Source organism: Melanostigma gelatinosum (genome assembly GCF_949748355.1).
Source record: "Melanostigma gelatinosum genome assembly, chromosome: 8".
Taxonomy (NCBI): Eukaryota; Metazoa; Chordata; class Actinopteri; order Perciformes; family Zoarcidae; genus Melanostigma; species Melanostigma gelatinosum.
In genome coordinates this window covers 2,314,963-2,439,962 of record NC_136641.1, presented here as the reverse complement: position 1 = coordinate 2,439,962, position 125,000 = coordinate 2,314,963, and the positions used below count along the sequence as shown (strand labels likewise).

Sequence of the window (125,000 nt, the reverse complement as noted above, 5' to 3'; positions counted from 1 at the left end):
CAACGTGCGGGGTGTGCATGTGTGCGGTGAGCTGAAACCTGCTGGAGTTACAGGACGGGGCGTCCCGGCGCTTCTTCGAAACGATGCAAAGGAAAGAATGGACGTGGTGGCTAATCTAATGAATCAGCTCAATGGCAGTGTATTTGCAGGAAGTGTGTACCCCACTAGCCTACTAAAGCCCTTAGTTAGTCACAGAAAGGGTTACAGGGCCCTCTTGTGGTCATGTGGGCTAACATCCTAAAGAAGCAGTCTGGGTTTCTATTCAATGGACAACATCTCATTCTGGACTCGCTTCCCTTAGAACGGGTTTTCATTTTGATGCACCAACTGCTGTTTGTTCCTTTTATTCATTCTCTGCCTGAAAAACATCCTCTTCATCTCAGCTCAAGAGGCATCAAAGGCAGGAGGTCCGGTAATATGTACCCGCTCCTTTGTTCTGTTATAGCCTCATGACTATGGCCAGCATTTGGCAGCCTGTGAACCCTGTGATCTCTTGTCCTTTGGCGTTGCCCTCTGGTGTTGTTTTTAACACCACTGGCAGCACTCACTCCTGCAGCTGTATTCTGCAGCCGAAAGCTTCATTTAGGCCTCTACATGTGGTGGGTCAGGCTTATTTATGTGGAAAGTCTCAAAGAGCTTAGAGTTGAAATGGAATGTAAAAAGCCTTTCTAACCATTTTTAACACATCCTCAGTCATTTTGTGCACCTTTTTAACAATACATGCAATTTATTTATTTTCTTTCACAAAAAAAAGGATCTTTCAGTTTCTTTGTATACCAAACTCCAATCATATTTTCATTCTCTAAAACAAAATATGGCATGTGCTAAACGTAAGCTAGTGCCAGGCGGCAACCTCCGGTTCTGTAAAGTGAAGCCAAAGCTGAAGTGCCTTAAAGCTGCATTCTCTCTAGTGTCCACCAGGGGGCGACTCCCCTGGTTGTATAGAAGTCTATGAGAAAATGTCTCTACTTCTCTCTTGATTTATTACCTCAGTAAACATTGTAAACATGAGTTCATGGTCTCAATATCTAGTTGCCAGTCTTCTTCAATACAGCATGATGTTCATTTAGTAAACTATGGTCCATTTAGAGTCAAATAGACCATAAAGCAGGGGATGCTTTAGGGCGGGGCTACCTTGTGATTGACAGGTCACTACCACAGAGTTGTCTGGTCTGAGAGTTGTTTTTGTCTCACTGTGTGTTTTCAGGTCATGAAATTGAATTGCAGAATTTGTATCACCCAAAAATGTCATATTCAGTGTTTGGTTGTACAACCTTCTCGTGTCACTTCTGGTTGTAAAAAACCAAGATGGCGACGGCCAAAAACCAAATGTAATACTTCAACACATGTCCACAAACCAATAGGCATGTTGGATACGTCCTCCTCTTGCATTGCTAGAACCAACCAATTTCAAGCAGCAATATCCTGACATCCATCCATCCATCAATCAATCTACAACTTTCAGCCACAATGAAGGTGTGTGGAACAGAGTTGTGTTCACACAACTCTGAACAATGAAGCAACAAAACGGCCCAGCGAGGCCAGCTACATGTAAAGCTCAAGCACTTGTTGACGGAGATATGTCATAAAATAGCATTGAGAAGGAGCTAATAGCATTTTAAAAATAGAACGGAACAAGGTGTCTGCCATCAGTTTGTGGCTTCATTTCACCAGCATCCATTGACGCTTGACTTGTAGCCTGCTGCTGTGTCACTCATAGTGTGAACACACTAGTGATCAATCAAATGCAAATTATTTGATTTAAATCCCTCTGGTACACCGCTCACATGCTCCACTTCAATCACAGTACAGAAGCTAAAGATGCTCTAACTTCCTCACTGGGTCTTTAATGGTAGTAGCATTTTGAATCCATATCGACCACTACTCTGTGCTGTCAAATCAGACATGTATTCTCAGGTTGTGATTGTCTTGGAGTTTATCCAAGTTGTCGACAGTTTAAGTTATTACAAAAGGACATTCTTAAAGGACCAGTGTGTAGGATTTAAAGTAATTTATTGGCAGAAATTGAATATAATATTCATAACTATGTTTTCATGAATGTATAATCACCTGAAACAAAGATAATTTGAATAATTATAATTAGATTGAGCCCTTTATCTATAGAGTGGTCTCACCGACGTCACGATCTCCTTAGTTACGAGGTCTGTCCGCCATGTTGGAGTACATACAGATCCTACATGGCGGCGCGTAAACAAGGAAGTGCGGCGAAAATACCATACTTTGAATCACTGGATAGTGCATCAAAGGTTCGCTACCTGGCCAAATTGAAGGTTATTGGTAACTTGGATCCCTATACGATGAGTGCAGATCGTTTCAGTGCCGATCCTACTTATCTTCCATCGGTAAACTACGCCAACATCTACGCGTATCTCGTGAACACCCCCAGTACTTACACAAGTAGAATATGGGATGTGTGGTTCTATAAAATGGTATAGAATTTGCAGGGTTGAGAAGTCCGGCAGTCCAGAATAATATCTCACTTTTTCATCATTATTTTCGAAAAATTCTGAATCAAACATGGATCGTTCATCGGAAAGTTCCTTTTTAAAATTCAGATTTTCCGAGAGTAGGCGCTGCATCTCAGCTTGCATTGCTGCAATCGTGGCCCCACCGAGGTCTGTCTGGTTGGCTTGGTTATTCTTATCCTCGTCCTCATCCTCTGCTGCTGGTGGGCTGTCATATGCATGATCCGACGTTAAACTCATATCAAGCAATGCTGAGGCTGCATCTCTGTGTTTCGCCTGTTGTACACGCTCGACACGTCTCTGGTACCGACTGCTGTCACGGGCCGATGAAGCTTCGGTAACCTTCTCATGTCCAAGTTTAATTTATATTTCCTTTATTAAATACTGTTCACAAACGAATTAGTAAATAAAATCACTGACCACTTATAAAGTGATCCGCACATACTCTAGTGTACGCCAAATTCCATTCCTTTATATCTCGAGAGATGCGTGACAGCCATTTCTCGCGACGTCGCTTGGATAGCTCCTTCGTGTCATTTCCTTGATGTGTAATGACCGCTGGCAAACCAAAGAATGATTTCTTGTCTCTAACAGCTCTGCTGCCACAACCAAAGACAGCACAAAAGTTCACCATGATCGATAGGTTATGCGACTCAGCCGTGCATGCCAGTGGCTTTGTGTGTACTCCAACATGGCCGACAGCTAAAACTGTGACGTCACACGAGACCACTCTATAGGGAGCAGGTCCTCTTCATGGAGTCCACCATGTTTCTACAGTAGCCCAGAAGGAAAAAACCAAATACTGGCTCTGGAGAGGCTTTAGTGTTTTTCAGTCTCCTGAAGGCCACCTACTTCTCTAACTTGTTTGGAAAGGGAGCGAGCAGAGGGGTGTTCAGTTTGTTGCACTGTGTAACATCACCACTAGATGGCACTAAACCCCACGCACTGGCCTTTTAAAGAAACTGATGGTTGATTATGAATATGATGGTTGAAGGAGTTTCAACATTGAATCGTGTGTGTGCTTTCGTTGAGTCTTTGAAATGACAAAGAAATAGTACAAAAAATATGCAGATCCCTTTCTCTCAGAGCACAAGGTTTTGCCTTCATATTGCTGGTTTTGTACAACCAACAGTCCAACAGCCAAATACTTTTCATTTACTTAGAAAAACAGCACATCCTCTACATTTAAGAAGCTTGAACCAGAGAATGTTTGGCATGTTGTCTCGTGACTAATCATTGAATTGATTAATTATTTCATAACATAGACTCTGATATGAAAGACAAGTGTACATATTTATTTCATATATGTTTTCAATAACTAAACAAAGTTGTGATTTATCAAACATACATCTCTTTTAAATGGCTGGTTTACCTTTTCAAAGTATATATAAGATGATGAGGAAATGGCAATGAAGATGATCAGGAATGTTCATTTACAGACAAATTCTCTCTTCCCCTGATTATTCTCATTGTTGGAATGCTGTTAAGCATTCCAACTATTGTTATCCTGTTTCTTTATTGTTGGAATTTTTTTTGAAACTCTTCATTTTTTTAAGCTACAGAAACCGTTCAACTATCAAAATGTTCAGCTCCTTCAGCTCATCTCTGCTATGACTTTTTCTATTTCTAACCTTTAAACTTTTAGAATTATTAAGCTTTTTGCAACTTCTTTTTGAATGGGTTTCTATGGAGAAGATTTTCAAATCCTCTTAAACTTCTTCAACTTTGAAATCCTTCAACTTCCTCATACTTTCAGCTACAGACACCATTTCAACTTTAAAATGTTTCCGCGTAATTCAGCTTTCCGTACTGCTACTAGTACTACTACGACTGCTACTTCAAATACTGCCATTACTTTTACTACTACTACTACTACTACTGTTATATTAAATACTACGACCACTACTACAGCTATTACTACTACTACTACTACTGATACTAGGCTACTACTTCTTCTAAATACTAATACTTCTTCTAAATACTAATACTTCTACTACTAATGATACTTCCACTACAACTACGACTTCTACTACTACAAATATCACTACTGCTACAACTAGTACTTATTCTAATGCAACTAATACTTCTACGACTAATAATACTTCTACTTCAACTTCTACAACTACTACTACAAATATCACAACTGCTGACATTTTTTATTCAACTATTTCTTCCGTCCCCCTTTTTTTGAAACCCTTCTTCTCCTTCATATTTTAAGTGACAGAAACCTTTCAACTATCAAAATGTTCAGCTGTTTCAGCAGAGGGGTGCTATATCTCTTCATATTTCTAACCTTTAAACTTTTTGAATTATTGAGCTTTCAGCAACTTTTTTTTTAATGGGTTTCTATGGAGAAGATTTTCAAATCCTCTTAAACTTCTACAACTTTCAAATCCTTCAACTTCCTCATACTTTCAGCTACAGACACCATTTCAACTTTCAATTATTGCCGCATAATTCAGCTTTCTGATATGTTTTCCACTTTTTGAACTGTAGCAATTTAACTTTTATGATTTTTCAGCCCTTTTCTGACTTTATAATGGGTGTGTATTGCGCAGCTTAGAGTGCGTGATGTCACCGCTAGAGTGAAGAGCAGCTTGAGATTCTCGTGAAAAAAACATTTGTATGTATGAGCCAATTAGTGATGTTGATAAACACACATGCACTCCTCTCTCTCTCTCTCACTAATTCTTTCTTCTCTCTCTCGCTAATTCTTTCCTCTCTCTCTCTGTCTGTGTCTCTCTCTCATACAGTCATTCAGGTTTTAGAGACTTTTAGAGGACCCCCCCCCCCCACACACACACACCCCATTTCAAAATAAAAGCCCCAAAGAGTGAATTCTAATTGAAATGCTTGTGATGAAGCCAGGCATTTAATAACCTCTGTTTATGTGTGTCAGACATTATGATTATGTCTCCTCTCCCCCTCTCCCCCCACCCAGCACCACCCTTTCAAAATAAAATCCCCATGGATTAACTGTATTTAAACAAGCTCAAAATTAGGCTTTTTTGTTAAAAAAATGAATGATCTTACTAATACTGCGACAACTACTACTGCTGCTGCTAATATAGTGTTACTACTACTATTATAACTTTTGCTGTTGCTACTATTACTACTACTGCTACTGCTATTACTGCTACCATCAATATTATTACTACCACTGCTGCTATTACTACCACTACTACTATTACTTATACGACAACTGCTACTACTACTACTGCTATTCATGCTACTAAAAGTAGTAATACTACTCCAGCTATTAGTATGACTGTTACTAGTACTACTGCTACTTCTTCTACTGCCATTACTATTACTGTTACTTCTACTGTTATATTAAATACTACGACCAATACTACAGCTATTACTACTGACACTTCGTATTCTACTACTTCTTCTAATTACTAATACTTCTACTACTAATAATACTTCTACTACAACTACAACTACAATTTCTACTGCTACTACAAATATCACTACTGCTACTACTAGTACTTATTCTAATGCTACTAATACTTCTACAAATAATACTTCTACACAATTTTTACAGGATCTGTTCTTCAACTCACCCTTCCTCTCATTCATTAATATTGGCGCAATAGGAGCTACGGTTATGGGAGTTTTCAGGATTTGTTTGAGAGGTGTTTCCCTGTTTTATCTCCATGAAATGGCTTCAGGCACACAGGTGTTCGCGATTGAGCCAATTAGTGATGTTGATAAACACACAGACTCACAGACACATGCGCACATACACTCCTCTCCCTCTCTCTCTCTCTCTCTCTGTGTCTCTCTCTCATACAGTCATTCAGGTCTTAGGGATCTTTAGAGGTCTTTCCCCCCTCCTCCACCCCCACACACACACACGCCATTTTAAAATAAAAGCCCCACAGAATGAATCCTAACTGAAATGCTTGTGATGAGCCTGTCATTTAATAACCGGTTTGTGTTTATCTAACATTATGATTCTGTCTCCTCTCCCCTTCTCCCCCACACCCCATTTCAAAATAAAAGCCCCAGAGAGTGAATTCTAACTGAACTGCTTGTGATGAAGCCTGCCATTTAATAACCTCTGTTTATGTGTGTCAAACATGATGATTATGTCTCCTCTCCCCCTACCTCCCCCACCCAGTCCCACCCTTTCAAAATAAAAGCCTCATGGATTAACTGTATTTCAACGTTTAGCTCAAAATTTGGCTTTTTTGTTGAAATAATGAATGCTCTTACTAATACTGCGACAACTACTACTACTGCTAATATTTCTGGTATTACTACTACTAATACTACTACTACTACTTCAACTTTTGCTGTTGCTACTATTACTGCTACTGCTATTACCGCTACCATAAATATTATTACTACCACTACTGCTATTACTACCACTACTATTATTACTTATACCACAACTGCTAATACTGCTATTCCTGCTACTACCAGTACTAATACTACTACAGATATTAGTATGACTTCTACTAGTACTACTACTACTACTGCTACTTCAAAAACTGACTTTACTACTACTACTTATTATTATACTACTACTACTGTTATATAAAATACTATGACCACTACTACAGCTATTACTTCGACAACTGATACTACTACTTCTTCTAATTACTCATACTTCGACTACAACTTCTTCTACTACTACTACAACAAATATCACTACCGCTGGAATTCTTTTAAGCTACAGAAACCGTTCGAATATCAAAATGTTCAGCTCTTTCAGGAGAGGGGTGATATGACTTCATATTTGTAATCTTTAAACCTTTTGAATTATTAAGCTTTTCGCAATTTTTAAAAAATTGGATATCTATTTTCAGCAATGTGTTTGAGATTCATTTCAGCTTTCAGCATTCCAACGCATTTTCAGCAGGAAATGCATTTTCTGGTTTTTATATATATAAGGCCTGTTGTGAATTGGGTTGCGATGGTTGGACATTTTTGAAAATGGGTTGTTGTAAAGAGCAAGTTTGAGCACAAGTATAGATGTCTGATGAGAATGGATTTGGATCTATTTCTGTAAATAATCCAGATGACAGGGTTTGATAATTAGTGCGTAGCTATGCTCACTGTAGACTGGTTCTTATGTCATTTGGGATAGTAAGTCACCTGCTTCTCTTTGCCTCCAGTTAACATGGGTGGAGCTGTGAGTGCCGGTGAGGACAATGACGACTTGATTGACAACCTGAAGGAGGCGTACTACATCCGCTCAGACCTGGTGGAGCGGGCCTTTAGAGCTATCGACCGGGCTGACTATTACCTGGATGAATACCGGGATAATGCCTACAAGGTGAGCACACTAAAAGTCTGTGAAATCACCCAAACGGGGTCCAAAGAAATTCACAGCATTCACTTGTAGAATGCGTTAGGCTGAAAGACAAGCTGGTTACGGTAATACTGTTGTTGTTGTTAGGACTTGGCATGGCGGCATGGAAAGATCCACCTGTCTGCTCCGTGCATCTACTCTGAGGTGATGGAGGCTTTGGACCTACACCCTGGCCTCTCCTTCCTCAACCTGGGCAGTGGGACTGGCTACCTCAGCACCATGGTCGGCCTCATATTGGGTATGTGGTGTCTCTATAATTGTTGTGGTGAACTTGTGGCAGCGTGAAGGTTACAGGCACACACCCTTGTGCACTGAGAGATAGTGGTTCAAATTATTTATGCCTTGTCAACTTGTCTGGATACATGTCATGGTCTGGGAATGTGAAAAAGTGGCTGACTTTTGGGATAAAATGGCCTCACTGATATCTGACATGATTGGACATCAATCCCTATTGACCCAAATGTTCTGCTGCTTAATGATGACTCGAAACATTCTACACTTGTTTGAAAAAGAGAGAAAAATCTGGCTTAAATTCAACCAGGAAAATGAAAGCACAACGCTGCCGTCAGCTAAGAGCCTGGTTGTCATATTTAGAAGAAAAAGAGCTGAAAACTAAACAGAGAAATGTGGGGACACTTATGCTTTGTAGCCAACAAGGTAACAAAAACAAGCATTGTTGACATCCTCTCTCACACAGCGAGCAATGTCGTGCTCAATCCTGAATAAAAAGATAGATGTAATAATTTCCAACGAAATATTCTGCTTCTATCCATATTTGTTTGCGTTTAGCATTTCAAAAGCAACATTTTCACTGAGGTCAATAAACGGTTTGTTTTCCAGATTGCCACACCTGTAGACTATTGGCAGGGCACCATAAATTACATTTATATTACCGGTACCTCGAAAACAAAAACCTTTCTCTCTTTTTTTTTAGGCTGATGACATAATAACATATGAGGAGAGACATTCAAAGCTTCATTCAAATTCCTCAATAGAAGCTTCAAATGTAAAGTCCAAAATAAATAAAGGACTCTCTGTACAGCAGTATTTACCATGCCGGTATATCTGATTGAAATCTGATAATTTGATGCTCGTGGTTTCTGTAAAATGACCCGAACAATTTAATTGTGGACAATCTAACCAATCAATGATGTGCAGCATGTCCATATTGACAAAAGCTACCTGACGTCTCATGGAGATCTGTGTTTATTTGTCAAAACGTGTCGCCACACCGACCAGTAAAAGAGACTCACCGTCTGAATGTGGCTCAGATTTTAATTAAAGTTTAAATTAAATGAATTAATTAATTCAAGTTTTTCTCTAATCAGCCTACTCTGAGTTGGGTGTTGAGTCTTATGTCCTAGTGCCATTACAAACACATATTTGTGTCCATGTCAATTTCAAACTGTGAGCTGAGGTGTGCTAACTGTTCCAGGACCATTCGGAGTCAATCACGGAATAGAGTTACATGCAGATGTGATTGATTATGCCTACCAGAAGCTCGACTGCTTCATCAAAACCAGCGACAGCTTTGACAAGTATGTGTCCAAATGTGTCAGTGACGTTTTATTGTTCCTCTATATTTTTTCTATGTTATCTTTTACCCTTGTGCATAATGTTTTCATTATGCTCCTGTATCTCTCTTTAGATTTGAATTCTGTGAGCCGTCCTTTGTTGCGGGTAACTGCCTGGAGATTCCTCCAGAGAGCCTTCAGTATGACAGGGTGTACTGCGGGGCCGGGGTGCAGAAGGAGCACGAGGACTACATGAAGACCCTGCTCAAGGTGGGGGGCATCCTGGTGATGCCTCTCGAGGAAAAGGTTGGTGTCTTGCCAGAGAAATTCAGGATCGTTCAAATCTGCCTATTAGGCAACACTTAACTTTAAGTCCCCGTATTTAACATTCATAAGCACTGAATATACACACTGTAATATAATTGTAAGCAGATATACAATCTTTATTATTATTATCAACAACTATAACCCCTGAGTGGAGGCTGCTCTAAAAGACACAGTATAACAGTATCAAGTTTATTATCATATGCACAACAATCACAGAGAAGCTATCGTTGGCAATGAAATCTGGGATCTCAGGCTCCCTCCATCAATGCTCATTCAATAAAAAACGGAAAACGCTTGCCTTGCATTGCTCGCGCTAGTTTGAGTGGGATCATTTGTGTTTATTCACATCAGTGAGGCTACTTTGTACATGTTGTGGTAGACCTATATACGTCTAAAAACAAAACACTGTTGAGTCCGGGTTCATAGCATCATCTTGGTAAATTTCACGGAGCTGTACTCACTGCATCTAGCAAGCTACACGTCTGCTGGTTTACTACAGCAGTACACACCAAAAAATAAACAGATTTAGCTGCGATTTCATTTCAATAAACGGGTAAGAAGAATGCCGAAATAACTACATCATGAAACCGATTTGTCAGAATTCATGATTTGTCAGTTTAGTCTGCGGGATGACAAGCAAACCATTTTTAAAATGCTTGTTTTCTGAATAGAGTTTGGCTCTACAGAACACAAAATAAGTTTAACCTATGTATAAATACAGCAGCAACGTTCTCTTCATGCTCATACATTTATACACGCAGAGTTACGTCTGGTCTTTGGGGGACCATAGGCAGCTACAAGTTGTTTCCCTCCATTTCTGATTAAACAGCGTCGGGACGACAGTATTGCAAATAGGTAAACCAAATGTAAACAGGAATGTAGTAAATGTATTTGCAAAATGAGAATTAATAAATATGCATTTCCCTAAAGAGATTCAGATGTACCCCGGCAATCTAAATTGTGTACGTCACAAATTCGAAAGCCAATGGCTGTCTAATACGCAAATGCCAATACATAGACAGGGAATCTGTTTTCGACACACCGGCAAAGAAACCTGAAACCTCCAGCACAGAGATGACTGGTCAGCACAGAGAGCGACCCTGGAGCTTCCCTCCGCGGTCTACCAAAGAAATCCCACTAAATACTTATTGCATGCGTCACAACCACTTCTGCCAGTGACAAACCACATAAATAAAAGATGCTAACTACACTTACCATTCTACTTGTTGCTCAGCCATACATGTGCCCCTTTTCCAATTTCTTTTTTTTTTTTTACTTTTTATATGGGAAAACATGTTAAACAAAATATGAATCATAGCAGAGTATATTTACAGCCTTAAAAACGTGTCCGCAAAGGAACTTCTATCTGCTAACAACTATATTATATGATGTTACAAACTATTTATAAAATGTTTATTTACGGAGTGTCTGGAAATGTTACCATTTAGTTTGCTTTGATTAGTATTTGTTGTATTGTAACAATTAAAAAAAAGTAGAGCAGCTGAGAAAAACAATGTACACACAAAAAGGGAAATGAAAAAAGCTTTGATTTCCTGATGTTGTATTTTCTGCAGTTGACCAAGATTACCCGTACGGGGCCGAACAGCTGGGAGACCAAAAAGATCATTTCTGTGTCCTTCGCTCCTCTGGTGCTGCCTAAACACGGCACAAATCGCAAACCCAAGAATGTCCCACTACGTGAGTGCAACTAAATATAAATAATGTGTCTAATTCTAATCTATAATGTGTCTAATGCCCCCCCCCCCCCCATTGCCCTTGTTTTCTTGTGCTTCTTTATTTTGCAGCTAAGTATGAGGTACGGACGTTACAGGAGCTGGCTCGCATCTGTATCCGCCACACCCTCAGAGTGACCACAGATGGAGGAGACAGCCAGTCACACGGCCGAGGTTCCTCGTTCAGCGTCGGCAGGGGTCTGGCGGTGGCCGGGCTCCATAAGTACGGCCCTCGCTTCAAACGCAGACGCGTCCACCGCCGCCACTGCAACGCCCTCGTCCTGGCCACGCGTCAGGTGGTGGCCAGCAGTGGCATCGGGCCCGCCCCTCTGGACGGCAACGACAGCCAGGGAGGGAGAGCGGAGGACGAGGAGGGGGCCGGAGAGAGGGAGGTGAGGCGGCAGATGAGGGGGAGCAGGGGGGCGGGGAGGGGAGCGGGAGGGGTGGTGGAAGAGGAGGAGACGGTGGAGGAAGAAGACGAGGATGAGGATGAGGAGGAGGAGGAAGAGGAAGAGGAGGAGGAGCAGCAGCAGGAGCAGCAGGAGCAGCATCAGCAGCAGGAGCAGGAGGAGGAGGAGAAGGAGACCGGGGAGCTGCTCCGACCCCAGCCGGCCGTAAACGTCCTTAGAGAGAGGATCCTGGGTCTGCCGCTGCCCGAGCCTCTGAAGATGTACCTGCTGTACTACAGAGAGAAATGAGCCTGCTAAGGCCACAGCCAGGTCCTGAGTCAGAGCCCAGAGCTGGAGGCAACGACACAGCAGAGGCCCACGGCTCCCTTACAACCCCACCACCACCTGTACAAGGCAGGACAACATGCCACCTACCTTACTGACCCTTAGCTCCACTCGCTCACCTGCTCTCACCTTCTCCATCATCTATTTTCTCTGCCACTCCCTCTTTTTGCCCTGTTCCAACTGTTCTTTACTTGATTCATTTCCTGACATGATAAAGAGTCAGCTCAAGTTGTCCAGTGGAGGGGGAGGGGGAGGCAATGATTTAGACAAATAAACAGTAACTGATGTAAAAATTGCATCTCCATATAGGTGCAAAATAAATAAATACAAGTACATACACAGATGATCAGTTTGAGCTCTGTTTATCGAACATGCCAATCAAGCCTTGCCTAACAACAGCTTAACAGTGGCCTGAGTATCCACAGCTTAGTGGTGCAGAGAAGGACCATCAGACTTCAGTTAGAGATGATACATTGAATGGATAAGTGGTGACGCTAGTTTGTCCGCATATGGTGGCGTGTATTATCATCTAATGGGGGCGGGGTAGTTTTAGAGGGGAAGACATAGAGTGGGCCCAGAGATCAAGAAAATGTGCATTCAAAGTTTTAATGATGTTATATTTTCTCTCTCAGTATATCATATTCAATGATATTGTAGCTTGTGACCAAGATGGTGTGGCGGTTGTGTTTATTTCCACTCATTTCCAAATATAAGGGGAGCATTGTTTATGAGCCCTCAGTCCATTAAAACAATTTAATGATCTGCTTTTCCAAGGCCGATCGTTGCTCATCATTTCCAGCATTGTCTTCGGACACTCGTAGAGTTAATGGAAGGTTGAGTTCTCCCCCTTTCTATGCATATATTGAACTGTATGAATAAAAGTCCACCTTTGTCTCCTGATGTCGTCACATGGAGATGAAACTGTTCTAAATCCTTACATTTGTATCCGAATGGCAGTCTCACTATTTTTCTCTACATCCCATTTTATCCTCTCAACCAAAAGAGAATGCCCATAACAGATCACATACTTACTAATATTCCAATTTACAAAAGTAAACCAGCATGATAACACATAAACTAATGGTTTTGATGACTGACAGTGTGCAGGTTTTCTTTTCTTTTCTTCTTGTAATAATTCGATTTTTGAATTTCATGAGACTTGAAGTGGCGTGTACAGTACGGTACATATGAAATTGTATGTTTTGTGAATCATAAAAAATCGATAAAAAAATCTCGAGATACTACAAAGATACTTTGATGAGTAGAGTAAGTATCTTGTCTCACATCTCTCTGTTAGTTAGATGGAGCGTTATTCCTTTATACTCTTTGCTTTTGTACCAAACCTTCTGCTCCCCTCTGTGCCAAACTTCCGTTGCATGGACTGAATCCTCAAGAAGAAACGGCAGATCATCAACAAGTCACGCTTGAAGAAGAAGAATTTGTTGATGTTTTTTCATTTCAAAAAACTACTCCACTACCACTGAAATGACACTTGTCGTTGTTTATGTATTAGTTATCATGTAAAGCTTTAGATTTCTCCAATTGGAGAGTTTGTATTTGACAAATGTGATGAATAGCAAATTGATCTTTGCACAAGGCATAACAGATGCACCCTGCATCAGTAAATACAGTCAAGGAGATAAAGAATGGATATGATCACAATAATGGGAGGGATTTCAATATGTGCAGTTTATATTGGTAATTTATCCAACACTGAATGGGAGGATTGTGGCCAACAAGCAGGTCCTCATCTGGCCAGGTGACTCGCATCCCTTCTGACTCCTGCTGAGTGTGATGTCATGCTTCACTGTTTGGCCATTCTACCATTTCTACTGCTGCTGGATCTGCCTTTTAAGTCCTGTATGCACACCTTTCCTTTATTCGACATTAGTACCATTTACGTTTGTTTGTTGTGCATTTGTGATTCTCTGCTGAATGTACGCACATGATGGGTTTTTTTGGGGGGGGGGTTTCTTTCGCACTTGATATTAAGTTTTGGAGAGAATGAATTGCTTGTTTTTAAAATGGAGCTGTATTATTGACTACTGTTAATAAAGTCCATGATACAAAAGATTCCCGTTGCAAATGAAATGATTGGATGAGCTAACACAGCGGCTTACGAAGAATGTCTTTTATTTTGGTATATAAACACAGGAAATATTCAAACCTGTTAGATGGCCTCACCAAGTTTAGAGATGTTTTTCTTTTTTTAACTTTATAGAGCCCAACTAATTGACAGTTTAAGTAAACCTTCAACAATTGGTATGGCTTTGTCTCAGTTAAAGTGAAATGAAATACATGTTTAAATGACTGTTGTGTCTGCTGACGCTGGGATGGCAGGTCCGGGAGTTGTAACCCCAGGTCTGTGGGCATGCCCCGCAGGCGCTATAGCTCTCTGTCACACCAGTTTGTGGAGCTTCTCAACGAAAGAAATTTAGATTTTCCTAAAATCGCCAATATTCTAAATCTACGCCGTTAATTTAAGTGATGAAATAGGTAAAGAATGTACCGCTGTTGGTCTGTTATTCTGCTGTTTGAGTGCCCTTGGACTATGGGAACAAAAACGTGAGATGCCATGGCTGAGTCGCTCTCCTTCAGGGCCTCTGTAGTTTGTAGGGCCGGATATGTAGCTAGGCTAACGTTAGCCTTTAGCAGAAACTAAAATCTGATGTATCTGATGCCCCAAACTTTTGTTTTTATTTTTTCATGGATCTGCACAGTTCACATGGGGTGTATTTTAATGTTGGAAATTCAGAAAATCTGGAAAAAATCACTTTCAAAATATATTATATCTTCAGGACTATGATGGAGTTACAAATAAAGCTAGTACGGTATACAGAAATACTTGTGTTGACAGATGTCAATCAGAGAGCCACAGGGATGATGTATTTTTGTAGGCCAACCCCAGAAGTTAGCATCGCACTGGTTTCCTTGACAAACACCCATTGGATTCCATCATTGTTATTTTGGATTATTGCCGAAAATAAGCTCTGTGGCTCCTCGGTCACATGACTTCATGTCACCACCACTAAGCTAGAGGCGGTCTAGTCGGCGTGATGGTGTTTTGTAGTCTCATTTAGTCACTTGTTAGCAGTGGTGGGCCGTCAGGGCCAGCTATGCCTTCTCTGCTGGCCTAAACAGAATCACAAAGTTATCGATATTTTATAATTTTATAATTTTTCACAAATACACCACATGTATTATAATTATTTTTCCCATTAGCTTATTTTCGCATTGCACAGCTCCTGTCTTCCTCTGTTGCTCTGCTTCCAGTGCAGCTTGTTTTAAGGAGAGCTCTTATCCAATCAGATTCAGCCTCTATGTCTCCAGGTAAGAAGAGAGTCCCGATGCCCTCTAGAGAGCCTTTGCAGTTTAAGTAAATGGGGATGTTATTATTGATTGTCATAGTCTTCAACCAATCAGATCTTTAGTTTGACATGTTGGGCGTATTCTTTGACGTGCCAGTGGCACCGAGGTAGCCTGCTATACACAGAAGAAGACTGAGTTAGCACCAGGCGGCAAACTCCGGTTCTGCGGAGTCACGCCAATGCGGAAGTGTCTAGACTCTCTAGAGCAGGGATTCCCAAAGTGGGGTGCGCGCACCCCTGGGGGTGCGCGAGCTGCCTCTAGGGGGTGCGCGAGAGGAAAAGTGTAATGGCGGTCTGATGGTGTAATAATATTAAATATAAAAAAAAAATGTAATTTTAATTTAAAAACTGTCAGGTGGGACATCTGAAGCTATCAGTCGTAAAAGAGGAGAGGGACAGAGAGAGAGAGAGGAATCTGAGGCGAGGGGAACGGAGAGGTGCGTTGGGAGAGACCGGGAGAAGAAATCGAGCCAGAGTCAGAGGAAGATGAGACGGAGGAGACCGAAAAGGAGGAAGGGATAGCACAGACAAATCGGGAGCACATCAGCCCATCGCGGAGTCAAGGTGAAAAAAGAGGAAACGAGAGTGAGCATCAGACTGGGAAAAAAAAGAGGAAATATGATGAAAAGTATCTGTGTCTGGGCTTCACTTGGATTGGCAACACAGATTGCCCAAAGCCACAGTGCGTGGTGTGCAGTGAGGTTCTGGCTAACAGTCTGAAGCTCTTATTTACGTCGCCACCTGAACACCAAGCATGCCAGTGCAAGTCAAAAGCCCCTTACATTGTTTATATCCAAATTGGAGGAGTTACAAAACAGCCAAAAACAACTGGAGTCTCATTCGTGTGTTGGTCTATAAATGACGCACTACGGGCTTCATATCTGGTTACAGAATAGCGAGAAAGGGGCTACCGCACACAATCGCCGAAGACGTGAGCTTGCCAGCTGCCAGAGAGATGGTGGAATGTATGATTGGGGAGAAAGAAGCAAAAAAGTTGGACATGATCCCGGTGTCCAACAACACTGTGTCGCTGCATCGATGCTTTGTCCGAAGACATCCTGGCTACATTAGTCGCTCATTAATTGTAAATTAAATGTGATAATCTGCCTCTGAGCCTGTGCGTGTGTCCTCGCATCCGTATTGCTCTTTAAAAGTGACGCCTTGTGTCACTGAAAGTTATTGAAACTTTGTTGCAGTGTTTCAGGGCGTTTTCACACCTTCAGTTCGTTTGCTTTGTTCCGATTCAGGGATTAATATGATACAATGTTGCAGTTGCTCCTTTGTTCGGTTTGTGTTCACACTGCAACATTTAACAGCGGACTAAATCTTGTAAACAAATGCCACGCGCGAGCAAACTGTTCTCTCATTGGTCCGATTCTTATGCGGCTATGAAGGCTTAAAAGGCTCTGTTGCTTCTTTTTTTTTTTTTTTTATTAAGGGGGGGGGGGGGGGGGGGGCGGTGCGCGAACCCAGTCAGGATGTAGAAGGGGGTGCGCGGCCTAAAAAGTTTGGGAACCGCTGCTCTAGAGCATTCTCTCTACTGGCAAGCAGGGGGCGACTCCTCTGGTTTCATAAAGAAGTCAGATTGTATAGAAGTCCATGAGAAAATAACTCTACTTCTCACTTAATTTATTACCTCAGCAAACATTACAAACATGAATTCATGGTCTCAATCTCTTGATGCTCATTTGGTAAATTATGGTCCATTTAGAGTCAAACAGACCATGGGTCATGGGTCTGTTTTGGGGCAGACTAAATGTGATTGACAGGTCTCTGCCGCTACCAGAGCCGTATATAGCGTCTCTACGTCACTCCTCCGCATTCCAATATGGTAACTTCTGTTCATTGGTTGCGAAAAAAATAACCAAAAAAAGTCCATACTTGGCGTACTTGGTATTGAGAAAGGGCCAAGACTTCTAAACGGCACTCTCCAAGTGGGTGACGTTACGATAACGACGTCCACTCTGCGGAAGCGACTGTGATTTTGCCTATTCCAGTTATGTGCTAAACATGAAATATTTACTTCTTTTACAAGAGTCTGTTAACTAAAAGCATGTTGTTGTATTTGAAAAAAAAAATGCAAATTTTCAGCATATTTCCTGTGATTACTAATATTGTCAGGTGGCACAACTGATAAATGTCATGGTGGTGCGACCAGGTAAAATATTAAGTTAAAGCAATAAATAATAGGTTAAAGTGAATTTTTTTTTGCTTGATATGATGTGAAGAACTATTTTATTGAATGTTCATTTGTATGTTAGTATTATTATGTTTCTCTGTTTAAATGTAAAATCAAAAGTTAAATATACTAAATACCTGGCCAAGAGAACGCAATTATGATAAATTATTGTATATATATAAAACACAACTACAAAATATGATGTGTTGACTCTAGGGATACTTGTCAGGAATTTCAGTTTGAATAAATATTAGGAATATATATATTCTTTTATGAATATGTGGTTGCGCCACCTGACATTTTTTAGCCTGTTAAGTTAAAAAAATACTGTTAAAAGACGTTTCAGGCAGAGAGGAGGGAAAAGTTGATTTTGTGAAAGTAAACATAGTTTCACAGGTTTTCTTCAAAGAAGTGCCTCAGGACAGTTGCTTTCACAGTCTGATGTCATTACCATGAATATCTGCAGCTTTCAGCACTTTACTTCCTAGAGATGCAATTTCATTTTTTTATGCTCTTAAACAACGTTTCAGGCAGAGAGGAGGCCAAAAGTTGATTTTGTGAAAGTAAACATAGTTTCAAAGATTTTCTTCAAAAACGGTTCTCAGGGTCAGTTGATTTCTTGGAAGAGGGAGACCGTGTGCTGCTGAGAAATTTTGGTGTCACTGGAAAGCACAAGCTGAAGGATAAGTGGAGGTCAGAGCCCTACATCGTTGTTGGAAAGATGCCAAACCTTCCAGTCTACCAAGTGAAACCAGAAAGGGGAACGTGAGTTGTAAAAACATTGCATTGCAATCATCTGTTACCCATTAGCTATTTAGTGAGACTGCCTGCACATAGTGATGAGCCAGAGCTGCCACGTGACAAGGACACAGCAGAGACGAGCTCAAAGCTCAACACAGATTGTCAATGATGAAGATCCATAATTTCCTTCAGAGTCTGATGGTGAGGATGGGGACCCACCTCTCTTCATTCTTTTCAGGCTGTAAAGAGAACTAAGAGCAAAGCCGAACAAAGCAGACATTTTGACTAATTTCCATGAGATTCTTTGGAACAGAATTTGACAAGATGTACACATAACCCCAAAACATATAAATGAAAATGTTAGACAGGCAACAGGTTGAAAATGGACACTTGGAATGGGCACTTGGAATCTGTACACTACTTGGAATCTGTACACTACTATCAACATCAGTAAACTCTTGGAAATCTGTGTTAAATTTTAAAATCCTTTAAAGGACAAATCCCAATTCGCTCGAGTTTTCCAGAAGTTGGTTTGTGCTTTGGAGACTGTCAATTTTTATTTTCAATTCTTTACCATCTATCATCCTTAAATGTGGTTGTGAGGACTTTCACACCCCTGAAGCTCTCCACATTGATTTTATATTCATGTGCAGAAATGTCCTTCGCTCTAGATAACGGCAGGGCCAATTGTGATTCAAGAACCTGTTCTAGTCCCTGTTTTTTTTCTAAAAATGTGACATTATTATTTTATCACAAATCCTTCTGAAACAAAGACTTAATCCTCTGATATGACTTTAAAAAAAAAAGTTAAATAATGAGGCTAATCTAATTTTTTATGTCTCAAAAAGAGTGTGGCTTTATTCTCTAAGATTTCTTTCATCCTCACAGTGGCCTTAATACTGTAATTAATCATGACATCATCACGACTGATGAGCTTTACCCAATCCTTAAACTACATTTTAAACCTACATCCAACTACCCTCACCCTACAGTGTTCACTGAATTATTATAGAAGGTGTGTCATCATTAGCAGAAAAAAAATCAAATGTAACTTCTGTTTGTTATATCCTTTATTTTCTAAAACACTGTGCAGTTTATCTGTAGAACACAACCCTTTCATCATGTACAAATCACAGCACAGTTCATTCATTCTGTAAAAAGTCCTCCTGCTGTAATGTCTCTCAGACACAATGTGTTGACTGGAATGCAGCAGCTTTACAATCCATCTATATAAATGTATAAATCTTCCTATGGATTGCTATATGTTAATGATCTGTGTGAAGAAATCGTTTTATTTGCGACAGCAAGCCTTTTGAATACAGCTCAGAAAATTTCACAGAATGTCAGTTATCTTTAGATATCCATTGGTATGAATGGGACGTTACATAGGAATACAGTAAATATATAAATGTAACTGAATATATTATGTAAATGTCAGAGGGACACTGACTTCAGTAAGTTAATTAATTATACAGTACATATGCAAAGGCTACAATATACAGTATGAGTTTCTCACTCTAGATTCAGCTATTATGAAGCCATTTAAAACAACAAAGATAAAACAAAAACAATTGACATAGTAATGAAAATAATGAAATTATAACTTCATTTTGAGTTTGTAATGTTTGTTTAGCTGAAACAAAACTAATTGTATAAGTGGTGTGGCTGGGTCCAAAGAGGCTCACGGTGGATAGTAATGCAGAAATGTGTCAGCAGGAATCTCAACCCAGCTTGTTTTTTCTGCTGCAGCACATCCCAGCGTCTCACTCACTTAATTTACTCACTCAATTCATTTTAAATGTGACTCCATTCTTGCCAGCATGGCAAGTGCTGAAAACAGACTTCCTACAGACTGAGCCCATGATGTCGTCAGTCAGGTCATCATCTTTATTACCGTCTGTATGAAGACTAAAGCTCTAATGTAACGACCCTAGCATTAGTTTATGGGAAATTTCAAACATGATAGCACTGTCCTAAAATTGTAGCAGGTAACTTTGCTGCATGCCAGTGTGTGAATGTACAGCAGTTTTCAAAGGTCGGGGTCGTCCCCCCTGAGGGTGTTGAACTCTTCAGGGGCCGAGTACTTGTCAGCACCCTGACCAGCTGACTGGCGGAATCCTGCTGCAATCTCATCGAAGGTAAGGCCCTTAGTCTCTGGAACCTTGAAGTAGGTGAAGGTGAAGAAGCCGAGCAGCAGGACCGTGAAGATGATGAAGACATATGGGCCACAGAGTTGCTGCCGGACATCAAACGCATAACATCATTTATTTTCAATTATGGGCACAAGCTAAAGTTATGGACTGAAGATAAATTTAATCATTTGAATAGAAGCTGTCTTACCTCAACATACGGGAAGCCCATCCCCACTAAGAAGTTGGCTGACCAATTGGAGAAACCAGCAACGGCAAAGGCAGCAGGCCGGGGTCCCTGGCTGAAGAGCTCGGCCACAATGAACCAGGGGATTGGGCCGGGGCCAATCTCAAAAAAGGCTACAAAACTGAAAATGGCCACAATGCTGATATAGGACATCCATCTGACCTGGTCCTGAGGAACACAGACCACCACACAGTCTATCACTCACTTTATTTCAAAAGCCTAATGGATTAAGTCAAGATGATTTCAAACACTTACCAACAGCGCCATGGCAACAGTTAGAAAAACTGCTGAAACAGCCATTCCCATCAAACCAGTGAGCTGAAGGGGTCTCCTGCCCACACGCTCCACCACAAACAACTGCACAGAAGGAGGGAATGTATGAATCTATGAAGGTATAAAGTCCTACAGGTAAACATGTGAGGCTGTGTTGGTTTGGGGTTTATAACTTACAGAAACCACAGTGAAGGCAGTGTTGACCACTCCTGCACCAATGGTTGCATAGACCGGCTGGGACACACCTGCCCGCTCAAAGATCCCAGTGGAGTAGTAAAACACCTGAACATGATGACATTACACAGGAACAGTTACTCTACATTTGCTACACAATCCTTCTCAGTATGCTCTTCAGCTGTTTCTAGCCTACTGTTTAACACAGGGGTGTCAAACTCATTTTCACTCTGGGGCCACATCAGCATCACGGTCGCCCTCAAAGGGCCGGTTGTAAATGTAACCACTCCTAACATATTTAGTTTAGTTTCCCGGGATATCTGTGACTTCCACAACACGTACTAAGCAGAAATAGAGGTTATTTTTTCCATGGTTAATGGCGGACAGTTGAACGGCTTTCAGGGCGATAAGCCCCGCCCCCTCTCCGACGCGTCCAGTGCGAATGAACACAAATAGCCCCCGGTGAGACCGGCGGCGCGAATGGCTCAACTCAAAGTTTTTTTATACTCAAACATCTCCGCTCGATGTGAACTTTGAATTGGAACAGTACTTGGGCTGAGACTGATGACGTTTCACAAGTCCACGAGTTTACAAGTGCAGAGAAGTACGCATGTTGAGAAAGGCACGATCACTTGTTGGAAATCCTCTTTGTAGGTTGTTGCATCTCCTGTCCACCTGTTGTGATCGTTTTAATGTCGGCACACAGACAACATGCTATCTCATCACTTCGACTTTCTATCTCATAATTTCGACCATGGGGATATTTTTATTTTCACATCTAACTTTTAATTTTTGTAAAAAAAAATAATAATAATAAAAAAAAGATTTTTTATTTATTTTTTTTTTTTTGCTGGCGGATTCGCGGGCCACATAAAATGACGTGGCGGGCCGTATGCGGCCCGCGGGCCGTATGTTTGACACCCCTGGTTTAACACCTCCTCATGTCTACTTATGCAGATGCTTTTGCATTATGAATGTGCTATATAAATAAATGTGCCTTGTCTTGTCTAGTGCCTCTTTGTAGCTTTTGTCGCACATATCCTTATTTAGATGTTTTATAAAAGTTCCGATGTACTATATGTAAAGTACCATCAGTGTATCTACAAAATATGTGTACTCACATCAGTGGATCCGTTCACAGCAGCAGGCAGAACATAATGTCTGAGTCCAAATGAGATGAGCAAAGCATCATCAGCCTGTGCTTATTGGCTTCAAAATCAAAAGTAGAGATCTTCACTAGGGTTGGGTATCGTTTGGGTGTTTTCCGATACCGGTGCTAAAACGATACTTTTAAAACGTTACCGGTGCCTAAACGGTGCCTGAACCGATACTTTTTTCTTCAAATTGAACAATATATTAACTGTTTAAAGTATACTATAAATACAAAACACTTGGCTTCAAACTACAGCTTCAAACTTTTTAACTTCAAACTATGAACAATATATTAACTGTTAACAGTTTACTTAAATAAATATCGATAAAATAAATACAAAACACACACACACTCTGTACACACACTACAGCTTCAAACTTCAGCAATTATTTTGCAGCAATATGAGCATATTTGCCTTCTCTTGCAAAATAAGACGTCTCCTGACTTATTTTATTTTATTTAACCAGTTGGTGGCGCTAAAGCGCCAATTCGTCGTTTGCCAACCGCCACTACACCTCAAAGAAGAAGAAGAAGAAAGTTTCGCTTGCCTGTGTTGTGTTTATGAGCGGCAGCGCCAAGTACCCGGATGTCGATGGAGGAAGTCAGTAGCCTGCCAGCAGTATGACAGATCTCGTTCTCTTTTTTGTTTTTGGCCGAAGCTTCGTCAGAATGATGGAGGAGTTTGTTTCTAAGCGCGCACGGCTCGTCCGGTTGTAATAATATAAGTGAGGAGCGGAGGACCGATGCTGTCGTTAGCATCGGTCCTAGGACGAGCTAACCTAGGACGGAGTCATCAGAGTAGTGTAATCAGTATCAGAGATACCGGTCGTATAGGAACCGGTACCATACCGGCACCGGTTTTCGGGACCCAACCCTAATCTTCACACCTTCACTTTGTTCACTTTGCACTACACATCTTTGCCGACTTGGGCTACCTTATTATGTCATTTCATTTTCATCTTCTGTTTTTCAGTCAAAAAGAAATGGGAAATGAGAAGCAACATTTTAGGTGAGACTGAAAATCATAGGCAACAAAAGGAACAGTGTGTGACATTTAGGGGGATCTCATTTGTATCTACATATACAGTATATGTAGATATATGTCCTCGTCACGGAGCCATGTTCCTACCCAGAGCGAACAAACCAAACTTTTTTTTGATAGGGCGCTTTGTGGTTTCACAATTTTGCCTTGGCTACTGTAGTTTGTGATGGAGAATTTTCCCTGTGCTAGTACATTTCCACTGTGATTTCGTTTATGTGCCTTACTCACTAACAAAACTATATATGTGACATATGATTGTTACCTAGGAGAGGTAACAGGACCATATGGGGTATCTTGGGCTTTTACTTTGATAAGAGGAAGTAGCCAAATGGGGGGTGCAGTTTAACCAGAGAATGTTGAGGTGTGAAGATTCTCAGAGATAGGCAAGAGTAATAAAGACACATGTCCATACTACTCCAGTTTTGCTACGTTTACACTGAGCAGCTATAAATAAAATCTATTCATTCAATGTTAAACACAGCTTATACGCGGATATGTGAGTGCTAGTGCAAGAAGGTCAAATACTCCAGACGGGGCATTCATAGCGCTCGTCTGAACACAGTGAGAAGTATTAGAACTCTGAAGGACAGCTGTTGCCCCAGTTAAATGTCACATAGCCTTACAGAGAACTAGTTTCAACTGCCTGCTCCATCTTAGAGATAAAGAGGCGCCCCGCTTATCAAGTCGGCCGGACATAACAATATGCTGCTACATCAACATCCACACATACTGATGATGCAGAGAAGGCGGTCCCAGGAAGTGAGCCAGTGTGGGCGGAAATGCCCAGCGCTCCTACCAGGCCGCTGACAGCTAAACACAGCTCCGCCTGCGACTTTGCCTTAACCAATAGGCTTCCAGAAGGGAGAACCTATGCACCGCATGCGCACTCTGTCTAAGCGCCTTTTAGCTTTTCATTCGCTCCTACAGAGTAAACTTTTCTAGGTCTGTGCACGTTTAACTGCTGGACATAATACTTCTGTTACAAATAAACCTTATTGCTTGAATTGGGCTAAACGCCTCGACATCAGTCTGTTCACCTGAGTTTCCTCCTCAACACAGCCACACCACGCCGGAGTTTTGGAGCAGCCTAAACGGAGGAACCTGAAAACTCCGCCGAGGTTGGAGGTATTTGAAAACTCCGGGGTTTTGGTTGAGTGTCGACGTCGGATACGGATGTCTGTTAGAAAAAATGAGCCCACACCCGTGCTCGCTACTGGATTGGTTATTACCAGCCATGACGTTTCCGTCCCTGATTCGTCACACTCACTATCACGTGACCCGTACCCGGAAGAAAACAAAACAGCCGGGCGACCAGCAGCGATTCATTTCAACACGGACAACGAATGGCAAGCCTTGCTTGCTGTGTTGTCTGTACTAGCAGCTATTGTGGAGTTAAATGCGTCATTTTACAATGCTGCTCTCCACATCCTGTTTACACCGTCACGCGCATGCCCAGTGTACGTTAATGGTCACGTGCTGTCCGCCTTTGAAGGCTGCCGTGTGGATGCAGATCAACTTGAGAATAATGCTGAAACTCCTGTGTGGACGGAGATCGGTTCTATTTGACAACTCTGCATCCAACTAGACACGGAGTAGTATGGACATGTGTGACAAGGCTCAGAAGAGGAAGGGGATAACTGGAGGGATCAATGGGGAGCTTGGAACTGCTTTGTATTGTGATAATGTAAATACCTGAGCACCCCACCCTGTGTGCTGAGATGCTTATAAGCAAGCGAGACACTGGATTCTTGGCTCATCCTCTGCAGACTGAACTGCAGTCAGTATGACGGTGAAGCCTTCTCTGGCCAGAGAATAAATATTTTAAAGACAAACTTCTGTCCTCAATGTTTCAGTATTCAGTATTATAGGACTCACTCGGTGCTATTGAATATTTTCTTTCCACCAAAAGTTCCCCTACACACTTGGCACACAGCAGAAGTTGCAGTTGGTTGTAATCTGCTACATCACCACTGGATGTCACCAGATCCTACACACTGCACTTTAAGGATTCATGTGTTGGACTGATCTAACCACCACATACTCAAAAGTCTGCTGTTGCTCAAGGGATAGCCAGCACCACATGAAAACTTCAGAAGATGTAAAGTGTCTCTGTATAGCATATTAAAATGATTACTTTTTTTTGCTTATTAAGATTTAAGGACCAAAAATGTTTAGCAAAAGTATTGAAATTGTGGATAACCTTGTTCATTAGCGTTCTGATAATCAGAGAACAATACTGTTATGTTTATTTTTTAAGAAGATATCTGTGTCTATAGGAGGAGTGGTCTTCCAATATGGGTCAACTTTGAGGGCCTGTCTCCTGAATGGTTGGTCATTGTGTTTAATCAAGCCCCGTTCTAATAATCTCTCCTATAGGTTAACATGTTGGAAACAAATAGTTGAAACTTGAAAGGGGTGAGGTCAGAAAGTGATTTTTCACATAATGCCACATACAGGTACTGCATGTACCTGGTGAAAGGGCAGTGAAGGTGTAGCACTGGGTTAAATATTCCTCCAGAGGAAGAGAGGAAGAGGAATTTACTCTACGACCGATCAAATATATTCTTCCTTTGGATGGTACAGTCACTAACTTGTCCCTCATTTGATCATGGCATTTGGCAGACCTCATCGGCTCCTCTTTGGTCCTTTGACTTACAGCGTTGATTCCAGACAGCTGCTGCGAGAGCTGCATCATGATGGCCACAAAGATAGGCTGGCGGTATATGGGGGAGCGGAAAAGCTCGGGGATGGTCACCGTCTTCTCCCTCATCATCTGCTGGCTCTCCTCTTTCATCTCCTGCATGTCCTCAGTTACCTCGTCAGTGCCCCGCAGCTTCACCAAGACTGGAAGACAGCGGCTCAAGTTACATGTAAGTCAGCTTGGAGGGGGACTCATTGAGCTGCCACACACTGAAGGTGCAGGATGTGGCAGGATATGCATGGTCAAATGATGAAGTATTACCAACCTTTCTTTCTGACAGCCAAGCTCATTTCACTACAGTAGCTTGCAGAAAAGCATTGATGACTTGTGTTTGCGTGTGTGTGTGTGTGTGTGTTTCTCACTGCTGCGGGCTTTGCTCTCCTCATTGCAGTTGATGAGCAGGTATCGGGGGCTCTCAGGGCAGAGGGGCAGCAGGACACACTGCAGCACAGCCGGCAGCAGAGTGAAAGCCAGCAGGAGGGGCCACAGGAAGGCATTCCCCAAGATGGATTCGGTCCCAAAGATCTATACAGCACACGCGATACTTTGCTTTCACATATTTTATATTAGTACATTAAGTATCAGCATGTGTAGCACGAATGTATTTCATGATTTATATGTGAGCGACATTGTGTTTCAATGCACACAAAAATAAGTATCATAGATGCATTAAAAAATCCACATACAAAGAATAATGTTCACAAATGCACACATAAATATATAAACCCACAAACATAAAGTATTTGCAGTTTTTATCAAAAACATATTTGGATGTTGTTACATTTATACACTGTTGAACCTGCATTGCCTGTCATGTGTGAACTTCCATGCGTGTGTGTGTGTGTTTTCTTTTTTGACTCCCCTGCCACAATTTCATTCACTTTTTTTTCAAAAGGAAATTATTGGAGATTGGAGGGTATGACTTAATATGACCACATAGCCGATTAGCCGTTACATCTGCACAGTCTGGAAGTTTGAATTAGAACACGAGAAGAGAACGAACGCTCCGAGCTCAACCTCAACCTTATTTCGGTTTGTTAGAGAGGCGGGACTCACATGTTGAGACTGCTGTGTGAGGATTAATGTGTTTACTCTTACTATCAGCATTATCACATTGGCTCAATGACAATGTGGTGGCTCGGCCCTACTGACATTAATACCTTAATCTCATTATGACTGGATTATTGTGTGCATGTCGACATCTATAGTCAACATCCCTAAGTTTACCAAGATGCTACTTACTGTACTGTTGGGACCTCAGCTGCAGAGAAGCAGGTCTTTATGTCTCTAACAGACTCAAAATGTCCTCCATTTTAACTGTTGATAACCTGTAATGCACCTTTCCCCAGTATTAACTGTATCAACAACAGAGTCATGTCAAAGTCACTATTGTGCCGAAAACACTTTCTCTCTTTCACACTGGTGGTTTATGACTGTGGATATGTACATTATATCGAAGATAATTATTCTCCACGTCAATGTTTTTTATCCAGCTTTTATTTCTCCTGTCAGCTATTATTCGAGACTCCATTCTTTGAATACCAGCTATGGCAGCCTGGACATTCACATTTGAAGGCGTAGGTTTTTTTTGTGTTTGTAAAGGCCCGAAAGCTATTGGAGATGGGAAATGAAGAGGCCAGTCATAGTTCAAGAGTTGCAGTAAGGATCTCACCTGTGCCATGAGAATACCGATCACTACACCAAGTTGATGCAGAGTTCCTAATGCGCCACGCAGATTTGTGGGTGAGATTTCCTCAACATACATGGGCACAAAGCCGGTGCTGAGGCCGGAGTAGAGACCCACTATGAAACGTCCAATGATGAGCATCTCAAAGGAAGCGGCCAGCTTGGAGAAGCCCATAAACGCAGCAGCAATAAAGACGAGCACGTTGGCCATGAGCATGGAGTTCTTCCTTTTGATCAAATAAGAGTTGTTTGTCATTTCAAGGGGCAGGTGATATTTTTTTATGGTTTTATGGTCATAGGAAGAGTCTTACCTGCCGAAGCGGTTGACGAAGAGGCCGACAGAGAAAGAGCCGAACATTCCTCCCACAGAGAAGATGGCCACAGAGAGCGACCACAGACCTGTTAAAGTACCTTGAGAGATGGGCTCTGAAAATCTGCTGCTCCACGTCTCATTGTAGAAACTTTCAATAATCTAGAACATAAAACAACACACATTCTGACTCAATGTGTCTGATCAATAAAGACAGACGAACCTGCTTGTCTCAGCTTTTGTTGCGTGGCTCTCAACAATGTCGGTCAGTCAATTGGTCCACCACTTATTGATTTTAGGGATCCCCTAACTTTTCCTGGAGCACCATCATCACGTTTATATTTTTTGTTCAGACCGAAATGTCTCAAGAACTATAGGATGGATTACAGACCCCAGAGGATGAACTATTCTAACTTTGTTGATCCTATTCCTTTTCCTCCAGCTCCACCTCAAATAAAGTCAAATTTATAACAGTCTCATAGTTTGCTTGCGTAAAAGACGAAATACTATCATCAGCACTACTTTGCAAATGTTTTCCAAACAAAGATGGTTAATATTATACCTGCTAAAAACTGCCATGTAAACATTGTCATTGTGAGCATATTAGCATAGCATTTAGTCAAAGCTCTGCTGTGCCAAAGTACAGCCTCACAGAGCCACCAATAACAGCTGGAGACTCTTAGTTGTTCCTTGTCCAGATGGAAGATATGCAAATACAGATTGCATGTGTAAGTAGGGGTCTTACATGCTGTCATCCCTAACTTCACCTCCAAACATCACATCCCAGTATACAAGCATACACTACTGAATCAAATGGGACCAACCACTTCTTGACCCATTGGCTAAACCCATTTCCCCCCTTCAATGGTTAGGTCTTACTTTACTGATGCAGTGTTCAGGACAACTGTTCTAAGTCAATGTGCATGGTAGCATAGATTAGTAACCATAACATAAAGGCAGCATACATATTATTCACAATAAAATGTCCCATAGGAAATTAGTTGGAGGAACATCAACCCACGATGCAGCATTATACTTTGTCTGTAAATTTTCCCCATTGGGTCTTTCACGTTATTGTCATAATAACCTTAAAGGGACACATGACCTTAGGTAGCCACCTGTAAGCACAAGTTCATTAACTTGCCTGGTAACCTTGAGCTCCTTAATCCTTAATGCCTCCAACAAACGCATCTCATTAACCTGTTCCGTCTTTTCCGATATCTGTCAAAGCACCTTCGGAGGCAACTGACCGACATAACTTTACCCTGTTTTCCAATGGGCTACATATAATAAATTGTGCATTTATCTTGTCGAAATAAAAAGTCTCTGTGGAACCACACAAGAATCCAAAGTTCTAGATGGATCTTTTCAGTCAAGGTGAACTACATCAAGACAGCTCTGATGGAGGCGTGGAGAGGTGCTCCAACATGACAGGAAAGATCATTGGTTTGCGACATAGATCATTGGTTTGTTGCTTACGTAATTTACCTGTTTGTGACGGTATAATCAGTGGCTAAGCATGTAATGCAAAGCTAAGCAATTTAAGTCACTTTTTGTCAAATTCTTTGCTTCGCGTTACCTAGGTACGTTATACCAACTCCATCTCAACAAAACTTGCTAGCTTGCAAGCTTAACAAAGCTAGATAGCTTCTAGCAAGCAAATCAACATGTATTGATGCTAATAAAGTAAACACATCCTCACATAGCCTACACAAGATAGCCATTGCCCAGTGTGAATATGAATAAAGCTCATCTTGTTGTTGTCTTCTGTCATTTTGGACTGTTGGTTAAGTAAGTACAGTACATGGATGTGCTGGTGTACTGTTTATCAGACCACAAATGAGACAAGAGCTAGCATTAGCTAGCTCGTTCACCCCATTTCACTCCCTATCTTTGGCAGACTACTTCACCGAAGCTCCCGTCTGCTCTCCCTCTGGCAAAGTAGTCTACCAGCAAGGAGGAGTGAACAGTAATAACCAACTAAGAAGAAGTAAGAGTGGGCGTTCCTTTACCCCATGAGCCAATCAAAGCGGTCGCGACTGCAATCAGAATCAACTGGACTAAATTAGTTCTCGAAATAAATGCTGGGTGAAGGCAGTGAATGTATCACATGGATTCAGCTTTCACCAAAACACCTTGAGTATTATGAGTGCATGTTGTTGTATGGCGCTGCAACTTCCCACCGTCATTATTCTCACACATTTGTTTGTATTCTTTATATTTGTTGGAATGCTGTTAAGCATTTCTTCCGTCCCACCTCTTCTTCTCCATCATATTTTAAGCTACAGAAACCGTTCAACTGTTAAAATGTTCAGCTCTTTCACCAGAGGGGTGCTATGACTTTTCATATTTCTAACCTTTAAACTTTTTGAATTATTAAGCTTTTTATTTTCAATGGGATCTCTATGGAGAATATTTTCAAATGGCTTCAGGCACACAGGTGTTTGCGATTGAGCCAATTAGTGATGTTGATAAACACACAGACTCACAGACACACACGCACATACAATCCTCTCTCTCTATCTCTCTCTGTCTCTCTCTCATACAGTCATTCAGGTCTTAGGGATCTTTAGAGGTGATTTGTTGCAGCTGTTACGTGTTGCAGCTCGGCCAATCAGATATGAGGATTCTGATAAGTTTCCTGATTCGAGTGGCATTTACACACACCGCAACACAAGAGGGAGAGGTGAGGAAAGACATGGCAGAGCAGGACAATAGTCATGTAAGCTGTAAAAGATAAAACATAGTACAATCTCCAAATGAGAAAGTTTGCCAGAGATATCAGAGCCTCTCTCTCTCTCTCTCTGCCTCTCTGCCTCTCTCTCACTCACTAATTCTTTCCTCTCTCTCTCTCTCTCTGCCTCTCTCTCTCACTAATTCTTTCTTCTCTTTCTCTCTCACTCACTAATTCTTTCTTCTCTCTCTCTCTCACTCACTAATTCTTTCTTCGCTCTCTCTCTCTCTCACTTACTAATTCTTTCTTCTCTCTCTCTCTCTCGCTCTCTCTCACTCACTAATTATTTCTTCTCTCTCTCTCTCTCACTCACTAATTGTTGGAATGCTGTTAAGCATTCCAACTTTTGTTATCCTGTTTCTTTATTCAACTTCTTCTATTTCTTCCGTGCCCCTCTTCTCCTCCATTTTTTAAGCTACAGAAACCGTTCAACTATTAAAATGTTCAGCTCTTTCACCAGAGGTGTGCTATGACTTTTTATATTTCTAACCTTTAAACTTTTTGAATTATTAAGCTTTTTATTTTTTCAATAGGATCTCTATGGAGAATATTTTCAAATGGCTTCAGGCACACAGGTGTTCGCGATTGAGCCAATTAGTGATGTTTATAAACACACAGACTCACAGACACACGCACATACACTCCTCTCCCTCTCTCTCTCTGTGTCTCTCATACAGTCATTCATGTCTTAGGGATCTTTAGAGGTGTCTCTCTCTCTCACTCACTCACTCACTCATTCTTTCTTCTCTCTCTCTCTCTCACTCATTCTTTCTTCTCTCTCTCTCTCTCACTCATTCTTTCCCCTCTCTCTCTCACTCATTCTTTCTTCTCTCTCTCTCTCTCTCTCTCTCTCTCTCTCTCTCTCTCTCACTCATTCTTTCCTCTCTCGCTCTCTCTCTCTCTCTCTCATTCTTTCTTCTCTCTCTCACTCATTCTTTCTTCTCTCTCTCACTCATTCTTTCTTCTCTCTCTCACTCATTCTTTCTTCTCTCTCTCACTCATTCTTTCTTCTCTCTCTCTCTCTCACTCATTCTTTCTTCTCTCTCTCTCTCACTCACTTTCCCCTCTCTCTCTCACTCATTATTTCTTCTCTCTCTCTCACTCATTCTTTCCTCTCTCTCTCTCTCACTCATTCGTTCTTCTCTCTCTCTCACACTCATTCTTTCCCCTCTCTCGCTCTCTCTCTCACTCATTCTTTCTTCTCTCTCTCTCTCTCTCTCTCACTCATTCTTTCCTCTCTCTCTCTCACTCATTCTTTCTTCTCTCTCTCTCTCACTCATGCTTTCTTCTCTCTCTCTCACAAATTCTTTCTTGTCTCTCTATCTCTGTCTCACGAATTCTTTCTTCTCTCTCTCTCTGTCTCTCATGAATTCTTTCTTCTCTCTCTCTCTCTCTCACAAATTCTTTCTTCTCCCTCTCTCTCACTAATTCTTTCTTCTCTCTCTCACTCACTCACTCATTCTTTCTTCTCTCTCTCTCTCTCTCTCTCTCTCACTAATTCTTTCTTCTCTCTCTCTCACTCATTCTTTCTTCTCGCTCTCTCTCTCTCACTAATTCTTTCTTCTCTCTCTCTCTCTCACTAATTCTTTATTCTCTCTCTCTCTCTCACTCACTCATTCTTCTCTCTCTCTCTCGCTCTGTCTCTCACTCATTCTTTCTTCTCTCTCTCTGTGTGTGTGTCTCTCTCTCTCATACAGTCTTTCAGGTCTTAGGGATCTTTAGAGGTCTTTCCACCCTCCTCTCACTCACTAATTCTTTCATCTCTCTCTCTCTCTCTCTCACTCACTAATTCTTTCTTCTCTCTCTCTCTCACTCACTAATTCTTTCTTCTCTCTCTCTCTCTCTCACTAATTATTTCTTCTCTCTCTCTCTCTCACTCACTAATTCTTTCTTCTCTCTCTCTCACTCACTAATTCTCTCTCTCTCTCACTCACTAATTCTTTCTTCTCTCTCACTCACTAATTCTTTCTTCTCTCTCTCTCTCTCTCTCTCTCTCTCTCTCTCTCTCTCTCTCTCTCTCTCTCTCTCTCTCTCTCTCTCTCACTAATTCTTTCTTCTCTCTCACTCTCTCTCTCTCTCTCTCTCTCTCTCTCTCACTAATTCTTTCTTCCTCTCTCTCTCTCACTCACTAATTCTTTCTTCTCTCTCTCACTCACTAATTCTTTCTTCTCTCTCTCTCTCACTCACTAATTCTCTCTCTCTCTCTCTCTCACTCTAATTATTTCTTCTCTCTCTCTCACTCTAATTCTTTCTTCTCTCTCTCTCTCTCACTCACTAATTCTTACTTCTCTCTCTCTCTCACTCTAATTCTTTCTTCTCTCTCTCTCTCTCTCTCTCTCTCTCTCTCACTCTCTAATTCTTTTTTCTCTCTCTCTCTCTCACTCACTCATTCTTTCTTCTCTCTCTCTCTCTCACTCACTAATTATTTCTTCTCTCTCTCTCTCTCTCTCTCTCTCTCTCTCACTCACTCACTAATTCTTTCTTCTCTCTCTCACTCACTAATTATTTCTTCTCTCTCTCTCTCTCTCTCTCTCTCTCTCTCTCTCTCTCTCTCTCTCTCACACTCACTAATTCTTTCTTCTCTCGCTCGCTCTCTCTCTCTCTCACTCACTAATTCTTTCTTCTCTCTCTCTCTCTCACTCACTAATTCTTTCTTCTCTCTCTCTCACTCTCACTCACTAATTCTTTCTTCTCTCTCTCTCTCACTCACTAATTCTTTCTTCTCTCTCTCTCTCTCTCACTCACTAATTCTTTCTTCTCTCTCTCTGTCTGTGTCTCTCTCTCTCATACAATCATTCAGGTCTTAGAGACTTTTAGAGGACCCCCCCCCCCCCCCCACACACACACACACCATTTCAAAATAAAAGCCCCAAAGAGTGAATTCTCATTGAAATGCTTGTGATGAAGCCAGGCATTTAATAACCTCTGTTTATGTGTGTCAAACATTATGATTATGTCTCCTCTCCCCTCCCTCCCCCACCCAGCCCCACCCTTTCCAAATAAAAGCCCCATGGATGAACTGTATGAAAACATTAAGCTACTGCTGCTACTACTTCTACTACAACTTTTGCTGTTGCTACTATTACTAGTGCTATTACTGCTACCATCAATAGTATTACTACCACTACTGCTATTACTACCACTACTACTATTACTTATACTACAACTGCTACTACTGCTATTCATGCTACTACCAGTACTAATACTACTACAGCTATTAGAACGACTGCTACTAGTACTACTACTACTGCTACTTCAAATACTGCCATTACTTTTACTACTACTACTACTACTACTTCTGTTATATTAAATACTACGACCACTACTACAGCTATTACGACTACTACTGATACTAGGCTGCTACTTCTTCTAAATGCTAATACTTCTTCTAAATACTAATACTTCTACTCCTAATGATACTTCTACTACAACTACGACTTCTACTACTACGCTTACAAATATCACTACTGCTACTACTACTACTTATTCTAATGCTACTAATACTTCTACTCCTAATAATACTTCTACTTCAACTACAACTTCTACTCCTATTACTACAAATGTCACTACTTCTGAAATTTGTTTAAGCTACAGAAATTGTTCAAATATCAAAATGTTCAGCTCTTTCAGGAGAGGGGTGCTTTGACTTTTCATTTTTGTAATCTTTAAAATTTTTGAATTAAGCTTTTTGCAATTTTCTTTTGAATGGGATCTCTATGGAGAAAATCTTCAAATCCTGTTATACTACTTCAACTTTCAAAGCCTTCTTCTTCCTCATACTTTCAGCTACAGACACCATAGTTAGACATTTCAACTAGAAGGTTTTTCAGCAGTGCAGTTTAAATGCTTTCGGGCTTAAACATTTTTCAGACAGATAGTCTCCCATTTCTTAATTTTCAGCAATTATTTCACAATTAATTTCAGCTTTCAGCATTCCAACGCATTTTCAGCAGGAAATTCTTTTTCTAGTTCTTTCTTCTCTCTCTCTCGCTCACTCACTAATTCTTTCTTCTCTCTCTCTCTCTCTCACTCACTAATTCTTTCATCTCTCTCTCTCTCTCTCTCTCTCTCTCTCTCACTCACTAATTCTTTCTTCTCTCTCTCTCTCACTCACTAATTCTTTCTTCTCTCTCTCTCTCACTCACTAATTCTTTCTTCTCTCTCTCTCTCTCACTCACTAATTATTTCTTCTCTCTCTCTCTCTCACTAATTCTTTCTTCTCTCTCTCTCTCACTAATTCTTTCTTCCTCTCTCTCTCTCACTCACTAATTCTTTCTTCTCTCTCTCACTCACTAATTCTTTCTTCTCTCTCTCTCTCTAATTCTTTCTTCTCTCTCTCTCACTCTAATTCTTTCTTCTCTCTCTCTCTCTCACTCACTAATTCTTACTTCTCTCTCTCTCTCACTCTAATTCTTTCTTCTCTCTCTCTCTCTCTCTCTCTCTCTCTCACTCTCTAATTCTTTTTTCTCTCTCTCTCTCTCACTCACTCATTCTTTCTTCTCTCTCTCTCACTCACTAATTATTTCTTCTCTCTCTCTCTCTCTCTCTCTCACTCACTCACTAATTCTTTCTTCTCTCTCTCACTCACTAATTATTTCTTCTCTCTCTCTCTCTCTCTCTCTCTCACACTCACTAATTCTTTCTTCTCTCGCTCGCTCACTCTCTCTCTCTCTCTCTCTCTCACTCACTAATTATTTCTTCTCTCTCTCTCTCACTCACTAATTCTTTCTTCTCTCTCTCTCACTCTCACTCACTAATTCTTTCTTCTCTCTCTCTCTCACTCACTAATTCTTTCTTCTCTCTCTCTCTCTCACTCACTAATTCTTTCTTCTCTCTCTCGCTCTCTCTCTCTCTCTCACTCACTAATTCTTTCTTCTCTCTCGCTCTCACTAATTCTTTCTTCTCTCTCTCTCTGTCTGTGTCTCTCTCTCATACAATCATTCAGGTCTTAGAGACTTTTAGAGGACCCCCCCCCCCACACACACACACACACACCATTTCAAAATAAAAGCCCCAAAGAGTGAATTCTCATTGAAATGCTTGTGATGAAGCCAGGCATTTAATAACCTCTGTTTATGTGTGTCAAACATTATGATTATGTCTCCTCTCCCCCACCCAGCACCACCCTTTCAAAATAAAAGCCCCATGGATTAACTGTATTTAAACAAGCTCAAAATTAGGCTTTTTTTGTTAAAAAAATGAATGCTCTTACTAATACTGCGACAACTACTACTGCTGCTGCTAATATAGTATTACTACTACTGCTACTACTACTTCTACTATAACCTTTTGCTGTTGCTGCTATTACTACTACTGCTACTACTGCTACCATCAATAGTATTACTACCACTACTGCTATTACTACCACTGCTACTATTATTTATACGACAACTGCTACTACTACTGCTATCCATGCTACTAAAAGTAGTAATACTACTACAGCTATTAGTACGACTGCTACTAGTACTACTACTACTGCTACATCTTCTACTGCCATTACTATTACTATTACTACTACTACTGTGATATTAAATACTACGACCAATACTACAGCGATTACTATGACTACTGATACTACGTCTTCTACTACTTCTAATTACTAATACTTCCACGACTAATAATACTTCTACTACAACTTATACTACTACTACAAATATCACTACTACTACTACTACTAGTAGTTATTCTAATGCTACTAATACTTCTACTAATAATACTTCTACTACAACTTATACTCCTACAAATATCACCACTGATGAATTTTTTTAAGCCACAGAAACTGTTCAAATATCAAAATGTTCAGCTCTGTCAGGAGAGGTGTGATATGACTTTTCATATTTGTAATCTTTAAACTTTTTGAATTATTAAGCTTTTTGAATTAGATATCTATTTTCAGCAATGTTTTTGCGATTAATTTCAGTTTTCAGCATTCCAACGCATTTTCAGCAGGAAATGCTTTTTCTAGTTTCTATATGTTCTTTATATTTATTTTCCTTTTTCCTTCCTTCTATTTCACTCACACAACTACAGTAAATACTCACATTCTGAGGAGCGTTGATGACACCAGTGTTGTAGCCAAACTGGAGAGAGCCAATCACAGCTGTCCCCGCAGCCATCATCAGCTGGGGTGTCACCTGTTATGACACAGAAACACAGATAAAGGTCTGCATTTACCAGACAACTCACACACATGGTAGAGGTCTTAAAGTTTAAATTCTTCTGTTTAAACAAGACTATTTCACTTTCTTACAGCAATTTAACAGGCTTGCTTTGAAAAATGTTTAATGTTATAAAGCTACACAGTTTCTGTTCTATGTACTGTTCTTCTCATCAATATGAAGAAAGCAGAGACCAAAATTGATACTGTTTTAATATGTGTCCAATTCATGTTAACATAAGGTTTTAGAAGTGTTTGAATTGTGAGATAACTCTTCACTACTTCAGTTCTACCTTTGGCACAAAACTGAGATTTCATTCAATGTCAGCCGTTGATGGTGGAGGGTAAACCAGAGTGTAAAACATTCTAATTATGTTTGTAAAGTGTAAATATGTTTGATTCTCTAGCTCTGCTCAAAGTACATGTGGTGATGTTTCCTATAATATTTTCTGTGTGTTATATAGTCTTTGTATGATATCTGTGGAGAGGAGTGTCAGTGGACCTGCTGTGGCAGGAAGATTTGAAAAGGAGTTTGAAAGCCTATATTCATCTTCAGCAGGAACCTAATACTAACCCGTAAAACAAACAAAGTACTGTATAGTTGTGATGAACCTGCAAAACATCACTACAAAACTACTAGCACATTGTGGCCCTTCCCATGCATCCAGTATCAAAAACAGCACTCAGAGTAGATTGAAATCTGCTGCCCTATGTCAGCAACCACCAGCAGTAATCTACAACTAAACTCAAATTATCAATTAGACCCATGCTGAGTGGATTGGATTGAGAGAGGTTAAAGCAGGTGAATGTTACACAGTTAGCTCACTTATCAACATGGTGATCAGTGTTCTGTTGGACTGTTGGAGAGAAGAATGAAAACATGCACACAGATACTGTCTTCCAATTCCACACTAGGCACCAAAGCACACTAAGCATGTTTTGTGATGTATTCACACTGAACAGACAGAAACTTAAGATCAAAAGGAAGATTGTTTTACTTAAAAGAGCAGTAGAACAATTGAAGTACTACACTTAAGTCCAATTTTGACATACTTGTGTCAGTATTTCCATCTTATTTTATACTTCTACTTCACAACATTTCAGTGGGAAGTATGTTACTTTTTACTCCTCTATATTTATTTGAGGTATATTTTTACCAGTCCATTTGTTGTACTGTTACATTGAATTACACAACCGAACATAAAGTAAGCAATCTGATATTAACATATCAGTAATAAGTAATGCAACCATATAACACTGACGGCTGCCATTCTTCTGCATTATAAGTACTTTTATTTTTTATAACTTACTTTAAAGCTGCTATATTTGAAATCCAGAGTATTAATGACATGAATATTAGCAGACATGTAAAGATATAGTGCAGTAATATCCACCTGAGCAGAGAATGAAGTCACTCTCTGGGTACGTCCCAAGTCTCTTTTTTAAATTTCCTCACTCCTCGATCCTTGCTTGTTCTGCTGCTCGATATTGACGGCCGTCCAAAGCTCTTATTTCTTTCTTATTTTCTTGGATCTCGGAGGAGCCATGAGTGATGAAAAAATGGAAGTGAGGGAAATGTGGACACAATTAAGAGACTTGGGATGTACCCTCTGTGTGTGTTGTCCAAGCTTCACTGTGGTTTGTTGATATAGCCGGGCAGGTCCTCATGCCTTTTTGTGCGTGTTAGTGCATGTGAGTCCCAGTGTGTGGCCCCCACTGGCTAGCTAATGGCCAGTGGACGCTACTCTGCACTCATACGGCGGTTACAACTGATAATGCCGTCCCAACCCGCGGCGTTATCATGGGTACACACTGTCACCACTGCTGCCATTGTTTGCATTGTTAGCAAAGTCAGCACTGTTAGCTGCAGCTGCTGGCTCAGCCATCACCATGTTGAGAGCCATGTGGAGGCAATCTCGCTTACTTTGAATTTGGAATATAGCGCCTTTAAGTACATTTTGCTGATAATACTTCCTTACTTAAGTACATTTTCAAATGGGATTTTACTTGTAATGTAGTACTTTCAGACTAACATATTGCTACTTTCATGAAAATAATAGGGATGATTTTTTCTATCACCACTGCAGAGGTATGCAGACTAAAAACGTTTCATTTTACAGTGGTCACTATTGTCCCACAATGCAGTGCCTGCATAAAGGAAATGGAAGTGCTGCTCACAGCTGCAAAAGGCTAATTGCAGGTGGAGGTGAGACAGAACCAGAAATATGTATTCTTGTGTGCGTGCGTGTTCTGCAGTGGGCTATTTTCAGATATTGTTATCAGTGATACCTTATTCCCTCACTAGGACTTCATATATACTATGGGTGCTGCTTTTACCTGCCACACACAACTTAAGAAATTGGAGGATCACCATTGTCAGCACCCTTTTCATGCCTCTTTACAAAAGTAGTCAGTTTACAACATTGTCATGTAGCCCACTGATGACGGAGCAGTTACCTGGCCGCTGCACTCCATCCCGGCTGCTTGGATCACTCACAAAGTCCACACTTAGAAATATCCGGATCGATAAGGTCAGTATATATTCTACTTTCTACTAAAACAAGTCGTCATAATGCTGTCCACAATATCATTTAGTCCAACATCGATGTAAACAAATCTTTGTCAGTTCTGCCTCCATTCACCTGCTGCCGTAAGCAGCTTAATGACGTCAGCACTAAGTGGATCTTATGGAGCTGCCGTGCCTCCAGAGCAATAGGAGAACCGCGCTTATTGGCTGAGAGGAAATCACAGCAAGATAAACAGATGTATAATCTGAGTATATTAACAGATTCATAAATGAATAAATAATCAAATAATAATTCAATATTTCTTGAAATAAATAATTATTATGTATGCGTGTGTGAATGTCTCTGCCTCTTTGACTTTGACCCGTTTTATTTTGTGGAAGTGACCTACTAAATCAATACTAGAGCTAGATCAATCTCTCACTAGAGCTACATTGAAACTGCTAAACACTATTGTAATATATTAATTCAACAGTAGAGTAATATTCCATTAAAGTCCTGCATTGAACATTTCACTGATATACACGGTTAGAAGTACTTCCTGCACCTGTAAAAGTGCTGGTGCTGGTATCTTATAACAGAGCAGTCAAACCTCCACACACTCAACTGAAAGTGTGTTCCTGTGTGGAAAACAATACACAAAAATAACCACGGAATGTGTGTGTCCTGGACCATCTGTTGTTTGAAACAGTTCCGCTCACTTTGGACCCTTCATGGGAATGCTAGTTTATATATTCACCTTCCACATTGGTCTAATAGAGCTAGCTTTTTCCAGTTTGCTTCTAATACAGAGCTGGCCAGCAGCCAAGCTCTTATGTAACCCTGTGCTGATCACCTCACCATATTTCCACTGTCACCACAACTCGGAGGCAGGGAGTGGGAAAAGAGTTGAAACATGGAAACAATTCAATAGGCCCAGTGTGTATGAGATGGCCATATAGGAGCCCAGCTAATTCCCTGCAGAGCAATCCATCACCAGAGCAGAGGCCTAGCACAGAAAGTCACAGTTAACTTGTTTTCTTTTTATGGAGAGGAAGAGGAGTGTCTCTGTGACATCACAAGAAACTTGAAACCGTCATTTTCAGCAGCCCTCCGACTCACTGTCTGCTCCCACATTTGCTCCCCTCTCCCTAACCTTTCCCCGAGACGCTCTGTGCTTCTCTTCTCTGGGCTCCAAAAACAGGCCAGTGTGACTATTCTCTCATTTCAAACTACACCTCTGATCCCAGGACTTCACCACACAAGCTCCCCCTCTGCTTCAGAGTCATCTGGGTCTGCTTCTGGAGGTACCGGTAAGTCCCTCACTCCATTCTTCTGGCTGAGGTGGAGCAGCTCTGCTGCCACGTGGGTTGGCTACTTGAGGGAGGTCTGCCCGGGAAGAGTGTGGACCTGAGGCAGAAGAGCAGAGCTCTGTTAAGCAGTGCTCAGAGGCTTTGATTTTAAAAGTAGTTGTATGCTCAGGTTCAGCAGCTGTGCTCCAGATGTGAAACAATTCCAGTGCGATCATGGTAGACCTACTCAAAGTCTAATCTATTAACAATTTCAGTTTTGTTAAGTATTATTTTCCAAATTATCAATTTAACTATGGTAATGAAGTCAGAGAGGGACTGCAGTATTAACATACTTGGAACAGTGACAGTGGGATGTCTATTATTGTTACTGTATGCCATTTCATTTTCTGACATTTTTACAAGACTTTAGGTTTTAAATGGTAAATGCTAGTATCCAAGTATAAATTATTTTCAGATACTTGTAGAGTAAGAAATAAGTGAAGAAAAAAATATATAATGGTTAAGTGCTATCATGCATTCATGACATGTATATGTATGTTAACTCCTATAAATGTAAAAAAACAAACAGCAGAACTCAGAAAAAAGTTTTGCTGTTAAGTTGAGCCTCAGCTGATGCTTGATGTCATATTTTCAATTGTAGAACTCCAATAGAGCACACTTTTTTTAACACATGAAAAAGGTCACAGTATTATATAAGCTGCAGATCTACACAGTCCATGCTTGGAAAACAGGGCAGGGCCTCTCACTGGCACATATCGTACACTTTCTGTTCCCTCTCACCTCGTTGTGTGGCAGATTCTGTACTGTCCCGGTGAAAACAGTGACTGTGTGCTGTGTATGTCAAAGGCTTGATTCTGTTTCTGTAAGCGTATAAAAATGTTTCAAATGTCTGTGCATCATTGCAAAAAAACATTGTTTTCCGAATAATAACAAGTCTTAATTTCACAAAAGTGTGTTGAACAGAGAGAATCAAACATGTTCCTTAAATAAATAGTTCAACATTTAAGGGAAACACAATTACTCACTTTCTCTCCAGGAGTGTGATGTTCAGATGGATATAACACTCACGAAACACAAATGGAAATAATGGTAATAAACTCTAATATTTAAATTTCTGATTGTGTGCCGAATAAACAAATGAGAATCAATGAGCTTTAGAAGCAATGCAGGTGTAGTTTTGAACTTTGGACAGAGCCAGGCATAAAGTCCATTCTGAACATCTCTCAAAAAGAAAGCAATGGTACTCCAAAAATGGCAAACTATTCCTTTGCGTCTTTGCTTGCTCAACCTTTATAATCTATTCAGCTCAGTGTTACTCAGTGTTATCATTTTAGCTTTAATGTGTAGTGTGTGTTAAACTGGCTGGTTTCCATGCTGGCTACATTGGGTTAAACCCTCATGTGGACGGTGTTGTAAGTTGTAAGTTAGAATCCTACACTCACAGGGTTTGACCTGTTTTTTGTTGAATGGCTTGAACATTTGATTCCCAATGACCCGCTGAAAGCACATGCAATACCACCCAGTCTAAAATTGAAGTTTCTGTTTACAATGATATATATTTGTCTTTGGCCAAAAATAATTGGCACCAATCTCTTTAGTCTGATTGGTGCACAGGGTGGGTGGGTGTGCCTGTATCACAAGGAGGTGGATAGTATGAGGTGAGCAGGTCACTTATCATATTTACTGTTTACAATGGTTTTAAACTGATCCACTTCATATAAAAAGCAGGTTTAAACAACTTTTTGATCATGTGTGAAATTTGCTGAGCTACAGAAATTCATCATTCATCCAAGTTGAGACATTGTGATGTGATGACAGTTAAAAGTTCAGAATGCCAATCTGTGTCTTTTTAACATGCTGGAACACATTACTGCTAATTTAGTGTCAGTTTTCAATTTGAAATCTTGAAAGTGATGATTTTGAGCACACAAACCTCATTCCAGAGTAAAGGTATCTAAAGGAAGGTTTGTTCTGATTGCTACCATCTGAACTGTAAAACGACAGGATAATCATTTTAAACATAAATCTTTGATTCTATCTGTGAAACATGAATACAAATATAGTAATGTCAATAAAGTGCATGGAAATATAAAATGCATCTCTGCGTAGGGGCAGTATTTACAAATAGTGTGACGACTACTGTACAAAATGTCAACGTCTGAGGAACCAGCTCAGCAGTGTTTGAACAGGGAGGTCATTCTCAGCTGTTATCACTGTGTCTGTCGTTCATGAGGCCTACAGGGACGAGATATCTACAACTGGAGCCATCCAGACTTGGCTTCTCTCCGGCCTCTTATCTGTAGAGACACGTTGCTTTTTACTCAGTTTATAGGGAATATTGTGGCCCACAACACAGAATGTAATTCTATGTTGCCAGAATATTACAATTCTGGCATGTTCGCTTCTGTTGGTCAGTTGTATTATTTTTTATCAGCAAATAGCAATTATAGATTCATTTTTTATATTTACTTGATGTTTATATGACTTTTGTAAATGATTATGAAATATATCGCTAAAAATAAACCAAATTTGAATAATGCAGTTCTCAGAAGTAGATTCCATACCAGTTTTAGATTTAATAAAATCTAGGGTCGAATTCACCCACCTGAAGGCGCAGGGTAAAAAGGGACAGTAGGCAGCTATCAAGATCTCACCACACAGTCCTCCCTGAGACAATATCTGTACAGGTCATTTGTACAGCAAGCTTATTACCAGGGTGAAATTAGTCCAGTACGGTCCAGTACTCTGTACCACTAAAAGATTCAGGAACAGGGGACAGCAACTGCCTGGCAAAACCTACATCAATCCATTACAATCACATTTAGAGACTTGCTGATGTGTGTGGAGCATTTAGCGGTTAGAGATAGATATTTCCTCAGGAGTTGGTGGAGACCTAAATCAGAGCTAAATTAGAGAGATTATTGGATTTACATTCATCAGGTGACACAAACACAAATCCTAATGAATCATGATATAGCTTCATAATTTCCTTATGTATAAATAGGCAACTGTTTGCTGTCACGTCAGACATTTCAGCTTTATGAGAATAACATGTCAGTGTTGTGTTTACTTCTTGTTGTGCTGCCCCGTGTGTGCTGGGGTTGAGGAAGGTAGCGTGACAGTGAGGAACTTTACGACGTACGGAAGTTTATGGACATTTGTCAGGATCCAGCAGAGTGCTTCGCATAAGCGATCGAAAATTTTCAGAGTGCTCTTACACCGGAAGGACAGACGGACGGTAGAGTAATATGCACACTTCCAAAGAACACCGAAAAGGTACCAGTAGTTATGTGCCGCGCCATCGCAAATTCGCGTCACTCCATTCTCATCACATCTGTGCATAGTGTTTGCTGTGAACGCACCATTAGTGGGAAGGACTTTGAAGACGCTGGTGACGTCTGCCTTAGGAGACCAGGCTCCTTGACCTGCGAGGCAGATGAGGGATGTAGCGTGATCGATTGTTGTGTACTACATGGAGTCGTCCAGGCTTGGAATGAGGCTGTTGATGCTTGGGACGGTGGAGCCCTGCAGTGATGAGAGGTCTATGATAAGTGATATTTCCTACTAGTTACACCGAATGGACTGACTAAGAATATGGGGAAAGGTGGGATAGTGAGTGGACCGATCATGAATGTGTCTTGGACTTCGTGGGCAAAATAGCTTATTGACTGTGTTGGGCTCTGAGATGGCTGATTGGAAATTTTGTACAGGAGGATTCTGGCTTAACCTGCAAACCTGGGTGAAAGGCATATGTGAATCCTTGTATAAGGAAACTTACAAACTGGCGGTCTGTGTGGTTCTTTAAGGCGGAAGCTAGAGCGTTTACGTTAATTGGGGTATTGAAATACTTACACAGGCTGTGCTTGGTTGGATTGTGGGGACAGGTTAGTCTACCGTAGGCCCCTTCGCAGAAGGAGCAGGTATGGAGGAATCGGCAGCTCGAGCTGTTGCATCCTAGGTCGTCTAACGCAGCGGTTCCCAAACTTTTTAGGCCACGCACCCCCTTCTACATCCCGACCGGGTTCACGCACCCCCAATCCCCCCCCCCCCCCTCCACACCTTAAAAAAAAAAGCAACAGAGCCTAATCGGACTAATGAGAGAACAGTTTGCTCGCGCGTGGCGTTTGTTTACAAGATAAAAAACACAAAAACTATTCCTGCACCGTGCCTTTGAAAAGGTAACGGACGTACACCAGACGATTGGCCAGATTAGCCACATCTGTAGGCTCGTCTACTTGCAGAGAGTAAAACTCACTCTTCTTCACGCGACCGACTAATGTAGCCAGGATGTCTTCGGACAAAGCATCAATGTGGCGCGACACAGTGTTGTTGGACGCCGGGATCACGTCCAACTTTTTCGCTTCTCTCTCTCCAATCATACATTCCACCATCTCTTGAACATTGTTTCCCTCTCCACCACCGCCTCTCCTTCTCCCTATTACGCGGTCAGAATACTACCACAACACGCCGCCTGTCTCCGGCAGAAATGCGCTCATCCACGCACGGGAACAACACCGAGTTGTAATATATACCTCCATAACACCCCGCCACTCTCGGCTCATACCTCCCCAGCAACGAGGCACATCACCCGGCCACAATACCTCCAGAATATCCCCCGGGTGAAATCCGGGACTTGGTTTTATGGTTCCGAGTGGCGGGCGCTCACCCGTTGGTGCCGGGACGCGAGGTCTCCAGCCGCCCCCGCCGCGGGGCACCCGATCGTCAGGTCTGTCAGCCCTCGGAACAGGCCGCGGGGCAACAACTCGTGGGTGGCGGGGGTAGAAGCGAGGCAGATCACAGAAAAATAATAAAGACAAGAGTATGGCAAAGATATGTTGATGAGAAACGTATTTGTAATACGTCAAACACAAACGTAATCAGGGAGAAAATACGTTCGTGGTAAAACGTAATTGAGAATGCATTTTAGTTTTGGGGGAACGTAATTTTTAGGAGACAGGACTGCACCGCCATTACATTTTTCCTCTCGCGCACCCCCTAGAGGCAGGTCGCGCACCCCCAGGGGTGCGCGCACCACACTTTGGGAATCCCTGGTCTAACGTATTGCAAACCATCCTACCGCCATGGGAGAGGACCAGTCTGTCTTTCCTATCTACGCCTTTGGGGAGAGGGCCGAAGGTAGTCGGCTGGGTGGTGGCTGGTTTAGGGCTGATGGATGGTTGGAGAACTAGAGGCAGGCTGCAGTAAACGGTGGGGCTTTGTTTATAGGAGCTGAGGGAAAAGGCAGGGGGCTATGAGGTTAATTGAGCAAGGCCAATGTACCGTACTTTTCGGACTATAAGCCGCTACTTTTTACCCCACGCTTTGAGGCGTCGGCTTATAGTCCAGTGCGCTTTATATACGGATTTTTCCGTAGCTTTTCTCCGCCACAACAACCGCAACTTCCGGTTCCGGTCTAACACAACATTTACTAGCTCCCGACACAGAACAGTTGCTACAAGCAACCCCTCTGCTACCAGCTGTTACTGACAGGGTTGCTACAATATGGATGAAGTACCTTTGACCTACCTCTCACTAGAACTGTTAACAAAAAAGGTTGAACGGCAAGATGCTTTTAACAGTACATGTCCGACTCGCTAGCTTCTAAGCTAATTTTAACATTACGGCCAATGGGGAAATGCTAACCGCGATTAGCACTAGCGAATATATAATATATCTTTGTACATCTTTTCATGCAGTCATACTTGCATTACAGACTAAGGTCTCTCACGGCTACCAAACGAAAAGCAATGAGGCAATAACTGTTGTTGCTCATAGCTCTGAATAGCTGTTGTGCTAGCAGCAACTGGCCAAGCCAGTTAGCCGTAAATGCTATTCAAAGCTATGAGCAGAGAAGATCAGCTTTTTCTCAAGTCTGCCAGTGGATCCTAACAGCCCGGAACAGTGTGAAAGAATCCATCATCACCAATGGGTTCTGAAAGGCTGGGATACTATGAGATTAAGGGGACAGCGCAATGAGGAGGACAACACAAGCTCAAGGGCGAATTTTTTTCCAGTTTTTTTTCCCAGTTCTACAAAACTTGTTCTACAAAACTTGTTCAAGAGTTTTTTTGTGTGCGTGTTTTTGAGTGAGAGAAATAACTATTTGTAGAACTGTAAAAAAACAAAAAAAAAAAACAAGTCGGCATTTGTGTCCTTGAACACACCACATCATGAACCGGGGCAAATCTGCCCTTAAGCTTGTGTTGTCCTCCTCATCTCCTTCTTCTGGAAAACAAATGTCAGATGTGGTAAATGGCTGCCCAAATGCACCATGAAAGTAGTTTCAAGTAGGATTGTGATGCGCTGGAATTCTGCATTTATCTGTTTTACACAACAAAAAAAGACAAAGAGCACTGTGTACAGATACATTCACAAATTGACCTCCTGATTAACCAAGACAGTCTTTGATAGCATGGATATTGGTGTACAGTGTGTTCAAGTCGAACATATTCCTATTAATCTAAGGTAAATGCCCAAAATCAGAACTAGATCTGGAGGCTGTGTGGTTATTTAAACATGGCTATTACTGGAAAAAGGCTACTGTCCGCTACCACAGTTATTCACAATATCAACTTTATAATGTTTGTATGTCAGATTTTCTATTCTCCGTTTACTGAGGAGTTATTTTGTGTGAGCATTTTCAGCACCATTTACTAACTTGATTTCACATTTAGCTTTGTCTAATTCTGCCATACTGAAAAGATTTGAAAACATACTTGCAACCAGTCAGGAATATACAGTTGGCAATCAGCATGGCTAGTCTACAACTCATTAAATAGTCCATTAACATTTGCATGCATGTTTGTGAAGGATTTATGTCTAACTCTGCTGTATTTCCCTCAGTCGTGTCCTCCTACGAGTCCCGCCCACTGCCGTGCCTCTCTCCGTAGCTGTGCCCAGAGATGGGCAAAGATACATCAAAATGTATTTTGATACAAAATACAAAATACCCCTCAAATAAATGTATCAAAATAAAATACAAAATACTGGTGCCAAAAAATGTAACAAAATACAATACATGTATTTTGTATTTAAAATACAGGAAATACTTTTTTCTGGATTTTCCATTTTCTCACAATTTGGTATAGCAGAGCATTCAGGTTTGGGCTTTATAATGTACACAAAGCTCTGGTGAAGCCCACTAAAAGGAAGAACAGTCACAGAATGTCAGTGTAACTAAGCACATCTGTGCTTGTTGATGGTCCTTCTTGAACATCATCTTGCTGAGACATGTTGTCCACCTGGCCAACTGTAAAATGTATGAAGTAATAAAACTAAGAATACTTTCGTAATATGCCTTTTAAATCAAATAAATTGGATATTTAATGTTTTTTTGTTTTTTTGGCAGGCGCTCGCCTGTAGAGACTGCTCCTGACGAGAACGCGCAGCTAGGGGGGCCAAATCGTTCTGGCCCCACTCTGAATCTATTTGAGGGCGCTGATTGGCTAAATTGTGTGTCACTCATTTATATCTTTAATCAGCAATTGGCTAAACTGCTTCATAGACCCGCCTCTTTTGGGCCAAAACGATTTGGCCCCCCCAGCGTGCGTTCTCAGACGTGTCGTGCACACAGGTGGAGAGGACGAGCAGGAAAAGCATATATTTTGCGCAGATATCATATTTTACACATATTACTGGGTACATTCCATAGTTCAAAAACACAAATATTGATAATTTATATAATTTATGATTATTATAATTATTTTTTTTTTTTTTGTGTGGCTCATGGTGGGACCAGGCCCCATGGCCCTCTATTGACCAGCCGCCACTGGTGAGACGTCTCTTGATAAGGTCATCATGAACATACAAGCTCCCAATCTCCCTCTTCCTATAGCTAGCTACTCGACTGATAAGTTAACTTGCTAAACACTGGCTATGCACTAGCCTAGACAGCATGCTAGCGTCATTAGCATGTTAGCATCGATCGCTAGCTTGATATTATAACCATCACCATGTATATACAATCGGCTATGAAGCCACACCCAGACATAAATTATACATCAAGCTAGTTGACATCTGTCACACTCAAACAACATATTTAACTTGACTGACAATCCGTTGAACTTGAAGATCTGAAGACTGAACTCGTGAACTGTTTTTTGATTCGTGGAGAAAGTATTTTGAGTATTTTAAATACAAAATTACTCCACTCTGAAGTATTTTGTTACAAATTACGTTAGATTTTTATCGGCCCTATCAAATACAAATTAGAAAATACTCAAAAGTAATTGAAATACGGATTTCAAATACAAGTAATATAAATACTGCTCATCTCTGGCTGTGCCTCATCTCCTGTGATCATCTCCAGCTGACATAAATACTCCTGTCACTCTCATTCCAGTTGTTAGTCCGTCCTGGTATTCCGACCCGTGAGTTGTCCGTTTGTTCACTCTCTGAAGATCTGCTACCAACGATCCGTTTTGTTTTCAACTTGCCTGCCATCCAGTGTCGAGCCTCGGGATTTTACCTGTACGAAGAAGCCTTCCAGTTCGTTCCTCGGAGATCAACTGTGAAGTCTTGGAGATCCTGTGTCGAGCCCCGGGTATCACACAGACGATCCAGCCTGCCTGCCAGCCACGGACGCGGACCAGCCACCTTCCGGCTAGGATCCGAGCGGAGCGCGAGGACACGCCTCTGTGTTGTCGTGTGACAGTATTCCTGTTGGCTTCGTCTGCCGCTCAGTAGGATTAGCCACTTTCCGGCTTGGACCCATGCGGAGCGCGTGGAGACGCCTCCTACTGACTTTATCTGTTTCCTGTCTTTTCCCCTGACTGAGAGAAATAAATAACCTTGGTTTTGAAATAGAACTCTGCTGTCCTGAGTCTGCATTTGGGTCCATGAACACACCACATCATAACACTAAAAGCTTCTAAAATTGAATTAACCTAGCATTCCACTTGAGAGCAATATCATGTTAGCTTAATGTTAACATACATATCACCTTCACATTATGTTACCACACAACTAGGCTAGCTCTTGTAACGTTAGCTAAGGTAGCAACTAAACTAATGTCAGCTCTTGTAACATTAGCTAAAGTAGCAACTAAGCTAACGTTAGCTGTTGTAACGTTAGCTAAAGTAGCAAACACACAATTGATAGTGTTAGCTAAATACTTTTTTCTATCAAACACTATTTAAAGTGTGAATAAAACTCTGTTTTAGAACAAATATAACACACGTAAAGTAGGGGTGTAACAATACGCTTGAATAAAAATAAAAAAATAAAAAATGTTGTTTTTGTTTTTTTAAACCTTTATTTAACCAGGTAGTCCCATTGAGATTAAAAATGTATTTTGCAAGGGAGACCTGGCCAAGACAGGCAGCAACACAAGAAACATAGTTAGACAGAAAAACACAGAACAAGACAAGTTAAAAGAAATTAAAAGTTTTAATACTAGTATAATATAATGATAGTAATAGTATAATAATACTAGTGCATTTGGAAAATGCAGAAGCTTAAATTGTGGGAAATATTATGTTTTCGGTGGAGCCACTGTTCTCAAACTGGCAACCCACATGACGTAACGGACAGCGTGCTCTCTGACACGCCCACCACCAAAGAACAACTTTGAACGTCGAGGGTTACACAAAGCTACCTGACTGTAACACACATCACCTGACCACTGAATGAGAGATGAATAGCAACGTTCACTCGGGTTTAGTTCCATCATTGTTCATACTAAAATGATGATGGAGAAGATGTAAGTAACAATACTACATAACATTAAGGAGCAGTTTTTGTTTTTTATGCTTATGAGTTGCTAAGAAGACACCCGAGAAGATGAGTCACTCAGCTATAGTTCCATCATTGTTAAAAGTCAAAGAATAACTTTATGATGTTAGTTTTAATGAATAAATATATTTTAAAATCAAGTACATTTCTCTGGTATTTATAGTTTTCTCCTGTACCGAAACGTACCGAAACGTACCGAACCGTGGCGCCACTGTATCGTACCGAACCGAACCGTGAATTTTGTGAACCGTTACACCCCTAACGTAAAGTTCTAAATTGCTTACTTACCGAAAACTGAAACCTGTGGACAGATGGCAGTACAGAGCTTCTAACAGAAACAGAAAACAGAAGAGTGAAAAAAATCCGCGCCTTCAGAATTTGAATTTCTTGCATGTCAGGAAAGCGACAGGAAAGCATGTGGAAATTAAATTGTAGCCTACATATTTTTTTCTCATTACGTTTACTTGAACTCATTAACTCATTTTAAACGAGCGCAGTACATTTTGAGATTAATTGAAAAAGATACGTAGGATTCAATTACACATTAAAATCGATGAAATATAGTAGATTAAGACATGTAACATTTAGAGGGGGGCCGAATCATTTTTTTCAGTGTATAGCACCATATCTAGGGGCTGGTCCAAGGCAAACCTGAGTCAGCCCTAACTATAAACCTGAGCCAGCCCTAACTCTAAACCTGAGTCAACCCTAACTATGAACCTGAGTCAGCCCTAACTATGAACCTGAGTCAGCCCTAACTATAAGCATTATCAAAAAGTAAAGTCTTAAGCCTACTCTTAAATGTGGTGAGTGTGTCTGCCCCCCGGACTGAAACGGGATGCTGATTCCACAAAAGAGGAGCTTGATAACTGAAGGCTCTGGCTCCCATCCTACTTTTTAAGACTCTAGGAACCACAAGTAACATTGAAATTAGGGAGCGCAGTAATATGATCTCTTTTCTTAGTTTTTGTTAGTACATGAGCTGCAGCATTCTCAAGTATAAAACATGCTACCTGCATCTCGTGAGTTAAAGGGAAAATACACATAAATTGTGCGTAAAGTGTCTTTATTCTTTGATCGCTGCAGGTAACCATAATTACCTCGGAGTTACAGCATTATATTGATGAACAGTGGAGCTGCATTCACATGCTTTGACTGTCATAAAGACACAAGACAGACATTTTTGCTGAAATGTGCTGAAATATTTTATTCATGTTGCACAGCAGTGGAACGTTTCACATAAAGTCACACACTGAGCACAGATATTGCAAGAAATATTATTGCTACTGTGTAAAGGGAATAATGCTGTTAAAAATCACCTAATTTGTTTGAAGTGTTTGCAAACCAAATGTTATCGCCCTTTTGTTCATATAGCAGTACTTTTAAAATAAAAGTGCGCAATACACTACTTTTGAATTCATTATTGAACTTTGCCATAACAATGAGATTAATCGCAAAAAAATCCATGCGATTAATCGCGATTAAAAATTGTAATCGTTGCCCAGCACTACTAATAATTGCATAAAGGAGGAAATCACTTTATTTATAGCCTAATAAGTGCTGAAGAATAGATACATGGCAGTGTCCCTACCAATGCTGAGACCAAACCTACGCCCTTGAGAACAGACACAATGAAACCGAGTAAACGAGTGAGGGATGTGTGTTGACCACATTTATGGACCCATAATCGAGTAAACTTTTACATGTAAGTATTGATTTTAAAGTAAATTTGATATGTGAGAGAGAGACTTAATTACAAGACCTGCGGCATTGTAATTAAGTCTGAAAAATAAAAGTTAAAAAACTTTCCACGAACTGTGTCTGTTTGAGTTTACAGAGGAAGATTTTAGAGAAGATCTTAAGTGTCAAACGCAACCTTTCATTATCAAAGATTACTTTATTACTCTGCCGTATTTTTTTTAACTCAGCAACCAATCTACTTCCTGTTTACATTGACAACCACGCGTGCCCAGTGTACGTGAATAGTCCCGTGATATTCGTTTTCAGGCGTGTTAGTCTGGACGGAGATCAATTTGAAAACGATGCTGAAACGCCGTGTGAATGGAGATCGTTTTTGTTTTAAAACCCCGTTTTCGTTTAAAAACGGAGTAGTATGGATGTAGCCTTAGAGAGGAAGGGAAGGTTAGAGATCGGTCTATAGTTAGCCAACACCTCTGGATCAAGAGTGGGCTTAAGGTTTAATTACAGCTACTTTGAAGGACTGTGGTACATGGCCTGTTGGTAAAGACAGATTGATCATATCTATTAAAGACGTGCTAATTAACGGGAAAACTTCTTTAAGCAGTCTAGTCGGTATAGGGTCTAAGAGACAGGTCGAAGGTTTAGATGAAGAAATTGTTGAAGTCAAATGGTCAAGGAAGATGGGAGTAAAGCCATCTAAATATATATCAGGGTTCACAGCTGTTTCACAGCTGTTTCTAAGGTTACTCTATTTGAGGATAGATCGGTACTAGTTGAGGGCAGGAGATTATTAATGTTCTCTCTAATAGTTACAATCTTATCATTAAAGAAGTTCATGAAGTCATTACTACTGAGGTCTACAGGAATACACGGCACATCAGAGCTGTGACTCTCTGTCAGCCTGACTACAGTGCTGAAGATAATCCTGGGGTTGTTCTTCTTTTTCTCTATTATTGGAGATAAAACTTAGCTGAATTTCAGGAGCAGGACCACACCTCAGCCACTCGCCCACTTCCGGCCACACTCCTACAAATACCTACCCACTCTAAGCCTCGGCACACTCGCGTTTTCTGCACTCGCAACCGGAACACTACGGCAACCGGAACACCACGCAGAGGACGACGCCAACCGCCATCGAGAGGGTCCGGGCAGCCAAACCCGCGATCTCCACCTCGCCGACCAGCTGCATCCACCCGCCAGGATCTGACAATACGAAGAGATCTGACAATACGAAGAGTCGGACTCACGGCCGTCCTCCTGTTACTCACATCTCGGCGGCAGAGGGAGACCTGCTACCTCCCAACGGAAACGGAAATCCAGCTCTCTCCTTCTTCGCTCGCTCCAGACCCAGCTCGGGAACGAGCCTCCGACGACCCTGGCTGCCCGGCACGCAGCGCTCAAAGACCAGCTCCAGCCAGGTCCCCCATCGAAGACGTGCCAGCTGATCTCCAACTCGACCACAGTCCGCCTGCTAAGAGCATCGACGCAACAAGCAAACCGTGCCAACGCTTCACAACTTTCCCAAAGTCACGTTAGGGAAAAACAAACAAACACAACGTACCTACATGCAAACACTCCGGCGCGACGCCAACGACCGTGACGCCACCACGCACCCCGAGGCTCCGCCCCCCAACCCACAAATTCTGGGTTGCCAGGTCGCAGCGCCTCACCTCTCATCCCCCTGCACCACCAAAAAGAAAAAGAGAGAAGAAAGGGAAAAGAAAGAGTTGACGCAACAAAGCAAACCGTGCCAACTCCTCACAAACTTTCCCAAAGTCACGTCAGGAAAAAAAAAAACACACAAACGTACCTGCATCCACAACACACCTGGGTAACGCCAACATCCGCCCCCCAACCCCCAAGTCCCGGGTTGCCAGGTCTTCTTTCCTCCGTCCCCCTTTCTAAGCTGTCCCCCCCTCTAAGCTGTCCCTTTACTGTTCTCTTACACCACCTTTCTTCTGCCGTACCTAGGCACCGGATTGCCAGGTTCCCTCTCCTCCATCCCCCTCCCCTATCCCGCTTTTCCTACTATGCAGATTCCTGGCACCGGGTTGCCAGGTTCCCTCTCCTCCGTCCCCCTCCCCTATCTTTCCTACTACGCATACTCTTCCCACTAGGCAGATTCCTGGCACCGGGTTGCCAGGTCTTCTTGCCTCTGTCCCCCTCTCTAAGCTGTCCCCCTCTCGAAGCGCAACAACGCAACCACTGAATGCAACAACGCAACCACTGAACGAACCGCAGCAAGCAACAACGAATCGCAGAGAGAGAGAAAAAGAAGAGAGGAAAGAAGGAAGAGAGAAGAAAGAGAAGAGAGAGAAAGGAAGAGAAAGAAAAGAAGAGAGAGAGAAAGAAAGAGAGAGGAAGAAAAGGAAAGACAGCGAAGTAGAGAAGAAAGAGAGAAAGAAGGAGAGGAAGAGAGAAAAGAAAGGAAAAATAAGAAAAGGAAGAAGAAAGAGAGAGAAAGAGAAGAGAAAAAAAAAGCTTCCAGCGATGGACCCACACATTGGCCAACAACGATGTCGCTCCCTCTGCCGTCTTTTGGGGGGTTTTCCACGACGGATGACGTTTGCGTAGACCAGCCTCGGATCTTGCAAGCAGATGCCAAGTCGTTTCAACCCATGCTATGAAATCTGACCAATAGTAGACACGGCCATCACGTGGGGCCGCGGAGGGCCCAGCAAGTCCATCCCTTAAACTCCTGACAACCTAGCAGTCGGTTACCCAATCATCAAATGACGCTGCGACACCCGTACGCCAAGGGCGCGTCCTCGATGCAGCTCACGTCTGTCACCGCAATGCCATGGCTTTCTCGTTTCCCATTCCCGGAGTTCAGCCCTCCTGCAGACACCCGTCCAACATCGGTTCGGCCATATCCAACGCCATCTTTAGACCCACAAATCCTCACTCGATCTTGCCGACCAGCGCACAGGCTTATTTTGGGGGTTCTGCAAGGCCCGGGAGCCGCTGTGGATCCTCAGCTAAGCCTCTCCCAAACCGCATCAGGCCAAATCTCCATCAACCATTCCTCACACTCCAAACAACCGACGAAGGCTCGCTCCGGCCGAGGTGGGAGCCTAAGCTAGTGAAATGATGAATAATAGGCTGCTCTAGCATTACGGAGGGCCTTCTTAAATATCTTAAGACTGTCTCGCCAGACTAACCGAGTTTCTTCAAAGTTAGTGGAACGCCATATTCTTTCAAGTTTTCGCGATGTTTGCTTTACTTTGCGGGTTAGAGGGTTATACCATGGAGCGAACCTCCTTTGTTTTACTATATTCTTTTTTAGAGGAGCCTGTAGCACACATGTGCCCACCACGTTATTTTATGTGGCCCGCGAATCCGCCAGCAAAAAATAAATTAAACAAAATAATAAAAATCTCTTTTTTTTTTTGGAAGAATAATTAAAAGTTAGACTTGAAAATAAAAGTATCCCCATGGTCGAAATTATGAGATAGAAAGTTGAAATTGTGAGATAGAAAGTTGAAATTATGAGATAGCATGTTGTCTGTGTACCGACATTAAAACTATCACAGCAGGTGGACAGGAGAGGCAACAGCCCGAAAAGAGGTTTTCCAACAATTGAAAAAGATCGACAAACAATCCCAAAATGTCCACGAAGAGAAAAATTGATGCAGAGGGAAGAAAATGTTATGAAAGATGTGAAAGTGAATACAAGTTTGTGCTTCAAGGAGAGAAACGTGTCTGTCTTCTGTGTTATGAGGCGTGTCGGTGATGAAGGATACAATTCACGTCGGCATTTTGACACCAAACACGGAGCTAAATTTAGCCTCCAAGAAAAACATCAATTCTTGTCCAAGAATTAAAAGGCAGACTGCAATCACAGCAGAATATATTCACACAGCTACAGCCCAGTGCATGCTGAAGGTATGTGAGCAGAGCTCCGACCAGATACAGACTTTTACAAATGTCAGTTTGTGAAGAAACACCATCGCAGACCGAGTTGATGAACTAGCAGCAATCTAACAACACAGCTAGCTGAGAGACGAGCAGGTACTTGTGTTTCTAATGAACTGTTGATGAAAGCACAGACAACACGGATACATCATCTATCCATGTTCATCAGACCTGACTCTCAGTGAGCAGCTCTTGGATGTAGCTGCATGCACAGGACGACGACAGGGAGGAACATTAGTGATGCAGAGAGGTGAACAAACAGCTTTGAACAAAGTTAATGTCATAACTTGTGTTTGATATTTGTCTTTGTTATTTTATTTAACAGTTTGATCTTTGATAGAGTCATGTGGGTTTCTTAACCCTAAATTAAAATGATTTATGTTATAATAACAGAAATGTGTTTAAATATCATTTTTCATTTATATAACTGCATGTACAATATTTTTACACTTGAATAAACAATAATCAAATGCAGAGAGTTATTTAACAATATGTTAGGAGAAGTTAGTTACACCGTCTTACAGTTACAACCGGCCCTTTGAGGGCGACCGTGATGCTGATGTGGCCCAGAGTGGAGATGAGTTTGACACCCCTGCTGTAGCACTATCGACAAGATCATCAACCTGGGATGGACTAAAGTTATCACAGGAGTCCTGTTATATTGAGGCATGGTATTGAGTTAAATTCAGATGGAATCGCTTTTTTAAATTGAGCTACAGCACCATCAGATAGACATCTAGTGTACAAACGTTTGCCTAATTAGTACCCCATATGCTAACATATGTATATGTATGGGGTACTAACATATACATATGCCACTCAGACAGCAATGATGGAGTTTCTGTAAACCTATAAACACTACAAGCCACCACAGATACAGGACATGGGCCAAAAACAATGAGGCCATGCCAACAGGTGCATTATATATGCTGGCTGATTAGGGAATTGGTTGGGGTAGGAGCCAGCCTCAGGGTTGCGTTTGCAACACTGTACTGTATGCTTCATTCTCTGGTGAGCATTTCGTACCACATCAGCACCCTCTTCCTTCTGCTAGCTTCTCCCCCATAAATACTCCGTTTGAGTTTTCAAGGTCTTTGTCTACAATACCTGTTATCACCACCGTGTCACTCAATTCTCACCCAAACATCTTTTATAATTCATCATTTTCTCACAGATACTTTCCAAATGCATAGCTTGTTTCTTTGTTCTTCCATTTTACCAATAAGCTTCCATCTCTCAAGACTTTAGCCATTTCCACCTCTTCGATCTTCTTGTTCAATTCCCTAGACAGGGCTATTGGGCTAAGACCAACATGCTCATCTTCGAGAGACTGGGGCCATCAAAATCCACATCATCATCCTCATCCATTTCCTGATTCGCTACCCAAATCCAATCCCAAACCAGGTTATGTCAACCGCCAAAATCTAAAATCCAAAAAGTTGTTGTCAAAGCCAAAATATTGAACTTGTTTTCTGATCTGATAAACGTTTGTCTCGTGCTCGCTGTCTCCCTCTGTCAAACCTCTTTCCACACCAAACTCAAACTCTCAAAGAGAAAGTCAACAGTCAGCTGTGCTTAAATACTTTGTGCGGAGGAAATGAGATACGTTCGGAGCGGGTTCCTTGTTCCTGAACTAAGTTATACAACTTAATATATAAAGCAACCTGTTGTATGAACTAGTGCACGATTGTCATAATGCTTACAAATGGCATTGTGTTGTTGTTGTTTTTTACTTTTTATGAAATTGATACCTGTGCATAGTTGTGAAATGTTTAAGCGTTCTTAAAGGATTGCTGTTAGGGCTTTTTGCTTTTTTCCACATCTAAATCAGGGGTGGACGGATATCTGGTGTTATATATTCTACAGATTGTAAAGACCATTTGTGATTTTGGGTTTTAAAAATAAAGTTGACTTGATTTGAAATGGAACCTTCAGCATGCGTTTTAGTATCTGTCAATAATTTGGTTTGAAATAAAGTTTGGTCAATGTCTGCACCAAAGTCATTGGGTGACCAGATGTAATGTCTGGTTTTGACAAACACCAATTTAAACATGCTTATTATTTTTTCACTGTGGGCCAAAGCCAGCGGGGTTAAAAATATGCAGTAGCAGTCCCCACCAAGTAATGTATCACAATGTTTTTAACTGTAGTGGCTATACATATGTACAAAACATATTTTAGTTCCAGCTAAAGCAGTTTGATGAGGTCAGTGTTCTACAGTCAATATGACACGATAAATGTGCAAACATTCTGCATGAGCTGTTGTGAAAGTTCTTGAGTTTTGTTTCCTCTTTTGCAGATTTTCACCTTTCAAAATAATTCCATCTATGTGACGGAATCAGTCCACATATGTTCCTGTCATAAGTATGGAGCTGCAGAAGCTATCGAATGGAAACCACCACCATGACGCTGCTGTGCCTGTGGAGGGAGGGTATGTTTACTGCTGTGAATTCTTGCTGAATTAACCATGTTCATATACTTTCAAGTTGTGCAGTGTTTATTTTTTGGTTTGTGATGGATGTTACAGAATGGCACCAGAGGAAGAAAAGTTCCTGCAGCAGAGTGATGGATCAAAGAGACCTCAGTTCACAGATGTGAGTATGAGACAGGCAGAGGCCAGTTCATTTACACAGTAGAATTCAGAACATTCCACATTTATTTTTTACTTGCAAAAGTTTTGTTCTCATTATGTTCTGAGGTACTCTATTAAAACTGTTGTGGAGGAGTGTTGAATCTTAGTCTACAGATGGTGATTAATGTGTTTGGATGAAATGTTCACCCGGTAAGGAGACCGCGCAAGCGGTGCGAAAGGAAGCAAAAGCGGGGAAAGCGTGGAGGTATCCGGGCTAGGCTAGCGGCTAGCCCACACAAGCCGGCAATTCCAACATTACTCATGGCAAATGTCCGTTCACTGGACAACAAGATGGACAATATACGGCTACTCAGAACCAAGCGTGAGGTGAGGGACTGCTGTGTTTACGTGTTCACGGAAACATGGCTCCACCACAACATCCCGGACTCCGCTATTCAACTGGACAAGCTAACATGCTACCGAGCAGACAGAGACATAGTTAGCGTGGGAAAGTCCCGCGGCGGCGGTGTGTGTGTTTACATCAGTGATGCTTGGTGTCGAGACGCTATTGTTGTTAACCAACACTGTTCCCCGCTGGTGGAGTTTATGGTTTTAAAGTGCCGTCCTTTTTACCTGCCGAGGGAGTTTTCAGCCATTCTACTGGTGGCTGTTTATATACCTCCGAGCCCCAACAACAAGGACAGAGAGGAGGCACTCAGTGAACTTTACAGAGCCATCAGTGAGCAACAGACAGCACACCCAGACGGCATTCTCATCGTTGCTGGAGACTTCAACCATGCTAACCTAAAAACTGTTCTGCCTAAAATATACCAGCATGTTGATTTTCCAACCAGGGAAAACAACAAATTAGACCTAGTCTACACATCGATCAAGGGAGCGTACAAGGCGTCCCCCCTCCCCCACATTGGCCTCTCCGACCACCTCACGGTCTTGCTGAAACCGGCCTACAGAGCAAGGGTAAAGGTTACCAAACCGGTTTCAAAACAGGTACGGGTGTGGCCAGAGGACAGTACAGCTGCACTTCAGGACTGCTTTGGTACCACAGACTGGGACATGTTCAAGCAGGCAGCCACCTACAACCATCACATTAACATTCAAGAATACACAGAGACAGTCACAGGTTACATCACCAAGTGCATTGATGATGTAACTACCACCAGAGCCATCACCATCCGAGCCAACCAGAAGCCATGGCTGACAGGGGAGGTCCGCACACTGCTCAAGGCTCGCGACACCGCCTTCAGAGCTGGAGACCCAGCTGGGCTGGGAGCAGCCAGGGCTGACCTGTGCCGTGGCATCAGGAAAGCTAAACGACTGTACACCAGGAAAATCACAGGACATTTCAAAGACAGCAGGGACTCACGGAGCCTGTGGCAGGGCATTAGGACCATAACGGACTACAAACTACCGCCACAGACCTGTGACAGTCACACCTCCCTGCTTAACAACCTCAATGGCTTCTTTGCACGCTTCGAAGCACAGAACAACACACCTGCGCAGAAAACCACCCCCCCCACCGACGACCAGGCTCTGTGCCTGTCCCCAGCCAGTGTGAGGAGCACACTGCTGAGGATTAATACCCGCAAGGCTGCGGGACCTGACAACATTCCTGGTCGTGTGCTGAGGGACTGCGCAGAGGAGCTCACGGATGTCCTCACCGACATCTTTAACACCTCCCTGAGCCAGGCTGTTGTTCCCACGTGCTTCAAGGAAACCACCATCATTCCTGTGCCGAAGAAGTCATCTCCAGCCTGCTTCAACGACTACCGCCCCGTCGCATTGACTTCTACCATCATGAAGTGTTTCGAAAGGCTGGTCATGAAGCAGATCAAATCCACCCTTCCTCCCTCCCTGGACCCGTTTCAGTTTGCTTACCGAACTAAACGGTCCACAGAGGATGCAATCTCCTCCGCTCTACACCCAGCCCTCACACACCTGGACACTAAGAACTCCTACGTCAGAATGCTGTTCATAGATTTCAGCTCAGCATTCAATACAATCATCCCCCAGCAGCTTGTGTGTAAACTTACAGACCTGGGCCTCAGCCCCTCTCTCTGCAACTGGTTGTTGGACTTCCTCACAGAGAGACCACAAGCTGTTCGGGTCAACAACAACACTTCGAACACACTAACACTGAGTACGGGGGCCCCCCAAGGTTGTGTGCTCAGCCCCCTTCTCTTCACCCTGCTGACCCATGACTGTAAACCCAACTACAGCTCCAACCACATCGTGAAGTTCGCTGACGACACTACCGTGGTAGGTCTCATCAGCCACAACGATGAGACTAACTACAGGAAGGAAGTGAACCAGCTGGTCCGTTGGTGCCAAAATAACAATCTCTTCCTCAATGTGGGGAAAACAAAGGAGATTGTTGTTGACTTCAGGAGAACCCACTCCCAACCCCCCCTCCCTCTGACCATCAATGGTGCTGCTGTGGAACAGGTGAGCAGCACCAAATTCCTGGGTGTGACAATCACAGATGACCTCACCTGGAACAGCAACACCACTGCACTGGCAAAGAAGGCCCAGCAACGCCTGTACTTCATCAGGAAGCTCAAGCGAGCAGGAGCCCCCCCCCCCCATCATGCTCTCATTCTACCGAGGCGCCACTGAGAGCATCCTCAGCAGCTGCATCACGCTGTGGTTCGGAAGCTGCACCGCCTCCAACCGCAAGAGCCTGCAGCGCATTGTGAACTCTGCCCAGAGGATCATCGGAGTCTCACTCCCTACACTACAGGACATTTACAACACCCGCCTCACCCGCAAAGCACTCGGCATTGCGGGTGACCCCACCCACCCCTCCAACAGCCTCTTCAGCCTCCTGCCTTCAGGGAGAAGGTTCCGCAGTCTCCGTTCGAGCTCTACCCGGCTGAGGAACAGCTTCTTCCACCAGGCGGTCAGGATGCTGAACTCTCTCCCTCCCTCTCTCCTCTCGCTCCCCCTCTCTCCCCCCCTGCCATCTCTCCCCTGACCTCTCTACCCTCCCCCTCACCCACCTTTCCCCACTGCCTCAAATGGAACATACCAGGACATCTACTCCCCCTCACACCCCTTCCCTCATCCAGCACCAGTCACTTTTTATCAGCACCAGTCACTTTTTATCAGCACCAGTCACTTTTTATTCTCTGCTGCTACTTGTTTAATCCTTTATCTAGGCCCTTATGTTCTTAACTTTATTCTTTATTTTACTTTATTATATTACTTTATTCTATTTTATTCTATTATATGTTATATGTTCATGTCTATATTACACTGTGGGACTGCGAGAAACGGCATTTCGAATTTTCTGTATGCATAACACATGTGGAAACTTTGACAATAAAGTGAACTTTGAACTTGAACTTTGAACTTTGAACTTGAATGTTGTCCATACACCGGGCCGCATGGCTTATGGTTCAATTATGACCAACAGTTAGACACCTCATCAGATCATCACAATCTAATTCCTCCTTTTTCTCTATTGTATTGAATCTGAGCACTGTTCTCAAGTCGACCAGCAGCAGCCTGTGCCTGGTTCACTCATTCAGTGTCTGCAATAACTGTTTATATAAAATAAATGACATTTCGGAGTGAATTTTATAAAGAATGAAGAACACAGACATCAGTCATTCCTCCTGTCCTCTGTCCACCTGTCTTCTGTTCTACTGCCTTCTGTCCTCCTGCCTTCTGTCCTCCTGTCTTCTGTCCACCTGTATTCTGTCCTCCTGTCTTCTGCCTTCCTGTCTTCTGTCCTCTCTTCTGCCCTCCTTGTCTTCCTGTCTTCCTTGTCCTCCTGTCTTCTGTCCTCCTGTCTTCTACCCACCTGTCTTCTGTCCTCCTGTCTTCTATCCACCTGTATTCTATCCACCTGTCTTCTATCCACCTGTCTTCTGTCCACCTGTCTTCTGTCCCCCTCCCTCCTGCCTACTGTCCACCTGATTTCTGTCCACCTGTATTCTGCCCTCCTGTCTTCTGCCCTTCTGTCTTCTGCCCTCCTGTCTACTGTCCACCTGTCTTCTGCCCTCCTGTCTTCTGTCCACCTGTCTTCTGTCCTCCTGTCTTCTATCCACCTGTCTTCTGTCCTCCTGTCTTCTGTCCTCCTGTCTTCTATCCACCTGTCTTCTGTCCACCTGTCTTCTGTCCCCCTCCCTCCTGCCTACTGTCCACCTGATTTCTGTCCACCTGTATTCTGCCCCCCTGTCTTCTGCCCTTCTGTCTTCTGCCCTCCTGTCTACTGTCCACCTGTCTTCTGCCCTCCTGTCTTCTGTCCACCTGTCTTCTGTCCTCCTGTCTTCTATCCACCTGTCTTCTGTCCTCCTGTCTTCTGTCCACCTGTCTTCTATCCACCTGTCTTCTGTCCTCCTGTCTTCTGTCCACCTGTATTCTGTCCTCCTGTCTTCTGCCTTCCTGTCTTCTGTCCACTCTTCTGCCCTCCTTGTCTTCCCGTCTTCCTTGTCCTCCTGTCTTCTGTCCTCCTGTCTTCTACCCACCTGTCTTCTGTCCTCCTGTCTTCTATCCACCTGTCTTCTATCCACCTGTCTTCTGTCCTCCTGTCTTCTATCCACCTGTCTTCTGTCCACCTGTCTTCTGTCCCCCTCCCTCCTGCCTACTGTCCACCTGATTTCTGTCCACCTGTATTCTGCCCTCCTGTCTTCTGCCCTTCTGTCTTCTGCCCTCCTGTCTTCTGTCCACCTGTCTTCTGCCCACCTGCCTTCTGTCCTCCTGTCTTCTGTCCACCTGTCTTCTGCCATCCTGTCTTCTGTCCACCTGTCTTCTGTCCTCATGTCTTCTGTCCACCTGTATTGTGTCCTCCTCTCTTCTGCCCTCCTGTCTACTGTCCTCCTGTGTTCTGTTCACCTGACTTTTGTCCACCTGTCTTCTGTCCTCCTGTCTTTTGCCCTCCGGTATTCTGTCCTCCTGCCTTGTGTCCTCCTGTCTTCTGTCCTGCCTTTTGTGCTCCTGCCTTATGTCCTCCTGTCTTCTGTCCACCTGTCTTCTAGCCACCTGTCTTCTGTCCTCCTGTCTTCTGTCCACCTGTCTTCTGTCACCCTGTATTCTGACATCCTGTATTCTGTCCTCCTGTCTTCTCTCCACCTGTCCTCTGTCCACCTGTCTTCTGTCCCCCTCCCTCCTGTCTGCTGGTCCACCTGTCTTCTGCCCTCCAGTCTTGTGTCCCCCTGTCTTCTGCCATCCTGTCTTCTGTCCACCTGTCTTCTGTCCTCCTGTCTTCTGTCCACCTGTATTGTGTCCTCCTCTCTTCTGCCCTCCTGTCTACTGTCCTCCTGTGTTCTGTTCACCTGACTTTTGTCCACCTGTCTTCTGTCCTCCTGTCTTTTGCCCTCCGGTATTCTGTCCTCCTGCCTTGTGTCCTCCTGTCTTCTGTCCTGCCTTTTGTGCTCCTGCCTTATGTCCTCCTGTCTTCTGTCCACCTGTCTTCTAGCCACCTGTCTTCTGTCCTCCTGTCTTCTCTCCACCTGTCCTCTGTCCACCTGTCTTCTGTCCCCCTCCCTCCTGTCTGCTGGTCCACCTGTCTTCTGCCCTCCTGTCTTCTGTCCACCTGCCTTCTGCCCTCCGGTCTTCTGTCCACCTGTCTTCTGCCCTCCTGTCTTCTGTCCACCTGTCTTGTGCTCGCCTGTCTTCTGTCCTCCTGTCTTCTCTCCACCTGTCCTCTGTCCACCTGTCTTCTGTCCTCCTGTATTGTGTCCTAACTGCCTTCTGTCCTCCTGCCTTCTGTCCTCCTGACTTCTGTCCTCCTGTCTTATGCCCTCCTGTCTTCTGTCCTCCTGCCTTATGTCCTCCTGTCTTCTATCCACCTGTCTTCTGTCCTCCTGTCTTCTGTCCCCCTGTCTTCTGCCATCCTGTCTCCTGTCCTCCTGTCTTATATCCTCCTGTCGTCTGTCCTCCTGACTTCTCTCCACCTGTCCTCTGTCCACCTGTCTACTGTCCCCCTGATTTCTGCCCTCCTGTTGTTGTGGCAAAATGACGAGACGAGACGGCGAACTGGAGTTTGCAACCAGCGGGAATCGTTTAATGCATATTCGTCAACATCACACGAACTTGGCATATCGAAACAGAGCTTGAGTTCGGGACGGCTCCGTGGGAACCAGCTCAGCGAGGGATCGGACGCCGGCACACAGTCGTTGCCTTCCACCGGCAGCACCAGCACCTCCCCCACACACAGCTCGCCCACCGGTCAGGCCTCAGATACCAGCGGACAAGACTCAGACTCCAATGTGTCTCCGTTCTGTGTCCAGCCCAGACTGGGTGAGAGTCTGCAGCCTGGAGACCACCAGGACGCCGTCTCCAGTCCGACCAGCACTCAGTTTGACTTCAGCCCCACGTTGAGCACCAATTATGTTGTGGCAAAATGACGAGACGAGACGGCGAACTGGAGTTTGCAACCAGCGGGAATCGTTTAATGCATATTCATCAACATAACACAAACTTGGCAAATCGAAACAGATTCCAAATCGTACTGTCCTCAGATCACTTTTATAGTCAAATTTCACGCCCCTTTAGCTGTGTTTCATCAGTCAACCCAGTCTGTTGACTCGAAAAGCAGAGCACTTCTGGACTCCTAATTAGGGCATTTTCTGGTCACTTGCCCTAATGGCAGGACATAGCTCCATATACGGAAATGTTTTGATACTCTTAGGAGAGAGTTTGATTCCTGTGTCTGCTCCTAATCGCTTCTTAAGAATGTTGTTTGGTTGGTGCCCCTGTGTCTGCTCCTAATCACTTCTTAAGAATGTTGTTTTTTACCAGAATATGTGTTCCATAACACGTTATATTAACTGTTTACGTGTGAGCCCAAATGAGTTCAGTTCAATTTAAGGTCAATTCAAAGTTTATGATGTTTTTCTTCAATACTGTCTTCTGCCCTTCTGTCTTCCGTCCACCTGTCTTCTGCTCTCCTGTCTTCTCTCCACCTGTCGTCTGTCCTCCTGTCTTCTCTCCACCTGTCCTCTGTCCACCTGTCTTCTGTCCTACTGCCTTCTGTCCTCCTGCCTTCTGTCCTCCTGTCTTCTGTCCACCTCTCTTCTGCCTTCCTGTCTTCTGTCCTCCTGCCTTGTGTCCTCCTGTCTTCTTACTGGGTTTTGGAACACATCCCTATGTTTAGATAACATAAAACGTGTTTGGCTCTCACTAGAGCCAGTTATGAATGAAGTTATGAATATTATATTCCATTTCTGCCAATTAATCCCCCTAAATGTTACACACTGTACCTTGAAAGGGTAGTTTTCTTTTTCAATGAATTCAACTTCAGTAAACCTCAGTCATATTCTATTACGTGCCATGTCATTACTCATTAACATGTCAATTCGTACATTTTGTACTGATCTAAGACCACCATCGTTACCTAATATTGTGTGTGTAAGTGTTGTTTTACTGTACACATATTGCAGCAAGATAACTAAACAAAACCAAACTGTTGTTTACATAATCCAGACAGCACGGATGTCTCCCCAAAATACAACGCCAACATAAAAGAGTTGCATGTCAAAGGATGTTGTGTAGAGCAGTGGTTCTCAACTGGTCTGGCTGCGGGACTTACCATCACCCCTTAATGACAAGCCGCGACCCACGACCCGGCTTTATATATATATATATATATATAAATATATAATTCAAGAAGTCTAGTAGTAGTAACGTCTCTGTGTAGTAAACAACTGCCAACTCAAATAAAGAATCACATCAATCACATCAATTATATTTTAACATATATCATTCCAATTTTTCAAATTTAACTAGATGGATTATAAATAATACATAGAAATACATAAATAAATGTTCTTCTCATTTCAAGTAAAATAATGGCTGGATTAAAAAATGTATCACATAACGAAATTCATTTATGAAACATTATTTTCACTGAATTGCCCTGCAGCTTTAAACTCAGTCCATTCAGGGTGAAGTGAAAAAACCACAATACTATATTTTTCTCATCTTCTAAAAAGAGAAATTAGTGTGGGAAAAATTCACCTATATGAGTCTGTGCAGATGAGGTCGAATGACTCTGGTCTCTCTGGCTATTTTTCTCTTTTGGAAACTGTCCTATGATTTTGACTTTCACAACTCTCACTTCAACAGTCCTGCTCTGCTGTCTGTATCCTCGTCTCTCCCCGTGTGTCTTGGTGTGTGTACATCTCACTCAAGTCAGGAAACTTGTCAGAATACTCATATTTGATTGGCTGAGCTTCATCACGTGATGTGATTCACAACGCATTGGTCTGTGTTTTTCCTGCACCACTGAACAAGTGCCGTAAATGCTGGAATAATTCCGCTGCATAAAAAATGCCCTTCAAAATAAAATCACAACTTTTTTTTGTTTTGTTTTTTTGTCAGGCAAAGGCTGAAAACGGGTTCGCGACCCACTTATGGGTCGCGACCCACCAGTTGAGAATCACTGTTGTAGAGGACATGATAGCATGATTTATGAGTTGACACAACACACTATACATGAATTGTGATGTCATGTCACAATATGCATCCTAACATGAAGTCATTATTGCTATTGTGTCTTAGAAGTTAATATTCTAGTCCTGCATGTTTTCCAGTTTGAGGGTAAAACCTCCTTTGGGATATCCGTCTTCAACCTGAGCAACGCCATCATGGGCAGCGGCATACTGGGTCTGTCGTACGCCATGTCCAACACCGGTATCGTCCTTTTCCTGTGAGTACCAGAAATATACACACTTCGGTACAGGGAGTTCAACACACCCACACACACACTCTGTACATCAGTAGACAAACAGACACACGAGAGGAGATAAGGTCAATGTTACATAACACTTGGTTATTGCTTATGTCATGTGTAGTTATGAAGTATTTGCAGTTACTGGAATGGCCAACAAATGTTATCAAATGTTAATAGACAACAGTGAGGTGATTTGCCTCTAATCTGTAATGCAGAAAGCTGGACTCTTCATTACCAGCTGCTGGTAATGTTTTCACCTTATGAGTCTGTTGTGAGTCATCATGACAAAATGTTGTTCTGGAGACACCTACTGTAGTAGGAAGTACCACAGACTGTCCACCTGAATGAATATATATTATGTATATATACATATGTGTGTGTGTGTGATAAAAAAAAAACTCAGTCGATCTCCGCAAGTGGGTCCATATTTGTCAAACCCCCGTCTAGACTGCAAGTGTATTAGACGTGTTTTCACACAAAAGATACGCTCTCATTTTATTCTATGCAGATCAGTGGCCCCTACCAGCCGGGGGCCGGATTAGAATAGTGAGTGAGGAGTCAGCCGTCAGCAGTCAATCATTGGCAGTATAAAACAGTCAATAAAAGGTGTTTTGAGAAAGGTACTTGAGCATGCAGCCAAAAGTAAGCACCCACAATATTATGCAGTCTGGTGCAGTTTGGTGCAGCAGTATATAGATGCACACTCACATGTGCAGAGATAATAAGCACGCAAGGACTGTTGACTCTAAATTATGCAGCCTTTCAATTTGGGTGCAGCAAGAGAGAAACTAATATATGACCTGTATTTGTGGTAAGCTGGCTGGACAACTGAAACGCCCTTTTTACTTGGCTCCCTAAAAATGACATATCTCCAGTATAAGCCAGACTATAACAGCTGTCTGCAGCTTTTAGAACTTATCTCCAAGGCTTCAAAGAAGATTAAGCTTTTTCTAAACTATAGCCCCAAATCTGTTCAATACACAAAATACTGAAATCAATCAACATGTAGGAATGACATTCATGACATCACCTACCATACCTGTTTGTGTTTTACAGGATCCTGCTGACATGTATCGCCTGTCTGTCCTGTTATTCCGTCCATCTGCTCCTACGCAGTGCTGGAGTTGTGGGTGAGGCTTCATAAATGTTCAACACATTGTTGTCAGAAATCTTAAACTTTTCAAAGGGCCATTCTTTTTGTCTCGTCACTTCCCCTCTCTTGTATCAGAGGCCAATTCAGCTAGTAGTCCTGTACATGTGTCAGAATGTCCACAGTCAGTCAGGTAACATGGTTCCTTGTTATTGCTCTCTTCAGGTATTCGCGCCTACGAGCAGCTTGGCCTGAGAGCTTTTGGTCATCCAGGGAAGATCATAGCAGCTGTCATCATCACGCTACATAACATTGGAGGTAAGACACATGTATATAGGTAAGGTAACTGTCATATGAGTAGGTGGGGATCATACCTCTTGCCAAGGGAACCAGATGTGCCAGAATATCCCAATTTTGATGGAGCATGTAAAGACATGTGGCCATGTACACGAATAAACTCTTTCTTCAGGCTGTTTATGCTTTCCTCCCTTGCAGCCATGTCCAGCTACCTGTTCATAGTCAAATCTGAGTTACCGCTTGTCATCCAAGCCTTTCTTGGCCAGACATCCAGCACTGGGTGAGTACTGCTAAAATCTTTGAAATCAACAAAATGTATGACAGATCAGTTTCATCTGCGTGTGCCCATTCCAGAGATAGGTCCATGATAAAAGATGAAAGAGAAAAAACAACAACGTATCCGCTTCTCTGTACGTCACTCTCATATCTTACAAATATATAGTTTAATTTGAAAAAACTATGAAAATTATGCATTTGTTGGGGACTATCTCTAGCAGTGAATCTCTCCACATTTGGTTCAATAGTGACAAGTTCAGTCAGTCAACTCACATTTGAGGATAGACTGTAAATATGAAGGCAAATTACTGTCAAAATCCGAGAGTGCAAGTGAGATCCATGCGTGCGCGAAAATCAAACAGCCGCGCGCGTATTTGACATTGACACAATGTTTACTGAGGTAATAAATCAAGTGAGAAGTATAGTTGTGGCTCAGGAAACACTATGAACAGCAGCAGAAGGTGACAGCATACAAATGTTGGGAACGTAGAGGAGCGTGTTTGGGTTATCAGCATCTCAGAAACTGAATTCTTGACATCAATAGAATTATTAATGTATGTAACAATTATTAATGATTATTAATAACAACGGGGCACCACCCTGCGAACAGGGACCAATAACCAAACGATAAAACTAAGTCTCATAATTAGTAGTCACTCATAATGTCAATAGTCTGAGTATGACTATACATTCAGTGACAGTGAAGGTTTAAGTTCGAGCACAGGCTACTACATACAGTCTTATCAAATACATATGCACAAGTAATCACAGACTGCTCCTTAAAGTATAACAGAGTTTATTAAATCAAAATAATAAATGATCAAATCAAGTAATATTGCAACCAACAAACACCATCATACAATTTTATGTGTCTAATACCTAAAGTCAAATGAATAAAATGGGGTATGGATAATATATATATAGGTGTGGATGTGTGTGTGTGTGTGTGTGTGTGTGTGTGTGTGTGTGTGTGTGTGTGTGTGTGTGTGTGTGTGTGTGTGTGTGTGTGTGTGTGTGTGTGTGTGTGTGAGAGAGAATCTATGTGGGTGAAACGAGGGGGTGTAACCTATTCCATCAGTGATGAAAAGAGGAGGGGACAATCTAGAACTACACCCTGGAACTACAAACCAAGATGGCGGACAAAATACAAAATGGCTGAGAGGTGGTTGCGTGTGTCCACGTGTGGCGGTGCAAGACATGTGAGAGGCAATCGATTGCGAGGGGTTCCCCAGGCTCATATGCTCCATGTGTGTGTAGGTTAGGGAGAGAGAGAAAGAAAAAGAGAGATAGAGAGAAATCAACTCTGCTGCGATGTCGTAATGAGGATGAGTAACGCTGATCTTATCTTGCACAAGTCTGCCGTTGTCGTTTGTGAACTGACGGCGCTTATGCACGATAGCCACGATTCTACACTTCACTCACAGAGCCGATTTAAGGAAAATAGAGTAAAAACTAAATGAAATGAAAATAATCCCCAAACAAAACAGTTATAGCAGGAAATACACAATATAACGGCAGTGGTGTATAGTAACGAAGTAGAAATACTTCGTTACTGTACTTAAGTAGTTTTTTTGGGTATCTGTACTTTACTTTACTACTTATATTTCTGTTTACTTTTACTTTTACTTCACTACATTTTGCAAAGAAAACTGATACTTTTACTCCGATACATTTCCCCTGAAACCTTCGTTACTCGCTACAAAATCAAATCTATCTTTAGAAACAAAATGAATCATGAGAGCAGCGTCGGGGACTGTGGTGGAACACAGACTGCAAGCAAGCAGGTTTGGTGAATCAGTGGTCCTAGCAGCAAGTTAAATCATTGGTTAATCACATTAATGCACAATTGCAAACAAGTGCTCTCAAAGCCGCTGTATTTTGATTCCCAGTGATGCCCAGGATGCTACATGCTATAGCTAGCGAGCGACTACCTGAGTAGAATTCCACTCTACGATGACTGATTTCATGATGGAAGCAGAAATGGAAGCACCTGCTACTCCTGAAACAAACGACGGTGGTGACGAAGACCAACACCCGTGGATCGCTAGCGAGTTAGTGAGCTGAGGAAGTGTTGACAGTTGTGCAGCACTAGTTGGCTAACGTTAGCTATAGCTAACCACCACGCCATAGGATTGATGGGAGCCGAGAGAGCGCAGCGTTAGCATTAGCGTTAGCATTAGCGTTAGCATTCGGGAAATCCTTCGCAGCAGTGCGCACGCTGTCTGTGACGCTGAACACACCTCTACCTGCCTCAGCGGTCTGTGAAAGACTATTTAGCATCGCAGGACTAACGTTAGTCTTCAGCCCAAGAAGACAGAGACTGAATTCTCGCAATTTTGAAAACCAACTTTTTTTGAAGATGAACAGGACATGTTTCAGTTTCAAGTAATGACTGTGTTGTTACTTTCGGTGCTGATTTAGTATTGATCATGTTTTGATATTTGAGTCATGTTGTGGATGATCAGATGGAGTTATGATGGTAGCAGTCACCCAATTGCAGATTCAGCTTGAGCAAAACCTTTGTCTATTGTGTTCAAATCAGGCCCACAGGAGTTTACAAGGCAGGCGTCCTTTCTCTAAACACTGACCTGATGCATCAAGTGGATATGTTTTGCTGAACACAATATTATGCATTGGCCTCTACATCCTCTAGTCTAATGAGCAGACTTATAAACGCACTGTTACAACTCCTTCATCGTGTCATATTGCTTTTCGGAGAATTATGATGATAAGTTCATAGTAGATGCAAAAGTATACTTATGTACAATATATTATGTTGAACATTGTTGCTCCTGGATGGATCACAGCCAACCCAATTATGTTCAACACAGCTCCATGTCCTTGGTCATGGTGCCACAGCACTTAAAAGAATAAACTTCATAATTCTCAAAATTCTGACCGTTTGCTTTTTTATTAACAGCATGTACTTGTACTTTTACTTTCAATGAACAGGTTATGATGTTCATTTAATGTTCAGGTTATGATGTACATTTAATATCAGAAAATTACTTTTGATACTTAAGTACTTTTGTACTTAAGTACAATAAATATCAGATACTTTAAGACTTTTACTCAAGTAGTATTCTAAGAGGTGACTTTTTACTTTTACTGGAGTAGTTTTCCAGTAAGGTATCTTTACTTTTACTCAAGTATGGCTTTTGAGTACTTTATACACCACTGTATAACGGGCCTCCGTGGTCCGCGATGATTGCGCAATACCTCAATATAACGCGACAGTGACTTAACACAACAACATACGGGAATAACAACACATAAATGAATAACCTAGATTAAACTAAGGCTAAATTAAGCTAAACTATGCCCAGACACCGTGAACTCTTACTTTGAGAAGCTTCGTAAAAAAAGGGTCAGTCTCCGTGGAGGAATCGCTTGTTCCTCGAGGAGTGGGGGCTGCTTGTCGGTGCGGCGTTTGCGGCTGGCGCGGACTGGGTAGATAACTCGGTGCTCAGGAGTCGATTTTCCCGGTGGCGTGGCTCTCTCTGGAGCAGACGCAGACTCGATCTCCCGGTGGCGTGGCTCTCTCTGGAGCAGACGCAGACTCGATCTCCCGGTGGCGTGGCTCTCTCTGGAGCAGACGCAGACTCGATCTCCCGGTGGCGTGGCTCTCTCTGGAGCAGACGCAGACTCGATCTCCCGGTGGCGTGGCTCTCTCTGGAGCAGACGCAGACTCGATCTCCCGGTGGCGTGGCTCTCTCTGGAGCAGACGCAGACTCGATCTCCCGGTGGCGTGACTCTCTCTGGAGCAGACGCAGACTCGATCTCCCGGTGGCGTGGCTCTCTCTGGAGCAGACGCAGACTCGATCTCCCGGTGGCGTGGCTCTCTCTGGAGCAGACGCAGACTCGATCTCCCGGTGGCGTGGCTCTCTCTGGAGCAGACGCAGACTCGATCTCCCGGTGGCGTGGCTCTCTCTGGAGCAGACGCAGACTCGATGAGAGAACGCTGCAGAGAGGACGATTTAACTTTGGCTGAGGCGACGTGGTCGGTTCGTCGCTCCCGGTAATCATCGGGTGAGGAAACGGGGATTAGTCGTCCTTCTGCCGGCTGTGTGCACAAAAAGGGAGTGGAGAAACGGGATAGGAGCTATCCGTTCTCGCACTAGGATCCAGAACTCAAAATAAAACACAGTCTGTTTTCGACCAGCGAATGTAACATGTGACCTGACAGGAATTGATGAGGCCGCGCTCCTCGTGGCCTTCTGTTGCCAGCGTGATGCTGGGGGAAGAGGCTGATGGATCTTCTTGTAGCCAGGACGAGTCCGGCGCGAAGAGCTGTGTGTCTTCTTGTCCCGGGACGAAGTCCAGAGGGAAGAGGCAGAATCTCGCTGTGTTAGCGCTTATAACCAGGTCGGCACAAACAGCGGGGGGCACTTTCTTGGCCAATGAAGGGTCAGCATCAGGTTTTGGCCGGAGCTGGGGGTGTGGTCATCTTGGGTGGACTTTCGCTCTGATCCCAGGTCAGGCGTTTGTTGGGCGGAAGGAAAACATGGCTGTTCCTGTTTGAGGAACGCATGTGAGGGACTCAGCCAGCCAGGAGGTGGCGCCAGACCCCAACACAAAGCTTTCAGGTGAGGGCTGTGGCGGCAAATTGGTGAGCAGAGCACCACCATGATCAAAAGGGTGATCAAAACTAGGTCCTCATGAATGTAGCAGCTGACTGTCTGAACTAGCTCTCAGGCTTCCCTTCACTTCCTGCAGCAGGACTGAGTCAAACTACATTGTGTGTTCATGGTGATGAAGGATCCTTTCAGCTGGTGGAGCCACACAATGGAGCTCTTTGGCAAAAGACATGTCAAGCTTTGATAGACACACGGTACTGGTTTGTAGATACGTTCGGTTGGTTGAGTCTGAACATGAAATTTGTTGACAAGAAGAAACACAGAATATCAGCCTTATCCTTTAACATGTGTAGAAATAGATATTTAAGTTAGACAAAGCAATTTCAGTCCGAACAACATCTCCATGGGCCTAGAGACTGTGTGCAGCATCTCCTGCCCTTATGGTGGACATGACTCATGTAAGATGTATTTGGGGTGTCCTCTGGAGCATAAACTGGTATCATTCTCATATATGAAAACTGATATAATTCTCCTTATCTGGCTCAGGGGAAGTCAAACACATCTTTTTATCAAAATGTCCTTTGTGTTCCTTTAAAACACAAATCTAAAATAGATGTTTTTAGTCAGCTTGCACTGTCTACTGTGCATTATATTGTCCTTCAGTTGTCCTAATAAAATCTCATATATGAGTAAAGCTTGATATATAATGATGACATCACTGCACTGAAGATTGGTGTTGTTTTATCATTTTGACCTGAGTTTGTGCCCCTGCTTCACTGAACTCAAACCAAACAATCAACTGAATGTTGTAGGAATCCTTCACGGTGTTAAGTCCCATTACACTTCCTGTGTGTCTCCCATTCACTTCAGTCAAAACCTGACTGACACATTCAAACAGCTGTTCCCTGCTTTGGTGCTCTGCCCTGGTTGGCTCCGTCAGACTCGGGGGGGGGGGGGTTCACAGTTCACTTGTGCTCAACTTTGTCCTGGGAATCTGTATGGTCAGCCAATAGAAACACTAATGCACTGTGTTCAGGCATTGAGAAGAGCCATTACCCTGCTTTATACAAAATTGAACTACCAGACTACAAACTGCAGCATCACTCTCACTGTTGACAGTTTGTGACTGCTGTGCTCAGTGTGACTTCATTGATTAGAACTGACCTGGGATCTGACTCTGCGAGGCATTTTGCTGAACAGAAAGCTAATATGACCATTTTTACGTGCTGATATACTTGTTTTTAACTCAACTTGTGAGTGGGCATCATAGATTGCATTCCTTGTCGTTATTTCAGCACTAACAATACGGTGACTTTCTATTGTGACCTGTAGTTATATTTACACTGTACTAAAGAAAAGATTGCTTAAACCTCAGAAGTAAACTCAATGGACCAAGGCAAGTATGTGAACAATGACTCTTACATCGCAGCTACTTGTTGAAGTGTATGAGTTGGTAAAAAGCAAATGTATCACAACTTCACAAGGCTGTACTTAACTTCCTGCCCCCGGGACAAATTAACAGATTGTCATTTCAGTAAAGAACTGACCTCTAAATGCAGTCTGAGAGTCTTTTTTACATCTATGTTGAGCTGTATGTGTGTGATGTCTTGTGTCCTGCACAGTGACTGGTTCATGAATGGAAACTACCTGATCATCATCGTCACTATCTGCATCATCCTCCCACTGGCCCTGATGAAACACCTGGGTATGCCACTTCCTCTCAGTTTGATCATACTTACTAATTCCTCAGAGTTATGATTTTGACAAGGCCATTGATTATTCAAGAGAACTTAACCCCTCTGTTCTCTCATGTAAACTGTACTTAATACAACCTTCACATCTTTGGCTTTGTATGAATGTCCTTTCTGTCTGTCACTTTGTGTCGTCTTGCTGTTGTGTCTTAACTCCATGTAGACATGACGATATGAAAATCGATAATCCTAATAATTGTGATTCACGTTATTATTTTGATAATCATCAAAAAATGGCACAACAACATACTGGAATCACTTGACCTTCCATTTTGTTGAGAAACAAATAGTATTATAAATACTTTTATTGCATCACTGCTAGGACATGTCTTTTAGTGAACATTCTTTCGTGAAAAACAAATAAACAACAAGGAAATCATAAATCATAAGCTACATAAAAAAAATAGCTAGATTGATGTGCAACTCTTTTCTTTCTTACACGATCCTATCTTTATGTTTAAATCAAGCTCTATAACATCTCTAACAGATTGACAGCTTTTTTAAGTCACTCATGTGACAATGTTCACGTTTACCCTGATACTAGAAATTCACCAGGACCAACTTATTGTGAGTTTTCCTCATCACAACAAAATTGTACGTCCCATCCCTAACCGTATGTCTCAATAAGGTTGCATGTCTAAATAAAGGTTCACTTTTTCTTTTAAAGTCATGTAGGAGACAAAAGATCTATTCTGCTGTTTTTTTGTAGCAGAGATGTGTCTGAGGGTTGTCTTCTTGGGTCCTGCAGGGTATCTTGGTTATACCAGTGGCTTCTCTCTGTCCTGCATGGTCTTCTTCCTCTCTGCGGTGAGTGTGTGGGTCTTGTCACCGTGCATTACTTCATGGCTGTTGTCACGGGACAGGTGGTTGTTGAGAAATGGTTAGGGTCCATGGCATATACTCTGTGCTTGTTGCAACCGTGACACTTTAAAATCTCAAACACTTTATATATCATGTTATAGTTATAGATCATAGTGAGAGTTATTAGGTCATGCTGACCATGTATTTGTATTATTTTATTGTTTACCTGGTATTTAGATGTCCAAATGTTATGAAATGTAATTCAAATTGTAAAGTTTTGATTCAAGAAAAGTAAATTACCAAAACTACAGTATTGAGGCAGAAGAATATGTTTCAAAAAATAAAAATAAAGCAAAATTATTTTCTTACATGCAAACACCATCTAGTAAGTAAGTACTTATAAATGTGATTCTGTGTATTATAACATAATATTCACAAGTAGCTTTCTACCTGCTCATCAGCCAACAGCAGACTGTTAGCTGCTGAACATAGTGGAGCATTTAGCAGCTAAAGAAACAAATATTTCCCTCATGAGTTGGTGGAGACCAAAGACTAAAAGGAGAGTGAATATTAGACCCTCACAAATCCAAATGAATGGTAATTATGTCAGCTGGATGTATAACAAGCCAACTGTTTGCTATCAAAACAACAACTTCATGAAGGGAATAATATGTCAATGCCGCCCCCAAAATCGACTCAAATGCTTCTACAACTGATGAAAATGAAATGGATAGAAGGTCCTTATCAGGACAATTCTCAATTGATCATGGAATCTTTCAAGTTATTCGGTTGGAATACTTTTTCTTTGTAAAAAAATGAGACAATTCAGATGACAACTAGTGTGGTCTCAGTTTATTCTCCTCTGTGTCTGGTTGAATCCTTGTGGCTCTAGCTGGTTGGACATGGATGAGTTGCCGTCAACAGCTGCTGTAGTGCTGTAGTTTACAGTAGCTGCATGGTGATATAGACGCATAGATAATGTGGAGAACTAAACTAACTAAAGCAACATGTGTTTTGGAAAGATTCCAAATAATACCAAAATATATCTTGTTTTGAATGAAGAGGTTTATAAAGCTTCAACCGCCTCACAAGGATCTGCAGGCATGTCTGGTGCTCTTAGAACAAGGTCAATCTTGTGTCAGCATTGACTACGCTACGTTGAAACAAATGCTACGTCTTCATCTGTGTCTGAGATTTATCTTGGTTTGTTACCAAAGGCAGGAGAGGGAGCATTTGTTCTCCCTCCTCAAGCTCTCTTTCTCTGTTCCATCAGGTCATCTACAAGAAATTCAACATTGCTTGCCCTCTGGAAGTGTTTGGCAACTACTCTGTGAACACAGCCGTCTCAGAGGACACATGCGCTACCAAATTCTTCACCATCAACCAAGAGGTCAGAGATGAACTCCCTGAAGGCACACACAAATTACCATTTGCATTTTAAGTGTTCATTTACGACGAGCTCCTTTCAGAGGACTGCGGTGTGCTCTGAACATGTGTGTGACCAGGAACATGTGGGTGCATCAGATTACGCATACACGGCTGACAGGGCTCGTGCGCTTCCTGGAAAGCAACCTAGTGAATTTCCTCTGACTTGATTTGCAGACGGCGTATACCATCCCGATCCTGGCATTTGCTTTTGTATGTCACCCTGAAGTGCTTCCCATCTACACTGAACTGAGCAAGTAAGACGCACAAATGATTCGATTATTACATTCTTCACATACAGTACACAGCACGCACTTCCACAGCACATGTGAAAAAACATTATTGACAGTAACATAAAGACAGAACGGAATACCCTTTGGTGCATAGCCTTTCTTGCTTTTAAAGTTGCACTCAAAACCCCCAAAAAACGACCCCAACTTGCCGTTAATGAAAACCAGTTTAAGGATGATTCTGCTTTACAACTTGGGTCTTCTTTTTGTTGTTTTTGCCATTCAAATTGTAAAGTTTCAGTTATAATGCAATCTGGGAAAGCAGCAACATTGCTAAAAAGAAGTCAGATGGGTCCAGAAACACAAGCAGTTAGAAGACAATGGAAGTTTTTTCAGATTATCTAAACCAGTGAGAGCACCTAAAATGTCTAACCTGGGTGTTTGTTTACAACCTGTCCAACTGCATCTTTAAATATAACCTGTATTGCTACAAACATCTGCCATCTTGTTCCCCTAAAGCCCAACCAAGAGAAGAATGCAGAACATTGGCAACGTTTCCATCCTGGGCATGTTCATCATGTACTTCTTCACCGCCACATTTGGCTATCTGACCTTCTACGGTAAGAGCAACGTCTCATTAAGTCAGCTATCTCAGTCTAATGATAGTGAGGCCTCACATGTTCTGTATGTGTGTGTGTGTGTGTGTGTGTGTGTGTGCAGAGAACACTGAAGCAGAGCTCCTCCATACCTACAGTAAGGTGGACCCTCTGGACACTCTGATCCTGTGTGTTCGTCTCGCCGTCCTGGTGGCCGTCACTCTGACTGTACCCGTGGTCTTGTTTCCTGTAAGAACATGTCTGGCCTTCACACACACATCCAGCTGAAATTCTCTAACACTGACCAGAAAAGCCGACGCCTTTTTGTTGTAAATTACATACAAAAGTAAAGTGGACAGGGTTCTGTGAACTCTCACTTCTCAAACATGTAAAGGCCAGTCTCTAAGGAAGGCCAGGCAAGAACATGTCAATCAGGAGACTTCTTTAGAATTTAAGACTAATTTATTACACAAGCATACAATTTGCTTAAGCTGCGGGGAGGCTTTTAATGTGAAACATCTGTGCAGGAAGCTTTACTAGATACTGCTCTCATTGTCACTGGGATAGTTTACTGGGACAATTAATGGAACTGAGCCATCTTTAATGTTAATAATTCCACCTGAGCTTTTGGACTCGTAGTTAATGAGGTCCATTGCTCAAAATCAAAATATGGCACGCATTAAAGTAATATAAAACATTTTCAGTGACAAGATTTTGAGATTATTATGAGATCTTTTGTTGTAATTAGTTTGTTGTGATCTTTTGTCTTAATTACAACAAAATATCTCATAAACTCTCATAAGCTCTCATACTAGTCTCATAAATCGTAATTATGAGATATGGAAGCCATAATTACAACATATGGCCTCCCTTTATATTTATTTATTAGTTTGTTTGTTTATTTATTTATTTATTAGTTTATTTGGTGAATGCTATGCACTTCTGTACTTTTCCAACATTTGTAAATGCCTCAAATGGACTTGGATTGTACTGGTTGTACTATCAGCAAAATTTCTAATTTATCACAACCATATTTTAATTCTGATGAATCATCATGCGCGATATAAGATATTCCCTTGCTGCTCTGCTCTGATTTCTGACCTACAGTTCTTCTGGTGTTTGACACTCTGACTTGATAGCCGAGCAGCATTGTGCATCCTAACGTCTGTGTTTCTGTCAGATCCGTCGTGCCCTCCTGCAGCTGCTGTTTCCAGGGAAGCCCTTCTACTGGCTCCGTCACATCGCCATCGCCATGTGTCTGCTCTTTGTTGTCAACCTGCTGGTCATCCTCGTTCCAAACATTCGGGACATCTTTGGCATTACTGGTGGGATATTAGACTTGGAAGCATTAAAAGAGCCTGAACAAAAAGGGGCATTTGTGAAAAGTGACATTGCTCGTCAAAATAATTTCAGATTTTTTAATAGTTTTCTCCCATTAAATCATTTTTCCAGAATATATATATTTTTTATGTCGGCCATTTTGGAGTTCCATATCAATTGAGAGGAAGTATACATCAGCCTTATGTGCAGTATAGTTGGAGCAGACTTCAATTTTGTGGAGGGTTGTTCCGAATATGTTCTATAATTCAGTTGTCTGGCTTCTTGTGTGAAACACTGTTGACTTTAAAATACTACTGTTGGTTTATAAAGCACCCTCATCTGCTGCTGCTTTCTGAGTTTGGAGTTATCATTAAAGTGAGGCTACATCACCTTTGCTGAATGGCAAATGTAGAGAAGAGTCATAAAGTCCGAGAAATGATTCAGTAAGATCAGTCACACAGGAATTACTATCTAAAGTCTGCAAACAGTAGCTAACATTTGCCTCCATAAGCTACTGGTCATACCTGACTATAGCAGCAAATCCCCTGAGGGTATTAACTTGGCGAGGATGTGTTTTATTGCAGATGAGTTCAACTCTTCAGTTGTAAGCAGAGAATTGTTGTGATATAATTGTGAATTATTTCTTCTTTTTTTAAAGTGATGTAGTATCACTGTAAAATAAAAGCTAAAAATGTTCTGTCAAACCAAGAAAAATGCATTACACAGTTGGCCTAAGCACTGGAGTTTCAGCAAAGTACAGATTCACTCGTATTACAGTCAACAGCTTTCTCTGAGATAAATTCTGTTTTTCAATGAAATGATTCATTGTGCCTCCTCTGTGTCTAGGGGCAACCACTGCTCCCAGTCTGATCTTCATCCTTCCTGGACTGTTCTACATTCGCATCATCCCCACTGACCAGGAGCCCTTGAACTCAAGACCAAAGATTCAGGTAGGTGTGTGTCTCCCTGACTGGGAGGGGTGACCCAACAACAGAGTTATTGGACATAAAACTAAGTGGGCCTGGTGATTCTACATTGTCATATCTTCTTTGGGTTTTCAGGCTGCGTGTTTCACAGCGTTGGGTTTCATATTCATGACCATGAGCATGACGTTCATCGGGCTTGACTGGATGAGTGGAGAAAAGCAAAACCTCGGCGGCCACTAAAGTGTACCCCGAGCCCTACAGCAGCCCAGATTCAACCTACTGCTAGAAGGCTCAGGGCTTTTGCTGGACTGTTTTCATTAATCATAAGGACAATCCGTTCCTCCAGAGTGATGAGAGGAGCCCGGTCTTGACCCACCCAGGTTGACATATACAGCATCCCTCACAGGTGGTGTTCTTCTGTTCTACATGATGAGCTGACAAACATGTTACGGCTACAGGCTATGGAAACCCTTCAATCATTCAAAGCTATCTGTCTTAACAGAGGCTAAATGTGGTGTAGAATAACCAAAATATTAAAAACATATCTTTAATTAAAAGCTAAGTTCAATAGAGAACATTTATTTGTTATGTGCTTGATAAAAATACATGTGAGAATATGAGGTTATTAAATAAATTCCCTTCAATTGATGTATTGTGTACTGTGAGTCTGCAGAGCAGTATTTGGTAAATTGGTCAAATTTTTTATTTTGGTTTACATCAGCGAAAAGTCAGACATGACGTGTATGACTGAACCAATTCATTTTGTGATTCATTTGTGAATTTATTCTGGATAGCATATGTGGATATTGTTTCATAAAAATTCACAAAAGATTGAATATGTTTGTTTCGTACTGTATACAGCTTCAACATGTTTGTCTTATTATATTTTCTGAACTGTGTGGTGGTAATCACAAATCAAGTGGCATCTTCAAAACACTTTCTCCTGTCTCCTTTTGAACCATTGGAGCAAGTGGAATTAAAAGTGCTGTACTTGAAGACGCCCACAGTGCTTGCTTTAGCCTAGACGAAGCACATTGGTGAGATCCATGCACGTTCCGTGCATAATGCATGGATACAGTCTTAGGAATACTAAGGTCAGTATACAGCCTAACCCCACTTTTATCCAGAAGATTATAGGTTTTTGCTCACCGATATAACGGTCCACCTTTTATCCTCCAAGGACCAGTTATTTGTGACTTGGATATTTGTGACTTGGGCGAAGCCACACAAGCAGTGTCCAAGCAGCGTATTTCCCACTGGATAGTAGGGGCTATTGCCCTGTATATCAAGGGTCTCCAGCCTCCCGCTGGACTGCATAAGCACTCTACCAGAGGTTTAGCTACCTTTGGGGCTCTCTTTAAGGGGTAGTCTATTTCAGAGGTCTGTGTGGTGGCATGTTGGGCCTCGCTCCGCTAGATTTTGTTGGATGTCCTGGCACAAACTGTCACATTCAGTCCCCAGTGTAGATTCTTCTCAGAGCATAGCGCCTCACGAGTGAAGGAGACAGTTGCCTTCTTTACTGGCATATCTAGCGACCAGGAGTCAGTATTTTTCCCATAGTGAGACATGAAACTAATGCTATGAAAGAGAACTTAAGGTTATGGATATAACCCCAGTTCTGTTTAGCTATTGACGCGAGGAAGAGGTGAAGTTGTTCTGAATGAGAGCTGACACTATAGCATAATATATAGGAGGGTCCCATTGCCTCCTGCTCAGGGGTGACCTGGCATGACACATTAAGTGGTTTTGATGGTCCTATCACCTTTCTGTCCATGTCAAATTATTGTCCTCGAGTGAGACACTGAACCCCAAATTTTCCCCAATGACAAGGCTAGCACCTCGCATGGAATGCCTGCAGCCACAGAATGCGACAAATTATAAAAGCTCTTTGTCCGCTAATGTCAGAAAGGTGCTAATCTATTTGTAATCCAAGCATTACCATTTAACAATTAGTTTATGCTTATGGGGAGGATTGACTGACAGACCATATGCCAATAGAACAGCGACATTAAACACTAAATAGGCATTTGACAGTTAAAGTGTGGCATACTTCTTTTTGCCATCACTTTGTTCTAACTTGAGTTTTCAAATGTCAACAGCAGGTCCTGAACATAAACTCAGGGAGTACCTCCCAGCAGCACAAGGTTGTTTTACCTTGTGCTGCTAAATATTAGCAAATAAATTTAAATAGTCTTCAATCCATTACAACCTAAATATTTGCCTACATTGGTGTTAAAAGTGCAACGGAGCAATGAGGTGTAGATGATGTCAGTAACAGTAGGTGCACTCATGACCGGCATCTTCTTAAGGCTGACAAGCACTGCTCTTCAAGTTTGTAAGGCATCTTTATTCAAGCTGGTACCATATACACAACAATACTTTGCTGATGGGGCTGGACTACATTCAAATGCCATTCACTCAACTGAATCTGATCAAATATAATCATCACAATGAAGGAACTGCTAATGTATGAAAATGGTGGAATAATTCCCATATTAAAAATTCCTGAACAAAGATTTTAGTTTAATCAGGATATCTTATGAAAACATTTCATATATCAATATGAATGACTTTACATTAGCACAGAGAAGGTCTGACAGCACCCTCTGCTGTCCACTGTTGTTTCCTTTAAGTACAGAGCAATCAGACCAGCGAACAGGCCCTCAGTCCAGCCGGAGAAATCAGTTTGAAATGAAACACTAGTTGTCGTCTTCATCCATTTATACAGGTTGTGCATTAAAAATGCCAGGTTAACTCCATGGTTCCAAAGTCAGCTTGCCTTTCTAAAGAAAAGCAGGTCTCCAATGGCAACAGAGGGCGGTGTTTATTAACAACGGTCTCGTCAGTGTGAAAACTGGAGTGCTGTTTTCAGTCCCATTCCGGTCCAGAGGGATCCAGGTTTTCACCACAACTTTCACCTCAGCAGGCAGAGCGGAGTAAACCAGAGCTTCTTTCAGCCTTCTCTGACTTTGGCAGCAAGAGCTGAGTTCTCCTGTCGAATCGCCTTGTAGTCTTCCAAAATCCTCTCCAGGTTAGCCACAGTTTTACTACCATTTTCTGTCTCAATCTGTGGACAATTCAAGATGCCATTGAAAAATTCATTGTCCAGTAAATCTCTGAACATGCTGCTGCATTTTTTTTTTTTTTTTTTTTTTAAAGAATCAATTTGGGGACAATTCCATCTCTGTGTCCAGTTCAGTGATATTCAGGTTCAAGACATGTTTGGACTAGCTTACAACTAATACGGAAATCTTTGGAGCTCTGGTGTACAGTGGTTAGGAAATATAATTTGGAGAAGAAGGTAAAAGTTCACAGTTGAATGGCTGGTATAAAGTTCAGATCCTTAATCACATGTTAGAACTATGGCCACGTGGGACTATAAGTGACAGGAGTGAAATCAAAAGCTGTCCATGCTTTTTCTTCAGATATCTGGAAATCAGAGATTCTTTTTGAAAACGAGTTGAAACCAGATTTCCCAGTGATTGTGACATGTTGGCAGAGATGGGCAAAGATACATCAAAATATATTTTGAAACAAAATACCCCTCAAATAAATGTATCAAAATAAAATACAAAATACTGGTGCCAGAAAATGTAACAAAATACAATACATGTATTTTGTATTTAAAATATAGGAAATACTTTTTTTCTGGATTTTCCATTTTTCACAATTTGGTATAGCAGAGCATTCAGGTTTGGGCTTTATAATGTACACAAAGCTCTGGTGAAGCCCACTAAAAGGAAGAACAGTCACAGAATGTCAGTGTAACTAAGCACATCTGTGCTTGTTGATGGTCCTTCTTGAACATCATCTTGCTGAGACATGTTGTCCACCTGGCCAACTGTAGAATGTATGAAGTAATAAAACTAAGAATACTTTCGTAATATGCCTTTTAAATAAAATATATTGGATATTTAATGTTTTTTTTAACAAATTGACATCTACTGTCATAGCCTGGCTAACTGAACTATACTATCTGCCAGTAATTGATATGGCATTATGACATTCACATTGAGAAGATACAGCATCACTTATAATACAGTGCAAGATTAGATGGTGAGACGTCTCTTGATAAGGTCATCATGAACATACAAGCTCCCAATCTCCCTCTTCCTGTAGCTAGCTACTCGACTGATAAGTTAACTTGCTAAACACTGGCTATGCACTAGCCTAGACAGCATGCTAGCGTCATTAGCATGTTAGCATCGATCGCTAGCTTGATATTATAACCATCACCATGTATGTACAATAGGCTATGTAGCCACACCCAGACATAAATTATCAAGCTAGTTGACATCTGTCACACTCAGATAAAAGTTACATTGACAGACAATCTGCTGAACTTGAAGATCTGAAGACTGAACTTATGAACTGTTTTTTGATTCGTGAAGTATTTTCAGTATTTTAAATACAAAATGACTCCACTCTAAAGTATTTTGCTACAAATTACTTTAGATTTTTATCGGCCCTATCAAATACAAATTACAAAATACTCAAAAGTAATTGAAATACGTATTTCAAATACAAGTAATAGCCCATGCCCATCTCTGCATGTTGGTAGAGTTTATGGTGATGATGTATTGAAGAGTTGAAAGACGTGTTGTGCTATATTTAGGCAACCTGACATGAGAAATGATACTACAATAGGACAGATGTCTTCTTTAGCCCTTGAGTCTCACTAGGTACATTAGTGGCTGTGTTAATCCATGGCATACATGTTGGAAAGGGTGAAAGTTTTATTTGATGAAATGCATGAAAACCAATGTTGTTGCTAATCACTGACAAACCCAGAATGTATAAAAGAAAATCTATTTCCCCTCGAATTTAGTAGATGGAAAATAATTAAATGTTCGTGTTTGTTTTTTTATAACACACATTGTGTAATTCATATTTTGTAGTTATAATCAGAACTGAAGTTGGTTAACAGATTTAACTAGATGAGTGGAGAATAAAAATATAAAATGTTTTTGCAGTTTTTAACACATATCTTTATCCTCCAAGGACATCAGAGCAACTTATTTAAAGTGAGGAAAAGAGGTTAAGTTCTATTAGCAGCAACCAAGAAGGTAATGGCCCAAAAAGGACCCCCTCTGAGACAATGGCTGGACATTGTTGAAGAGGTATGCGATATGGAAAGACTCATGCGTTACCGGTATATGAAAAATGGACGGCTTATAAAACCCATCACTAAGACACTACTAAAACCTTAAGACTGAGATTCTTACAGTTGTAGCAGTATGCTTGTGTATGCTGGCACTTACTTTTGTGTTTCTACTGCAAGAACAAAAGTAATTTGTCTTTCTAGATTTGTTAAATACACATGTTATATATGTCAACAAGATGGGCTGCTCCCAGTCCTGATGCTGAACTAGGCTAGCTCCGGTCACAAAGATGACACAAAGATGAAAGTGATAATGATCTTCTCATCTGACTCTGTGTAACCCAAAAAAGTGTGAGTGTACAGAGTGAGGAAGTGGAAATCCTACCTGCTCCTCTAGATCTCGAATCTCTCTCAAGATTGTACCGGTGTCCTCGATGGTTTGGATCAACTGATTACAGTTCTATTAAAGAATGTAAGATGGAGAGATGACATGTAACACATTCTCTGATAGGAGCAACAGATAAGAAGAAGAGTCAGACAATGATGACATACTTCATGCAGGGCTGCCAGGTACTTGTAAGATTTGCGGACAGATTCATCTTTTTTGGCGTCCTTCAAATGACAAAAAAAACAAATTAAAACATGAAAAATTTGTTCAACAAAACACATTCTTACATGTTGAAAACAATTTCAAAAATCCTCGGGATTAAAGAGCACACAGACACTTGAATGCAACAAGTACTGAAAAATAGATTCTGCTACCTTGAAGACCAGCTCATCAGTGACAGCAAAGGTTCTGTCCAGTTTTCCTGTCAGGCTGTTGATCTCTTTCTGGAGCTCCTTAGTGTCCGACAAAATCTGCAAGGAAAGTGAGCACAGTGGTGATGGGGGGGATGTAACAGCTGGTACACAGCACACACAAAGCTCAGACCCACTGATGCAGGAACCTCACTGACATGAATGGAGTTCCCTTCAAACGGTTGCCGTTTGCTGGCCATGAAGGATTTTACACACCGAACTGTTGTTTTTGTCATGAATACTTTCACACAGAACTAAAGCCAAAGTTTTTCGAAGTGAGGTTCATTTTCTGAGCTTTCGCACCGTGAATGAAGGAATCAACCAATCACGTTGTGATACATTTAAATCATACACTATAGTGTACACCAACAGGAAGTCCAAACCAAGAAGACAAACTTTATTAGTCCTTTCAACCAAGGACAGACCAGATCCACTCCTTCCATTCTTACATAGAAACTCAATAAAATAGCTTACAGTAGCTCAGGCTATACAACAGTTTACATCAGACAGACTTTTCACTGACTGCATATAAATCAAAGTTGTCAGAAAACATGCGGCCTGACAGAACTCCACCTGTCTGCTTACAAACAGGATCTATTAAAACTAGCTGCGCATTTGCTTGCTTACTTTATTTTGTAGACATTTACAGTTATGTCTTGTAATTTCCTATAAAATATACCGTACCTTGGTAATTTCCTCCTTCTGCTTCTTGATGTTGCTGACAATCTCTAGGATCCTCTGAGTGTATGCTGACCGAGACGCATCCTGAGGAAGATTTTCTAACTCTGTTACCTACGTTGGAAAAGAACAGACACAATACAAACAGTCACACGCGTATTTAGCACATTCAGCACGGTGCCGGAACACAAGTGCTAATGCAGCTTAATTAACGTAAAAACAAGCCTGTGTCAAAATGTAAAAAATACACCTGTGCTAGAAAGAAACTAAAGGTTCTTGGCTAGTTCTCAAAAGAATGTAAATTCAGTTCATAACCAGTTGTTTGTAGATTTCTTCCTTCTTCTTGGCCTCCTCTGTAGACACACGGATCTTATCATGCAGAGACTTGATTTCAGACAGCTTTCTGGATGACTCCAGCTGAGGAAAATGGAGACAAATGATCAGAAACAAAAACTGGAGCAAATGAAGACACAAATCTGTTGAAGGGCCCCACTTACATCTTGGTTGCTGCAGATTTCTTTGAGTCTGCGGTGCTCGTCGATGAGTGGAACGCGGTGCTTCTCCCACTGAGAGGCCAGGTTCACCACCTGCTTGGCACTGGCCTCCACCAGAGCCTGGAGAAAGAAACATACAGGTTTCCACTCAGGGTAGGAAATTTACATCTTTTTTTGGGGCAATTTTTGCCCCCACTGACTGAAATCCAGGGGCATTTTCAAAAAATTGGGGGCACTTTGTGAAACTTGAGAAATAACATTTAACCTTTGTTCAAAATATTAAATATACTTATTAGGCTTACAGTATATGAGCAATTGTCATCAAATGGCAATAAGACTATTAGGCAGTAGTCTACAGATTCAAAGTGTTTTCTTTAACAAAAAACAAACATAAATCAGACAATCATATTCAATTTTATTCTTATTTCTTTGTGGTTATTTATTGTTATTACATTTTTTAAGCAACTATTAACAATTATTAAGTCAACGATGCCTTGATTACATATACATCAGTCATTGTATGGAATTATTGAGAAAGATATTTTTGTAGCACCTCAAATATTGTGATATTACCCATTTTTGTCCTGAACTTATGCATTAGTCATTGTGTGGAATTTTTGAGAAAAACTATTTTATAGCACCTTAAAAATTAAAAAATGTGCTATTTGAAGTTCCAAATTCAATTCAGAGTTTTTGCTTCGTAAAATATCTTAATTGACTGTCAATTTATTCATTTACAGCAGGGGTGTCCAAACTTTTTTCACTGAGGGCCACATACAGAAAAATATACCAAGGGCTGGGCCACTCAGGTCCGATCGCCTCACCCCTAGTGTGTTAAAGTGAGCAAAATCAATCAAATTTGGTTCTCAATGTGCTTTTGTTCAGATTTAACAGAGATGTTTGCTCACGTATGTTGAGCCGAACAGACTCATTATTCAAATAGAAGGGAGTTGAGAACAGCTCGATGTCTCTCTCAATGAGAGAAACATATTGAAAGCCATGGCAGCTGGTGGAACATGTTCTAGGTAGGGCTGTGCCACATCCAATCAATTTCAGCAAACATCCCAGTATGATTTAATGCTAAATAAATGAAGGTATCAAACACGTATTGCTACTTTGCAGTTAAACATTTAACATTTATTCCAACATGAAAAAAAGCAGAAAATAACACTTTGACAAACATGTCAGGACATCTTATTTACAGCTAGTAGCTTCATGTACTGCTTCCCTTTCCTGCTAGTCTGCTGTCTGATTGTGAGGTCAGGCTGATCTGATATCAGCACTGCAGTTTCTCCTCAAAGTTCTCCTCTCAAACGGGTCTTGGAGGAGTAGTGCTCGCGCTGGAGCTCGCGCCCGCCTGTAGAGACTCATCCGGACGGGAACGCGCAGCTTGGGGCAGAATCGATTCTGCCCCAAGCTGAATCTATTTGAGGGCGCTGATTGGCTAAATTGTATGTCACACATTTATATCTTTAATCAGCAATTGGCTAAACTGCGTCACTGCTCTTTTGGGCAGTTTCTCCAGAGCTGCTGAGACGTGCACACGCAGAGAGGACATGCAGGAAAAGCATATATTTACCGCAGATATCATATTTTACACATATTACTGGATGATTCCATATTTCAAAAACACAAATATTGACTATTTGTATAGTTTATTATTATTATTATTATTCATTTTATTTTATTTGTTGTGGCTCAAGGTGGGGCGGCGCCCTATCGCCCTCTATTGACCAGCCGCCACGTAAGCACTGACTGAGCTCTGTCATGAGAGACGTTATCACGGACACGTATTTCCCCCTTTTAGCAGAAAGGTTGGCCTTTGGAAAAGCACATTTGACTTCGGACTGCGTGGGGAAGTGTGCAACATTGAAGTTGCGTAGAGTGCCCTCATGCTCGAATTATGTTGACAGTTTTCACAACCGTGTTCATCACATCGCCGGGCTGGACTGTCTGAGCACAGAGGGCTTGTTGGTGGGTGATACGCTGCATTTTAATAGCCTCACCTCCGCTCGCCGTTCATAGCTGGAGCCCTATCTGTTATAACTCCACACAGCTTGTCCCATCTTGTCAATTGCATCTGACACAGCTTCAAACATGTCCTTACCTGTTGTTGTGCTCTTTAGACTCCTAAAATCAAGCAGCTCCTAATGCAGAAATGATCGTAACTCCCCGCAAACAAATGAACAGCTGTGCGGTGTCTGTGGCATCTGTGCTCTCATCATATGCAATGGAGTAAAACGCAAAAGCACGCACTTTATCTGACACTTGATGGTTTAGGTTAGCTGGCAAGTCTTCGATTCGCTGCACAACTGTGTTTCTGGACACGCTAACGTTGTTGAATTCCTGCATTTATTCCGGGCACTTGCGACTTTAGTGAGGCACTGTTTTATGAAGTCACCATCTGAGAAAGGTTTCCCGTGGCGGGCAATGAGTTGAGCTACCTCGTGGCTGCTGTTGTGACTTTTTCTTGTGTTTCGTTTGCACGGAAAAAAACACTCTTATTGAGCTAACTGCCATTTAACTTTCTGTTCTCGCTCGGCACCAGTGTAGGACGTGTCATCATCCAGGGCTAAACGCTTCTTTGATTGCTCTTATTTTGTGGAGAAGCTGCCTTGTTCAACACAGTATCTCCACCTAGTGGTGAAACTAAGAAGTACAATACAGTCAAGCGCAAGTTTCAAGTGTTCCATATTACATTATATTTTTAGAAGTTGCTGCGGGCCAATTAAAAATGGACCGCGGGCCGTACTTGGCCCGCGGGCCGTAGTTTGGACACCCCTGATTTACAGCAACCCCCAAATCAAAGAATAAAGACACTTTAGGTGTATTTTCCCTTTAATTCACGAGATGCAGGTAGCATGTTTTATACTTAATGTGAATATAATTAATTTAATCTAATTTCCATTATGCAACAGTTATACTTTGTTGGCATCTTATTCTGAAAACCGGATGTGCGTCTGAAGAAACCGGATGTTGTCTCACGTTGATCTTTCCGTTAACTTTCAAAGTCCGTCGCTCGCTCCCGATCTGCGCCGTTTGAATGAGTTTACCGTGGATTTCAGCATAGGTGCACTACAATTGAAGTGTGCTGAGTTGACCGCAGTCTCGCAGTAGGTCTGATTAAGAACCGCTCCGTTTTTTTATTTGTTTAGAAAGTTCGGGGGCATTGTTCGCCCCTCTCCTAGTGATATCGGGGGCAAAATGATATTTCTTAGGGGCATTTTTGCCCTTTGCACTCGTGTATTTCCGACGCTGTTTCCACTACATCTGTGTGGTCTGCTGGGTTTGATAACTGGTCTCCAGCCAGCAGTGTTCAGAGATCTCACTCAGCCCTCTTACCTGAAGCGTCAGCAAGTTGTTGTCTGCATCTGGCAGCAAGTCGATTGTTTTCTTCTTCACCTGCATCTTCTCCTCGTTTTCAGAGTTCCCCAGAGCTCTCTGCTTCAGCTCATCCAACACCTGGACATATAACGCATCACACATTTAAGGCAATAATCCAATAAATCAGTGCAAACTCCTTTCCCTTAAAAGGGACAGTGCACCCCAACATCTAAAATACACATTTCCCTCTTACCTGTAGTGTTGTTCATCAATTTGTTTTGGTGTGAGTTCCTAGTGTTGGAGGTATCGGCCGTAGAGATGTCTGCCTTCTCTCCACTATAATGGAACTAGATGGCTTTCAACTTGTGGTGCTCAAAGCGCCAAAATTAACATTTGAGAAACTCAACAGCAATGTCTCTTTCCAGAAATCATGACCTGGTAACTCAAGATAATCCACAGACCTTGTTGGAAGCAGTTTCATGTCGGAACTAGTTTCGACATGAAACTGCTCGCCATCCCACAGCGAAAAACATCATCGTGCATACAGGAAGCTGTGATATTGTGAAACAACAGTCTGAAGTTCTGAAGCGAGACTTTATTGATCTGTTAAACACAGTCAGCTCTGTCAAGGCTGAGGTGTTCATCAGTGGCCCTCTTCCACCAGTCAGAGGAGGAGATGAAGGATTCAGCAGGCTGTTTGCACTGAACGAATGGCTGTCAACTGCATGTGCTGACCATTCAGTACATTTTATCAACAATTTCTACCTTTTCTGGGAGCGCAGACATCTTTTTACAGCGCATGGAGTTTGCCTAAACAAGTCAGGGGTAAAACTGTTTCCCTCTCACCTATTTTTCTACCTGCGTCACCCGTCTGTCCCTACTGCCAAGGACAAGATACAAGAGGAGTCTAAACAAGAGATAACCACACAGCATCGCCATGGAGACCTTACGGGAAGGATGCCCCTGCCTAACGACAGTCAAAAGGAGGAGTCTCCAACCTCATCATCAGGGACCGCCTCCGATCTCCCACTTTCTCCACCCTTCCTAGACGCGGAGTCTTTACCTCCCTCCCCAGCACCTACTTCCACCCCCCAAATTCCATCCAGGTCCCTTTCCTCTCTCACACTCTCCCCATCCTCCCCCCACCTGGAGTTCACTGACCACATGAAAGAGCTGGTCATTGCTGGAACCAAACACACTCCCCGCCCCACTCCTCAACGGTACCACAATTGATATCTTCTGGGTCCAGGCTACAGGCTAATGACACCAATGACTCTCTCCAGGAGAAGTCGGCCCTGTATGCAGCTAGCCGCTTCAATTCCTGTCTTGCAAGTTTATAGAAAAAGAAAGGTGAGGCTGCGAAGAAACAATATGCTAACTTATCAAACTTAACATACATTCCTCGTCAGCCTGTCCAAATAAATTGGGCAAAGAAAGCTTTAACCACATTCAACTTAGCTTTATTAAATGTCAGGTCTCTGTCAGGAAAAACATTTTTAATCAATGATTTTATTGTTAGGCACAAACTGGACATTTTGTTTGTAACTGAAACTTGGTTAAATCAAGATAACAGTGCAGCTGTTCTTATTGAATCAACACCTCACAACTTCAGTTTCATGAGTGAAACAAGAGCGCATAAGAAAGGAGGTAGAGTTGCTGTTTTATTTAATGATTCTCTTCAATGCAAGCAGATGTCCTTTGGTCATTTTACTTCTTTTGAATATGTGGCTCTGAATTCCTCGCAAGCTTTATTCCTAAACATTTACAGACCACCTAAATACTGTGCAACCTTCTTTGATGAGTTTACTGAACTGCTGTCTGTAATCTGTATTGATTTTGACTGTGTTGTTATTGTTGGTGATTTTAATATCCATGTTGATAATCCCCAGGACAGAGAGTCTATAGAACTATGTGGTGTCCTTGATAACTATGATCTGACTCAGCATGTGACAGGACCCACCCACAACAGGGGGCACACTCTGGACCTAATCATCACCAAAGGTGTAAACATTTCCAAGGTCGCTGTGACTGATGTTGCACTCTCTGATCATTTCTGTGTTTTCCTTGAGAGTGCAATCTCCTTGCACACAAATGTCCAAACCAAGGTTGTGACAAAGCGTTACATCTCTGAAAACACCAGTGAACTATTTATTCAGAAGTTCTCCTCCACACCAGCCCTCTCTTGCCTCTCAGTCAATGAGCTTGTAGATGGCTTCAATTCTAAAGTTAAAAATATTATTGATGCCATTGCACCCACTAAAGTGAAGGTTGTCTCGGGTAAGCAAAGATCTCCTTGGAGAAATGCTACGTTGGTCAAAATAGAGAAACGAGAGTGTCGGAAAGCTGAGCGCAGGTGGTGAAAAACTAATCTCCAGGTTCACTGTGACATCTATAAAGAGAGACTTCGCAATTATAATTTGGAACTTAGAAATGCAAGGCAGTCATTCTTCTCTGACATCATAACCAAAAACAAGAACAATACAGGCGCCTTATTTGCTACCGTCGACAGGCTAACAAACCCTCCAGTGTCGGTAGCTGCTGAACTCCAATCCACCTGGGCATGCAATCAATTTGCCACCTTTTTTACTGACAAAATTCAGAAAATTAGACAAGCAGTCAGTGCCTCCACATCAACCACAGGATATGTGTTGTCCCGATCTAACATCCATTCAAATATCATGACACAATTTCATTCAATCAACCTTAGAAGCCTAGAAGACATTATACAACATCTGAAGTCATCCTCCTGCTGCTTGGATATTCTACCAACACACTTTTTCAAAAATATTTCAAACTGCATGAGCACTGATCTTTTACAAATTGTAAACACATCCCTTCTCTCAGGTGTCTTCCCACAAGCCCTAAAAACTGCAGTTATTAAACTACTCCTAAAGAAGGCTAGTTTAGACTCCTCAACGATGAAAAATTATAGGCCAATATCAAACTTCCCATTTTTAAGTAAAATAATTGAAAAAGCGGTTTTCCAACAGCTGACCAACTTCTTGGCCGTAAATAACTGCTTTGATGTTTTCCAGTCAGGCTTTCGACAGCACCACAGCACTGAAACTGCTCTTGTTAAGGTTTTCAACAACATCCATTTAAACATAGACAATGGCAGAAGTTCAGTCTTAGTGTTACTAGATCTCAGTGCTGCATTTGACACGGTCGACCATGCCATACTCCTAGAAAGACTAAACATCTGGGTGGGACTCTCTGGCACAGCACTTAACTGGTTTGAATCCTACTTGAAGGACCGAGAATACTTTGTGTCTGTAGCTGATTAGACATCAGTGCTGACTAAAATGACATGTGGTGTTCCCCAAGGCTCAATACTGGGGCCTCCTCTGTTCAACATCTACATGCTTCCACTAGCTCAGATTATGGAAAACAACAAAGTGTGTTATCATAAATATGCAGACGACACACAAATCTACATAACTATGTCACCAGGGGACTATAATCCCATACAAGGGCTGGGTAACTGCATTGAACAAATCAACAACTGGATGTGCCAGAATTTTCTTCAATTAAACAAAGATAAAACAGAAGTAATTGTTTTTGGTACCAAGGACGAACAATTGAAAATCACCGCTCAGCTTCAATCACTGATGTTAAAACCCACAAACCAAGCCAGAAATCTAGGTGTAGTTGTGGATTCAGACCTCAACCTGAACAGCCATATCAAGACAATTACAAAATCAGCCTACTATCACCTGAAGAATATATCAAGGATGAGAGGACTTATGTCTCAACAGGATTTGGAAAAACTTGTCCACGCATTTATCTTCAGCAGACTGGACTACTGTAACGGTGTGTTTACAGGTCTCTGTAAAAAGTCCGTCAGAAAGCTGCAGCTGATTCAGAACGCTGCAGCTCGAGTCCTCACTAAGACCAGGAGGGTGGATCACATCACTCCAGTTCTGAGGTCTTTGCACTAGCTTCCTGTCCAACAACGAATTGACTTTAAAATGCTGCTGTTGGTTTACAAAGCACTGAATGGTTTAGGGCCAAAATACATCTCTGATCTGCTGCTACCTTATGAACCATCCCGACCCCTCAGGTCGTCTGGGACCGGTCTACTTTCTGTTCCCAGAGTCAGAACTAAACATGGAGAAGCAGCGTTCAGTTTTTCTGCTCCACATATCTGGAACAAAGTCCCAGAAAGCTGCAGGTCTGCTGAGACCCTCAGCTCATTTAAATCAAGATTGAAGACTTTTCTGTTTGCTGCTGCCTTTAATTGAACCACATTCAATTCATATATTAATCAATTTCCTGCATTTCTGCATTTTACTACTGCATTTTATTTCTTGCACTGTTTTTAATGTTTTAATGAATGTTCTTAATTGTTTTTGAATCTCCTTTTCTTTTGCCTTATGTTTTGATGATTTTAATGGTTTTATGTGAAGCACTTTGAATTACCTTGTTGTTGAAATGTGCTATACAAATAAACTTGCCTTGCCAAAAGTTTCGACCAGTTTCTGACTGTGTTTGAGTGAATGCTCGGATTCACAGTTGGAAGCCAGAATCTGATCAAGATATAAAACAAATACCAGCATATTCAAGATTTGCTGGTTTAGAAGAGCAAACAGCCGGGCCATTAGCTTACACATCATGTCAAGGCTACGTCATTCTCTGTGTGTGTTACCTGTGCATTAGTGACACTCATGTGCTTCATGTCTGCCGCTAGCTGTTCAACATCACTGCAGAGCTGCTGGAACTGCTGCTGGAGGGAAAGCTGCTCCTCCTGCTGACAGAGCTGGATGTCACTCTCTGACTGAGGGCCAGCAGTGATGGAGGGCCTGGTTACTGCTGCCGCCTGCTGCTGGACGGACATTTCTTTTTACAATCAACACTTGAAATGATGAAGGCACTTGCAAATGACATGGTAGTACAAAATGTAAAGCATACTTTCTTGTTTAATTTTTACACCACACACACACACACACACACACACACACACACACACACACACACACACACACACACACACACACACACACACACACACACACACACACACACACACACACACACACACACACACACACACACACACACACACACGTCTTACTGCAGATAGGTTTGTTTTAAAGCATGATGTGCAGCGTGGTCCTCACCTGTGTGAAGGTGAACTTCTGTGTGTGGGTGAAGTGGGTGCCCTTGGTCAGGATGTGGTCTGAGGGGGTGGAGCCTCTGAAGGCCTGCAGTAGGTCAGACAGGTCAGAGGTGGAGCGAGGGCCACCAAAGGCACTTTCAGCAGAACGCAGCTGCTCCTCGATGCGTTTACGCAGCCGGGTGAGTTTCCTGGAGCAATACTCCTGTTCAACAATAAGACAAACTCATTTAACATGGTCTGTAATAAACATAATCATCAGCACGACAGCCGATGCATGTTCAGAGCCTCAAAAGCACAGCGGTAACAGACAGAATTGTGTGAAATGTAAATAAGGATGTACCTGTGGTGTGAGACGAGACAAAAGTCCTTGACTGTTCCACTCGTTGTCCCACTCCTGAGCAGCACTCAGCTCAGCCGTGTGCTGCTCTAGAATGGACGCCACCACAGAAGCATGATGGGACGGCTGAGCGGTCACAGGGGGAAGAATGTCTCGCTGGTAGTCCTGCACCTCTGAAATCACAGGGCACACACACACAAACAGTGATTTCACCAGACAGAGTGAACTGAACAGTAGCACATCTGTGAAGCATTGTCAGCTTGTTTTTCAAAGCTCTGCTCTCTCCGTGCACAATTCCCATGAAAACAGTCAGCTCACATTCCTGCTCCATCAGACAATCTGCATTAAAACCATTGAAGATTATGAAACTAACTGAAACTAATACTTTGCAACATATAATTATGGAGTTCTTTGAACACTGTTCAACAAACAGGCCATTATGAATAATTACTTAAGTTGCTGCAAATTTGGACATTTTAGACCCCAATAATGACAAAAACAAATCAGTAGGACCATGGTGAAACCATAGAGTGTATGAAATATGGACGTAGTCTCTGTGACGTCATTTGTCATCTTGGCAGTGACGACACTGTTATCACACGGCTAATCTAAAAAGGGGCAGAGTGGTGGCGAGTCGGTGGAGCTGAGGTGGCCGGGTGGAACAGCAGAGCAGACAGCTAGCAGCTAGCCACCTGAGACAGCACCCACCTGTCACTCAAAGCAGCAACGCCCCCAATTATACCAACTTTCAAGTCTTAATAAAATCTAAACGGGTCATATAATAATTCATCCCCCGTAGAGTTCTCTTGAGAATTAGCTATACCTAGAGACCAAAACCATTTTTTGTACCAGTCTGTTAACACGTTTATTTCTGCTGTATAGACTGTAAGAAGAGGACGTAGTCGTCATGATGTCACCCATTGGTTTATGGATGCCAGTTTTAAAGCCTCAAGTTCGTCATTTTGGCCGTTGCAACCAGTGAAGGAAGTGACCATATTTGGACTTTGGAAGAGCGACATAGAGATGCTGTGTACGGCACTGGTAGGGTGGCGACCTGTCAATCAGAACGTAGTCCCGTCATTGCTGTATTGAAGAAGACTTGAAACTAGAGATTGAGACCATAAACTCATGTTTACAATATTTACTGAGGTAATAAATCAAGAGAGAAGTAGAGTCATTTTCTCATAGACTTTTATACAACCAGACTTCACTTTTTAGACTCAGAGGTGGCAGCCTGATTTTAACATGGGGGTCAATGGGGATTGATTTGCTTTTGGAACCAGCCTCCATTGGCCATTTGAGGAACTACAGTTTTTGGCACTTCCACCTTGGCTTTAATTTTCAACACCAGAGGTTGCTGCTTGGGTGAAACAGGAAACTCCCATGGTCAACTGAAATCATGCAGCACGTGCAGTAGGAGGCCTACCTTTGAGGTGATTCTTTCCTGGACCTTTTGTGCAGTGTGGCAAACTGAGAGGCTGGGCGTGGAAACTGTGCAATGAACCTGGACTCTAAACAGGGAGAAATCATTAACATGTCAGAAAGTGACACGCTCTCTCTTGACAGGTCACATGTAACTGAATTATCTAACAACACCCATAAACTATCATGGATCCAGAGGCCGGGAAGAAAGACAAAATCAAGACACAATCATTTATCACTAGGAATGTCCCGACATAAACTCAAGTCATTTCTTACTGTGCTGATAAGAAACACAGTAAAACGTTTAGTTTAACTTTGTTTCTTACAGAGTTCAGCTGCATTAAACCTACTGTCCCAACCCAACATAAATAAGAGTAAAAATGTAGAAAAAAATATATAATGTGCATCACAGTTTTCTTTGGTTTGGTGGTTATACGTGTAGTATAGAGTTGGGAAGTTGTAAAATAAAATAAATATGCAAAGTAGTTTTGCCGCTATAAATTTCCATTTAGAAGTGCCAGGATAATTCAGTTACAGCGAAATTACATTATTAAATGCCAGTTTGTATTTAAATTACATTTCTAAGAAATCACTTTTTTCATCAGTTTGGTATGGCAGATGACCAATAATACTACAACACCCATGAAGCTCGGCCACTCTCTCAGTCCTGTTGCTGATAGACTTGACACATCCCCATGTTTTTTATGTATGAATGTATTTAAAGCAGTTTTCAGACATCAAAATGCAACTTTAAAGAGTTTACTTGTGTTTCACCGTGCAGTGGCAGTCTGCAGTTAGGAGGCAGCCAAGGAACGACCAACTGGGCTTTGATTGCAGCAGCGATGGCTCTCTGGAGGACCACCGATTTACCTACAGGAAGAGATGACAGCTTTGGATGACTCTTCAATAAGTCATGACAAAATGCCTTGTCATGCAAACATCCATAGAGACAACATTTCTTCATTTCTGTAGGACTGTGTTACTGATTCTTACTCTTTTCCTTCATGGTACAATGCTTTTTTCAAACCTTCCAACATGAAACAGTTGTCGGGTGGATTTTGATGACTGATTTCTTATATGCGACTGGTCTAACTAAAATCAACATGTACATTACACCCATTCTAATCCGTTACAATATACTTACACAGGGACCCATATATAGATCAAGATGTTGTCTATCAATCTTTTTTTGTTGTTGACACCCCAAAAAATGGTACACTGCCAGAAAAGCTGCTCACTTGTCTAGCTCCCACCTTTGTTTGGATAAAGAGGGATCAAATTCTACTTGAGGATTATGACTCACAGTCTGGTTGTTAAACAACTTACTGAAACAACCATTGAGGTTACGTACAGTTATTCTTGATAAAGGGTGCTTATTTATTTGAATCAAATGTAATCACCAGTGTTATATTACCTTATAGCTACAAACCAAGATTACAGTATAAATCTTAGGTTATGGCACAAATTAAAGCGCATGTAACAATACATGTACTAGATTTCTTTCTCTCCAATGACAGGTGACATGAAACTGTGTGGAGGACATAGACTGGTGCTCTGCATACCTGTCGGCTGGTCTGAGGCCTCTGCACTTTCTCTGGGCAGCTTCTCAACCAGGAACATGAGCAGGGAGCGGATCTCTGGCTCATTGCTGTACAGGAATGTCTGGTAGCCTATCTCTCCTTTATAACCAATGTCCTGCAAATCAATAGTTTGATGTATTAGGAATACTGCTGAGGAACTACAGGCAGTGATTTGGTGCTTCAATTGAGCTGGTACTCATACAGACACATCAGAACTTCGCCCACAACTACCTGTACCTCTAATTAAGTGTCCTGGAAAGTGCTCTACAAATAAAATGTATCATAAACCTTCTGGTCAGTATATAGTCTGTCACTACAACGGACCGAATGGAAACAGTGCTGATAATGTCCTTGAATATTCTTGTTAAAGTGAATCAAAGAGCAAAAGAGAAACATGAAAGACTCAGAATGAAGGACTCAATAAGGTTTTCATTGAACACACTTTTGAGGTCACAGACTTTCTTTCAAGATAACATTTCATTTAACAAAAACCTTAATTCAAACTCCACTTAAAAGCTTTTTACCGGGGCTTTCAAACACATGTCTGTGAATGTAGTTTGCTCAGTTCGTCAGTTGTCATTTACAACTGAGCAAATTCAATCTAATGATGAAGACCATCAGATGTGGCTGAAAGCTCCAGAACAACCTAGTAAGTGGACTTTGAGTTTTAAATACTACTGTTTCCGAGGTCAGGAATCAACAAACATTGTTGCCTTCAGTGGCAGTCTCTCATTGTTATCCCTCCTTAGGCCAATGAATGACATCATGGCAGTCTACTTGCAAAGAACTATCTGTGTACACTGAAGAGCGTCTTATATCTGTCAACCATATAACTTATTATACAATAAACTTCCAATTGTTGGTATTGATTGTTATTCAGTCATATGCTATGAGCTGCTGTTTCAGTAAACTGGAGCCTTTTTTGTTCGGGTTCAAACACTTACTAAAGGGTCTAATGAAGTCCTTCATCCTGAATAACTCAGAAGTGTCTTACCTGACAGGCCTGTGCCAGGCTCATGCCCACCCTGAAGCGGGCAGACATGCCTGGAGGGAGGGATGTGGGCAGCGGACTGCCCAGGCCTGGCTCGATCACCCGGATACATCTGACCACCGCCTCCACTATGAGCTCACTGCTGAACTGTTTGACACTGTCCGTCTCCTCACTCACCTCTCTGTGGGTCACACATTCATAACGTTAGTTTGATCACTTTCACTGCTAGCTCACAACCTTTGCCTCCAATAACTCACGTCATGTGACGGGCTGACTACATGGACGCTTTCTGTTTGACAGCATGTTGCTAACCAACAAACCTAATAACATATAATTTCAAAAAATCGTGGTTAAGGTGCTATTGTACACAATTAATTAAAGGTTGCTAATACTTACGTGCCGACTTGTTTGAGTGCGTGAATCAAAATTTTGTCAACTTCTTCCATCGCTGAAGTTTTTTCTGTAGATATATTAGCTAACAGACAGGATTATGGCAGAGCATCTGATGCTAGCAAGGCTATGCATTACCATCAAGTTAGCTAATATTAGTGAGGGATTCCCACGGACGAAAGCAGGCTAGGAAACTAGCTTCCATCTTCTGTTAGCTAACTTAGGAACAAGCTACTTTTTAATTAGCAAGGATGCCACTCGTACATTCCCTCACAGAATCCATAGTAAGTAATTGTACGTGTATGAACGCCGTGCTACAAATAAGCGTTTGATATAATGAACAATTGTTCCGCATTCCATACAAATTCACCCTGACCGGTGCTATCTGCTACAAACGTAACAAATCAGACATTTGTGTGGCTTGTTCGGTGTGGAAATGAAGTAATAAGGGAACTGAGCAGTGGTATTCTGGGAAGTAGAGTTTCATCTCGATTTACTCTCGGTAAAAACAAGTGGTAACCGAGCAATCTAGAAATACACTTCCCAGCATGCTCCAAAAGAGGCAATCTCATGACCGGAAAGGTGCTGGATAGTAGGATGGATGCTTGGTTGCATAGTTGGGATCAGGGTGGGATATGGACTGTCAAATGTGTGATCTTCTTCTTCTTCTTCTTCTTCTTCTTCTTCTTCTTCTTCTTCTTCTTCGTCTTCTTCTCTTGTTTTTAATGGCGGTTGGCAAACAACTTTTAGGTGCATTACCACCACCCACTAATCTGGAGTGTGGACTAAGGAAAGTAATTATCTAATACCAAAACCAAACAAACAAAATAAAACAAAATAAAATAAAACAAACAAAATAAAATAAAATACAAATGTGTGATCATTCACATTACCTGCTCTTATTTTATTCTTGAAATGAAGCTGACGCAGTGAACTGCATCCTGGAAAAGAAACGATCGAAACACGGCTTTTAAACAGCACGCAAAGTGAACATTATCACACTACTTGTATATTTTGTACAATCACTTGTTGTTCTGTTATATCTACACATTTAATTTTGCTTATTTAAAACTACTTTATTGTCAATACTTGATGACATTTGTCTGAACTTGTACGATTAATATCCTGTAATTTTGAATATGAAGGTCTAAACTTTGCCTAGCGTGTGACGTAGAGACTGTTCATCCTCTGAAGTGAATTTGAATTTATTCAGTCAGACAGACTATATTTATAGTGGGGTAGAAATAAGCATATTTTCTTATGGCAGTCATTATGGCAAGGCTCTGCATACCCACAAATATTTTTTGGTTTACAGGTGTACATGGATGATATTTTGTCCAACTCCAAGTCCTGGGTTCAAGTCCAAGTCCTTTAATCTGTTAAACTCCTAATAGTAATAGATTGGAGAGAAGAAACGGGCTGTCCCAGTAAGAGTAAATACAGTATCTATGAGCTCATGCTGAAGATGCGTTTAAAACTGTGTTGGCACAGATACCATCTTAACACCCAAGACTTGAGAGTTAATAGCAACTTTCTAAGGCAAGAAATAACAACAAACATATAATTTGTATGTAAACTACCCAAGTATAGAAAGTAGTCACAACTAGCTTCATCTTGACAAGCATCAATTGAAAATGCTAATAGGCTTACATATAAAATAACACTCACAGGGGCCATTGTACTGCATTATGAAAACATTTACTTTTATAGTTAGCTGATAGTTCTGTACTTTATTTGAGTGTATTTCAAGTTTCAGAAAGCAGGACTTTAGATCTGAATACTTCTTCCACCACTGGTCCTCTGCATGGATGTGTCAAGAGAGTTCGTGGTGAGGTGAGATATGATAAAGATATGTCCAGTAGATGGCGGTAATGCAGTTGTAAACCGTCTGTCAAATCAAAGCAGAAGAAGATCACGAAATACAAGCAGCTCGGCTAGTGCTACCCGCTGCCCCCATCATGTTATTGATCACCGTGTCGGTGTAGAAGGAACGCAAAGTCACGACAACCACCCTGTTGCGAAACGGAGTCTTTAAAATGGCAGGCGAGGAGGAGAGGGGGGTAGTTCGTGTCAAAGTCAAGGTAGGATGAATACGGTCTGGGTAACAAATAGTCTGACAACGTCCGCTAGTTAGCTAGCAGCCCCGTTATCGTGTTTATTGAATAGTCTGTTCAGTATTTGCTGGCTGTCGTTCAAACACACGTTCTAGTGCTAAACGTCGACATAGAGACAGCCGTCACATCGGCTGTAGAGCAGTGTGTTTGGAGAGAGCCAGTCTACCCGCGTATGCATACATGTTGTTCATCGCCAGCATTTGTTGTCGCTGAATGCTGTTTATGACCGAATCATTATCTCTGTTTATCACTTTATTTGTGCCGTAATTTGACCGTAACTGCTAGTCTTAACTGACACTGACAATTTTCTATAAAAAGCACGATTAAAACACAGTATGAAGATCCAACCTAAAGCTCAGCCCACAGCAGAGAACCCTTACAGAATGGCGCTGACGTCACCTGCCTGCTCAGCAAACGCGTGCACGCAACAGCAATACGTGACGTCACATGTTACCTGAAGAAGAAGCATTCTGTGGCCTCTATTTCAGTCTCAACTCTTACTTGTCATGTAATTTCTTTACTGCATGATGCAAATTGAGATGAAATACGATGAGGATTTTCATTGGTCTTGTCAGAATTATATTGTGATTGTATTATTAACAATATTTTTTTCATCTACACATTTCTGTGGTCTAAATTAACAATTAAAGGCAACCAACAAAACGAGTTCTGTTAGTGTTCTGTTCGTTTTTGTCTTACACATATAGATAGATAGACTTTATTTCAGACTCGGGGTCCATACAGACAGATACATAAAGACAGACACAAACAATAAAAGTACAGAGGCCTAGCAATGCCTTACAAAGAGACAGCTGTACCAATGTCGCCACAGCTGGGACTGGTAGCGTGTGGTGCTAAACCTTATGTTGGTTAAAACAAGTATGATCCCATTTACAGAGTCATTCAGTCTACAGATGAATTTGTACATGAAATTTCTTAAAACTGTTTGGAAAGTGTTGACTCGTGCAGCCACACACATTTCACGAGCACTACTCCATCTCGCTCTCTTTAAAAGTATTCTCATGGCGTCATTGTACTCTACTTGAAGTCTCTGTAAACTCTTTTTTTTGTAGTTTGACCACAAGTGTGCAGTAGAGTGGAGTACAATATGCTCTGAACAGAGACATCTTCACTCCATCTGTACACAGACCAGACTAACGTGAGAGACTCTTTGTTGTGCAGACATCATACGACATTGCCTGGAAATGTCGTTATCATCAGACATGTGTTCTGTTAAAAAATGACCAAGATATTTTACTTCACTACAGATACCAAGATTATTGTCAGACAATTTGAAGTCAGGGAAGTTTAGACATTTGTCCTCTTTAGTTGGACAGATCAGGATAGCACTCTTACTGGCGTTGTATCTGATGTCATGTTCCACACCGTACACAGTACATATAGTGAGGAGCTGCTGAAGACCAGCGCTAGAAGGACTAAAGATCACCAGATCATCTGCACACATGATGTGATTAACCAGAGTATTACCCATCATGCACCAGTATTACAGGCTTTCAGTTGCTTGGACAGATCATCAACATACAGATTAAACAGAACTTGTCTGACACCATTGCAAACCCCAAATGGGGCTGACACACTTTTACCCCATTTTACTCTCATACTCTGGTGCGCATACCAGTAAGCCAGAATTCTCACAATGTATGTGGGGACTCCTCTTTGGCTCAGTTTAAAAAATAATTTACTATGATTAACACAATCAAAAGCTTTGGAGGCATCAATAAAACACATAAGAAGTGATGAGTTTTGACCTCTGTATTTGTTTACAGTTTCCTTTAAGGCATATAAACACAAGTCAGTGCCATGTTTGGCTTTGAAGCCGAACTGGTTATCTGTGGAGGTGATAAAGTCCTGTATTCTGTCCAGCAGAATTCTTTCTAGGACTTTTGACAGGACGCTGGCCAAAGCAATGGGCCTGTAATTCTCTAGGCTACATACTTTACCAGCTTTGTTTTGAATGACTGGCACTAAGAGAACAGACAGCATTGAGTCTGGTCACAAGCCGTGAATCATGAAGCCAGTAAAACAAATAGCGAGGAGAGGAGCTAACCTCGGACTAGCATATTTAAGGTGTTCAGCAGTAATATGGTCTAAGCCACTTGCTTTGCCGTCAGACAGTTTGTTGATAGCTTGGTGCACCTCATATGATGTAATTACCATTCACTCATTACTCTCAGAACTGTCCACGCTGTACAAATCACTTTTGATGCAGTTAAATAAGGTGCTATAATGCTGTCGCCATAACTCAGCAATGTTGTCTGTTCCTGAGATTCCATCTACAGTGCATGGTAAAGATGTTTTACAGTTAAGAGCTCTCACTTCTTTCCAAAAATCAACTACGTTGTTGCTTAGCAGCTTCTTGGCCATGGAGTCAGCCCTCATGGCTTGATCATTCTTGCAAATGAAGCGAATGGCATACTTATATCTTGCATTGGTGAGCTTCTTGTACTCAAGCACTGGCCCTTGTCTGGGTCTACCAGCTAGAGCCCATGATTTGAAGGCTTCACAGGCTTCAGCACGATACTCAGCTACATACTCGTTCCAGCCAGGTTTGATGTTATGGGTCTTATTATGATGCTTGTAGTAGGGCTTGCTGTCTTTATACAGAGCACTTACTATATCATTGTACATGAAGCAGAGATCTCTCCGATGCACCACATCCTTACAGTTAACGTCAGTACACACAGCTGCATCTCTAGCTAGATGAATATGACTGAAGGACTGGTCTGTACGAGCAGAATACACTAAGACGTCCTCTTCAGTGAGAGTTGACCAGTCAAGTTTTTCTGTGTTGACACTATTTCCATTTCTAGATAGCGCCGGCAGATGTTCAACATTTATCGACATAGCAAAAGGTATATGATCAGTTGTTGCTGCTCCATAAAGAATGCCCATACATCCCAATGAAGCATGAGCATCAGCTGTACGAATACAATGGTCCAGCCATGATGTAGTGTGCCAGGCCTCACTAATGTATGTATAGCTATCTGTAGGCAAAAGCACTTTGCTTGATAAGATAAAATAATTGTCTTTACAAAACTGAGCCATGTGCTTGGCAAATACTGAGCTTGTGTCTGAGATATCTGCATTCATATCCCCAATAACATAAATACTAGAAGAAGTATTATCTTGAATGAAGGAATTGATGAAGGCAAGCCTATTTAGATATTCATCCTCATTGTGATTGCACTCATAGGGTGAATAGACATTTCGGATAATGAATTCCTGATCATCATGAATGAACTGTATTGCAACACACCAGTCAACACCAAGCCTGACCACATTTATCAAAGAGTCAAGCTTCTTATTCCAGAGAACAGCCACACCCCCTGGAATCCTTCCTCTGACTATTCCCATGCCAAAGTCAGTTGTAGACTCCCCAGCACCATGAAAGTTATCATTAAAAGAGTTGAGTTTTTCCAAGTCTTGCTTGTAAACACAGTATGTCACAATTCTCCAAAAGGTTGTCAACAACCATGCGGCAAGCTTTATCCCCAACGCTCTGGCCCACACGCAGGCCACGACAGTTGTACGACAAAACCCGGATATACATTTAGCAAAGCAAGTGAGTGCCCATAGCACCAGCAGGCAAACTTATTCCCCCCACAGCAAGTGCATGGTTAGAGCCGATAACTCCCGCCCTGTGGGGCTCAAAATAGCGCCGGACAAATGCCCCTTCTGGCCAGAGCTCCGGAATGTACATTTCATCAAACTCATTGCATTCAGCAGATACTTTGAATGAGCTGAATCTTCTGTGGACAGTGTCGATCTTTAGACAGTTGACCTCCCGGCTGAGTTTTTCCTTAAGATACGCAGATAATGTTTCAGCGTCTAGATCTGGTGAGAACCTGGTAGCAAAGACACACACCAGCTTTGTCTCGACTGTTTTGATGCTGCCCACAGCTCCGGTCCCAACAACAGGCTTAACGTTGCCGGTTCTCTTTTTCCGCCCGGGGGCGACAGTACGCGATCCCGACTGAGCAGCAGCGCTCCCCGGAACACGCGCCAGCCGTCGGCCTTTTTTCACGACCTGACTCCATTTTGGGGAGCGTGACACCAAACAATCGGAACCTCCCGCAGCCATCTCCTCGTCCAGATCGCAGGGTCCCGCATCATCCCGTTCGCCGGCATCAATGTCCGAGTCCTTCGCCAGCGTAGCCCCAAGCCCTGCATCGTCAGAGCCAGTGGTCCCAGCCTTCACGCACACAGTGCCTCCATCCAGCGCCGCTGAAGCACCTGTGCCACCGCCCGAAGTCAGGTCAGTGGGACGCTCCAGTGCACACAGTCGGCGATCAATTTCCACAGTGATGGCACAAAAATCCGCGCCTACATCAGCCTGGAGCTGCATCGACTTCTTCAATGAGCAGACCTCAGTGTACAGCTGCTCCATTTTCCCAAGTAGACTCGAGACGTCCAAGTTGGAAAACGTCACCGGAGGCAATTCATCCAGGAAATGAGAGACAAATCTGGGAGTGTTCTCCCCGCACTCATTCAATACTTTAAGGCAGGGATTCCCAAAGTGGGGTGCGCGCACCCCTGGGGGTGCGCGAGCTGCCTCTAGGGGGTGCGCGAGAGAAAAAATGTAATGGCGGTGCAGTCCTGTCTCCTAAAAATTACGTTCCCCCAAAACTAAAATGCATTCTCAATTGTGTTTGACGTATTAAAAATACGTTTCTCATCAACATATCTTTGCCATACTCTTGTCTTTATTATTTTTCTGTGATCTGCCTCGCCTCTACCCCGCCACCCACGAGTTGTTGCCCCGCGGCCTGTTCCGAGGGCTGACAGACCTGACGATCGGGTGCCTCACGGCGGGGGCGGCTGGAGACCTCGCGTCCCAGCGCCAACGAGTGAGCGCCCGCCACTCGGAACCATAAAACCAAGTCCCGGATTTCACCCGGGGGACATTCTGGAGGTATTGTGACCGGGTGATGTGCCTCGTTGCTGGGGAGGTATGAGCCGAGAGTGGCGGGGTGTTATGGAGGTATATATTACAACTCGGTGTTGTTCCCGTGCGTGGATGAGCGCATTTCTGCCGGAGACAGGCGGCGTGTTGTGGTAGTATTCTGACCGCGTAATAGGGAGAAGGAGAGGCGGTGGTGGAGAGGGAAAAATGTTAAAGAGATGGTGGAATATATGATTGGAGAGAGAGAAGCGAAAAAGTTGGACGTGATCCCGGTGTCCAACAACACTGTGTCGCGCGCATCGATGCTTTGTCCGAAGACATCCTGGCTACATTAGTCGGTCGCGTGAAGAAGAGTGAGTTTTACTCTCTGCAAGTAGACGAGCCTACAGATGTGGCCAATCTTCTGGTGTATGTCCGTTACCTTTTCGAAGGCACGGTGCAGGACGAGTTTTTTGTGTTTTTTATCTTGTAAACAAACGCCACGCGCGAGCAAACTGTTCTCTCATTAGTCCGATTTTTATGCGGCTATAAATAGGCTCTGTTGCTTTTTTTTTAAGGTGTGTGTGTGTGTGGGGGGGGGGGGATTGGGGGTGCGTGAACCCGGTCTGGATGTAGAAGGGGGTGCGTGGCCTAAAAAGTTTGGGAACCGCTGCTTTAAGGCAACTCTTCATGTTGTTTATGTCTTTCTGTGCCCCTTTATGGGAAACGTACCGCTGTGTAGTTTGGCAGAGTTCAAACAAAACTTTTTTCGAGGACTCTATCCACTCGGAGTCAAACGTGTTCGCAGCCAGCAGGACAATCTCGTCCTGACTTAATGTTTTCATTTTCACGCCGAGAAAGTTCAGCAGCTCATCCTCAACAATAACTTTGCCGTCAACAGTTTTATAAATCTCAGGTTTCATTCGAGACCGTTTAAAAGCAGGAGCGACTGAGCCTCGATGTGTATTGTCCGCCATCTTGGAATTCTTCATAACATATGTTATTATTATATAATATATGTGGTGTATGTAGGGTTGGGTACCGAAAAGCGGTGCCAATATGGCACGTATGGCACTATACATCCGGTATCTACCGGACCGAAACGCAACGCAGATTTCGGTGCTTCCTTTCGGTGCCTGAGCCGATTGAAATACTTTTTTTACACTACTCTGATGACTCCGTCCTGGCAGCAGGACTCGGTCCTCCGCTCCTCACTCATAGTATTATTACAACGGGGTACTTAGCGCTGCTGCTCATAAGCACAACAACACAGGCACGCAAAAGCTTCTTCTTTGAGACCAACTGGCGGTTGGCAAACGTCGAATTGGCGCATTACCGCCACCAACTGGTAAAATAAAATAAGTCATGAGACGTGTCGTATTTTGCCAGAGAAGGAAAATATGCTCATATTGCTGCAAAATAATTGCTGAAGTTTGAAGCTGTAGTGTGTGTACAGAGTGTGTGTTTTGTATTTATTTATATTTATTTAAGTATACTGTAAACTGTTAACAGTTAATATATTGTTCAATTTGAAGAACAAAGTATCTGTTCAGGCACCGTTTAGGCACCGGTATCGTTTTAAAAGTATCGTTATAGTGCCAGTAACGGAAAAAAACCAAACAATACCCATCTGTGTGTGTGTGTGTGTGTGTGTGTGTGTGTGAGAATGATTAGATCAGAGTCTGATCAGCAGCCTCTGCTATCAGTGTATGACTGTCTTTGCGATTGGATCAATGTTGTCATGTACTGTTAAGCGCTTTGAGTTGTCTAGACCAAATCTCAGCATGGGGATTAAAATGGCTCAATTCCGTTGGACTCTGTTGTCCAGTGCAGTACATCAAGTCTTGTCTTCTAACCGCCAAGATAGTATATTTTGTTGCCACCTCCCAAAATGTTTTCCCACAGTGTCATGATTTTTGGGATATTCTGCTTCTCAGAAATGTGATGGGGTGCTTCCTGTGGAGTTCCGCTCCTTTGCTGTTGATCCTCAGATAACATCACTGGAGGTCCTGCAGCACATTCTCATCAGAGCCTTTGATTTGAACGGGTAAGAATTATCACATTAGTTAAACTGTTGCAAAGACGCATTATGTGTGTCAGCATTTTCTTCTTTGTCTTTCAAATTAGGAAGCGGAATTTCGGGATCAACTACTTGTCTCGAGATCGGAGTGGTGCTGAAACGTTTCTGTCTCTGCTGTCCGACTGGGATTTGGATGTTGCATTTGTCAGCGCTGCCAAACCATATCTGCAGCTCAAGATGGACATAAAACCTTCAGAAGACAGTAAGAACACCAGTGTATCCTTGAAGCAAACTTAAAGGGGAAAACTTTAATACCGTACATACAGCCAAATAAATAAATAAAAATACATACTTTAGTTTGACTCCATCATAGGCTTTCTCTGCTTCTAAGGATATCACTTCTGTATTTGCAGATGGGTATTTGGAGAGAATGACAATAAACCTTTACATTTATTGAAAGATTGGTTCACAATTTTCAAGTCTGTAGTCGGTGTCCATATGAACATTGAAACAGGTTTTGTTCGCTGTAATAATTCCTCATGTTCATACTTGCCATTAAACAGTTCCCTATTAATGCATTTAATGTAAGTGATGAGTGACAAAATCCACACAAAAATCCATTCCAAAGTTTATCTGAAGGTAATATTATACTATGTTCACATTTCAAGCAACAAAACGGCCAAATGTGACGAGTGACATTGACTACTAAAGTCCCCACTGAAGTGTTGCTCAAGCGCTTGTTGACTTATAGTTATGTCGTTATATAGAGAGCTGCAGGAATGAGTCCTAAAACCTGGAAATGAGTCAGCCTTTTTGCACTTTAGGTTTCCCCGTCTCAAAGTTAATGTGTTCATTGAATGTGTTTTTGTCTGACATAAGGTCTGGTTAACACAAGCTGAAGAGGTTTTAACGATATACATCAGTAAATATCCCTCGGGTGGATTTAGAAGCTTTTACATATCTTTAAAAAGGCTGTGTGCCTAAATTCGTCGACTAAACATCAGCACACAGAATAGTTTGCCTTCCTTGTTGTGTTTAGTTGCTCTCACGTTCGCTTTTTACTTCTAGAAATTGCATTTTACACTTTAAAAGTAGTTTTCATTTGTGAAGATTATCTTGTTGAACAATGTAAGTATCATTAGCATTTGTTTGCCAAAGAGTATATTTTCTGTAATGATCCAAAATTCAATGGAAAAATCCCACTGGCTGTTTGCAGAGGGAACTAGTGCGACGCTAACTTCCATCTAACAGCATTTTATTTCGATAGAGTGGAACAGGGTGAAATATATGATTGGTTGAAGCTTCACTGTGAAGATTGAACAATTGAAGATTGTTGAAGATTCATTAGATCGCTGAAAAAAGTTGAGACCAGCTCACGTTTGATTCGTAGCGCGTCACTCTTCTCACACAGCGATAGTGTCAGCCATCGGTTTGTAGCAACATGTCAGCAGCTTCCATTGAAGGGACTGTAGACTGAACACAGCACCCTGAGTTAATCAGTCTGTGAACTACAGACCAGGCAAACACAAAGAGGCATTTCATACTAAAATGGTGGAACTTTGGAAGATAGCTACCGTACTTGATTCTACTAACTGAGACTGCTGACGCATCATATAATACAGAGATGCACTTTGGAGTACATTTTTCCACAGAACAATACCATGGATTTTGTCCTCTGTTATGTAAAGTTGTCTTGAGAAATATTGAACCTATCCTCTAAGTTAGAAGTGTAAGATGGTAAATGGTACATGGACTGTACTTGTATATCTCTTTTCTAGTCTTTCTTACTCAAAGCGCTTTCACACTACTTGTCATCATTCACCCATTCACACACTGATGCAGGGGCTAGGTGACCTGCCTATCAGACTATCCACATTCAGCCTACGGGAGCAATTTTTGGGGTCAAGTGTCTTGCTCAAGGACACATCGACATGCAACTAGCGGAGCAGATCCTCTGATTGAAGGACGACCCTGCTCTCCACTTAGCCACAGTCGCCCTTCGAGATGGAGGTAAGCCTGAAATAGATTAAGTAAGTCTGGTGTTTTTTCTTCAACTGCAGGTCCTGTTATGGAGGACTGGGACATCATAAGCCCCAAAGATGTGATTGGCTCTGAGCAGCTTCTTGCAGAGAGGACTAGGTCTTTGGCAAATGCAGCTCTTCCCTTCACCCAGTCTCTACTTTCCCAGGTTCCTTCACCTTCTCCAACCTTCCTTACACAGTCTGTTTTACCTTCCATCCTCTGTTTGTCAGGTTCTTAGCTTACTGGCTTGTTTCCCTTATTCAGGTGGGCCGCACCCTGTCCAAAGTCCAGCAAGCCTTCAGCTGGTCTTATGGGCAAGAGATCAAGCCTTTCAAGCCCCCTCTGAGCGATGCAGAGTTTCACAATTACCTCAACGGACAGGGCCAGTTGACACGCCCTGAGGAGCTCAGACTGCGCATCTACCATGGTGGTGTGGAGTCTTCACTGCGTAAGGTAGAGTACCTACAAAGCCTACAAAGTACCTCTTCCATGTTCTGCAGAGTTCCAAATATACAGGGTTAGCTGTTAAATGTTGATTTAGATTTAGATTCTGCTTCTCAATTCTGGTTCTTACTGAATCCTAGTTGTGATTCCTGGCATAGAACTTCAGTAAGAAGAGAACCAAAATGTGCTGTAAGCAGAAAGCCCCTTCATTTCCAGCAGACTTCGCCTCCTATAACATTGTTTGTCATACATGATGATATAACCTGGAATTATTGAGAGGGGTTTCCCCTCTATACACGAAAGAAAGAGAAGTGCCCTATTCTCCCCCTGTGTTCATGCACACACAAAATGTCCCAATTTAACTTGTATTTAAAAATCATACATTGACATATAACATGATATCATTTATATTTTATGACTGTTATTCAGTTGAGGATTCGATGAACTGCTGCCTTGTCTGCTGTTGTGGTAGGTTGTTTGGCGGTACCTCCTGAACGTCTACCCTGACGGACTGAGTGGACAGGAAAGAATGGACTACATGAAGAGGAAGACGAGGGAGTACGACCAGCTGAAGAGAGAGTGGACAGCCCGGGTCAGCCACGAGGACCTTGAATTTATCCGTGGCAATGTTCTTAAAGACGTCCTGAGGACAGACCGGGCTCATCCATACTATGCAGGGTCAGAAGACAGTCCACATTTGACTGCCCTCACAGACCTGCTCACCACTTTTGCCATCACACATCCACAGGTGTGTAGAGATGTTTTATAGCTTGTTGTAAAAATCTGAATCTGCTTATTAAATCGTCCATATGTATCCTTAATGTAGAGGTTTTCAAAGAGGCGCCTCACCAGGGGGAGCAGGACTGTTTGGATACAGGGGTTCTAAAAACATACGCATAGGATTCAGTGTGACTTACATTTTCTCTGGATATTGGATGTTCATCGCAAATAAACTTCCATAAATCAGATTAGAAATCATAGAACAAAAGAGGCTCTTTATAAAGTTAGCCAGTGAGAGTTGCCTGTGCATCCATGGGTACACTGCAAACAGGAACTACTAACACCTGATTCAAGGTGCCAATTTGCAGAAATTTAAACAAACAAACACCAAATGTAGGCTAAATGACGGTGCTGAAGTTGTAGGCAATTAAGTCACTTACTGAATCCATGGCAACGCTATGCTTCCTGTTTACACCCCACAAAGCATTATGAGTGCTGTAGTCATATACGGATATTTACTATATATTGAAATCCTGTAAACATACCTAGAAAAAAAGGCAGCTGATCCATATAGTCTGGTTCTGGCCTCCCTCCAGCTGACCACAGGAACCTCTATGCATTATGGGAGACCTATACTTCTAGTGGCAGTTACATTTATGCCGCATTTCCATTTCATACTACTTTCTTATTTGGTTTTCCATTGGAAAAAGTTCAGACACTGAAGACCAAAGAGAATCTGCACCAGCACATCACGGGACATCCTGCACAAACCCGGCATTTTACGTGGCCAAGCTACTGACCGAGGGCGTTCCTCTGTTTGGTTGTCCATTAAAGGATCCAGCGAGAGAATACGAGAGAACACACTGTTTGTGTCACGTTGAAGGTGATGTCATAGTAGTTGCACACGGCGTCGCTATGACGATCAGCTAAGAATACCTGGTACCAAAGGCAGTGGAGTCGAGCAGAGCCATACCATGCAGTGGAAATTCTGCAAAAGAAAGTTCATAAATAATCATTATAAGAATACAAGTGCGTATGAAATGTGATTATTTGATATTATCATAACAAAACACACCCACAAGTATGAACACAGATTGTCATTAACAGCAGGGGTGCAGTACTAGAGAAACAAGACAAACGCGTGGCGGAGATGAATGCATCATTTATGCTGAAAGACATGATTACCTTGTTTCCCAAATACAAACAGAATCATTGGTATTCGAGCAATAGTTTATCTGTCTATCCATTATCACATGTTTGACATTTCAGTTGTACCTGCATGTTACCTACTGGGTCATACTAGGGGTTTGTTGTGTAGGGTTGGTTTTAAATGTATGCACATTCTAAAGCAGCAGAAGACGAGATTGATAAATCACATACTTTGCATAGAAATGAGCGTATGCATGATAGATGTTGATACCTTTCGACTAAAAAACGTCTGTTCATTTATTATTTAGTTATTTTCTTTGTAAACTGTAGCCTAATGTAACTGTGTGGACGTGCTGTTTTTCAGATATCATACTGTCAAGGCATGAGTGATATTGCCTCCCCTATACTTGCGGTAATGGACAATGAGGCACATGCCTTCATTTGCTTCTGTGGCATCATGAAACGCCTGGAGGGGAACTTCCGGCCAGATGGGCAGCTCATGTCTGTTAAGTTCCAGCATCTAAAGCTGCTCCTGCAGTACTCGGATCCCGAATTCTACTCCTACCTGGTGTCCCGAGGAGCTGACGACCTCTTCTTCTGTTACCGCTGGCTGCTCCTGGAGCTCAAGCGGGAGTTTGCTTTTGACGATGCTTTGAGGATGCTTGAGGTAACTTGGAGCTCTCTGCCCCCGGATCCTCCTGAAACCGAAGTGGAGCTTCAGGGACCACCAGTGGAAACCGATGAAACCACATCCCATGGAGACAATCACAAGACAGTTGAGAATTGCCTCGGAGATGATAAGGAACAAAAAGAGAAGCAGCGTAGACGACATATGCTGAGGCCTTCAAGAGAAGAACAAGATATGAGCAACAATGCTGTCATAGAAGGAAAAGACAGAAGACATGTAGATGCTGGAAAGGGGAGCGTGAGAGGTGAAGATGCTAATCCTCAAGTGAGCATGGAACAGGTTGCTATACAGGCACCTCCTTTTGAGAGGAAAACCAGTTTCGGGGAGTTTAAATACTATACTACCCGAAACGAAGACAGTTTTCATATGGAGGATGCTGAGCATCCACAGGGTTTGATGTCTTCAAAGTCCATAACAAGCATTCCACAGCGCCAGTCCACCGTTGATAGTGAGGAGGACACAGGAGAGAGAACACCTCTCATAAAAAACTGTGACAGTGGTTTCCGGCCAATGTCATCGCCTCCTCTCTTTTCTAGTGGCCTACCAATCTGGAAAACTGGCCCCTCTGTGTCCCCCACATCTCCAGCTTCATCCTCCAGCTGGCCAGGTGCCTCTCCAGACTCTCCTCCAAAATCCACATCCCTGTCCACAACCAATGGAAGTGAGGCCTTACCAAGAACTGTCCAAAAAGTATTGACCTCTTCTACCCAAATGCTCAGCAGTACAGGGATTAACTCCCCCACGACCTCCACTGTAAAAGCATCAGTTGTGTCTCCAACCCACAATCGATCCCTGCTCTCTTCACCCATTTTGTCCTTTGGAAGAGGCCCTTCGCTGTCTGGCAGCAGGTCGTCCCCCAGCACCACAGCTAACACTCCCAGTTCTTTAAAGGCTGAGACCACTGGCATCAAACCGTGTTCCCTGCCGCCTCCTCAAGAGTTCGGCAAAGGCAATCCCTTCATGCTGTTCCTGTGCCTGTCCATCCTGCTGGAGCACCGAGACCACATCATCAAGAACAGCTTGGATTACAATGAGCTGGCCATGCACTTTGATCGCCTTGTGCGGCGCCACAACCTGAGCAGGGTGCTGCAGAGGGCCAAGGCATTATTTGCAGACTACTTGCAGAGTGAAGTGTGGGACTCAGAAGAAGGGGACGAGGTTAGCTCTGACTCCCCGACAACCACTACCGCTGGTCAACACTCCCCGTCTTCAACCATTTCTGCCAGGCCCATATACAGCCCCTTAGCATCGCCTCAGCCTTCGTCTCTGAACTCAACCTATAACCTGGCCACCACCATACCCTCCCCAACAGCTCACGGTTTCCTTTCTCCCACTTCCTGATTCCATCATACATCATTGGCTACCCATCCTCAGTTAACTCCTCATTAACTGTGGCCCATTGGAGGTGCAGACCTGTTATAGACCACCCTCCATATTGAATTGGGCTGTTAATGATCTACTCATTCTGTGTATGCTTGAATACGTATGTATATTCCTTATGTCTGTAATCCTAGTTACGTTTCATTTTTCTTAGCCATTTTGTTGTCTGTCCTTGAAGAGGGGTTGAGAGAGCTTTATTTCTCATCATATCTTGCTGATGCATGAAATGTTAGACCCTGTGACGCTGGTGTCTGACAGTCAGACAGTTTGGCTGATTAACCAGAACCGACAAATATTTAGCTGCTTGGTGCATTTAACCTTTGTTGTCCTTTTTATGAACCTTGTTTACAAGCTCCTGTTCTGTCCAATAAGCCACACACGTGTCTTAACTAAAGCTCTTAAGTTATGTTGGTTATAAACATAACGGAAAGGATTTATTGTCAGTCTGTCAAAAGGTAAACAGATGACAACACTTGGAAACAAGACAAGGCCAGCACACGTACTGTACTTCCCTAACCTTCGCGAGGCAGCCAGTCACCATGAACCTTAAAGGCTGAATCAACACCACATTCACATAGTGAAACCAACGTAGAGAGTGCTGAGGTCACAAACGGGGTGAACATAAGTGATGTCAAAAGGGTGTTTTGCCTTTGACCGCGATATAAAACCTCTGCTGTTTGAACAGTTCAACCCTCAGAGAGAAGTAGAGATGTTTTACTGTCTAAAACCTTCACAGGAAAGAGGGCTGAGACCTCTGGTAGCGTGAGGAACTATATTGACATGATGCTCACTTACAAACACCAAATATTTCGAGGGGAAATCTACTGATGTTACACAGGAAGTCCTACTCGCCCTGTGAAAACAAAGCTTTGTCAAGTCGAAGGCAAAGCTAATTTTAGTAGCGGTGTCCAAAGTCAACAGAAAGACACGATTTGACACAAATTTGCCTTGAGCTGCATGAATTGACACAAGGACAATGCTTCAACTTATCCCAGCGCTTCATAGACAAACGGAGAAAAGACAAAAAAGAAAGTGCAGGAAATAACTGAAAGCTGGCTGTCCTGGGGTCAGAGGTTCAGTCCCCCAGACGGGGTCTATGCGTCCGTCACTAGCTTACAGCTAACGTTTGTATGATTGTAAGTAAATTGGCTGTTTGGGGCGAATAAACACAGACCGTATAAATGGCCCAGCACTCAAACTCACGTGAAGGATACAAGGCAAAGAAGGTGCTTCATTTTCTATCTGAACACACATTGAGGAAATAACCCTGATGATGCGAGGGTCATAAGAGTTCTCTATTTGGGCATAGAGACGACACGTATGAGAGACGGCCCTCATTACAAGCTGCACAGTTTACCATGCAGGGAGGGTTGCATTATGGGAAATGGTGGATTCAATGGGGGTTTTTTTTGGAGCTTAACCCAGTCACTGCTGTCTGCCTCTGCTGCTTCCATTTTAACAGTTCTTTTAAAATATGTCTTTTACATGTCCCTCAATGTTATCAAAGTGCAATACTAGATCACAAATTCAACATGCATTGCCCAAAGCTGTTTGGGAACCGTGTTTCCTTTTACTCTACTGAATCTGAACTTGGTGGCATAATACCCAGCGATATGGATTGAAACAGAACAATGTTGTCGTGGCTCATATATTCCACCACTACTACATTCATACCGTTTATGATTTATGCTGTACATGAGCCCAATCATGTGTCCTCTTTAACCTGTCATCGTGTTGCTATGAGCTTGATATTCTTGTCATTTCTGCTATCACCAAAACCAAACTTTCTAAAGGTTTAATGTCGTTTGAATACGATTACTGCTTCAGAAAAAAAAGTGATTCCATGATTTTTATTTTTTTCCCCAAGTGCACCATGGGTAAGGTGAGGTAGAGAGGACAGAGTTCTTAAGCTAAACTCTCATCAGAGATTTTGGGTTCGTGCAATGAGTATGTATCGGTAATATGTTCACATGGGTGTTTTAATTTAGGCAAAATAATTCTACAACCACAGGTGTTATTTTATTGTTTTGTTTTTCTAACTTTGAATGTTACTCAGCCAATCACAACTGAGAACTGCCAACACCTGTTTTGTGAAGTCCGACCCCCGAGGAGCAGATGAGACTATTCATGAAGTAATGAACCTAACCATGTCACACTAAGGATGTGTGGATGCAGTACTGTAGACACACTTTGGTGGTGTTCTCCATTGTACAGATACCATTCTGGTAACACACTGTATGTGCTGGACTCATGCATTCAAACAGTAGTAAAGTAAGTTTATTTATTTAAAGTTGGTTTATCGACTGGAAGCCGTTCACCTGGCCGTCATTTCTTTCCGCTTTCAACCGTGAAAGGAATAAGGACAATTGCTGCTTTGTACGTGTTGTGGAAGTCCCTCAAACATCGGAATGCCAAACGCCGTCATGTCTGGTTCATAATATTGTTCAGAGGAGCTCCGTGGATTGTATCGAGCTGTATTCACTGTGTCTAGCAAGCCACCGGTCGCTGTTTACTACAGCTGTAGGAACACAACATAAACTGATTTGGCTGTGATTCAACGGCAATAAACCGACAAAAAAGGGACTCCGAAATAACTACGTAATGATGCCGATTTGTACTTGTCTTCTCCGACAAAAAGGGACTCCGAAATAACTACGTAATGATACAGATTTGTAGGTTACTGGTCTTCTCAATGGAGCTCTGATGGATCGGTGCTAGGCTATGCTAACATCGTAGCAGCTCCACCAGCACTCAATAACGTCACGTAGACGTAAATACGGCAGCGTCTATTCATTGTTTGTACCGTATGGTTTACACACACACATGTATACACATAGTTTGGTCCGGTCTCTGTTGATATGAGGTATCGTAGAGCTCTGGGTGAACACAGACGGCTACAGGATTTATTTCCTGATTCAACAACGGCAGGAAGCCAGTGATGACAGGGGGAGCAACTCAACGCTGATAGGCTATCGCGCCACAGCGTCACGCGATTATTTCGCAGAAGTTGAAAAATTTCAACTCGCGCGTTTTTTTTTTTTTTGATTTATTTGTATAGAACAATGTAAATACATGTATAAATATAAAAATACAAATAATACAAATAAATACATTAAAAAATACAGGGTGACACAAAAAAGCGAAAAACACTTGTTTCCATTGTGGCCCACAGAAGGGAAAAATCACAGATAAACATGACGACTTAATAAAAATGATACTAATAATAAATAAATTGGTTGTTATCTTGAAGGGCCATTTCATGGTAAAAAAATTGCTTAACCCTGATTTTAAAAACCGGTTTAGAATCGCTGGCCTTGATGTGACGAGGGAGGCTGTTCCACAGCTTTGCACCCGTGAACTCAAAAGAAGTAGATCCGAAGGACTTTACATGTGGAATGACGAAGGACAAGGTGCTGGACCTAGTATTGTGGTTGGAAGAATTTAGTGTAAATTAACCTGATAAATATTCAGGGGCCTGGTTATTGACAATATTGAACATATGGTTGAGTTTGAGTTGTTGAACTCTAAGATTCATGGGCAGCATATTGACCTGTCTGAATTGAGTAGGACCTATGTGTGTCCTAGGATGAGCATTAAGGAGGAAACGTATGATTTTGTTCTGCATAATCTGTAACCTCCCCTGATTTGTCTTGGTCAGGCCAGAGTACCAAGAAGAGCTGGCATAGTCCATATGACACTGGATTAGAGCTGATGTGAGTAGCCTTTTTGTTTGAAGATCTAAATGTTTGGCCTGCCTATATAGGAATTTCAATTTTGCACTAGATTTTCTGATAACTTTATCAGCTATGTGATCACCCGATAAGGTCTGATCTAGCTCCAGACCAATGTATTTAACACAGGATTTACTGCTGATAACAGTACCAGCACAGGCTACATCGATAGTGTCATTAACCAGGAGTCGTGTTTTGGATCCGAACAAGATCGATTCAGTCTTTCCTAAGTGGAGAGACAGTTTGTTGTCTATCAACCATTCTCTCACCGACTCAAGTTGAGAGGACAGGGTTTGCTGGAATTCTGCTACATTTTTGCCAGCTACCAACAAAGCAGAATCATCAGCATACAACAGCAGCTTGCAGTTAACTGCTGAGGGCATATCATTGACATATATGAGAAATAGAAGGGGACCCAGGATTGACCCCTGGGGAACCCCGCATGTAACTATAGCTGGAGTAGACAGGGTGCCCCCTACATCTACTACCTGCAGCCTTCCATCAAGGTAGGATTTGAACCAGGCTATGGTTGGTTCATTAAATCCTAAGGCTTCTAATTTGAGTAGGAGAATTTTGTGATCCACAGTATCAAAGGCTTTTTGTAGATCTAGAAGAGTCATACCTGTGTAGTTGCCTTTGTCTTGCTCATGTTTGACATAGTCCAATAAGTGGATCAAGCAAGTATCTGTGGAGTATTGTGATCTAAATCCAGATTGGAACTCATATAAGAGTTTACTATCACTTAAATAGTGATTGACTTGTTCGTATACTATTTTCTCTATAATCTTTGATACAATGCTCAAAACCGAGACAGGTCGATAGTTGCCCACTTCTGTCCTAGAGCTCTTTTTGTGGATGGGAGTTATTCTAGCAGCTTTTAATTCCGCAGGAATTTTGCCGCTAGAAATGGATAAATTTGCAATATACGTTAACGGACTAGTAATGAACTTGGCACCATCTTTAAGAAATCTAGAGGGTAGGTTGTCGGGACCGGTAGCCTTGTTCGAATTTAGAGAAGTTAAGTGGCCCAGCACTTCATCCTCCGTCACCCCACGTAAGCTAAAACCATTTGGCTGAACACCCTTTTCTGTATAGAATTTTTTTACATGTTCTGGACCAGATTTACCCAGACTGGAAGGCAACACTTTGACTAGATTAATCATTAAAAGTGTTTGCCACTTCCAGTGTGTCGAACAAGACACTACCATTTTTATCTAGACCTATATTCTGGGGTTTAGGTTTAGTTGAGTCAGAGGACCCCATACTACCTAGAAGCTTCCACAGTTTTTTAGGTTGAGTTTTAAATTCATCCACCTTTTCCTTATAGTAGTCCGATTTAGCCTTGTTTTTTTTGTATTGGACTTGGTTTCTAAGGTAAATAAACTTCTCATGCCAGACAGGGTCTTTTGTTTGGACAAATTTACGTGAAGCTTTATTTTTTTCGTTGACCAGATGAATAATTTCCCCAGTGATCCAAGGATCAGAATTGTTTTTGATACGAACTGTTTTATTTGGGGCCACTTGGTCCAGGACTGACACAAATTTAGTTTTGAAGGTTTCCCATGCTTCGTCGACAGTTTGACAACATAAAACAGCACCCCAATTTACTAGACCTAGTTTGGTTTCAAACACCTCTGTGGAGTAGTTTTTCATACACCTTATTTGTTTACTAGTATGTTGGTTGGTGGTCACCTTTTTACATTTTCTGGTACAGTAAACTAACATATGGTCACTGACCGTAATACTTGATACACCACTATACGCAATTCTATCTGCGTCAGACACAAGGACAAGATCTAGAATGGTGGACATAGTGGGAGTAACCCTGGTTGGACTGGTTATTATTTGAGTAAGATTGAATGTTGACATAAAATGGTCCAACGATTTGCGAAGATGATTGGTTTTCTTCGTCTTTAAGTCAGTATTAAAATCCCCTAGTATGACACACTCATTGCAAGCAAAGTTATCACAAGACAAGCAGGATTTTTCAAGATTATCATAAAAGTCCATTTGTTTGGGAGCACGGTAACAGATGCCCACTATAATAGGCTTAGTCTTAGGCAGTAAGAGTTCAAACCACACAGTCTCTGTGTCCTTGTCTAAATCAGTCCTGCCGTTGAACGTGATGTCATCTCTGATGTACGCACCAACACCACCTCCCTCGCGGTTATGATCCTTGCGCACGAAATGGTAGCCCGAGATATCTACCTCGGCATTGGAGACGGAGTTGTCAAGCCACGTCTCTGTGACCCCGATCACCGCCGTTTTAGTCTCGTTTGCGATGATACGAAGCTCCTCCATTTTGGGAAGAAGGCTGCGGGTGTTTATGTGAAGGAAGGTCAAGCCCTTATTCTTCAAAGGCTCGTACACCAGGGGGTCTACCTGAGTTGCGTCGTCGGTTGAGTCCTGTGGTCCAACGAAGTCATCATGGACACCTGGAACGTTGGAATCGTTGAAGAATGAATCCGTGAACGTAGGTAGTGAACACCGTGGACAAAACCATTCATCCGCCGATTTACCCAATCGCCGGTACTCTGACAAAGGCATGTCCAAGCACTTACGATGCACCCAAGTATCACACGCATCACAGCAGAGCGCTGCTTGGTTACCTCTGACGTTCGATACACACACAGCACACGGAAACTGAACAGCTGGGGGGCCGGGATGAAGCTGTACATCACCAGCTAGCACCAACAAAACAAACAGATACCGTCCTACACCAACAGGACGCCGCCATGTTTGTTTTTGTTTACGTCTCGCGCTGCGGTCGAGATCTCGTCTGTCAAGAGAACTTCCGGCGGTCGTCACCAGTAGGCTCAATACCCATCGCTTCAACCACAATATAATCGATTCTCGGTCATATTTCAGTAGAAAGTCTTTTGTATATGATTCTAGAGGCACTAACACACCTCCCCTATCAAACAAGGGCCTTGTCGTTTGCGAACTAGTTTTAAAATTCAAGAAAATTACGAGCAGAATTACAGCTAAACGACTAGTCGCAATGTAGTGCACAATGAATAAAACAGCTAGTAAAAAAACAATGAGTGGAGCCTCTTCAGGGATATTAACCAAACTCTACAGCTACGACGGATACAACGTTACAACACGGAATCTGTTAGTCGCACTTTAACAACTTTGTGTTGTGTTAACAACTTTTGCATTGGCGATTTTTGCGGCGTCCAACGCAAAAACGCGTCCAACGCGCCATCGCAAGATCGCGGCGCGCCAGTCTCATCGCGTCTGTGCATAGACTTTGTATGTAATCTCGAAGCGCGTCAAAAAATCAACGCGACCGGTGTGAACGCAGCATGGGCTTTATTCATGGTTTTGAGTGGCTTATATTGCATTTTCTCAGTAGTCTGTAATGCAGAAGGCTGAACAGGAAGTGTGATGACTCCACTCCTAATTGGGAAACCCCTCTTTGACAAACTTGCTTCTGTTTTAAGCAGAAACTAAAGTAATTATCATGTCTTTGGAAAGACCCTTCTGATTATTATGGTTCTTCCTTACATTTAGTTTGGCCTCCTTTGTATATCAGTATTTAGTAGCATATTTAAGAAGAACTGAAGTATCTGGACTAGCTGGACGTGCATTTACAAAAATATTTATTTATCTCATTAAATGAATGATATATGTGCACAAAAGTTAAACTTTTTAATCGTACATCACCCAACAATGTTACAGATTGTATATTGGACACAAATAAATAATCAATGCAACTGATTGGGTGAAGGATGATTGTGTTTTTCAATTGAATGAATGGTTGACAACAGTGCATAATTTGGAGATACGGTGTTGCTAATAATCAGAGATGTGAGCTTGAGTCATTGGGACTTGGACTCGGGTCGAATTGAGTCCCTGTTTTCATGAATTGCAATTGAACTTGACATAAAATAAATGTCTTCAGACTTGACTTGAGACATGGTGACTTATCTGTATTCATTTAATGTTTTCAGTTTAAATATGAAATATTTAAAATGTTTGACGATGCCAATGGTGTCTGTGTAACATGGTGTAGCAAGCACCCACTGGGATTAGCATCGCCATGACCTTCACGACGCTCCCTGATGGTCTATATATAAACTATAGATTCTATAGAACAGATCAGACTATAGAACGTGGAGCAGGAAATCATCAATACCACACTCTTGTTCAGATCAGTTCACTCAGATGTTTAGCTGCTACAGTTTTACTTAGTCTGGTATGAACCCATAGCTCATGGTTTGCTAATGTCAGTTAAGATAAATATTACTGCATAACTGATATTACCGAGTCTGTTCACGGTCTTTCTGAATCTTCAGTACTTGTTCTACTACTTCACATGTTGTCCTGACAGTAAGGCTACAACAAAGACCAACATTTTGTATAATCCTCTGGGGACCATGAATATTGTTCTATCCGTATGGCAATTAGCAAGTTCTTGAGCAGACCTGAGCGAGAGTCCACCACACCAGGAACAGAAGTCAGTCTGCACGATGGATGACACTGAAAACCTGACTAAAGACTGGAATTCTGGTCAGTAGCCTACAATATATTTATTTAGTATAATATGTTGACTCTGTTTCACCACATAGACAATAGAAAAGCAATTTCAATGGATTGTTACATCCACATCATTTTCCTGAGGGTACATTACCGTCGACCACCTACTAGTGGCAGTCATACTCCCTTTAACTTTGAGGAAATTAAGAAGAAGAGGACTTAACCTTTTGTTTCCGGTTCCGGGTCACTACAATCCTTCACAAACAGGTGAAATGTTGACCCGACTGTCGCGGTTCGGGCCCGCTTTTCCCCGGTTACTCTCAAATCCACCGGCCCGGTTCATCTCCCAGTCAAAACCGGCCGGTGCTGCTGGTTCGACCG

At 42.2% G+C, this 125,000-nt stretch overlaps 6 protein-coding genes across 8 annotated transcripts in view; 4 read left to right on the top strand and 2 right to left on the bottom strand.

The window, feature by feature from the left end:
- The window catches only part of LOC306780532 (protein-L-isoaspartate O-methyltransferase domain-containing protein 2-like), a 14,466-nt gene extending 401 nt beyond the window's left edge, over window positions 1-14,065 (top strand). Inside the window, exons 2-7 of the mRNA XM_079272941.1 lie at window positions 7,613-7,773; window positions 7,897-8,047; window positions 9,245-9,347; window positions 9,458-9,629; window positions 11,225-11,348; window positions 11,456-14,065. Coding sequence (XP_079129067.1) covers window positions 7,618-7,773; window positions 7,897-8,047; window positions 9,245-9,347; window positions 9,458-9,629; window positions 11,225-11,348; window positions 11,456-12,081 — 1,332 coding nt within the window. The 5' untranslated portion in view covers window positions 7,613-7,617 and the 3' untranslated portion in view covers window positions 12,082-14,065. The remainder of the gene's footprint in view (window positions 1-7,612; window positions 7,774-7,896; window positions 8,048-9,244; window positions 9,348-9,457; window positions 9,630-11,224; window positions 11,349-11,455) is intronic.
- A 6,369-nt stretch (window positions 14,066-20,434) lies between these two features.
- Window positions 20,435-39,486, bottom strand: LOC306781567 (solute carrier family 2, facilitated glucose transporter member 1-like; the record flags this gene model as incomplete). The annotated part of the gene is made up of 10 exons (XM_079274468.1): window positions 20,435-20,641; window positions 20,746-20,949; window positions 21,037-21,138; window positions 21,232-21,336; window positions 26,080-26,267; window positions 26,487-26,649; window positions 27,797-28,037; window positions 28,122-28,282; window positions 36,896-36,988; window positions 39,469-39,486. 10 exons carry the CDS (start codon window positions 39,484-39,486, stop codon window positions 20,435-20,437), a joined length of 1,482 nt encoding a protein of 493 aa, XP_079130594.1.
- A 1,187-nt stretch (window positions 39,487-40,673) lies between these two features.
- On the top strand, window positions 40,674-81,566 carry slc38a5b (solute carrier family 38 member 5b). Its single transcript, XM_079274293.1, has 16 exons — window positions 40,674-40,828; window positions 58,476-58,607; window positions 58,704-58,770; window positions 67,307-67,422; window positions 68,503-68,576; window positions 68,762-68,854; window positions 69,032-69,113; window positions 75,309-75,391; window positions 76,186-76,244; window positions 77,512-77,628; window positions 77,841-77,920; window positions 78,413-78,513; window positions 78,614-78,738; window positions 79,670-79,814; window positions 80,656-80,759; window positions 80,871-81,566. The coding sequence occupies exons 2-16, from the start codon at window positions 58,543-58,545 to the stop codon at window positions 80,973-80,975; spliced, it is 1,416 nt and encodes a 471-aa protein (XP_079130419.1). The 5' UTR covers window positions 40,674-40,828; window positions 58,476-58,542; the 3' UTR covers window positions 80,976-81,566.
- Window positions 81,567-83,061: 1,495 nt separating this feature from the next.
- ccdc22 (CCC complex scaffolding subunit CCDC22) lies at window positions 83,062-101,367 on the bottom strand. 3 transcript variants are annotated; one of them, XM_079272812.1, is made up of 16 exons: window positions 100,973-101,367; window positions 100,580-100,757; window positions 99,568-99,700; window positions 98,769-98,875; window positions 98,010-98,094; window positions 96,587-96,756; window positions 96,248-96,448; window positions 95,776-95,952; window positions 91,149-91,268; window positions 87,810-87,926; window positions 87,628-87,729; window positions 87,319-87,426; window positions 86,599-86,694; window positions 86,389-86,448; window positions 86,222-86,296; window positions 83,062-83,802 (listed from the first exon to the last, which is right to left on the bottom strand). In XM_079272812.1, the coding sequence occupies exons 1-16, from the start codon at window positions 101,020-101,022 to the stop codon at window positions 83,689-83,691; spliced, it is 1,893 nt and encodes a 630-aa protein (XP_079128938.1). In that variant the 5' UTR covers window positions 101,023-101,367; the 3' UTR covers window positions 83,062-83,688. The 3 variants fall into 3 exon arrangements, with proteins under 3 accessions (XP_079128938.1, XP_079128939.1, XP_079128940.1); XM_079272813.1 differs by having other exon boundaries at window positions 95,776-95,949; XM_079272814.1 differs by lacking the exon at window positions 100,973-101,367 and having other exon boundaries at window positions 98,780-98,875; window positions 100,580-100,718.
- A 1,586-nt stretch (window positions 101,368-102,953) lies between these two features.
- On the top strand, window positions 102,954-117,860 carry tbc1d25 (TBC1 domain family, member 25). Its single transcript, XM_079273030.1, has 7 exons — window positions 102,954-103,047; window positions 109,921-110,030; window positions 110,111-110,265; window positions 112,064-112,191; window positions 112,290-112,478; window positions 112,942-113,217; window positions 114,703-117,860. Exons 1-7 carry the CDS (start codon window positions 103,003-103,005, stop codon window positions 116,365-116,367), a joined length of 2,568 nt encoding a protein of 855 aa, XP_079129156.1. The 5' UTR covers window positions 102,954-103,002; the 3' UTR covers window positions 116,368-117,860.
- A 6,983-nt stretch (window positions 117,861-124,843) lies between these two features.
- The window catches only part of ndufb11 (NADH:ubiquinone oxidoreductase subunit B11), a 5,552-nt gene continuing 5,395 nt past the window's right edge, over window positions 124,844-125,000 (top strand). Inside the window, exon 1 of the mRNA XM_079272959.1 lies at window positions 124,844-125,000. This exon is cut by the window's right edge and continues 65 nt beyond it. Coding sequence (XP_079129085.1) covers window positions 124,892-125,000 — 109 coding nt within the window. The 5' untranslated portion in view covers window positions 124,844-124,891.

Coding starts and splice junctions, on each gene's coding strand:
- slc38a5b (XM_079274293.1), top strand. CDS start 58,543: ATGGAGCTGCAGAAGCTATCGAATGGAAACCACCACCATGACGCTGCT. Junction 75,392..76,185: donor GGCCCTGATGAAACACCTGG/GTATGCCACTTC, acceptor TGGGTCCTGCAG/GGTATCTTGGTTATACCAGT. Junction 77,921..78,412: donor ATCTACACTGAACTGAGCAA/GTAAGACGCACA, acceptor GTTCCCCTAAAG/CCCAACCAAGAGAAGAATGC.
- tbc1d25 (XM_079273030.1), top strand. CDS start 103,003: ATGGCAGGCGAGGAGGAGAGGGGGGTAGTTCGTGTCAAAGTCAAG. Junction 110,031..110,110: donor AGAGCCTTTGATTTGAACGG/GTAAGAATTATC, acceptor CTTTCAAATTAG/GAAGCGGAATTTCGGGATCA. Junction 110,266..112,063: donor CATAAAACCTTCAGAAGACA/GTAAGAACACCA, acceptor CTTCAACTGCAG/GTCCTGTTATGGAGGACTGG.
- ccdc22 (XM_079272812.1), bottom strand. CDS start 101,022: ATGGAAGAAGTTGACAAAATTTTGATTCACGCACTCAAACAAGTCGGC. Junction 98,876..99,567: donor GGCCTCAGACCAGCCGACAG/GTATGCAGAGCA, acceptor CTCTTCCTGTAG/GTAAATCGGTGGTCCTCCAG. Junction 96,757..98,009: donor AGGAAAGAATCACCTCAAAG/GTAGGCCTCCTA, acceptor CTGTGATTTCAG/AGGTGCAGGACTACCAGCGA.